Source organism: Equus przewalskii, chromosome 28 (genome assembly GCF_037783145.1).
Source record: "Equus przewalskii isolate Varuska chromosome 28, EquPr2, whole genome shotgun sequence".
Lineage (NCBI taxonomy): Eukaryota > Metazoa > Chordata > Mammalia > Perissodactyla > Equidae > Equus > Equus przewalskii.
The window spans coordinates 24,601,396-24,745,574 of NC_091858.1; the positions used below are offsets into that span (position 1 = coordinate 24,601,396).

The 144,179-nt window shown below is 44.0% G+C and overlaps 1 protein-coding gene and 2 long non-coding RNA genes across 3 annotated transcripts; 1 reads left to right on the forward strand and 2 right to left on the reverse strand.

Annotated features, from left to right (window-relative positions):
* Window positions 1–837: 837 nt before the first annotated feature.
* ENPP6 (ectonucleotide pyrophosphatase/phosphodiesterase 6) lies at window positions 838–104,626 on the forward strand. The gene is made up of 8 exons (XM_008517262.2): window positions 838–1,323; window positions 44,907–45,086; window positions 71,432–71,543; window positions 80,302–80,443; window positions 81,187–81,366; window positions 84,341–84,478; window positions 99,581–99,704; window positions 104,272–104,626. Exons 1-8 carry the CDS (start codon window positions 1,083–1,085, stop codon window positions 104,475–104,477), a joined length of 1,323 nt encoding a protein of 440 aa, XP_008515484.1. The 5' UTR covers window positions 838–1,082; the 3' UTR covers window positions 104,478–104,626.
* Window positions 24,919–37,562, reverse strand: LOC139080034 (uncharacterized). The gene is made up of 5 exons (XR_011534156.1): window positions 37,431–37,562; window positions 36,720–37,102; window positions 28,649–29,259; window positions 27,291–27,427; window positions 24,919–27,125 (listed from the first exon to the last, which is right to left on the reverse strand). It is a non-coding gene; the product is annotated as an uncharacterized lncRNA (long non-coding RNA).
* Window positions 86,301–100,945, reverse strand: LOC139080033 (uncharacterized). The gene is made up of 2 exons (XR_011534155.1): window positions 100,732–100,945; window positions 86,301–86,492 (listed from the first exon to the last, which is right to left on the reverse strand). It is a non-coding gene; the product is annotated as an uncharacterized lncRNA (long non-coding RNA).
* Window positions 104,627–144,179: the final 39,553 nt, after the last annotated feature.

A 144,179-nucleotide genomic window follows, 5' to 3' on the forward strand; every position in this document is an offset into this window, starting at 1 on the left:
GTTATCACGCTTAAGATAGATAGATGGCATTTGTTAGGCACTTGCTAGGAGCCATGCACGTTTTATAATCCTTTACGTTTAATTTTCTGCCAAATGAGAGACCCACCCAGAGAACCCTGGGAGTCTGGACTTAATGCTCTGTCTCCTCGCACACCTGTGCCTTGCTGCACCAACTCACCTTCTGGCTAGGCTCCGATTCCCTCCTCTGCCTCGTCCTTCTTGTTGTGAAGGCTGCATGGTTATTTCCAGCTCTGCGTTTCCATCTCAAACTCTCGTCCTTCAGCTCTCTATTTCATTGCTGCCCTCTTGGGGCAATGCAGCCTCAGACAAATCTGCCTGTCATGACCCCCTGTTGTCTAACTCTGGAACTTTCTCTGTGGTTCTACAGCTCTACTGAGAACCACGTCCTCCCACAGACGGGTTTGGACACCAGCAACTTGAAAAATAAAACAATAAACGCCAGATATAGAAGCATATAAAAAAAAGTCCGAGACAGACAAATAACTTGTTTTTAAATGCTATGGCCATGGAAGCATGGCTGAAAAGTTCACAAATATGACCACCTCGTTTTATTGCCCCTTGTTTATATACTGAGTTCAGAGGTTTGTGATACTAAATTGTAAGTGAAAAAGTCAGTAAGAGCGTTTAAATCGGGCAAAGACGTGGGATCATAGCAAATTAAAAGATTGCCTTTTTCCTTGCCTCCTCCCTTTGGTTAGCCCAACTGCAAAGTCAGTGTTGACTTCTGTCATCTTCTAAAATTCCACCTTTCTGTGGTGCTTGTATTTCTGGAACATTCACTCAAAATAGTAAGGTTGCACTCTGTCCCCTGGTGTTAATTCTGGGTTGTTTGGGAACCCAGCTTCTCCAAAGGAGTCAGGCTCCGGACTTTCTAGTAAAGGGTGAGCATAGATGTTTTTAAAAGGGGGTGCTGTACCTTTAAATTCTGAAAGTGAACTTGGCTCAGCAAGGCCAGCAGTCAAGGTCCAGCCCCTAGAAGAGAGAATAGTTACAGATTCTCCATCCTCAGTCTTTGCAAGGGGACGGCTGTGCCAGCCGGGCTCGGGCAGGCTCCTGGCAGCATGGCAGCGAAGCCTGGGGCCCTCCTGCTGGTCCTCGCGCTCAGCCTGGCACAGCCAGCCTCGGCCCACCGGAAGCTCCTGGTGTTCCTGCTGGATGGTTTTCGCTCGGACTACATCAGTGATGAGGCCCTGGAGTCCTTGCCTGGTTTCCAAGAGATCGTGAGCAGGGGAGTAAAAGTGGACTACTTGACCCCAGATTTTCCCAGTCTCTCTTATCCCAATTACTACACCCTAATGACTGGTGAGTACCGGTTCCTCTTCTGGGTCGGGAGGGGCGGGCTGGAGTCCAACAGGGAACAGTTAGCTCCTGGAATCGAGTCTCGTTTGGGTTTTCCTAGTCCTTTGGGACACCAAAGATAGACAAGAAATCTGTGTTCTTGGCTGAGATTTTTCTTTTCACGGTTGTGTTGGTCTCCAAAAGTTATCCCAAGGACCTGTTTTGGATTCTCAGTGTGGAGAACAGAGAACTACGTGAACAGATGACTTACAAAAATGATGAGTTTTACAAGGAGAAATTCTAGCTAACTCCACGTTTTCTAAGTTCAAGTTTAAAAAGTCAACAGGTCTTCGTGTGTCCGTACCAAATTCCTTCTGTCCCTTTGCTCTGCAGTCATCTGTCCTCCTGGAGGCATTTTGGCTTGTTTATCAACGTGCTAGACTATGAGAGTTACACGTGGGGTTCCTGGATTACTTGGAGCGAGTTTCTAGGCCATATCCTGAAATATTATTACTTAGCAATGCCACTTGCGTCTTCTTTTGCTTTTTTGGGCCAGGTAAAATGACACAGAGAAGAAAAGAGTTGTTGTGTAATTCAGATTCCAATTTTTAACTTCTAGCATCTGTTAAAAAGAAAAAAAAGCCCCAGCTAACCCAGACTGTGCCTGGGTTTGAGAAAGCTGATTTTTCCCTGAAGATGACCTTCCTCTGGGATTGCCCGAACGCTAAATGTGATTCCACAAACTTGATCCTCTGTCTTTGCAATAGAACGTGCTTTCTGCTCACGCAGTTGGATTCCCAGCTTCGTTTGTTTGTCAGTTAACCTTTGTAAGGGCCAGCAAGAGGTTCTCAGAAAGAATTTAGCAAACCGTCCAGGGAGGCTGTTAAGAATGCACTGTTATTGCTGCTTATGCAGGACTTCTCTGTGTTCAGAACACAGGGAAAACTATAAATTATGTTAACAGAAAGGGGATGAGAACTCTTGCATCTCGTTATGGATCTCTATAGATTGGCAAACTGAAGGAGTTTGAAAAGACAAATCGATGTCTCTGATTTCATGCATGGGTTCTGCACGCATGTGTACGTGAAAATTCCATACAATTCAAGGGGAAAGAGACTGGAGAATTAGAAATGAAGGCATGGAGAGAAAAAAATCCAGACTGCATACAAGCCAGGAATTTATTTGCTTATTTTTTTATTTCCCCCAACAGACAAACAGCCAGCGTCTCTAAGATAAAGGGGATGAACAAAAGTCCTCTCGTCCTCACTTGGCACACGTTCCCCCGTGGAGGGAAGCAGTTTGCAGGCTGCTGGGTCACACATAGCTGTTATTGTGTGTCACAGCCCGACTTCAGTTCTGTCCAGGGAGCTTCATACACGCAGACCACCCCCATTCCAGTTGTCTCTCAGCCTTGCTGGGAGACCCAATTCATAAACTGCCACGTGCGGTTTTCTCGATCTCAGTGGAAAATGAACAAAATCCATTTTAGAAAGTCAGACTCCAGTGAGGAAAAAGGGCCCATTACAATCTCCACAGAGAAAGCAAGCCAGTGACATGGTCCTTTGTCTGTCAGACCCACATTCCTGATATTGGCACCAGGAATAATTGGCACAAAGCCTCGGTCATGCAGGGACACACTTTTTCAGGCCATGGGTGTCTTCACTTGTCTTCATGACAGAAGAGCCCCTCCCACAGTGGGACAGTGCAGTTCCCATGAGAGTTTGACAAAGATCTCACCTTCACTTTCAAACTGAGCCTAGCCGAGGAAGCCATAAGTTGTCCATGTGTGTTCTGCGTATATATTTTTAGATGGTAGAATGTATTATCTGATCAGAAAGCCTGCTCAATACTTAAATTGGCTTTTCCAGTTTGGAAAAGCAATATTGTATACAGGATGTGTCTGGCAAGGCTCATGTTCGTGTGCAAATGTCTTTGGGTCTCATTTGTCTTGGACCCACTAAGTGAACGAAAGGGCTTGGCCCAGGCTGATAGGCTGGGAGATGCCAGGCCAAGAGGATGGTATGGTTTCCACCACCCCAGGACTGGCTCAGGGCTAAATTTAGACTGTTTCTCCCAATATCCATGCTTATTTTTCCACCTGATGTTGAAATACTCCTCTTTTCTCATATCAGGAAGGATCTATCTGTTGGGATTTCTATTTAAACATATGGTTTGAGCATTTGAGCATTTTGTGAACCAACAAAAGAATCGTGCTAGATCCTTTTGGTACTAAAAGATACGCTGTTTTAGGGATCCTCAGAATTCGTAAGGGAGAGTATGGTCTCATTTCATTACGTGAATTATTGCCCATAAGACACAAAGCCCTTAGTGTCATTCTCTTTGCATAATAAGAAATGATGGCTTATTGGAAGGAACCCTGGCTTTGGAGCTGGAGGAACTTTCTTGGAGTCCTCGCAGAGTCAGGATGATGCTGGAAGACTCCAGATAAGCCATTGCACTGCTCTGAGCCTCAGTTTCCTCAGCTTCTGAATCCCACTCAGGCCAGGGTCTCAGGTGTTGCCAGATGCGGACATGAAAATAAGCGATGCATAGGGAATTTGACAAAATTAGGACTGGCATGTCTTGGGAAGCCTCCACGTAAGATATTAAGCAAATGACTAAAACTCTCTAGAGAGGAGAACTCCTTGGGAAGCCAATGTGGATGGCGATGGGAAATAAACAATCACAAGATTTCAAGAAAGCTTGGAAATCATGTCGCCCACTGACATGAAGCCATGTGGCTGATTTCTTTTCTCCTTCAAAATATATTTGCATGAGGACAAATGTGAACAAAATCCCAGTAGTGATCAAGAAGATTCGTCAAACAATTGAGTGCTGGCAACGCATAGAATCCTAAAACAGGGCCTTTCGCCCAGGGAGCCTCCGTCCAAGTTGAGGAGGAGAAGCACATCGGGTACCTATAACATTCTAGAATGAATGACAAGGGCTGAATCGTATCCCTCCAAAATTTGTGTGTTGCAGTCCCAACCCAGAACCTCAGAATGTAACTGTGTTTGAAGATATGGTCTTTAAAGAGGTGATTAAGTTAAAATGAGGCCCTTAGCCTGGGACCTTAATCCAATGTGACTGATGTCCTTTTATGAAGAAAAAGAGACACTAGGGATAAGCCTGCACTGAGCAAAGGGCACATGAGGGCACACCGAGAAGGCAGCATCCTGCAAGGCAAGGAGAGAAGTCTCACCAGAAACCAAATCTGCCAACATCATGATCTTGGATGTCCATCCTCCAGAACTGTGAGAAATAAATGTCTGCTGTTTGGCTCCCCAGTCTGTGATACTTTATCATGGCAGCCCTAGCAAACTAAGATACTAAGGACCAATGGGTAGTTTCCTAATATGCTCCAGAAGACCAGAAGAGAGGAGAATTTTCTTCCAGTTGGAGTAGCGTGTGGAAGCATTTTGAAGGAGGTGGGCCCTGAGCTGGAATAAACAGCCACAAGCATGGCATATATTGTTCTGTCTCCCTTTATGCAGAGGCACTCTTTCTGAAGAGCGGTGTGTGAACCAACTTAAATTTTAGTTGAAACATAACCAGTGTAACTGCTACTGGCTGCTTTTTGTTTTAGTCTCTCTTACTGTGGCTGTTTTTGTAAAGTTATTCTCTCTTTGAGGTAAATTCACATTTGATTGAAGAAAAGTTTAAGATAAAATCCGTGGAAGGAAAGCAGTGATCTCTTCAATCCGGATCATAGGTGAGAGAAAATGCCAGGTATATTTTGAGGCAGCCTAACTTAGCATCATTTTGCCGAGGTCAATGGCAGCATTTGTTTGTAATTCTTGAACCCTTCTGATGAAACATTTGGGGAAAGTGGTCCAGAAACGTCCTGAGTAGCAGGGAAACCAGTCTAGCATTTAATCTTGACTGAACGTAGTCTTCCAAGAGACGAACATCTGCCGAAGTGAGTTTGCTGTGCAGTATGTGATGATCAGTTCCACATTTAGAAACTAGTAAAGTTCAAGGAGTGGTGCTTCACTCCAGACACTGAAGAAGGTCAGCAGCAGGCTGAGATTGGAGAGGGGGCATCAGAGCCCAGTTCTCACATAGCAATTTGCGGGGCCCTGACCTGAGTCCTGGAGCGCCCAGGAGGTTATGCCTGTGACCCCGGACCCAGGGAGAGCGGTCTCCCTAAGACCGGTCCAGTAGGCAGCGAGAGCCTGAGTCAAGGTGCTCTATCAATCCTTGACCGGAATCAAAGCAAAACCAAGGATGTCCACCGCTTAGAATTAACAATGGTGCCAACGCAGTTCCTGTTGTCCTCCTAGGAGTCACGTGGGAAGCAGATTCATCCCAGATATCAAGGATCCGACACTCTGGAGAGAGAGATTGCAGGGGGAGGTACGCTTTCCCTGGTTTTTAAGAGAATAGCTGATTTAAATTAAAACCGGCTGTCCCTTGGACCAAAGGAAATCAGTGCAGAAAGCACTTGAGAAATCATGTTTTGAAAAAAACCCCCACATGCTCAGTTTTCTGGAGAATTCGGGTTTCACTTGGGGGGCTGCCCAGCGGCCTCTGCACGCCCACAGCACAAGCAGCACGGACGCGGCCTCCAGGGCTCCCTCCCCTCCCCCGAGAGACACTGGCACGAGAGATGCGCCCCAGCCTGTTAGCCTCCTTAGATTCAGACACCTCCTCAGATATGTTATGTTGGATGCCCTCAACTTCTCCCCTCATTCTCTCTGGTACAAAACCCGATCGTGCTTTTGTTCTCCCCAGTGACCTCATAGGGGTCAAGGGTCAGTCCTCAGGCTTTGACTTCGTGCCCAGGAACAGCGTTTGGCACAGCCCGTGCTCCTCTGTCCTCACAGCTCACTCGGGTTCCAGGACTCTGGCCTCTCTGGTTTCCTCTTGTTTCACCGACTGCTTCTCAGTCCCTTTGGTTGGTTCCTCCTCATCTTTCTCACCTCCCTTTCTCTCACGGCCTGAGTCAGCTGTATTTTCCAGATGGATTGGAAGCTTCCACTTCTCCCACCTCCATCCCAGGCACTCTATTGCTTAGAGCTTCCTAACAGCGCCAGCTCCCTCCACCCTCTCTGGCCTGCAGTCTGTCTCCACGTATGAACCAGAGCAGTCCTTTTAAACACACATCTGATCGTGTCGCTCCTCTGTTCAAACCCTCCAGTAGATTCTGCTTTCACTCTGAGTAACATCTAAAGTTCTTACAGAACTGACCCCACACAGTCACCCAGCCCCTTTCTGACCTCATTCCTGACCACTTCTCCCCTTCCTTCCTCACCTGTTCCACGCACGTGCCTCCCTCAGGACACTTGAACTTGCTGCTCCTTCTGGCTGGAATGCTTTTCCCCAGAAAGAACCAAGATTTGCTCTGCTTTTTTCAGATCTCTTCCTCAAAGTCACTGTGGTGGCCTTCCCTGGCCACCCTAACTAAAAGAGCTTACGTCACTCCATCACTCTCTAATCGCTCACTTCCCTTATTTTTCATCAAATTTTCACCAATTTGATTATTTATTCTGTCTTCTCCAAATAAAATTCTTTATAGCAAAAAGCCCTTGTAATAATGATTAAAACATTCAGAGTTTTAGAGAACTTGTTGATTATTATTTTGATGTTGGATATTCCTAAATTAATAAGGAGGAGAAAAAACCGAAATTATGCTTTTCTTTATGAAAGTGGTTAAGGGCCATTTAGGTGAGCTGATTACCACTCATGTCTAGAAGTGTGATATATCTCAAAATATGTCTATGAATTTTGTTTTAAATTTTGATTATAAGGTTGGAGGCATCAAGATGGTTGAAAGGACGGTCACCCAAAGTAGAGGATCCAGGCTTGGGGTATTGGGAGGAAATTTAACCAGAACACTAGTCTTCAGCATAGCCCAAGAGAGAGCCTAGTTCTAGCCAAGACTGCCGAATCCAAGAAAGCAGAGGCGACAGCAAAGCGTAAACAGGGCAAAGGGTTGAGACCCATGTGAACAACTGTGAGAGGACAGTGAAGGCCAAGTTTCGTGTGGTCCTGGCTGTTGGACGTAGGGCTGGGTCTGGCAACTTAAAGGGCTCGTGAGGCCATCCTCGTGTTCTCATTCTCCATCCCGGATTGCTTAAGTGGCTGGGCTGTGAACAGAGACATTGTGAGAGATTCCTTAGGTATCTGAAGACACAAGATGGTGTTATGAGCTGAATTGTGTTCCCCCCGATTCATAAGTTGAAGTCCTAACCCCCCAATGCGTCAGAATATGACTATATTTGGAGATAGGGTCTTTAAAAAGGTAATGGAGTTAAAATAGAGTCATTAGAGTGGGCCCTGCTCCAACATGACTGCAGTCCTCGTAAGAAGAGGAGATTAGAACACAGATGGGCACAGAGGGAAGACCATGTGAGGACAGAGGGAAAAGACAGCCAAGGAGAGAGGCTTCCAAAAAGACCAACCCTAATGACACCTAGATTTTGGACTTCTAACCTCCAGAATTGTAAAAGATATATTTCTGTCGTTGAAGCCATCTGGTCTGTGGTACTTTGTTATGACAGCTCTTGGAGACTAATACAGACACGGTGGTGACACTAGGCTGCAATGGAAGAATGAAGGGTTTTTTTCGACAGACCGCTTCCATCCCAAAACCCACTTGCTGAGAGTTTCTGCTGGTTTCTGCCCTGGAATTCAGGTAGTCATGGTGTGTTGGTTTTTTTAGGGCTGCTGTAACAAATTACCAAAACTGAGTGGCTTAAAACAGTGGAAATTTATTCCTTCACAGTTCTGCAGGCTAGTGATCTGCAATCAAGGTGTCAGCAGGGCCACGCTCTCTCTGACGCCTCTGGGGAAGGATCTGTTTGATAACTTTCTCTTAGTTTCTTATGTCGCCAGCAATCCTTGGTATTCCTTGGTTTATAGATGCTTTGACGCATCACTTCAGTCTCTGCCTCCATTGCCACATGGTGTCCTCCCTGTGTGTCTACACGTGTCTCTTCTCTTCCTATAAGGACATCCGTCATTTTGGATTAGTCCCATTCTAATGACCTCATCTTAACTTGATTATCTGTAAAGATCTTGTTTCCAAATAAGGTCACACTCACAGGTACTGAGGGACAAAACTTCAACAGATCTTTTTGGGGAGCACAATTCCACCCATAACACACGGTGTGGTGCAAAGAGCTATAGATTTATGCAAAAGATCTCATTTCATCTATTCTGTCCCTTTTTAACTTTCAGAATTTGAACAAGTTCTTTTGAGTTTTAATATTATTTGTCAGTAGAATGGAGAAAGTAAAACTGACCCAATAAGCTTGTTGCGAGGACAAAATGAGAAAGTTTCTGTAAAAACCACCATTATAAAAACTGTACATACTACGTACTTTATCAGTAAGATTAGGTTACATTATGTTGCAGTAACAAGCTATGTCACAGGCTTACAACAGTGAAAGTTTATTTCTCCCTCATGTACGTGGACTTTCAGGATTAACTTTGCCCCATTTCCTCTTCGAGAACCAGGCTGAAAAAGCAACTTCTAAATGATCTATGCTGCTCACATGGCAAAGGGAAAATGGCAGAACAATGCGATGATGCTTGGATGTTCTCAGAGGTGGCACAAGTCACATCTACTCACATTTCAGTGGCCAAAGCAAATCCTATTGCCAAGCTTGATGCCAATAGGTTAGGGAAGTATAATCCTCCCACAGAGAGGGAAAGGAATTATCTGTAACATTAATGTAATGTTTCACAGACACTGAATGGATGTTAGTTGCATTTTACAAGAAATGTATGGGTCTTAATGAAAATGAATGGTATCGGGATAAGTGTCTGCAACTCATGAGAGGGCAGTATTATTGGGAGTTGTAATGGTCTTGAATATTTTCATGGAGAAGGTGGATCTAGAACTAAACATTGAAAGACGAGTGGAAAGATTTTAGTAGGAGATGAATTTTTAGCCAAATCTTAAAAAAAAAAGAACTCTATACAAACTGTGATATATGAGGGACACAGCACAAGCAAAGGCAGAGAAGCATTAACAAGATGGTGGAAGGGTGATAACCCATTCACCAGGTGTAGGCTGGAGGGTTAGAGAAAGAGGAATTTGTGGGGAAAAAAAGGCATGCAATTGACAGAAGGCTTTGAAAGCTAAATCGAAGATAATCCAACAAATGCCTCCTTTCCTCCTTTTCCACTTCAAACATCTGAGCATCTATCTCTATGATGGGCTGCAAGGGAAGAATTGAGTTTGAGGCAGAACTTACTGATTGGGTATTGAGCGAATATAAAAGAACTAAAAGGATGGAGCCTGAATCAATTCCAAGGCTACACGATACTCAGAAGTCTGGGTCTCCTATGAACAGAGACGGGAAAGTTTGGAGGGCTGTTTATTTGGGGAAGTAAATTTTCATCTGAATAGACTTCAGGTTGGAATGGGATATTCACCTAGAGTTGGATCTTTAGGGGATCAGAGACAATGTCTTAAAGGAGAGTTCTAGAAACATGTAGAATAACCATGGGAGTAAAGGAGAGAAATTGCTCCTGTGGATCCCAGTGGACCCCAGTAAATGCACTTCTTACCTGTCTGCTTGCCACACAGTTGATAGAGGATCTTTCTCACAGATGCACAATTAAATCTATCTTTTCATCTGCATGAACTTTTGTCTGAAAATTGTCTCTACTTCCCAGGGACCCCTAACAACATCTTCCCACATTTCCATTTAAAACTACAGTCTGTGTAATGAGTCCTGATTGAGCTGCCTAGAGAGGCAAGCTGGGTGGGTGAGGCATTGGGCAACAGAAGCTGTGAAGAGCGCTAACCGGCTCATGCCCTGAGAAAAAAGTGTGTTCCAAGAATTTACACAAGTAATCTTTCCTGGCACATCATTATTTAAGCTCCCATCAACAGACCTCTCTACACTGAAGTGTCACTTTTCAGAGAGTATGTTTCTCTTGGCTTCCATGGTGATGAGAGGCAGTTCTTGTTATATAGCATTCAGCTGCTTGAAAGTCACTCCCTGAAGAAGGGAATGGTTAGGGTAGTGGGTAAAGCTTAAAAATGTGGTGAAAGCTTTTGATTATAATAACAGCAAACCCTTTTTCAGAAGGTTCACCCGCACAGAGCCAGTGCGGTCTCCAAAGCATGACTGATCTCCCCACCCCCGCCCACCTTGTTGATTGATAGGACCATATGCCTCCTGCCGAGGCTTCTGGGAGTTTGGTTAAACCATGCTGCTCTCAGTACCTGCTTCATCATGAATGCTTTGGCAGAAATGGGTTAAAGGACTTTTAAAATTAATTCAGAGGGAGCCTAAGTCAGCATGTTAACATTTATTTCAGAGACACTTTGAACAACACCTACTCATGTTTCAGAGTCCCCTTCTGTGAATAGGACTATTGTGTCCACAGTCTCCCAGGCAAAGACCTGGGGCAAGTTTGGGGCTCCTCTGGGTCCTTTTTGTAGCATTTGGCTATGTTGGATATTGTGCTTGATCATAACCTACTCGTATCTTCAGCCCTTTCCATAGCAAGGAGAAAGGGTTCTACAGACAGGTCATGGCACCATGTGTGGGCAGGCTCTTCTGGACAAAGGGCTGCCTAGGCTGAAATCATTAACAGACTTTTGGTCAAGGATACTGCAGATACTTTACCTCCTTGATGACACAACTTCCCCCGGTGCCAGCCTTTGAGAGCGAGTGCTTCTCAGTTGCCAGGTCTGAGGCAGGACAACAAGTGGGGTCGTTGTGAAAATGCATGTAAAAGTCTGCAGCAGAGCAGAGTGTGCTGTGGGCCATGAATGAGTTACCGGTGTGCCAGGAGGCTGGGTCCCCTGCCCAGTCACCTTGGCTGTGAGCAGCTTTGTTTTTCACCCCAGGTTGCCCAAGCAATATGTCTGATGTGGGTCAGCTGGGCAGCACTGGTGGACCAGGGAGCGCAGCAAGAGGGAGCCAGGAGACCGGGTTTCTTCTCCTGACTCTGCCATGACCCACTGGGACATTGGAAAAGTCACATCCTCTTCCGAGTCCTGAGTTCTCCCTGCTTTAAAATGAGAGACCTGGGCAGATGGAGCCCTGGGTTAGCTGTGCACTTCATGAGTGGCAGATATTTGCTGAGAATGTTCTAGGCGCTCTGTTCTCGGTGCTAGGAATACAGTAGTGAGGATCCAAGGAGGTTCTTAGGAGCTACGGTGGGGTGGAGGGAAAGGCTGCGGGAAGGGCTCTCGATGAGATTCTGCATCCATTCCCGTTATTCACAGCAACTACACCTTGACCTCTTCCATACAGCTGAAGAAAGTGGCCTGTAGTTAATCCCATTGGATGCTGATGTCCCTTGACAAGAACTCTGGCCTGAGGGAAGGAAAGGAGGTGGCAGATGGAGGTCCCTGTGTCTTTGGATGTAGTGAGTAAGACTCCCACAGAGTTTGCCTAAGGGCTCTCTGGGCCTTGAGCCTTTCTTCCAGATTCTGCACACAAATCAAATAAATTAGCACACCGGCTCTGTAGTGTGTCAAGCTTTCCCTGAAAAATTATCTGTATGGATAAGGATTTGGCTTTCTCAGGTGGACTTGAGAAAACATTTTGCTTTAATGGTTGAAGGCAAAAATCTTAAACAAACATAGGTGTTTGGGAGAAAATGTCAAATACTGGGCTTCTCAGTCACTCACCAGCAGACCAGAGGCCCACCGCCTCCCTCCCCTGTGCCTGCAGCCCAGACTAATGAAAACATGTAAAAGGTCTTTGCACCGGGTCCCCCCTCATGGGCCGTGTGAATTCCCTCTCTGGGCTTCAGTGTTCTCATTTGTAAAGGATGTGGACCCTCTCTAGGGCACAACCCTGGCCTGCAAGATGTCGCACCAAGAGTCTGCCAAAGAAGGAAGACGTGAGGCTAGGCCATGTGAGGGCAGGGAGACACTTCGGAGAAGTCACCGGGGTCTAGAGTCTTGGCTCCAGCAGCCCCTAGAAAATGCCACGGAGACCTTTGCACTGAGATGTTCCCAGCAGGCAGGCCATGTACTGTATATGAGTGACCAGTTATTTTATAAACTTTTCACACGTTCCCTTTGTCTCTGGTCACAAATGCTCCATGGTGGGGAGGCAGCCTCTCTCCCACCCTTTGTCCAGCCAGGCTCCACCAGGAGGCTGGAGGCAGTGAGCCTCCCATTCAGGGTCCTCAGGGCCCAGCCAAGGATTTCTGCCAATTGGAGGGAAAAGATACCTTTAAAGATATGTAAGAAACTAGGAACTGTGGTGACCTATTGGAGTAGCATGTGGACAGATAAGAGACAAAGATGGGAGAGAGATGTCTGGTTGCCTATCTTTCTGAACAATACAATTTATCTATTCAAAATATTAAATTAAAAAATATATCCATATCCAGTGGAACTTGCTCGTCTCGAGTCGAATGAGCAGAGATTTTAATTTAACGTTGATTAAGCACCCTGTTTTGGTTCAGGCTGCTACAACAAAGTACTACAGGCTGGGTGGCTTATTAACAGCAGAAATTGATGTCTCACGGTTCTGGAGGCTGGATGTCTGTGATCAAGTTGACAGCATGCTTGGGTTCTGGTGAGGTCTGTCTTCCAGGTTACAAATGACTGTCTTCTCCTCATATCCTCACTTGGCGGAAAGAGGATCAGAGAGCTCTCCAGAGTCCCTTTTATCAGGGCACTAATCTCATCATGAGGGTTCCCCATCATGACTTAATCACCCCCCAAAAGCCCCGCCTCCTAACACCATCACATTGGGGATTAGATTTCAGCATGGGAATTTTGAGAGGATGCACACATTCAGTCCATTGCACCTCCTTTGTGATTTAGGGAAATGTATTCACATTAAAAGAGTTTTTTAAAAAATGTTTCCCAGCCTCGTGTACATAAAGCAACGTTTTATGGTTCGGTTCAGTTTTCTCAGTCTGTATTGTGGACTTGCAAACAACAACCAGCCAGGGCTCAGGAGCCCCATGGATAAGGCCTCTATCACCATCCTGTTTTGAACACGACCACTCATGGGAGGTATCACTGCCCCTCCAAGGAGCAGGACTAAAGGCAATCTATCAGTCCCCACATTGTGTCCAGCCTCTGAAGGGCCTCCATTCCCCAGGTAAGTCCCTTGAGCTTCCCCTGTAGGCCAGGCCAGTGCACACAGCAATCTACCCTGCTCTTGGTCTATGCTCAGGGGCAGTGGAATACAGACAATTTCTGCATCTGGGCCCAGTCCTTACTGAGAAGAGACACTCGATTCATGTTCGTTGGGCTTCCCTGGTTCGGTGCCAGTACCTGGACTTCTGTCCGAGCTCAGGGTGGAAGCCTTCTGTTATCGATCTTTCTTCCAGGCTCGAGAGTTTTGTTGATGAACCTCACCTGCTGAGGTTCCACTATTTTTCTCACAAACCACTGGTGCGTTCATATACCTGTTTTGATCTCATTGGATTCTCGGTTCCATCCAGTCATACTCCATAGACCTCTAAGTTCCCTCCTTCATCTCCATGCTGGACGTGCTTCTCCTCGCTGGGGCCCAAAGCAACACCATGGCCACAGTCAGCCTGTCATCCCAGCACCCGGGGCTGTCTCGGTTTTGCTGGGCTCTGTGGGTGGATCTAATTCCAGGTTCCTGTTGCTCCAAGTCTGGCCCATTCCCCTGGAGCTTAGCCAGCTGGCCTCATCCCAAACCATGACACCCCTCCCTGTATATTTCTGTGTGTGACTTTTATGGTTCATTTTAGCACGCATTTGTCCGAGTAAAAAATAACACTAAAACCATGTGAATGAGCTTGGGAATATGTAACAAAACCCACTAGATCCCAATCCAAAATTTCCCCCAAAGGCATTCAGAATTACAAAATGTAAAACGCAGAAGATGCCTTAGAAATGCTAGCGCATGTATTCGTCTCATCGTGCAGAACAGGAGACCAAGGCCTCGGATTCAGATCCAGCAGTTAGTTAAGGGCAGAGCCTCACCAGGCACAGGCCTCCAAGTCCGGCCTGGGGTCTGGCCTCCCCAGATGAACAGGGATGGAAGCCCAGGCATCCTTTCCAACTCTTCCTACCTGTCAGCCACTTTGCCTGAGCTCTCATCTTTGCTCCGAGCATTCCACTCTTCCCTGCTTCCAAGCTTCTTTTCTCATCCTCATTAACATCCCCAGGGATGTGTAAGCTGAAGTGGAGATGAGATTCAAAGAAGCTTTTTGTGTAGATTTCATCAAAGATCTGGGCAGGGAGGAGATGGAACCACCTAGAAGCTTGGGAGTGGTGTTTGGACTCAGCTCAGCCATCATCCCTACTTCCCCGTGCCATGGATGGTAAACGTGGGCTGCTATTCTTTAAACAACTTAAGTGATCTCACCAAGTTCTGATGGGACAGATAAGAAAACTATGTTCCACAGAATTCACTCTCCGACTGTGTCAACATGAATTTCAACATCTAGCTAAACATTAAAATAATCAAATGAAAACAAAAGTGACTTTATTTACCCAATTCCAAACCACCTGTTTGTTCTTGTGAACTGATGAGCCAGCTGGCTGGATGTCTTGAAAATTCACCTCAGGAGGCTCCCTCAGTGGACATCAGACTAATTTCTACCCTTCAAACAAGGGCATCTTCAGGGTTCTCCTAGCCAGTGGTGAAACCCCTGTTGTAATGGAATTTTGAAGAATGATCTCTTCACCTCTCCCTTGTCCACTCTCTGTTTTTGTTGGAGGCCTCTCTGGGAACTCTCAGTCCTTCCTTTTGCTCAGACAACTGACTACCTCCGAGAAGGCTCTACTCCCATCCTTCTGGGAACCCCCAAGGCTCTGATCCAGCCCAGGCCCCAGCTTCCCTCCACTCATCTTCTCTTTCAAGCCAAAGCACAATGTCCCTCCTCTCAAAGGTCTTGACCCACAGACAGTAACATTTCAGAGCTGGATGGTGCTTTGAGATCTTATCTTCATGCCATTTGCTAACTCGTTGACTACTTACTGCCTGAACCATAGAATTTGGTAATTACAACAACATATAACATTGAAGTTTATTCGTACAGGACATTCATATGTGGACATTCTTCATGCAAGGGTATATCGAAGGGTTACAATGTGAGAGGTGCTGTTCTAAAGATGACTGGGACACGGCTTCTGTCTCTGATGAGCTTGCAATTAAGCTGGAGCCACTAAATATGTGTTGAAATAAATACAATCAGAGGACAGAATAGAATAGACACAGGGGATGCAGAGACCATTTCTGAGAGTATGGGTGAAGAGGGAAGGTTCCCGGAGGTGATGGTATTTGAGTAAAGCCTGAAGGATTTGGATGGGTTGAAAGCAGGAGGAAGGGCATTGAGGGCAGATGGCATCTCACAAGTCAAGGGGCAGAGGTGGGGATGATGAGGAGCGTTTGGAGACCAGAACAGGGCTTTGAGATGGTTACTCTGACATTCCTGAGCCGTGTGGGTTTGAGGGAGGCCATTCAAGTCTAAGGAGAATGAAGGATCCTGGGCGTCAGAGAGAAAAAATCTCAGGATCAGACAGGAATTCAAGCTAGTCTTAGAGTAAGATTAATGAATTAATCTGAGTGTAAAGTAGATTCAAGTTCACAAACTTGACTGTATCAGGAAGAGTGCATTTCTTTATTTTCTTAAAAAAAATCCGAATCTATGGGTGAACCTAGAAAACATTCTAAGTCAAATAAGCCATACACAAAAGGACACATATTGCACTATTGTACTTAGATGAGGTACCTAGAGGAGTCAAATTCAGAGACAGGAAGTAGAATGGTGGGTACTAGGGGCTGGTGGTATCGGGGAGTTAGTGTTTAATGGGGCAGAGTCTCAGTTTGGGATAATAAAAAGTTTTGGGGATGGATAGTGGTGATGGTTGCACAACAATGTGAACGTACTTAATGCCACTGAACTGTACACTTAAAAATGGTTAAAAAGGTAAATTTTATATTATGCATATTTGATCACAGTAAAAAAAAAATAAACCTAAATCTGACTCTGAATTCCATCTCACGGGGCTCAGTGGAAATTCCATCTCAGTTGCTACGGGGTGGGTAGTGGGGTGACTTCTCTCCTTCCTCTAGGGTTGTGCAAAGGTCCTGGGTCATTTACAGTCCCAAAGCATTGGGGCAGCATCCCTGGTCATTGGTTCATCCTGGCTCCCACCAAACGCCCACGTGCCGATCCATGTGGCCCCAGAGACCAGGTTCTGCTGCTTTGAACTGGAAAATCTTGCACTTTGATGCCAGCCCCACCTGTTTTATCTCTCAATGTCAGCGCTCCCCATGGAGTTCTGCCACCAAACAGTGCATCTTCTGCTCTCCCTGGACCAACTGACTTCTTCTCTCTCCTTGGTCTGGGGGAAAACTTTCCACTAGGACCAGCTTCATGGGCGTGTGACCTATGCGGTCACACCAGGCCCCTTGCTTATAAGGATCTTGTGTTTTCTTTCATGCTCTGCTGTTACCCTTGTGAAATTCTTAATACGTTATGGGCAAAGGATGCCACATTTTAATTTTTTACTAGGTTCTGGAAATTCTGTAGCCCATCCTGCCTTCCTCTCTTCCTTGCTTCTCTCAAAACCATGTATGCCTTCCTTCCTCCCTCCCCTCCCCTTCAGAGACACGTTCACAATGTGTTCAAATGAGCTCAGTCTGAGATGATAAAGAGTCCCAAAGGGAGAATGTGTCCAGCAGGCAATATCAGCTGTTGTTTCAGAAACACAGACCTCTCCAAAGACAAAAGGGGCTGGGTATCTGCTGGAAACATGACGGAGGGGAATATACAGGAAGAGAACAGGCTAATTCATATTTCAACAAAATATCTCAATACAGTCTTTAAATCACTTGTTCATGTTCTCACACTTGGGGCACTTGCAAGACCTCCAGGTGGTGATTTCTTTACCAGTCATGAAGGCCTGGAGGTACAGATTTCGGAATTGCCCTCATAGAGGTGGGATATTATGTGAGTAGATGAAGCCCCTAGGAGGATTATGGCAAGAGAAGAGAAAGAGGTCAAGATGAAACTTGGGGGGCACTTACTTATATTTAGGGAGCACGATATAGAAGAAGAGACACCAACGGAAACAAGGAACAAGTAAAGGCCGTTCATAGACCATTCTAGCAAAGACCTAAAATGAAAATCAGGAGTCAAACAGGGTCAAAGTAATCAAGGAAAGACAAAGTTTCCAATAGGAGATGGTCAGTATTATCAAACAGAAAAATTAAAGAAAAGAAGAAACAAAAAAGTCCTTAGGTTAGAGGATTTGCACAGAGCAGCAGGGTGTGGAGACCAGTAGGAAGATGAAAAGGAGAGGCCATGTTTTATAGGTAAATTCTGTATTTACTTACAATGGGGGGCTAGTATTTCCCTGTGTAGCTGGGAATCTGGAATCTAACTTAGTCTGGATGTGCTAATTAGGTCCTATATATGGATCTATATAGTTGTGATCTCAATTGATCTTTTAAAATTATTATTAACAGCTTTATTGATGTATAATTGACATGCCATAAAATGCATCCATTTTAAGCGTACAATTGAATGATTTTCAGAATATTTACAGAGGCATGCAACTATCACCAGTATAATTTTGGAATGTTTCCGTCACCCCAGAAAGAAACCTTATGCCCTGTAGCTGCTCCCCATTCCCACCTCCTGCTCCAGTTCATCCGTGTTGTCCAGTACCTCATTCCTCTTTATTGGCAAGAAGTATTCTATTGTACAGATAGACCACATTTTGTTTATCCATTCACTAGCTGATGAAAATCTGGGTTGTTTCTACTTTTCAGCTATTGTGAATAACGCTGCTATGAACATCCAAGTACAAGTCTTTGTGGGGACAATTGTTGTCACTTGTCCTGGGTAGACACCTAGGACTGGAATTACAGTATCATACGGTAATTCTATACTTAGCATTTTGAGAAACTGCCAGACTCTCTTTCAAAACGGCTGCACCGTTCTGCATTCCCCTGAGCAATGCATGAGGGTTCCCATTTCTCTACATCCTTGATAACACTTGTTATTGTCTTTTCTTATTACAGCCATCCTAGTCAGTGTGAAGTGGTATTTCATTGTGGTGTTGATTTGCATTTCCCTAATGACTAACAATGCTTAACATAATGTGCTTATTGGCCAGTTGATAATTCTTTGGAGAAACATCTAGTCAAATTCTATTATCCATTTTTAAAAATTGAGCTTTTTGTCTTTTTGTTATTAGCTGTAGAAGTTTTAAAAGATATTTTGGATATATGATTGGCAAATGTTTTTCTCCCAGGTGGTGGGTTGTCTCTTCTCTTTCTTGATGGAGTGTCTTGAAGTGCAAAAGTATTTAATGTTGATGAAGTCCTATTTGTTGATTTTTTCCTTTATCACTTGTACTTTTTGTGTCATATATAAGAAATAATTGCTGAACCCAACATCACGAAAATTTACTCCTGTGTTTTCTTCTAAGTGTTTTATACTTTCAGCTCTTAGATTTCAGTTTGTGATCCATTTTGAGTTAATTTTTGTGTATAGTATGAGGTTATTGCCCCAGCACAATTGGTTGAAAAGACTATTCCTTTCTCACTGAATTTTCTTGACACTTTTGTTGAAAATCAACTGACCGTAAATGTTAGAGTTTATTTCTGGGCTCTCAGTTTTATTCTGTATGCTCATCCTTATGCCAGGACCACACTGTCAGGATGTCTTAGCTTTGCATTAAGTTTTGAAATCGGGATGTGTAATTCTTCCCGCTTTGTACCTCTTTTTGAAAATTGTTTTGGCTATTTTGAGTCCCTTGTATTTCTGGATGAGTTTTAGGATGAGCTTGCCAACGTCTGAAAAAAAAAAATCCAGTTAAGATTTTGACAAGAATTGTGTTGACTCTATAGAACAATTAATTTAGGAAGCATTGCCATATTCCCAATATTAAGTTCCTGCTCCATAAACATGGGATATCTTTCCATTTATTCAGGTTCCAAATTCTTTCAGCAATGCTTTATAGTTTTCAGTGCACAAGTCTTGCATTTCTTTTGTTAAATATTTCCAAGCATTTTATTCTTTAAATAAGGTGCTGGTGTTGTTGTGAATGGAATTATTTTCTTAATTTCATTTTTGCAATGTTTGAAAATACAATTGATGTTTGGATGTTGGTCTTATATCCAGCTATCTTGCCGAATTCGTTTATTAGCTCTAATAGTATTTTGTGGATTCCTCAGGATTCTCTGCATACAGAATATACAAGATCATGTTTCCTGCAAAAATACAGACGGGCACTTCTTCCTTTCTAATCTTGATACCTTCAATGGATTTTTACAACCACCTCGGGAGCTACATAAGGGCATTTTTGGCAGAAGAGAGAACTTAAGTCTAGAGAGGGTAAGCAGCTTGTCTGAGGTCACCTAGCTGGGGAGTAAGTCAGGACCAGAACAGAGGACTTCTGCCCCCGCCCCCCCCCCCCCCCCCCCCCGCCCATCCATCACTCAGCATTTTCACCACACCGCCTCTGGTTGGTTGAGACACAATCCGGGAAGACAATGGATGGCCTGTATCTCCGCAGCACTCCCATTGTCTTCCTTTGTTCTAAGCAGTCAGATTCAGTCAAGCAGGGAACAGAATGTACATTTCCCAGATGTCTACAGTATTTATATGTGCATCTATCTACAAGTGCTCAGTGCTAGGCACTTTCAAATGCTATCTCAATCAATCCTCAGAAAACCCTGTAAGGTAGGCATAGTGATCCCCATTTTACTGATGAGGAAACCAAGGCCGTGAGATATTAAATTACCCGTTCAAGATCACAGACCCCAGGTTCTGATGGCAGAACCATCAGTACCAAATCCTGTGCTCTTCCCGCAACCTCATGCTGCCTCTCCTGTCCTGCTTTCAGGGAAGTGGCTCCCAGGGCAGCACTGTCCTGTGTAACCATCTAAGCATCTATCCCTCAGACAGTGATCTGTCGTTACGTTATGCACGTGGCATATACCCACACACACAGACACCCGTAGTGCATGGGTCACTGCTTTTCCAGGCTTCCTCCAGACTGGGCAACCTCATGGGCGACTATGTTTTTAAACCCTTCTTTGTGAAGCTCAATGGACAATGCAAACAATAAGCGCTTCTGGGGGTGGGTGTAAAAGAGAGGATTCAACTCAAACACTCAGCTACTTTTCTCAAATGGCCGAGCCTGAACAGTTGTGGGGCATGGTTTAAACAGGCATCTTTTGATAAGCCACAGCTGGGATACTGACCCAGACCACCAAGATGCAGTTCTGGACTTGTCGCTTCTAATTACACTTGGTTCTTGGGGTCTGCGAGGGCATGGTGGTCCCAAGGAGCGTGGAGTCTGAGTCGCTCCACATCCCACTCAAGTGTTTCATGCTCCCTGACACTTAGTAGGAACTCAATAAATGCCTCTTTGTATTTGTTTTGAAGTTACCTGGAAACTGCTTTATCCTAAATACTCAGCCAGCTCCCTTTTAAGCTGTTCTCTTCCCCACCCCCCCAACGCCTCACAGTAAAGGAGTTGCTGTGGCCAGTCCATCAAGGGGCACATTTTCAGTCTTACAGCAGGTGGAAAAGTCCTACGGAAGTGGCAAGGATCATACATAGCTCTCTGATTCCCTTTGCCCTCTTCTCTCCGCTGCCAGTCCACACCCAACCCAGGATAGATTCTAGGAACACAAAGCAGAAATGGGTATAATGAAGTATTTTGCAAACTCTGTCAAGTATTTTAAGAGGCAAGTTGACACCCAACTTAAAGCTCTTATGGTTTACCTTTTTGCTAAATTCCAAACTGGTGAGTAATCCAGAGCTCTGGTGGCTTAAAACAACTTCTTTTATATTCCCAAGAGCTTTCAGGTTCGGGAGTGCAAGCCATTTATAACTGAGAGTCTGGAAAAGTTCTCAGAAACAACAGTTCCCTCGGGCGACATGGTGTGAGGTAGAAGGTATCCTGTTTTAGCCGAGCTTCCACTTCCAGGTGGTTCCGTGGTCAGCGAGAGAGTATGAGTTTCTTAATAACATGAAATCAAAAGGCAATGCTTCTGCCAAAACAAGATTACCTTGCATTTTACTTAGCCGTATTTTATATTTTTTTCAGTTCATTGCTAAATCCAGCCACATCTCCCCTCACGTGAGTGCCCTTCCTCTCCAGGTTCATACTCTCATCCTGGGCTCTGGCCCGGTCACTCCTTCTCCGTATCTTGAAGACATCTGTCGTGAGGAGAGCAATGGGCTAGAAGAAGGCGACATAGGTTCTAGCCTGGGCTGTGGCAGTATCTAAACTTTGTGGCCTCACAGTCTTTCTGGGTTCAAGTTTCTTTCCTGAAAAACTGCAGGGTTGAGGGCTCCAAGAGTTCATTCAAACATGATGGCAAGGTCCTCTTTCTTATCTACTGTCACGATCACCTCTGTCTGCTTCCCCCTAAACTTCCTGACCTTGGCTCACATCAAGGGAAAGACAAGGATGTTATCTGATCTTGTGTCCCCTCTTCACTGCCATTGCTACCCAGCCCAACTGGACCCGCAGCTTTGGTTAACGTTTGAAGGCACACACCCACACATTTGCTTTTCAAAGCCTGCATTCAGTTTTCACACACATCCCTCACCCTGTTAAGACTCAGCATTATCATTTTAAAAACAGGGAAATGGCCTGACTTGAGGGAGGATTTTGGGGATTAGAAACCGAGGCCAGAAATTTCTATTTAAAATCACATCCTTCACTACCAATTTCTCTGAGGAGCAAAGTTTAATTCTTTGGGGGAAGTATCTAATGGGCTCCATCCTCCTCTGGTTTTGCTGGAGTAACCCCCACGTGGAGTCGTGGCAGTGACGGGAGTGCTGCTGAGGGATGAAATCCCTGGTGCAGCCATGAGGAACTATTTATTATATCAGCTCCAATCCACTTTCCCAGCGCAGGCCCACTGGCCTGCTCAGCACACAGAGCCGCTCGGTTCCAAGTCTGAACCCTTGAAACAGCCTGACAGGCTGAGTGGCCACCCAGGTGGGTCACAAATGGAAAATCCAGGAAATTAAGTTTTAAAAGAATGGCAAATCTGTTTTCTTGCTTCATCACCCTCTCTGTCATTTTGATTCTTCTCAATCTTTCTAGATCTATTTGGGTTCAAGCCCAAGTGTTAATAAGGCCAGAGGTTGACTTCTACAGGGCAATCAGTACATCTTCCATCACAGAAGGAAACAAATGGAATGTACAAATGGCCTTATCAACGGACCCAGGGGATTAACAATGAATCTCACAATTGTGGTTTGACGTCTTTATTTTCAAATGTCTTCGCCATTGAATTGGCAATACATTTTCCAGAATCTTTTCTCATCAAAATTGCTTCTCCTTAAAGCTAAATTGTTCTTAAATTTTCAGACCTCTGGAGCTACTTGGCATCAGTTTTCACATGTGGCTTCTTTTGAACTCTTTTTACATCTTACATGAGATACCCATCTGTGGTCCCATGCAGGGGATTCCTAGGGACCACCAGTAAACACAGACAGGCGAGGCCAAGATGCAGCTTCACGATGGATGCCTCTCGTCATGTGCCTATCGATGACACAGATAGAGCATGAGTTCCCAGATCTTCAGACAATATTGGGAGGAGTGCAAATGGCAGTTGGTGAAGAAACAGCCTTCTTTAGTTTGAAGCCATAATCTCGGGCAGCGCTTGATTTTGTTAAATAGACTTGGGTTGGTATTTTAGAAAATATTTGCTTTGGAAGTCTTGGAATTTACCCCACAGAAGCCAAGCTCAGTTAACGTTTTCATAAGGAGAGACCACTGGGAAAGCTTCGGGCACAATATAAACCAATGCCTGACTTCTAGAATTGAAACATAAACACCAGAATGAAAACAAAGCCCGCTGGGCTTGTTCAACCCATGGGCCGTGTTACATTCTTTTCTGAGATAGACTTCTGCAAGGGCACTCTCCTTTAACATTAACTTAAGGGGACTTATGACAAGGTACTTCTGCTTCTAGAAATGACCTATTAGACTCTAGCATCCAATTATCAATCTTTTATTTTTATTAAAGAATGTATACTCCATGACAGCGGGGACTTGTGTCCTCGGCTCCTGGAACAGTGCCTGACATTCCTTCTTTAGTAAATATTCTCAGAGCACCTGCTATGTGGTCATAATGGGTGTGTATCATTCATTTATCATTTATTTGAAAAGTATCCAGTGCCTTCCATAAGCCCACAGATGCATTCTTCTAGGCACTGGAGACACACATGAGTAAAACAGGACAAAGTTTCTACCCCCATGAACTTACATTCCTGTGAAATTCCACAGACAAACAAATACGTATAAATAATGTCAGGTGATAATAAATTCTATGGAAAAAGTTAAAGAAGGTTAAGGGCACCCATGAAACCGTGGGTTTTGCTATGTTTGTCTTTATGCGGGGAATTTGGGCAAACTCTACCCATGACCCAATAATTCTACTCCCAGGTCTAGACTCTGAGGAGATGGATGTTCTGCCTTCTCGCTACAGTTTGTTTTGGTATGAATTTTGGTATTACAATTTAACCTACTTTTTTAAATGCTGTAATTGCTTATCGAAGGATTCATGTATTTCATCAGTTTGGAAAATTATCAGCCATTATCTCTTTTTTCTTTTTTTTGAGGAAGATTAGCCCTGAGCTAACATCTGCTGCCAATCCTCCTCTTTTTGCTGAGGAAGACTGGCCCTGAGCTAACATCCATACCCATCTTCCTCTACTTTCTATGTGGGACGCCTACCACAGCATGGCTTGCCAAGCGGTGCCATGTCCACACCAAGGATCTGAACCAGTGAACCCCGGGCTCCCAAAGTGGAATGTGAGAGCTTAACCGTTGTGCCACTGGGCTGGCCCCAGCCATTATCTCTTATAATATTGCCCTTCCTCCAGTCTCTCTATTCTTCCTCCTGAGTCCATTACTAGACGGAACATAGAATCTCTCAGTCTATTCTTCTTATCTCTAGCCTTTGTGTTAGATTTCCAGGGCTGCTCTAACAAATTACCAAAAACAAGGTGGCTTAAAAGAGTAGAAATTTCTTCTCTCACAGTTCTCAAGGCCAGAAGTCCAAAATCAAGCTGTTGGCAGGGTCGGTTCCTTCTCGAGGCCTGAGGGAGAGTCTGCTCTGGGTCTCTCTCTTAGCTTCCGGTGCTGCTGGAATTCATTGCTGTTCTTTGGCTTGTAGATTCCTCACGCTGATCTCTGCCTCCATCCTCACACGGCCTTCTCCTTTTTGTGTGTCCATGTCTTCTTCTCTTCTTATAAGAACCCTTGGATAATCTAGGATGATATCTCGAGACCCTTAACTTAATTACACCTGTAAAGACTCTTTTTCCAATAAGGTCACATCCCCGAGTTCTGGGTAGACATATCTTTTGAAGAGCCACCGTTCAACCCACTACAGTCTTTCTTTCCTATTTTAGTCTCTTTCCCTGATACGTTGACATCTGGGTCTTTCCATTATGTCTTCCAGCTCACCAGCTTTTCAGCTGTGTTTATGTGACTATTTAGCTTACCACCACAATTTTAACTTAAACAATTATATTTTTAATGTCCAAAATTCTGCTCGATTCTTTCTTAATCCTGCCCGGTTATTTCTGACCATCGCTGGCTGGGTAGTTGCTTCCTAGCGACAACTATTCACTATGGAAGGAAGGCAAGAGGCGTTGGTTGGGAACTACCTGCCTGTTCCACATCATTTATTTCTCTATGTGTTTAGCCAATTTTTTTTTTTTTTTAGCTCAAATTTGACTGAACTTAGTCTGTGGGAATCTGAGGACTTAAAACTGGAACTTGCCTTGAGGGAAGATATTCATTTTTTTCTCCAGGAAAGAAGGGACACTACTGACCCGGGACCACTTGTGAGCTTAGCAATACTTTAAAGATTTGTGTGTGTGTGTGTGTGTATTTTATCCAGGATCTAGTTCTATTGTAGACTGTAGTTATATTGTGGAGAGAGTCTTCAGAGCATCCCATCTGCCACCTTCACATCCGTGTTCCTCCCATGCTGTCGACAGTGGAAAGTGTCTATGCTCAGAATATTCAAGTTTAATCTATTTCATTGGCTTTGCACCAGCTGGCAATCTACAATTAAAAGCTATTCACTTATTTCCACATACTCAATATCTGCCTAATAGACTCAGATATTCTGGTTATGTTCCTTTAGTCTGCCTATCTGATTTGTACCAATGGGAAACATCAATTCCTCAGGGCAGTAATCTACATGAGCATGACCTGTGCATAATGCACTCGAACACTGCACTGTTTCTGTAGCACTTTTCTTCCTAAGAATTCTCAAACATTTTCATATTTATTAACTCACGTATTTTTAGGATTGCTTCATCTGGTGCAAAGAGGTGGGATTCTTTCAGTCCCATTTTAGAGATGAGAAAACTGAGCCTCAGAAGGCTGTAGCTGAAGACCACATCTCTCAGGGCCAAGGCCCACATTCTTTCCTCTTGCCCACGTTTCCCTGCAGCCACGACCTTCAGGGCCTGGGTAGCCAAGATGATGTACGGATAGCCGTTGCTTCTGCTTTGATGTTTCCACAGTCCTGCAATCATTCTCACGATGAAGTTTGCTCACTGAGTCCCTTTGAAAAAGGTTAAGCAAACTCTAACAGGTTTTTCTTTAGACCCCACCAACCTGAGAGTACCCAAGGTAACAGCATCCATCACTCATAGCCCATGCGCCTGTCAGTGGGCACCCAGAGCTCTGATCCTTAGCAAAGTCTTTCCCTTTCTGCAGTTCAGTTCACAGGGAGGTGAGTTCCCTCTGGCCCCACAGGTAGGCAGTGTGGCACACTGCTCAAGAGCCATACCCCAAGTCAGATGGCCTGTGCCATCTCCCTCCCCTAATCGCCTTGAGCAGGCTACTTAACTTCTCTGGGCTACCACTTACTCCCTACATAAAAAGAAGATAATGATAGTATCTACTTCACAGGGTTGATGAAAGGATTAAAAAAGTAATGCTGATGACGCAACTTGCATCCTATTTGGCATAAACTTAGCATTTGGTACCTTTTAGCTATGATGGTGAAGATGATGCTTGGAGAGGCGTTGGTCTGTTGGCTAAGGATGCTGACTCTGGAGTCAGACTGTTGGAGTCGGATTCGTAGCTCTATACCACTTACCAGCTACACGACCTTGGGATATTGACTCAACTTCTCCAAGTCTCTATTCAGTGGAGGTCACGACGGCCCATGGCTTTTAGGAGTGTTTTGTACTGGCTTTTTTTGCCCAACACCTGCCTCCTCCTCCATCCCACATACCCACCTGCCACTTTTGTGGACATCTGACCTGGTGCCCCTGGGGGGACAAAGACACTAGTGTGGAGTGATGGTTTGCGGCAGATGGGACCCAGGTCTTCTAATTGTCGGGCTCTTTTCTCATATACTGCACGGCCCCTTTCCACCTTTCGGGCTGGGGAACGCAGGCCAGACTTGATATAAGTGGGGTTCCTATTTCCCAGTATTCCAGAAGAAGAACACAGCTCCAACTTTCCAGTTGTTGTCGGAGTTTCCATTTAGAGAGAGTGCCCAGTTTTTAGCCCACATGTTGACAAGTTATAGTTTCCCATGCTAGTGCTTTTTGCTTTTCCCAATGATATGATAAAATGCCCTCTTCTGCAATGGGAGCCCCAAACAAAGGGTTTTTCTGCCATTCACTTTTGGCATCAACTCAGTAGTGGTACAGAAAGGGAGAGGGCAGGACTGTTATGGAAATCACAGCTGCCTTTAATTCAGTGATGATTATGTGATCCATTGACATGAATTCTCTCTCTCTCTCATCCCTGTTGGAGGAAGAAGGTGGCATGTGATTGACAGTCCTCCACTGACAGTGAAGGGGAGTGGATCCTGGTTTGCTGGAGCAGGGAGACAGGTGTGGGTTTGTAGATTTGGAAACTGGGACTGGGCACGAGCTGAAGGCATCTGTCAAAGACAAAAGAGAGAGAATGAGAGGCCTGGGGGACAAGGGGACAGATCTGAGTGGGGAGGAGTCAGGAGCCAAAACTGAGCACTGTGGGTACAGGGCGAGAGAGAGGGGGTCCTGGGTGCCGTGAGGCCGAGAAGAGAGACTTGAGAACTGCATCTCACGGGAGTTTGGAGGAAGCGCTGTGCACAGTGCACTGTCAGGAAATCTTCAGTAAAGCGCACGTTGCTCATTAGTGCTTTCGTGGGAGTGGATTGTTTCCCGTGAGTGCATAGAAGTGATGATTTCTGCTTCAAAGTTGCTGTGGGGTAAAAACAAGAGACAGCAAGCAGAGTCAGCAGATGCATGGATTACATTTCCTTCATTTTACAGATGAAGAAACTGGGAGGCCTCCAAGGTGACCGGCCAGGTAATTGGTGGAACTGAGGCTCAGTGTGGGCCGCCATGGACTTCAAGGCCTGTGCGGGTGCCCACTGGGCTAAATGTCTAAGTCCACTGTGCACTGCCACTTTTCCCCTTTCCTGTCCGCTGGGAAATTGCCATTGTATCTCAGAACACGAGCAGTAAGCTCAAGTGAATATACTTCATTTAAAAAATAATATTTTAAGATACTGTTGGGTGCAAATTAAATATAGATTAGTTGCAATCCTGGCAGGGGAAACTTCAATAACTTACTTCACCTACCTGAGCCTCAGTCGTCTTATCTGTAAAATATCTGCTACATGAGGCTAATGGGAAGATACAATGAGGTAATTCTGGAAACCTCTCAGCACAGTGCTTGGCACATAGTAAAAGCATCTGTTCTCCTTGGTTATAATTAGGGATGCTGCAGGCACGTAGTATCTTGTTTATTTCATTAGCTTGGCATAGGAGTAAAGCATTAAGAGCTCTTCTATTCTTTTATAATTGATTGGTTGATTGATTGATATTCTATCTTATTTCAGAAAAAGTACTTAGGGCCTCTTTGAAGAGCTTCCTCTTTCACTATCCAGTAGAGCTGCTTTCTCAGCTCTTGCCCCTTCCTGCCTAATTCATTCTTATCTCTAAGAGTTAAAATTTCAGTAGAGTCTGGGCCTCTGTCATTCTTCTCTCTTCAGAGTTACACGATTTATAAGCTGCCATGTCCCTTAGACTTGACCAACTAACTGCGTCCCCAGGTGGGTCTCCATTGCAGGTCCCCCCTCCCTCTTCAGACCCTACTGTGCTTTATACTTCCCTTCTGGCATTTTTCACAGCAGTCTTGGGTGACATTTTTCATACTTGTCTTATGGCCAATATTATACCGTAAGGCCCTTAAGGACTGGGATCACGTTCCTTTAATCTTGTGCTTTTCACAGTGCCTAATATTGTGCCTTAAACCAGAATGTCTCAAAGACATTCTATGCTGTCCCCTCTTTTTGAACCTAGATGGACCTCTGTGCAGCTTTGGCCAATAGAGTACAGTGAAAGTGATGCTATGTGACCTGTGAGTCTGGTCATAAAAATGCTAAGTACTTTCTCCTTGTTCTCTTGGGTTGCTTACCCTTGGAACAGACCCACCATGTTTTGAGGAAGCCCAGCAGCCACGTGGAGGGGCCCTGTGAGTGGAGCAGCTGACAAGTCCAGGTCAGGTCCCGGTGAGCAGCCAGCATGAATGACCTTCCGATAATTCCAGCCCCCAGGTGTCAGTCACTCCCAGCCTTTGATGCCACACAGAGCAGAGAAGAGCTTTCCCTTCCAAGCTTTGCCTAAATTGCAGATTTGTGAGCTGAATGTTGTTGCTTGAAGCCACTTAAGGTTTGAGGCCGTCCATTACACAGCAGCAGAAAACTCATCACCTGCCTGCTTCGATGTAAGGGATTTATAGGCCAAACAGAAATTCTAAAAAAAGGAGTGTTTCCAGAAAACAGTTTCTCTTGGGAAGGGAGCAATTTTGCAACTCTTATAAAAGGAGTGGATATAGGTGATGGTCATAAATGGTTGCTAAAATCATTAGAAGAAAGCTGATGAGAAATTTTATAGAAATGGGTTAGGCTGACACTACTGGAACCCACAGATCAGTCTTAACGAAAAGTGAGATAACCAGATGTTATGAGCACGTGATGAGATGGATGCAAGGGGAGGTACACGGCACCGCCGATGATGCATTCTCGTCTAAAAAAAAATCAAACGTAAATTTAATCAGACCTCTAGATTAAACTAGTAGTTTTCAAGAAATACAGGAGATAAAGGAATATGTTAATAACAGTAGAGGATATAATGAGCCAAATCCAGAATATGAGACATTTTCAGGACAAATGACCCAATTTCCTCAATAAATACATGGAGAATAAATAATAACCAAAATAGAGAACCATTATAGATTAAAGGAGACTAAACAATATACAATGTGTGGGTTTCCTTTGAACCATGATTCAGAGAAACCAACTGCACGGAGGGATTTCTGAGATAATCAGGGAAAATTGAACATGGACTGGGTACTAGATGATACGGAAGAATTATTGTTCATTTTGTTGGGTGTGAGATAATAGTGGCATTTTTTGAAAAGTTCTTCAGTATGAGAGAGGCATAGAAGGATTTAAGATTTAAGATATGTTGTCTGGGTTTTGCTTTAGAAATATTCCAGTGAGGGGAGGGAAACATATGAAACTGGGGCAGAATGTTCTTTGCTGTTGTTTATCACACTATTTTTGTACTTTTGAAAATTTCTGTAATAGAGAACTTTTAAATCGTGTCTAAGCTTTTCAGAAAGGTAAACCTAGACTCAGATCATAAGCACTTTTTTTCTTCTTCTTCTTTTTTTTTTTTTTGGTGAGGAAGATTAGCCCTGAGCTAACATCCACTATCAATCTTTGTCTTTTTGCTGAGGAAGACTGGTGTTGGGCTAACATCTGTGCCCATCTTCTTCTATTTTACATGTGGGACACCTGCACAGCATGGCTTGATGAGCTGTGCATAGGTCCAGGCCGGGATACGAACTGGCAAACCCCAGGCTGCTGAAGTGGAGAACATGAACTTAACCACTACACCACTGGGCAGGTCCCAGACCATAAGCACTGTTGAAGCAAGGTTGTGTGAGATTTGCCGCGGGTGAGTAGGGCGTGGAGGAAGAAGCAAGGCAAGGAAGCCGCGCACCCCCGAGGTCCAGGGCCTGGGTCTAAAGTGGTTGTGAGGCGGCCCCTTCAGTAGCCAGGGCCTGGGCCAGGCTCGCTGAGCTCAGGGGGAGGAGGGTAAGCGTCCAGAAACGCCCAGAGTGACTGGGTGACGGTGATGGTTGCAGGGAGATGAGCCTCAGACGAGAAAAAGGACGCAAGTGGCGGAGATCCAAGCTTGCTGCTCTCGGTACAGAGAAGGTTCTGGCGCTCCTGCACCAGAGGCACAGGGTGCAGCTGGGAACCCCACTAAGGACACAGTTCTGCCAGGACTCCCCTCCCCCCACCCTTGCCACTCCCGTCCTGCGGCCCACATTCTCCTCTACCGCAGCCCGGGCTTCTCCTGCCAGCGAGCAGGTCCTTACACCGGGCGCATTTCTTCCCAGCTTGGCCACCCAAAGGAATGGGTTCTCCCAACATGAGGAACGCGGGGGCAGGGCTCTGACCCGCCCAGCCTGGATCCTGGAGCAACTGTCACTGTGGCCAGGGTGTCACTATGCCCGAGAGACGCCCCACCCTCTTCCCACTCACAGTAGCCAGAGAGGAGGGCCTGTAAGCTCCTGATTGGACCACCCAGGGGGGAGGGGGGGAGGAATTTCCCAGGGGACGGGGGTAGCTGTTCCTAGAAGGACAAAGGGGTGCTAGAGAAGTTAAATGTCCACTGCAGTGACCATTACAAATATGATCTCAAGCATAAGTAGAAGATAAAAACAACGACAAAAAAAACACATAGCATTGGAGATTGGATTGGTGGTTACCATAGGGAAGGGGCGGGGGAGGGCAAAAGGGGTGATTAGGTTCACATGTGAGGGGATGCACTATAATTAGTTTTCAGGTGGTGAACAAGATGTAATGTACACAGAATTCGAAATATGATGTACATCCGAAAATAAATAAGTTAATTTAAAAAAAACAAATTGGGGTTAAAAATAAAACACTCACCTTAACTGAAAGAGAAAAGGAGAGGAGGGAGATAAAGGGCTGGGGTCAAGGATAATAAAATACCAAATAAAAAGCAGCAGTTCTAAAACGGAAAGTGAGACAAACAAGGATTAGGATGGGGCGAGAGGATGAGGGCGTGGAAACACAACAGAAGACAAATGCGTAAAAAGGCGATCGCCCCCGGTTCCGCAGGCTGCGTAGTTCACACCCGCTGCTGGCCTCGCCCCCTGTCTCGGCCTGCCTTCTTAGCACGTTTAGGATCTTCACAAGCCTCTTTAAGCATCCTGGGGTGCCTTCGAAGCGCGAGAGGCGGAGACAGAATCCGAGGCTGGTCGTGGGTGAGGCTGCGGGCGGCGGAGAGTACTGTGACCGCCAGCAGAGGGCAGTGTGGGGCCAGGCATTTCCCAGGCGCGGGGAAGGCGCTGTCTGAGTCATCGTGAGCCCCGTGGTCAACTTCTGAATTCAGGATTCATCCTTTGCACACCTTCCTGAGCAAGACACGTGTGTGGTGATGCTTCTTTTCTTTTCCTTCAAGGGGATTTGAGAGTCTGCTTCAGAATACGGTGTGTAAATACGAGGTAAAAAATAGGCAGCCCAGCCTCATCCTTCTAGAAGCCATGGAACCCTGCGTACTATTTGATAGAATTGCCCTTTAAAAGGGGATTTAGGAGGTCGTGTGCATTTACCAACTGCCTATGTGCCAGACACTGTGCTAAAGTTTTACCTAGCCCCAATTATTTAATCCTGCAAGAAGATATGATTATGTCCGTTTTTCACATTAGGAAACTGAGGCTCGCTAAAGTTAAGCGACTTGTGTGCGGTCCCACGGCACGAGTAAGACTCACACTGTCTGTTGGTTTCCAAAATGCTTTTCCCACATGCTCTTGTAGGTGCTCAGCGCCTGCCAGTTCTCCTCCTGTCTGATGCTTCTGTTTTTACTCAAAAAGCTCTGTTTCAATGGTGTCTGCTGCTTGGACTGGCAAACTGTCAATACATCAAAAAGATGCTTCTCACACCTAGCCGAGTGATGAATTGCTCATTTGAGTTACTCTTTCATCCCTAAGGCAAATTATCTTTCAACACATTTCATATATGCTAAGAGCACCCAAGGAGAATTATATACACAAATCATTAGATGAGGCTCGGTGTCAACTCAAGACAGTGTCTGTTTATGTGCCCATCACTAGTGCTCGTTGATCACAGCAGAGAAGATGTGGCCACAGCTGAGACCCAAAGTGGTTTTTCCTGTCATGACTTGGGAGGCGGGTCTCACTTCCCCATGGCCACACCTGGCAGTGAACTTGGACAGGCCAGCATCACACCTCACACATTCTAGCGGTGACAAACTAAACTAACCCCTCTGAAAATAATGCTTTCTTCCATTTGTTTTTTACCCAAAAAAAGGAGGTTACAATGGTGTTTTGCATTTTTTGCATTTTTTTTTTAGATTGGTTGGTTCACACTAGATAGAGCCATTGATGTTGCTAATTGCCTTGCACTCTTGAAGAGCTGAATTGGATCATGCTTTATCAGTTGCTGGCATTCCTGGTTGACCCAATATTATTTTGGTGTCTGGTCCCTGCCTTTGGAGCTCATCCATCAGCCATTCCAGGTTCCACACCAATTGAAAAGCTGGATTGGAGAATGTGGCTTGGATCCAAGACCTAAATGTGTCTCTTTTTTTACTGAATTGAACTCCTCATCCTTACCCCACACCTTGCCCCACTCACAGGTGGGGCAACAGGAGAATGAGAGCAACTCCCTGCCCTAACGGGAGGAGAACTCCTGTCCCGGGTGAGTTTATGGAGAGAGAATGCAAAAGTGGGCCGCCCATCACCTGCAGGCAGACAGGAGGGAGAGGGCTGGCGCCTGTTTTATGCCAAAGTAACCACCCCGGGGAACATGAGGAATGTGGGCAACCTGATGTCACTGGCGGAGAGGAGAGCAGCTGAGTGGGCGGGGGGAAGATGGATGCCCTATCGCCACGGAGAGGGTAGGGGAACTTCCGGATAGAGATATTGGCTGAATTTCTCTCCTGTATGGAAGAATAAAGACCAGGAACAAGAAATTTGTGCCTCCAAACACCCACCATCCTTACAAGACCCTAGAAGGACTCAGTAAAACAGGGATGTGTCTCTAAAGAGAATCCGTCTTAAATGCACTAATTAATTCAAGCTCTTTTCCAACTTTGTACAGAGGTGAGGATAGATTAAATTGTCTGGAAATTTCTTTAAGCTTTGATAAAAATTAGCTTTCCCAAAGTAAAAAGTGTTTAAAATAAAAACTCCAAGACTTATATTTTCGTCCTCATGCGGGAAAATAATTTTTGTTTCTTTTCCTGTATTCTAGTTGATAAATAATTGCACCAAGCTAGTGCACTCCAGAAAAAATAAAACAATGCATTCTTTTGGGTCCAGTGACCTCAGAACTATGAGCGTGAATGTCTCTAATCAGAAATATTTCCCTTTTAACATTTCAGGGTTATTTTTGGTGCTGTCCCTCCACTTCACACTATAATCAAAGCCTGTTATCTCGGTCTTGCAATATTTGTGACTCAGATTCCAGCCAGGGCTGCGTCTGGCACATACATCAGTGGTCGCAGTTAAAGATGCTCAAATTGTAAGCTTTTCTTTCAACTTGATCTTGCATATTTCATTTGAAACCACTTCTTATGCCAAATTCTGCCTTTGAACAAAATAAGAAAATAAGATGTATTTCCTAACAGGGGTGACCTGTAAAGCAAGTTTCAATTTGTCAGGTAGGTGCTTGAGCGAGGCATTGTTAATTCTTTCAGGTCTCTTGGATGTCAAGTAGTTATTTGAAAGCCCGCTAATCTAAACAGAGTCTAAACTAATCTTAAGACACTCCAAATGCTCAAGGAAAAATGCTGAGAGCAGTCCAGTGGTGGGAAAGCCTGACTTATATAACATTCTCAGACTGCACGGCTTAGAATTGGGTGTATAGTTACTTCTTGGAGCCATGTCAATTTGAGGTGATATATATATGTTCCGTCTCCAAAATGCACCCATTAACTTGAGACCCCCAGATTTCAGACCTTTGAGAGCCTCTCTTTCCACAGTTGGACTCTTTCCAGAGGGAGAGGGAACATAAGAACCCTGTCTGCTTTGTTAGCATTCCTTGTCTGGCAGCATTCCCTCCTTTAGAGATATTTACGGTACTGTTTGTGCATAACAGTCAACTGCAAGACAGAGGAGTGTCTGGCTCTCTGGGCACGTGTGCACCTCCACGTGGTTACCTTGGTGAGAGTCTCAGAAGCAGACCTGGATAATGAGGCAATTTCTATTAAAATGACCAAGCCCTAGTGGGCTGGTGAGCAGCCCAGTGGCTGGAGGGGAATGGGTGCAGGGAAGGATGCAGGCTGAGTCAATGAGATCTGGCCTGGTACTGGGGCTCTGCCCTCTCACCAGCGGCATGGCCCTGTCATTCAGCCGCTTGGAGCTTTAGTTCACCCCCCTGCACCATGAGGATAATACTGTCTATCAGAGTTATGTGGAGACTAAATAAGATGGAAGCGTAAAGCACCTAGTTCCGGATACATGGAAGGCGGCCAAGAGCTGGGACCTAGTCTTATTACTAAGCTGATCAGCAAACACCTGTCAGGTTGGTTCAGGCCTTTGGCCTTCAGGTTGTGACCTCTCCTGAGGCTCACTTGGCCTCTAGCCCATCCATGCATTCTCCCAGGGAAAGTGCTTCCTGAGTAGGCTGGTCCCAGGAACCCTGAGCCTGGACTGACCCGGTCCCCCAAAGTCATCCTGTCCTTGGGGGCAGAAGATTTACAGATTGCCTAACAGCAAGCACAAGAGCAACAGCTCCCGTTCTTGTGGGCTTATTAAGCGCTGCCGCTGTGTTGTGTGCCAGTTCACACACTGGTGAACTAGTGTTGGAACATCACGGTGGTTAGGAGCAAGAGCTCTGCATCCAGGCTCACTCAGCTGAATCCTGGCTCCACTCCACCCACTGGTGCGAGACTCCAGGCAAGTTACCTCTCTGGGCCTCGGTTACCTTACCTGTGAGGTGGGGCTAACAGTGGTCCTTATTCTGTAGAGTTATTGTGATGGTTAAATGCTGTGTTGATTCCCTAAGGCTGCTATCACAAAGTACCACAAATTGGGGGCCTCAGAACAACACAAGCTTATCGTTTGACAGTTCTGGAGGCCAGAGGTCAGAAATCAAGGTGTCAGCAGGGCCATGCTCCCTCTGAAGGCCCTAGGGGAGGGCCCTTCCCTGCCTTCTGGCTTCTGGTAGCCCCAGGGTTCCTTGGCTTGTACATGGCCATCTTCTCCCTGAGTCTTCATATCTTCTTCCCTCTGTGTGTCTGTCTCTGTGTCCAAATTTTCGCTTTTTATAAAGACATCAGTTATATTGGATTAGAGTCCACTCTATTGACCTCATTTTAACTTGGTGACCTCTGTAAAGACCCAGTTTCCAAATAAGGTCACATTCTGAGACACTAGGGGTAGGACTGGACCATAGCATTTTTTGGGAGGACACGATTCAACCCATAACAGGTGAACTGAGAACAATCCTTGGAACATAGTAATCATTACACAATCCAGCCAGGGAAGTATTATTATTATTCCCATTTTAGAGATGGAGAAATAAGACTCTGAGAAGTTAAGGATTAGCCCCAATTCCCACCACTAAAAAGGGGGAAGACCCCTTAACCCAAACTCTGGTCTGTCTGACCACGTACCTGTCATCTCCCCACTGAGCCCATCATCTCCCAGAGGTGGACAGATTGCCCACAGCCTGGTTCTGGATACCCATCACCCATGGTTGTAACCAAGACTTCCAGTGGGTGACCCCAGAGGCCCGCCTGCAACTCTCGACTCACAGCTCACCTGAGAGCTGCCTCTGGGTGAAAATGTCTGTGTTCGAGAAGAACAATTTCCAAGATCCTTATTAATATTTCATAACCTGTATTTATATTCCCATGTTTTGACCAAATTGATGTGCCTAAAATATAACTTCATTTTTCCCTTTTCAACCAGCTGTTTTGATATCTAGTAGATGCAGACACATTCGTCTAACGGAAACACACATGGGCCTCTGAAAACACAATGAATGGCTTTAGAAATTAAATATTAATGTTATTTTGTATAGGTGATACACGCCATGGTTAAGAAAGCTTTTATATAATAGAGAAATTCCTCATTGGCTGTGGAACCTGAGTGTTTAGTGATATAACCCACTATGTAGTTGGTTTTCTGCATATACATTTAGAGGTGTAAATAAATGGTTAAAAAAAAGCCAAGAAGTCTCGTCTTGAAATCAGCATATGTTTTCTGTTCCGGGATACAAATATAACCACTAACTCTACTGTAGCCATGAAAAGTGAAGTGCAAAAACATTATATTGATAGATAGGCGATCAGCGTTCAAGTTGCTGTTGTGCTCTTTGCCCCTCCACCCCACGCATCATTTATTAGCACTGTGACCTTGAGCAAATATTCAACCTTTTATACCTAATATATATAAAAAGCAGAGAGTTATTCCTTACCTTGGAATTTACAGGTGGAGGATTAGACCAGGGAGCCAGTTGAAGTTCCTTCCATTTCTGAGATGTGTGTGGGACCGTTAGACACTGACAAGGCCCTGTGCTGGTGACATCAAGCAGCTCAGGTGGTCCTCAATATTTGGTTAAGGACCCTACCCAAGTGGTCAACATGATTTTCTTGGAAGATTCATCTTATGCTTCTCTTTGGCTGCCATGCTGGGCATTCTCTACTTGTCTCGGCCCTGCTTCCCCTCCTCTAGTCTGCCTGGAGACCCGGAGGCTGGTCTTGATGGATCGCCTCAGCTGGACAGACGGAGGAGAGTGAGGTTGGGGGACTGACTCTTGGGTTCCGAGCTGGCCACACCTGCTCCCCTTGCTCTTCGAGCCTGGAGTGGGGGCAAGGTGGGTGGTAATGGCTCCCCGCTACGGCTAATTTTGCGTTGCTTCACCATCTCTTATTGGTTCCTCATAACCCTGGCCACCCCTTTGTAAATAGCCCCTTTAATGAAACTCTGTTCCATCTGCCAATTGTGCCAGGACCTTGACTGAGTCAATCGATGACTCTCTTGAATTATGCTGGCCCAGCATGTCATTACGAGCATTTCACCTTTCAAGGAAAGTGAACACTGAGAGATGGAAAGAGAAATTCTTCATTTCACCTGAATGAGAGGCATCCACCCCCTCACCCCGTCATCATTTTGCACATGCCATCACCTCTGTCTGCAGTGCTCTTGGTGCCTGGAAAACTTCTCCTTGGCTTTCATGTCCCAGCCGCTCTAGAAGCTTTCCCTGACTCCTCCAGGCAGACTTGGCTGCTTCTCATTGTACATTCCCGCTGGTCTCCTCGCATACCTCCTCATTCCGCTTCTCAAGCTTTCCTATTATTGTGAAATAGGAACAAACAAAAGATGCTTTTCACGGCAACAATTACAGCTGCCAGATAAAATACAAGATACCCATTAAATTTGAATTTTAGATAAACAACAAATAACTTTTTAGCAGACACATGTTTCATGGAATATTTGGGACATACTTATAGTGAAAACATCATTGTTTATTTGAAATTCAAATTTAACTGGGAATCTTACAACTTTTTCTTTTCTTTTATCTTTTTTTTTTTTTGTGGCTAAAATAAACCTGGCAACTCTAACTAAATGGCCTTCTAAAGTGGGTGGTTCCTGTTGGAAAAAACACTTTCTTTTTTTCCCCTTCTTTTCCTTTTTCCTTTCCTTGCTTTCTTCCCTCCTTCCTTTCTTCCTTTTTTTTCAGCATTCTGTGAGCTAAGGAACTCTGCAAAGCTAGGAGTTGAGCAGGAACTCTAGAGGGCTGAGTTGCTTTTGGGAAAACTTTGAAGTGTGGAGAGAAATTTTGGAGGGAGGTGCCGTGGAGCAGAGCATGGAGCAGAGATGAATCAGCAAGATATACAAGGCTGGGACCTTTAGAGTGGGGGCCCAATGAGGAAGCCCTGGTCGGGGTAGCTGAAAGGACTTTGAAGAACTTGGATGTCTAATATTCAGCTTAAAGTCCTTTGTGCTATTCTCAGTCTTCCCCTCCACATCCCACAGAATCCTCGGTAAAGTTCCCCCCACTCTTGAATATTTTGGAAATTATATGTGTACATGTACACAAAGATGCTCCTCAATTTGCACAATTTGAATAAGCACAAAATCCAATTACCACAGTTTAGGTAAATAATACCAGTTCCCCAACAGCCTGATTCAAATTTTAGTTACCACAGTATATGAACTAAAGTAAATCTGGCAACCTTCATTGTAGCGATTGTGGCATAAAAAGTATAAACTTCACTGCCAACTCTTCATCCACAAATCACTATGTAAATAACAAATGTACATCATAATCAGTGACCAATCACATCCCTTCTTGCAAAGTCTGTTGGTGATTGGTTGCTGCACATTTGTTACTTAGTTCATGCACAGACAGCAAAATGTAATTGTGTTGCCTCCTTGTCTCCCAGGGATAAACCCACAGAATTTAACTTTTAATGCACTACAGCTGTTGGATAATGCTTCAGGTCGCCCTCATTCTCTTGGACGCTTGAATGACGATGTGAAAATTTGCTTTCCACTACAAAACCAATTTTAGTAATCCAGCAAATAGCCAAGAAGTTATTTCACCTTTTAAAGCCTATTTTCTTAGATGAACTTCTGGACAGGCTATTGATGCTCCAGTGGGAGATCATGAAATTTCTTTAGCTGAGTTTTGGAAGAAATATGACATAAAACATGCAACTGAAAATATTCAGGCATCATGGCAGAAAGTAACAGCAGATAATATGCGTGCAGGATGACGAGAATTTTACTGCACAGTCCAAATAACTTTGCAAGATTTGAATAAGAAATAAACACAATCACAAAGGAAATAATTGATCCCAGGAATGTTGACACCAGCACCACTGGAGACACAATATGCAGCCAGAGGAACTCAGTGAAGGTGAACTTATTGACATAAATGGTGAAAATAGTTGTGATGAAGAGGAGATGTCCTAGAGGAAGTGACACCAGCAAGAACTTCGCGTTCAAAGAACTCTCAGAGATGTTTCAAGACAGTGAAAGCACAAAGGATAAAATGTTTGAAGATGAAACTTGGAAAGAATTTGACCATTTGCCTAGGTGTAGAGAAGATGCTCGCTCACTTGTATCGTTTTATATCTCAAGAAGGCGGCGGCAAAGCACTGTTCAAACCATTCTTGATATGTTTTTTACAAAGAAATAAAACTCTTTAACTCTCAATATTTCTGTTTTAAATGACGATATACTAATAAATATTAATTTTATTATTTTTTTCATTTCTCTATACATTTATAACTTATAGTAGGGGAATTTTAAAATATTTTGACAAACAGGGGGCAGCCCGGTGGTGCAGCGGTTAAGTGTGCATGTTCTGCTTTGGCGACCCGGGGTTCGCTGGTTCGGATCCCGGGTACGGACATGGCACTGCTTGGCACGCCATGCTGTGGTAGACATCCCACGTATAAAGTAGAGGAAGATGGGCATGGGTGTTAGCTCAGGGCCAGTCTTCCTTATCGAAAAGAGGAGGATTGGCAGCAGTTAGCTCAGGGCTCATCTTCCTCAAAAAAAAATTTTTTTTGACAAACATTTTTAAAGGTCGTGGAAAAATTGTAATTTTTCCCACTGATTATTAAGATAACTTTGCATGGTTTCAGCTCACATGGTCATTTCCACGGTCCCACACTGCCATACAAAGGGAGCACTGTGTATCTGTATATCTCGTGATGTGATAACTATCACCATGCCCATTACTCAGATGAGGAAATTGAGGAGTCAGAGAGTCTGAGCTACTTGTCCGAGGTCATGCAGATAGTAAATAGGAGAGCTTGGATTTGCACCTGTGCAGTCTGACTCCCAGACCTGGCCCTTTAACCGCTATACCACCCTGTTGCTTCTATCAAGCTGTGAGCACTTCAAAGACAAGAACCATATCTTTTGATCCTTATATGCGGTCATGTAGACATTACTTGGTAAATACATATTGAGCAAATGAAAAAAACAATAAAGGAAGTAAGGAGCTGTAAAAATAATTAACATTTACTGTTTGAAAATAATAAGAAAAAATTAAGACTGATCGAAGACTAAGCAGCAGCAACCCTGTAGATGCCCATCCATTATAGGTAAAATGGACATGTCCTCAATCGACTCATTTGATGTGAAGACCAGTCATTTCTGAGATGTTCGGAAACATGTAACATGGGGCAGAGGATGATGGGTTCTTGCTAAGAAACTTCTGGTGATGGTCATTACATCAGAACACACTCGACTGAGACATTGGGGAATAAAAAATGAAGGTCTCATATCCTGCTCCTTTCGTACAGCAGTTCTTGGCGTGGAGACTATTCCACAATATTCTGTGAGAAAGGCAAACAGTAGCTGCTGCCCTGGCTGCTGGCCCAAGTAGCCACTAGCCGCTCCCCGTCAGTACAGCAGCTCTTACACTGAGGTGGAGTCTACGGGTGGGCTTCAAGAGTTCACGACTCCTTCAAGTATCAGCTTGATTGCCACATTTTGTGTTAATAAGTTTATAAACCTTGGGTCTTAAGGATAAGGGAAAAAAAGAGAGAAAAACATTCAACCGTGTTTGGAAATTTTCATACCAGAAGCTGGCCCTATTTTCACAGGGAGTTCTGTACCTCCTGGCACAAATTTTAAAGCCCCACAGAGCTGTCATTTGGAGGAGGAGGAGCAGAAGTAGACCTTGCTTGCGCGTTACCTGAAAACCACCTGGGATTTGTGGTTTGTGACAGTGTCAGGAAAGTTTCTACCGAAGCCTTGGGCAAAGAGTCCAAATAGTCAAATGACAGCAAAGCTCCATTTGGAAAGCCCAAACCAGAGAAAAATCAAGGAGAGTTGCAGATGTATAAAAATAGATATGGGTCAGGTGGAAATATGGAGATGAGAGCTTGTGGGCTGCAGAAGCCAGTACATTGTGTTCTGTTCTGTTCTGTTCTGTTCTTCCAGCCACCACTTTTACTGAGGCAATAAAAATGAAAGAGCAAGAGAGAGACATCGTAGGGAGGGAAACCAGCTTGAGGAACAGTAGGCTCAGACTGTTGAGAGTATGGACTGTCAGCCCTAATGTATATGCATGGGAAGGAAAGTCAGCTCAGCTGGGAGAGAAGATTTGAGCAGACGTGAGATGGGGGCATCCATCCTCCTGCTGGCGTCCGTGAAAGATATCACTTCCCAGAACAAAGGGATGCCCCTGGGGACTAGCACAGCATCTGCGATTAAGCCTTTGAAGAATACAGCCTCTCATTTCAACTCAAGGCCCAATCCACCAAAAGAATAAAACCTACTTCCTAAACAGGGATCTCAGATGATCTTCTTGGTGAACGAGTTCCACTCTACACTCGCAAATCTTTTAACTCATATAAAGGAAACTACTGGTTCCAGGATCTTCTTCAGGTACCATTCACTCACAGGAAGTGAGCAGGAGCCTCCATTCTAGCACATCACTTCCAGCCTTTGGAGAAATGTCGAGTCTTGGGAGAGAGGAATGAATCACTTACCTCCATAGGTCCAAGTTCCCCTTAGAATGAATGAGCCACTCTGGACCAACCTAGACCGACCAGTACGCTGGATGGAAGCAGGAACTAAAGCCATCTTTGGAATCCTTGGCTCAAAGATGTTTCCTTAAAGAAGGCTGTAATCAAAGTCTTTGAAGCTCACATGAGTCAACAGCACCACCAATTCAATTGGTGGGTATAGGGTGTGCTAAGGTTACTGCTCCACCCCACATAATGGTCAGGAGAGTAGACCCATTATGAAAAAAGCTAGGGGACTCCGATAACCACAGGAAACAAGATTTCATCATTTGAAATTTTGAAATCGTCTAGAACTGTGTGTTAACTGCACATATAGATGCTATTTCTCCTCAGTGAGGCCCTATGGATGTTTCCAAAAAACGTATGTGTAAGAGGTGGAGAATTGAGTTTAGCAGATGTTCTCTGGGAGAATGTTCTCTCCCTGTCTTTGTCTGTCTGTCTCTCTCACACACACACACACATCACACCGTCTAGTCATACAACAGCTCCCCAACCATAGCAGGCTCCTTTTAATTTTTTACCCAGAGAACAAAGGAAGGTGAGAGAGTTTGCACCCTTTGGGGTCTGGAGTGTTGAAAAGAACAAAGAAATTTTTATCAAATGATATTGTGGGATTTCTGAGATATACAAGTAAAGGTTATAAGCACTTTACAAATTATTTTTGGTTGCTTCATGCTTCTTTGAATGCAGCACCTTGTGAAAACTGAAGCCCATGAAGCTCCTGCTTACATTTGGCTTGCAGGCATCTCCTAAAACAGTCGAAACAGTCCAAATCAAAGGCAGAGATGCCTGCGCCCCTCCCTCTTGGCATCTCTCCCTATTATTCCCGTATCTGATATCCCCAGACCTTCTAGCCCTTTCCTGTGATCCATTTAGAGGCTCTTCTTGGTTCACTGACTTCAGTAACACTTCCTACACCCCCTTCCGATTTGCACCCTTGCTCAGAGTCTGTGCACACCAGCTCTGGGTGAAATGCCCTCGCTGCATTTGGGAGGGCACTAGAGAACATCCACAGAGAAAGACTGTGGAGGAGACATTTCCCAACACATATTATCAGGATTATCTTGCCTTGTGAAAGGGGTGAGTGAGGATCACTGAGATGATAAAAAAACTTTTAGAAACAGCATGCAGAATTTTGAGTAAAGGAAACAGAGAAGGACTTTTACTCATGAGAGGGGTTTCCTTGATATTATTAAACTCTGATACACTAAACAGATAACACGGTTGAAGAAATAAAAAGTTTGCCCTGACTTTTAACGAGTTAGAACATTCTAGGAGTTATCCTCAGCAACAGAGTGGGTGAGAATCCTCGTGATTCTGAGTTAGGGCTGCACCCTGGTCCCCTTCTTACCCTGGCCCCGGGAGGCCTGTCCCTGTGTGGAGGACCTCCATTGAGTATTACACTACAAGGCACTTGAGGATGGACTACATTTATTCACATTTAAATCTCTATACCTGTCACAGTATATAGTCCATAGGAGCATTTTTTTTAAATTGAGGTAGCATTGGTTTATAACATTATATAAATTTCAGAAGTACATCGTTGTATTTCAGTTTCTGTGTAGACTACATCTCATTCACCACCCAAAGACGAATTGCCATCCATCACCACACACAGGTGCCTAATCACCCCTTTTGCCCTCCTCCCTCCCCCCTTCCCCTCTGGTAACCACCAACCTAATCTCTGTATCTATGTGTTTATTTGTTGTTGTTGTTGTTTTTATCTCCTATTTATGAGTGAGATCATATGGTATTTGACTTTCTCCTTCTGGCTTATTGCACTTAGCCTAATACTCTCAAGGTCCATCCATGTTGTTGCAAATGGCAAGATTTCATCTTTTTTTATGGCCAAGTAGTATTCCATTGTGCGTCATAGGAGCATTTAATACGTGTTAGTGGAAGGAATAAATAAAAGAAATAAGTTGCTTAACCATTGGAGAAATTCCTCAAAGTTTTTATTTTATTTTTTAGTTTTGTCAGTCCATATGTGAAAGCTTTGGTCAGGCTTAAAACACTAACTCTCCAGTTTTGGGTGACAACCCTTCTGACTGAATCTCCAGGCTTTAAATTCAAAGCATGGTTTGTGGAATGCCTGGGTTTCTGTGATGAAATAAAAGGTTTTTTTCTTTATGATATTTTGGATCTCTAAATTTTCAAAGTTGTATTTTATGGTTTCTCCTTGTTTTTGTTTAAAAATAAAATGTGTGTGTGTTGGTAGGGGGATGCTCGAGAACAGTGGCAAACAAACCAACCAACCAGCCACCTGGATGAAGCTCAGTCAGTGAGTCGGCGAAGCGTGTGTCATCCTGGTGCCAAATGACGCTCAGGAAAATTGCAGCAATTTTTGATGCACTTGCCAATGTTTGTGTTATTTTTGCTTTAAAGATGTAACAGATTGCTGCAAAATAAATAATTTAAGCCTAATGTTTCAAAAGAGTCCAAGGGCTTGCGTCTTTCACTTCTGGCTCCTCTTCTGGGACTAAGCTGCCAGCAGAAGCAACCCTCATTTCTACATGACACTCCATTTGGAGGGTTGTTTTCTTGCTTTGTTTTTCAAAGTTGAATCTATTTTTTACCATTCTGCTCCAAATGTCATAGATTCTATCATTGTTCAGCGCTGAAGAGATCGCTCCTCTTATCCAGGAAAAAAGGGAACGAACTCCACAGTGTGTAGATCCGTGATCCTAGGGGAGGAGGGTTTGGAAGAGTCGAAAAGAGAGCTCTAGGGTGGGCTAAGCCGTGTCCCACGGGCATCCACAATTTCCATAGTGACTCGTATTTAGACTTCAAGCCGTGAACAATGGGTCCAATTTTGCATATGATGTCTTTAGTTTAGCTTAAAATAGCTTCAGACTTGACAAATTAACTTCACTCAAAATGGCCCATTCTCGATCAATTATCAGACTTCTTATTGGGTCATTTGCCTTTATGATACAATCTAAGAGAGAAGAAAGATCTATGATAAAAAAAAAAAAAAAAAGAAAGCAAATCTTTATGCTGTCCTGTACTTCCTAAACGTGCATGGATGGCTTTTATAATCAGAAAGCAAAGGTAAAATATAAAAATGATCAAAACAAGAAACTGACAGCTTTGTGTTCTCGTTAATGTAGGCCGCCACTGTGAGGTCCATCAGATGATTGGGAACTATATGTGGGATCCCGTCACCAACAAGTCATTTGACATCGGTGTCAACAGAGACAGCCTGATGCCTCTCTGGTGGAATGGATCAGAGCCTCTGTGGGTCACTCTGACCAAAGCCAAAAGGAAAGTCTACATGTACTACTGGCCAGGTGAGTGTATTGACATCCAGGCCCCTCCAACCTTCCAAAGTTCAAAACACCATCGCGTCTCTGGGGACGAAGGATGTAGACGTGTTTGAAGACCAAGCCAGGGGTTGGAAAATGGGATCTCTGTTCAAGAAATGTATCTTATGGGCATGTTTTTAAAAATTTTGTTTTGAACTCTCTAACATCAGACCAGACACAATGCCATTTCCTGATTCCCTTGGTTCAGCAATATTGCTGCAGTATATCCTGATTTTTCCTGTGCAAAATTTTGGATGCACAGGAGGGATAAATTATAGGATCCTTTTTGCTTTACAAAAAAATTTGGCATACCAGCTCTATAGATTTTGAGCTCCCTTACCATATTGGAAAGAGGAATCAAAGCATTTGCAATCTTTCGGTAGTGCATTAAACGACGTTCTTTTGTATTAATATTCCTCTTGAACCTCCTAGATCAATGAGAAACGAAATTACTTTACTTACTGCAATGAGACTGTGAGAAGTCCTCAGGATACTCTCAACTTGCCCGCCGAAAATCTTTTATTAAGGATGAGAAGGTTCAGAGATAACAAACTCATCAACTTATTGTGGTCTTCCCATTGGAGAGAGTCGTTCTTTAGGAAAGTGGGCAATTTGACTTTTCCATGCACATGGCTGTAGATACTTTTTTCCTAAGTAATGGTGTGATTCTGATGATTGCATTATGGAGGAAGCTCTCTGGGGAGGCCTAGAAGAAATGAAAGGATAAATGGGAAGAAGTGGCTGAGGGGATTGCATGGGCCTGGGTTGGACGGCAGCAGCAACCTGATGGAATTGTGAAAGCACGTGGGTTGTGGGGGACGGTGGCAGGCCCGGACGGGGGGAGTGGGGAAAGAAGCATGAGTAAGCCAAGAGTGAATCACAGATGGCCCACACTGAGGGCGTGGGCCTTCTGCAGGAGCTAGGAGGGTGCTGGTTGGAGGTGGTCACATGGAAAGATGCTCAGGGCAATTAAGGCTGCTCCAGCTCTCAGAGGAACACAGAACACAGACAGATGGAGGCCAGGGGAGGCAGACACACAGCCGTGCTGTGGTAAGGGCCCAGAAAGCTGCCACAGGGTGAAGACTGGCATCCATCGGGGAGCCCATGAAGGCCAGAGCAAAGCAGCCTGCATTAATTCAAAATGGGGCAGAAGAACAAACAGACACAGGCTGGCTTTGCTGGCAGATACAGTTTCAGGGGGAATGCTTGAGTTCTTTAGAAGACACCTGGGATTCTGTACATAGCCCCTACCTCGGCGGACGTGAGAAGCCTGCAAGCAAGGGAAGTGTTTAAGAGGACTCCATCACCTTAAACGGAGACTCAACTAGTCACAGATTTGGACGTGAGATTAAGGAAACAAGTTAGTGCATCAGCCAAGCTAATTAGTCTCACTAGAGGAGCCAAGTTCTTGGTTCAGTCCAATAGGATGAGGTCTAAAGTCAAAAGATGTTGCCGCACTTTGAGGTCCTTTTCGGAAATCAGTATCAACAAATACAAGGGCCTACATGCATAGGCATAGGAGAGGGAACAGACTGGGCATGCTGTCTTAATGGCCACCTGAAAATAAATCGAAGAACCACCAAGATGAATACTGCCTGGTGCCATCAGGGCCATCTTCCGTGGTATCTGGTTAATTTAACTTTCAAAGTCTCAGAATTTGAGTTCTTCGTGCTCTGAAGAGCACCTTGTCCATAATCTCTGCTGGGTTCCCCACGTGCCTCCTCCACGCATGACATGTATGATCTCCTGTTGACAGCCTCTTGGATGACCATGGGTGCCAGTGCTGATGGCGAGGCAGAGGGATGTCCTAAAGGGAGGCAGTTGCCATATCTCAGACTGCTCTCTGCAGGATTACAGAGCGTTATTCTTTATCTTATCCTGGAGAATCTGTTTCCTTAATGATAATAAATAACTTGAATTTATATCGCACTGCGAATCCAAAAAAAATCTCAAAGCTAATTTGCATCTAAAATATCTTGTTGCTCCTCCAAAACAGCTCCTTAAGGACAAGAAAGGGCCAATCACTTCCTTCGATTCACAGCCCCACAGCTAATGTGCCGTGACAGGATGCCTGAAGATCAGTTTGTGGTGTTAAGTATCAGGAGGAAAAAAGCTAAAAAGATAGCCTTCTAGAATCTCCTCAGTGACTAAATGAAGATTAGCTAATGATCTGGCCATGTTAAAGTCTTGGTAGAAATTGGATGACAGGTCTCTTGTTTCATAGACACTGTCCAGTCCTTCTAAACTGAATACACAAATAAAGGCACTCTGAGAGATAGTGTCCGTGCTGCCTGGCCCAGTCAGGAGTGTTCTGGCACCTTCCATTCTTACTGGTTGACAGCAGAGGGATTAGTGGTCACTGCTATCCTTTCTCTCTCCACCTTGGTCCCCTCCAGCCACAGCTAATAGCTCACCGAGTGTTCATTTGTCTCTGCAAGATTAAGTGAAGTGCAGTGGCATTTCTTCTAAACATGACTTGATTTTATTTTTCTTCTCAAATCCTCCTCTTCCTTCTCCGCTCCCCACAGGACATTGTACAGATCTCTTGATGCGGTCTGGAAAATCTTCATTGCTCCAGTGAGCTGTGTTATGACACTTTGAGTGTCGCCATTAAGTCAGCATTTAGAAGTGCAATTTAGAAATGGCAGTAGTTCAAGTCTTTCTGTCAGGTAGATAAAGCAGCAGACTGAAAAATTGATCAGTGGCGAAGAGTCCAAAATAACCCCCCTCAAGTCTTGAGAAATTTAATATGGTGTACAGACCCTTTATTACCCCACCCAGTGGTGCCATTGAGCTATGCAGGCAGAAATGTGCCTCAGGAAATGATCCCAGGGCCTAAATCAAATATTTTCTTTGGGGAGGCCCAAAGAAATGAGCCAGGAACTGCATAACTAGGACCTGGTAGTGTTCTGCAAAGGGTAAGAGTTGAGTGTACGTCACTTAGTAATTTTATTCCCCTACCCCATCCCTGTGGTTTGAGGTCAAGGGAATTTTATTGAGGAGGAAAAAGAAGAGACTCCAACATTCCTTCATATTGAGAGCAACCCAAAGCAAAGAAGGATGGATGCCTTGAGGAAGGAGGAAGAATCAGGGAATATGGGAGGGTAGGTGAGGTGTCGTATAGAAATAGAGTTTGAGCTCCTTGGACAAGTGCCACCTTATACAGTGGCAGTGGTTCTTAAGTTTATTCTTACAGCTATCATGAAATACAAAAAACGAACAAAAAATAGCAAACTTTTAGGAGTCGGTGGTTAAAACTTTTTTGGAGTGAGCATTTGAAGACTCTAACTTCTCCATCTTTCATCACGCATCTTTCAGTGCTCATTCCCTACAGCCAAGTGGTCAGGAGGACTTGGGGGCAACCAATCGTGTGGCCCTTGGATGGTGTTGGGCGTGGGTCTGGCCTCTTCTATTGGCCTCTTCCTATCCTGTGCAGGTGTTCAGACAAATAAGACTCCTTCTAGGTGGGAAAAGACACATTGCCACCTGGCTTCCCTCCCCAACTTTCCAGAGATGGGCTGGATGGGGAGTTAATGAGCAGGTGTCTGACTAAACTCTTATCAAGTTTTGGTTGTTACGTTCAAGGTGATTTCATCCGGATGAGTAAGGAAGCAGGTACTGGCTATTGATCAAGAATTGTGGATTATTCACAGCATCTTCCTCTTTCCTGTCGTGGTGGGTCCCTGACAACTTCAGCTGGGCTGAACTCAGATGCGTACCCTTAGGCCCAGGGAAAATGAAAAGCCCAGCACCAATCGTGCAAATGTGTGAATTAACACGGCCAAGTTCTTTGAGTCTATGTATGTGACTCCAAACATCTGGATAAAAGCTGGAATTTTTTTTCAGACAGATATTTGACATTACAAATACAAGGGATCCAGATTTTTGCTAAATGTCCCAAGAATTTAGCTTTAGACTTTAAGATGTACATACTTTAGAACCAGAAGAGGTCTTAGTCAGTGTGTGGTTTGCTGGTTCCCACACTTGTAAATGAAGACCTCTTTAGGAAACTGATCAAAACTGTGGATTCCCTTTCCAGAAAAACACATCTGTACATAACACACTCACAATTTCGTGCTATGTGATACAAGAGACTGCAGTGATGAGGATTGCCAAGTGGTCTTGACATGCAGCACACGTATATCTATAATATCTATTTGATTTGATTTGATTTTTTTAATGTGATGGAAACGTATTAAAAACTCACCAAAGTATCAAATGAAACTCAAGCTCCTGTAATTAATGTCGTCTGGCAAGAGCAGGCTTCGGTCAAAATTCTGTAAGACTCTTTGGGTTGGATTCACCCTGAGTCATTTCCTTTCTTTGTCGGCAACTTTGGTGAGGTCTGCATCACTGACTTTGTATGTCTGTGTCAGCAAGAAAAAGATGCCAATTTGCATTTCAAGTTTGAGGTTGTCTCAACGAAGAGATCTTCACATGCATTCTGCAGGGTTTCTAGGTGTCAACCACTTCTGCTGCAGAGAAGTCGAGCAGGTGTTGGCTCTGCGGACTGCTGGCTGCCGAAGCAATTCCTCCAGCGTTTGAAGGTTTTCTTAGCTGTCCAACCACATGCAGTCTCCTTTTGCAGATGGTATTTTGGCCAAAAGAGCTCATAGTTTCTCAGTAGCATCCACTATGGTAATTAGAAAGCCTTAAAGAGAAATCCAGAGACGAACTTCCATTCTTCACAAATCACGGCAAAGGTCTTTCTTCATAAAATGTCTTTAAAAAGGTGTGACTCAAGGCCCTGGAACAGGCTCTCGGGAGACAACTAAGAGCAAAGCCAGACACAGGCCCTCCTTGCCCCACCCCCACTTCCTGGAGAATTTACCATTCAGGCAAAGGGACAGATGAGAGTCTACTACTTGCCTAAATAAATGTAAAAATACACTTGCTAAAAGCATAATAATGAAAAGTATATTGCATTATCACATCTTCTAATAAGAGATCTGGTTTCATCTGAAAGGGTGACATGAATTAACACCTGAGAGGAGGGGTAGGGTCGGGGGAAGGGAGCAGGAAGTTGGTGAGAAGGAGCACCCAGACTGAGGGAACAGCATGCGTCAAGGTCCTGGAAGGGATGGGAGAAGCACAGAAGGTTCAAGAAACTGAAAGAGGGGAGGATAGACGTGGAGTGGATGAGGTGGAGAGACGCTGAGGCCAGGCCAGTCTCCATGGACCAAGCTGAAGAATTTATTCTCATCCTGAGAGGAATAAGAGTCATCGGAAGGTTTTAAGGAGGAAGGTAACACTATTGTATTTGCGTTTTGACAACACTGCTCTGCTGCTACATGGAGAAGAGGAATGTAAACATCCAAAGTGCGTGAACGGGGGTAACCAGCCAGTCTGGAAGTTGTTGCACAGACCAAGGAAAGAGGTGAGAATAGCGTGGACTAGCATAACAGAAATGGTGAGAAGTGGATGGATTGGCGGCATATTTAGGAGTTAAAATTGCCGGGACATGGTGGTGGACTGGATCTGGGATTAAGGGATGGAGCAGTGACAGGCATGACAGTTGGTCTCTGGCTTACAGAACTGTACGGATGGTGAGTCTTTGCTTAAAAGGGAGAAACTGAAAGAGGAGCAGTTTGGAGGCAGCGGAACATGGACTCTGAGCTGACTCTGAGACATGTCCAGTGGACGGGTCTGGAGCTCAGAGAAGGGAGCTGGAGACACAAAGATGTGGTTCATGGCAGTGTCAGGGGCCAATGAAGCTGTGGGTGTGAAGTTCACCCAGGGAGAGAGCAGACATGAAGACAGAAGAGGTCCCAGACACAGCCTTGAGGAAATGAATTTTTAATGATCTGGTAGAGGCGAGTGACCCTGCGAAGGAAACAAAGGAGTGGATTGAGAAGCGGGAGAAAGGCAGAAGAGTTGGGAAGAACATAGTAAGGGGAAGTGATATCATGGAAAGGATCATGTTCTAAGGCTCAGATGACTTGATCTCATCTGAGAGGGCAGGGACAAATCTTGCTGAGAGAGCGACACCAGTTGAAATCTGTTGGCACACACTTGTTACAGAGACCGAAGGAATAAAATGGCTTCAAGAGGGGAGTGGCCGTCATGGGTGCTCACTGTTGAGGGACATTATGGGAACTGCAAAGAGAGCATCTAGATAAATTATCTGGGACATCACTGGCAAGCTCTGAACTTTGTAGTCGTTTAATTTCCTTCTCATTTTCCAATATAGATCAATATTATTATTAATAATAACCCCATAGTATCCTTTAATTTCTATTTATTGCAAGAGAGTCTTGACTTTAACAGTGACAATGATAATCATACCTCATTTAATATTGGTTTCGAAGAAAACAAAATATACAAATAATGAAATTTGCCACGATTTTTTCCACAAAGACAATTTTCAATTAAACAGGAAAAATATTATGAAAAAAACCAAACCAACCCCTTTTGTGGTTCTGGTTAGTGAATCCTCTGAGTCCCATTAGGAGTTTGTATGTTCTAGTGACAAACGCGACACGCTTCCTTGGGGACAGAGGCAGACAAGAAGTCGGCAGTCACCGTCCACTACAGATGACACTGTGATGATGACAGACACAGGGTATTGGTGAGCATGTAGGACGGATTCCTAGCAGCATTTGAGGCAGAGGAAAGGATCGTGTTCTAAGGTTCGAAGACGGAGCAAGCACGGACATGTCGCATTTGTGGGACTGCAAAGAGGAAAGAAGGCTGCAGCTGACTGAGTAAGGCAGGAAGGAAGAGACGTCAACCAGCAACGGCCAGGTCTTTAAGTACCTTATACACCATGTCAAGGGATGTGAGTTCGGGGGACAGGGTATAAAGTAATGTCAACTGCAGTAACAGATAAGCCCCAAGGTCCCAGTGGCTTAACCCAAAAGTTTATTTTTTGCCCACAGAAAGTCCAGAATGGGTGTTCCTGATCAGCAGGTGACTCTCCAAATAATGATACAGACACTGCTAGGGAGTGACATGTATCCCCCAGAATTTTGCATCTTGGAACCCTAACTCCAATGTGACAGTATTTGGAGGTGGGGCTTTTGCGACGTAATTAGGTTTAGATGAGGTCGTGAGGATGGGGGCTCCATGACGGGACTAGTGCCTTTATAAGAAGAGACCAGAGCCCGTGGTCTCTCAGCCATGGTGAGAAGGCGCCATCTGCAATCCAGGAGGAGGATCCCCACCAGATGCTGAATCTGCCAGCACCATGATCTTGGACTTCCCAGCTTCCGGAACTGTGAGAAGTAAATGTTTGTTGTTTAAGCCACCCAGTCTGTGGTGTTTTCTTATAGCAGCCCAAATGGACTAAGATGAAGGGAAGGAGGGAAGGTGAAAAACAAGATAAGGAGGAAAGGAAGTGTGAGGGACAGAGAGAGCCCCAACATTGGTTCGGGCGAGAGAGTAGGCAGACACCAGAAGCAAGGCTCTGGGTTGCTGCCAATCAGAAGTGGATTTCCAGGGCTCCTGGGCCTGCCATCGGTAGGACTTGTGAGGGGCTGCCCATTGATCCCAGAGTGCTTACCCTCCTCCTAGGTGCTCCGGGCTCACTGCCATTCGCACCTGCTCTGGCCTCCTAAGGGGCCCACAGCCTCAAAGTCTTCTCTGACTCACCCTTTGTAGACCTGTCTTCCATTCTCTCAGAGTCCCCTTCCCCAGCTGATCCTATCAAGAGATTTCAACTGAGGCTAATGATGTGGTACCTGGGGACAGACAACGTGTCATTCTAACTGGCCCCAACATCCCACTAATTTAAATGAACGACTAATATAGGATTTGTAGCCTTTGGCATAGGACTCAACGCAGAAGAAATTTTTGTTTCGCAAGGTCAATGGGCTGATTTTGGCATCCTGCCTGCTGGAGAGCTTATCTGGGGTCAAGGTTAATTCCCACCGAGAGCTCCATGTGGCCCAGAGCAGCTGCAGGTGTGGAAGGCTCAGGAGCTCTGCAGGCCCACTGCCTCCACGTTCTTTCTTCATTAGTGCAGGTCCCAGACTCTGACCTCAGGATCCTGGGCAGGCTTGGCTGCTACAGGGAGGACCCCTCTTCCTGCAGGGGTCTCGCCAGAGGACTCCAGGGAAAGGCTGTTGCCCATCCCTCCTGTTCAAGGCCATGTCTGAGTCCAGGGTTCTTCCCTGTGGTCACCAGGCTGCAAATCAGAATTCTATATGAAGCAGGATGCCCACCCTTCGAGCTCCCAGGAGTGGCCTCTAATGATGCTCTTTCCTCCCTACTGGCTCCTCCATTCTTGCCCTTTAAGAGGCAAACTTACTTTTCATTCTCTGTCCCTGTTTCTTCCTCCTTAGGAGTGATTCTCCACCCTGGACACAGAGAAGAATCACCTGAGGCTATCATAAATTACCAGTGCCCAGACCGTACCCTCAGAGTTCCCAACTTAATTGGTTTGGGGTCAGGGCCCCTGCAGCAGTGTTCTTAAAAGTTCCCTGTTGAGCCAGCCCTGATGGCCTAGTGGTTAAAGTTCAGCCTTCTGTGCTTTGGTGGCCAAGGTTCATTTCTCGGGCGCAGAACCACACCAGTCATCTGTCAGTAGCCATGCTGTGGCAGCTCACACAGAAGAATGAGAAGGACTTACGACTGGAATATATAACCATATACTGGGGCTTTAGGGAGGGAAAAAAAAAGAGAGAGAGAGGAAGATTGGTAACAGATGTTAGCTCAGGGTGAATCTTTCCCAGTAAAAAAACAAAAAAAGTTCCCCCAGGCCTGGTCCTGTGGCCTAGTGGTTAAGTTCAGCCCTCTCCGCGTAGGCGGCCTGGGTTCGCACACAGGTTCAGATCCTGGGTGCAGACCTACTACACTCATCAGCCATGCTATGGCGGCGACCCACATATAAATTGGAGGACGATTGGCACAGATGTTTGCTCCAGACAAATCTTCCTCAGCCAAAATAAAAAAAAAAAAATCTCATTGATTCAAATGTATGGCAAGGCTGAGAACCATGGCTAAAGACGTTGCAGCTTGTCTGGCACGTTCCACCTGATGTGCCCGTCTCTGACTCCTCTCCCTGTCCCAGGGCAGGATCTCCTCCAGCCCAACACTCCTTTCTCTGCTGGCTCAACTGTCCTGGGAATCCTCTTTCCCTCACTCTCTCTCCCCCGCCCCAGTCATGGTTAGAAAATCCCCCAGCGTCACTCTGTGTTGGCGCTGGCGTATTTGAATCCAAGACATTGTAGCCATCTCTGACCCATCAGAGAGAAGATAAGAAATGGGTAGTTTGAGCATCTAACTAAAGTGAGCCCAGCACCTCACATACATAATCCTACATAATTCCCAGAATGGTCTGAAGAAATTACTATTATCCCCACTTTTCAAATGAGGAAGTGGAAGTTCAGAGAACAGGCAGCCAGGAAATAAGGGAGCTGGGCTGCCACCCTTGGCTTTCTGACTCCAGGGCCTGCATGAGGTCTCCTGCACGCACCACCTGGGAAGGGCGCCCACCACCTTCCCAGGTTTGCCTGCCCAACTCTCCAGAGCCCAGGAGTGACGGATTCAGAGGGAAGGGTCCAGATAAGGTGAAGAAAGGGGCCCAAAGTTGGCCCTTCCTGTGTCGGATCAGTCCTCAGCAAAGGATGCTGGAGTTTGAGCTTTCGTGGCTGAGGGCAGTCTGAATCCATGCTCCAAGGCCTGCGCCACAGTCTTCATTGGGGCCAAACACCTCCTGGTGGTCCTGGGCAGGTGGGCTCAGCCGCCTCCGCTGTGCATTTCCCAACTGGGTCGGTGGGCTGCCGGCTGCCTGATCCAGCATTTGTCACAGGGATTGCACAGTGTCGGGACAGAAAGGGACACTTTCCCCCTGAGAGCCGTTTGTGTGCAGAGAGCTCTGTCCCCTCCTGCTCTCCGTGCTGTGTTTCCAGCACTTCGCTGGAGCGCTTGAGAACCTCAGGGAAATTTAAAGAAAAGAGCCGGAATGTAGCTTCTAGACCAATTCAGCCACCTCCCTGCTGAGATCTGGGGACAGTCACCTGACCTGTCTGTGCTCCAGTTTCACGTTCTGTCCAACAAGAATGACGCTCAGGCTTGTTGGGCATGTGAAATGAGCTGAGCTATGTAGAGTATCTGGCCAGAGAATAAGTTGACTAGCTGTAATCGTCCCCCCTCTCCCCCAGATTCTAACACAGGAGCTTCAACCTGTGCCCATGCAGTCTAGTGGGTCATACAGGGGCAGTGCTCGGGCCCAGTCACTCAGAGCCCAGGAGAAAGCTGCAAGGTTAAGAATTTAAATACATACTTGCAGCAAACACCGCTGAGTGAAACACAAGCCCTGTTTAGAATCACCAAGAGGATTCTGGGACTGGCCCTCAGGACCGGTAAGGGACAGGAAGGAGGGGTTCTCAGGAAAAGGGTGGACACAGGGAGATGGCTACAGGCTCATCAGACAAGGGAGGGAGGACACGGCCCGGCTTTTTGATGTCTCAGGGCGGGAGCAAAGAAACTATGGATGGAGTGAACCATACACATGTCATCTCACAGAGGTGGAGCTTAACGCCAGGCAGTGCGGCCCCTGGACTGGCCCGCAGGCTGTTTGCCCAAGGACGGTAGCAAAGTGTCTTTGTAGGGCCCACATGCACAGCGCTCACTCCTGGTCCCAGCTGGTCCTAGGAGTGGCTCAGAACCACCTCAGCGGTTGGGGAGACCAAGGTCCCACAAGACACACTGTGGGGGAAAAGGGCTGTTTGTAAGGCTTGGAGCTTCTAGACTCGAATTTGAGGGGTTGGGAGATGCGGAGCCCTGGCTAGGCCCTTGTTTCGCAAGGTCAATGGGCTGATTTTGGCATCCTGCCTGCTGGAGAGCTTGTCTGGGGTCAAGGTTAATTCCCACCGAGAGCTCCATGTGGCCCATAGAACTCCATATAGAGTTCTAGCAAAATGACTGGCAGGGCTGAGCTCTGTAGTCAAGGCTCCTTGGCATCTTGTATCCTGAGCAGGTCCAGTCTGAGGGGATCCAAACACAGGAAACCCCCAGCTTGCAGATGTCTTCCATCTCCAAGTCAAGATGGAAGTCAAGATGGCTTCCACCGGGGCAGCATGGTGTCGCTGTAATCCTGTAATGATTCACGAGATTCAGATGATCTTGAAGCATGTGCCTCAGACTGGAAGATGACAGCTTACACAAAGGGGCAGCCAGGGCCATCATCCAGTATCAGGCATTCGGTCCTGCCCTGCTCCCACTTGGGAGGAGTGCAGTCCCTGACCCTGGGCCAGAAACTTGTCCCCATCTGAAGCTAACTAGCAGATGCCAAGATGAAAAACCCACCTTTGGCCTCTTTCTGCCTCCCTGTAGTTTCACCACCGCCTTCGTAAAGTGGAGGCCCAGCTGGGTTAGGCACACGTTCCTTCTCACCTTGCTTTCCTATTACTCACTTTCTACGCCCAGTGAGTCATCTTCAGTCGTGTTTTAGGAACCCGCTCCAATGATGAGTTGCTTCTCATCTCCTTTGTCTTCCAGGCTTGCTTGCAGCCCCTGCACACAAGGCCAGGCTGCAGCCCGTGCTCGGGCCAGCCCACTGCCCTCTCCTTACATCAGAAGAGAGCCAACATCAGAGGTCTCCCGGCCCCGGGGTCCACGCCGACCCTGGGGAAAGGGGCTCTGAGATCAAAGGCCACACTTTCCCCAAGGACTTGTTCCCACAAGCTCCTATGCTTCAGATGTGTTTTCCTGGAAAAGGTTACTTGTTTCTAAGAGAGTTAATTGGCTTAGCCGTTTTAATAAGCTCTCTTGAGACATGCATCCCACAGTTGTACACCTGCCTCGTATCACATAAAAGGCGGCTCATGGGGCTTATTGTTACAAGATGCGTCAAAGTTGGCAAGCGGGGCTGCACTTGGAAGGCGAAACCTGTGCTCTGGGAAGTTTAGAGAAACGTGATTTTTATGGGCTCAACTTGGTGGTCCTTGGAGAGAGTTGCCAGGAAGCAAGGGCCATTTGGGAAAGCAGTGTGCGTGGTGAAAAGTCCCAGGGCCATGAATGCTGATCGCTGCGTGACAGGGAGAACTTGAGACATTCACTTCTCCTGTCTGAGGACTTCGTCTTCTTAGCTGTAAAAGAAAAGGGTTTGATGTAGGGCTGCCATGAAGGGCTGTGAATCGCAAGGATGCCGTATCCATGGGGGCATCGTTCACATTGTAGATGTGAATATTTATTTTGACAATTTTGTTGGCCCGTGGCAGTCAAGTGTTATCGTGACAAAATAGGTACAGGCATACCTTGCTTATTGCACTTCGAAGATATTGAGGATTTTACAAATCGAAGGCAAGACCCTCTAACAGCAAAAGGATTCTGACTCACTGAAGGCTCAGATGATGGTTAGCATTTTTTAGCAATAAAGTATTTTTTAAATAGGGTATGCAGATTGTTTTTTCTAGACAGAATGCTATTTCACACTTGATAGACTACAGTATAGTGTAAATATAACTTTTATATGCACTGGGAAACCAAAACTTTCATGTGACTTGCTTTATTGTGGTGGTCTGGAACCAAACACTCAGTATCTCCAAGGTGTGCCTGTATATTAAAATGATTTTTTGATAGACGGAAGTTAAGTGTTTTGAAGAAGAAATGCCTTTAAAAAAATATGGATTTTTTTGTGCACAAGGTGCCTGGGCTTGGTGACAGCCTCTGTGGATGTCCCGTTAAGTTCCCTCTCACTCTGTGCTTCTACTCAGGATCTAGTTATTAGAAGAGGCTATTCACCCAGCCTGGTGAGAATATCCAGCAGCAAGGTGGACTCTAGACAGAGATAAGACAACGTCCTAAAAAAAATGAACCCTAATGAAGAGCAATTCCCTCAAATTTCCATGGGAATGATGAGGAAACAAGATAGAGTAAAGCCAAACTGTGCCCTCCAAGTGTTTGTGAAACCAAAATCTTACTCCGAAGTTCCCGCTTGGTCTCTGAAACTTGGAAACGAGATCCCAGCATTGCCTTTGTTTCCCTACAGATCCTGTGCGGAGATTCAGAAACCTCTGCTTTCTCCAGCCACAGGGCAGGGGTCGGGGGTGGGTAGATGGGTGACCTGCAGTGACCTCAGTGGACCAGAGTCCGTGCTCCCTATGAAGCCATGAACATGGCCTGCAGGCAGCAGCCCAAGAGATTGAGCAACACGCCCACAGTCACAGATTGAGCCTGTGGTGGATCCAGAAAGGGGCCCGCAGACTCCAGATCAGAGAACTACCTCGTGGGATCCACACAACACACCCCCCTCCAGTCTGCTGATTTTCCATCAGATAAAGACTAAAGAAAACAAAACAAGGCACCCACACTAATTCACCTAGGAATAATTAGCCTTGCTCTTTCTGAAACTACCAGTTTCTCTAATTATGTTCCATGGCGTTGTGGTTGTCATTTCTTGCTGGCTGTTTCCTTCACCAGTCATTTATGCATTCTGGGTTTTAAGATTAGAGGTAAGGTGAATGTTTTTGCCTTTGAGATTTCACCAAGGAGAGACCTTTCTGGACAGAGAGAGCAGAAGGATGCACTTGCCGCAGGTTCTGTCCAGTTGGGTGCTAGTCTAATCCCTTCTCAGGGCTGCACAGAAGTTTGTAGCTTCTGTCCAAACTAACCGTGTCTGCAGGACTCTCATTCAAGGCATCTCTGATGGGTTGAGATGCGATCTTCTCATCCCATCATCTGGCTCTCTGATTATCTAAAGAGACAGTAAATGATAGTACCCCATTTGCTCTGCTGTGAAGGTTTTTCCTCTCTGCTTTGCTTACAGAGCTCAGCGCTGGGACAGCCCTGAGGACAATAAATTATATAACTATCAGCCATATCTTAGCTCCAACTCCATACACTGCCTCATGCCCGGCTGTGTTCTGCACATCACGGTTCTCTTAGAGTAGAGTTCTACTGTCTTGTTTTCTAGTTCAGGGGTCTTCAAACTGGGTTCCCAAGGGTTTCTAAGAGCAGGATTAATTTTTTTGTTTAAAGATTGGCACCTGAGCTAACGTCTGTTGCCAATCTTCTGTTTTTTTTCTTCTTCTCCCCAAAACCTCTGGTACATAGTTGTAAATTCTAGTTGTGAGTGCCTCTGGTTGTGCTATGTGGGATGCTACCTCAGCATGGCCTGATGAGTGGTGCCATGTCCGCGCCCAGGATCCGAACCGGCAAAACCCTGGCCCACCGAAGTGGAGCGCGTGATCTTAACCACTTGGCCACGGGGCCAGCTCCCAAGATTAATTTTAAGGGAATCAACTTTAAGATCTCAACTTTCATATATATTGCAAAAATTGTCCTCACTAAAAACACAACCTTATCCTACTTTACGTAAGCAAGGAATACCCCTCAGCCATCAAGAACCTTACTAAGTGCCTTGCCCCAATATGTAAAATACACCAAAATACCAGTGTAGGTGTTGAGAAAGTGAATGTGCCTAGTGACAAAATGACAAAACTTTGTAAAAAATCAAGTAGTTTCCAATGCTGGCTTTTAAATTATTTAAGAAAAACTTAATTGAGTTGTCAGCTGAAACATTAGTTAAAAATTTATGATGATAGATCACTTTGTGAATGTTGGCACTCAAACAAGCAGTTCAAAGAATTAAATGACATTGGTACAACAAGCTACTTCTATTTCCATCTACTTATTTATGTGAACAACTTTCTTAGCACTTAGATGTAACAAATAAGAATAGAGTGGATTCTGAACTTGCCTCATTCTAGAGATTAGTCCTATTCATCTATGGATATATGAACTGATTTTTTAAAGTACTCCTATTCCTTTTATTATGAGATACATTTCCAATAAAATGTAACTATGTATGTTTAAAAATTATTTATTGAACTTTGGGGTTCCGCTTGGTACAATGGCAGGCTAAGTTGTTTTGAAATAACTCTTCTCTTCAGCACCAACTAGAAAAGCTGCTGGACAGTGTGTATGTGTGCACGTGTGTGAAGGATCAGACACACACCAAGACCTAGAGAAAGAAGTGTGTCTGGCAACTGAATCCCCTTCATCCAAATACTCATCTCAAAAGCAGTAGTTGAGAGGCTAAGAAACTGAACTGAGCTTTTGACAAAAATCACAGGATGGGGGAAATGACAAAAATTGGAGTTCATGACCCACCAAGGGGAAGAGATCCAGTAAACATCCCAGATCTTCATTTGGGACAATAAAGGCTAACACCCTAGGAATTAGAATGAACTAGAAATAGATAAGGGGTGGAAACTTCTTGAGGACTGAAGCCTTCATAAAGACAGAGCTGAGCTTTGAATCATCTCAATCCTTGACTAAATCTCCTCTGGATTAAGATGGTCTGCCCATAGCTTAGATGCCCATCATAAGCAAAGGCACATGCTTTTTAGAAAAAGATAACATATGCAGTGTTAAATGATAGCTACTATTTTCCATATGCAATATGCAGCATTCAATTATAAAATATAACCAGAATATAGGAAAACAAGCCTGAAAAATCAGGAGAAAGACACAGACAAGTCTTGACTGAAAAATCACAAGGAAAAAAGAAAACAGACTCAAAACCACTGGTGATCCAGATATCAGATGTGGACTTTAAGAGAGCTATGATGAAAGAACTGAATGACAAAATGGAGACTTGCATTAATAAACTAGAATCCTTTTAAAAAGTGAATTCTAGAACTGAAGATAGCTATCCAGCTTAAATGTAAAGAGGCAAAAGGATGAATAATGCGGAAAATGAGGTAAGAGACATATGGGACCTGGTGAAAAGACCACAGACAGGTTGGAGAGAAAGAATGACACAAGCAATATGTGAGACATAATGATGGAGAACTTCGCAAAACACACAAGAGATGTGAAATCATAGATTCAAAGCATGCCAAGAAACTTATGGAAGAACATCATTAATTTCAGAACTGCTCAAAACCACAGACAATGAGAAAATCATACAAGCAGCCAGAGAAAATTGTTCAAAGCAGTAACAAGACTGACAGCTGACTTTCCAACAGAAGTATCAGAATCCAGAAAAAGAATGGAATGATAGCCTCAAAATGATAAAAAGATAATTATCAACCCCAAATTCTATACTGAGTGAAAATATCCTTCAAAAATGAAGGCAAAATAATAACTTCTTCTAGAGACAGAAAACTGAGAGAATTTATTGCCAGCAGGTTTAGAGGAAAGGAAATACTAAATTCTTCAGGCAGAAGAAATATGATCACAGACGGAAGCACAGAGATGGGGGAAGAAATGAAGAGACACAGAAAACGTAAATATGTAGGTAAAAGTAGTGAATAATAATAATAGTGATAATAATTTTATTAAATAAATATGTCTATTGTTTTAATTAATTTATAATTATATTAATATAAATTAATAATAATATATATTAATATACGTTATATTATATTAATATAAAAATAATAAATAATTATTTCATTAAAATAATTTTATCCAAAAAGCAAATCATCTCAAAGCAAATTAAATTCCACCAAAATAGAAAAAAGGAAACAATAAAAATAAAAGCAGAAATGAACAAAATAGAAACCAAACATACAATGGAGAGAATTGACAAAGCCACATTTGTTCTTAGAAAAAACTAATAAAATGAATGAAAACTTGACAAGGCTTATCAAGAAATAGAGAAGACACAAATAACCAGTATTAAAATGGAAAAGAGGGCATCAACCTAGAAACTACAGATATTAAAAAGCCAATAAAATAATATAGGGGAAAATGTTATGCCAATGCATTTGAAAATATAGATAAAATAAACAAATTTCTGGGGGAAAATTACCAATACTGACAAAGAGAAACAGAAAATTGGAATACATCTATATCTATTTTTAAATTAAATCTCCAAAAACCTTCCCTAACAGAATTCCTCAGTATTAGATGCCTCCCTTAGTGAAATTCCCAAACATTTAAGGAGAAACTAACCCAATCTTACGTTCTTTCAGAGAATGTTTAAAGAAAAATCGCTTCCATAATGATGTCAGCATAAGCTTGATACTAAAATGGGGCAAGGACATCAAAGGAAAATCAAATTATAGAACAATCTTTTTCATGAGTATAGATATAAAAATTCTAAATAAAATATTTGCAAACTGAATCTATCAATACATAAACAGAATAATATATGCCAACCAAACTGCGTTTATTACAGGAATAAAAGATAGGTTTAATATTTAAAAATCAATCAGTATAATTCACAACAGCAACAGAATAAAGGTAAAAAACCATTTGATCATCTCAGTAGATATATAAAAAGTATTTGATAACATGCAACAACATTCATAATAAAAACTAGTAAACTAAACTAGAATTGATTAGAAAAAACTTTACTAACTAATAAACTGCATCCTTAATCTGATCAAGAATATCTACCAAAAAACCTCCAGCAAACATCAAAGTTGATGGTGAATGTGTTCACAAATGAGATAAGGGTGCTCCTACCATGGCTTCTAGTCAGTCTTGTACTGGAGGTCCTATCCAGAGGCGGATGTGACAGGGAGGGTGGGAATAAAAATAAGACAATTAGGGGCCAGCCCGATGGCGTAGTGGTTAAGTTTGCGAACTCCACTTCAGCAGCCCAGGGTTTGTAGGTTCAGATCCCAGGCACAGACCTACACTCTGCTCATCAAGCCATACTGTGGCAGTGTCCCATATACAAAGCAGAGGAAGATTGGCACAGGTGTTAGCTCAGGGCCAATCTTCCTCACCAAAAAAAATTAAGAATTAAAAAATTCAAAAGAAAAAAATGTCATTATTCATACATGATTCTTTCTGCAAAAACCCAAATGAATTCACTTTTAGACTTAATAAGATAAGTCTTTTGACATAAGGTCAATATCAAAAAATTATTGTGTTTATATGTACTAGGAACAAAAAATTAGAAAATAAAATTTAAAAACCAATACCATTTACAATAGAATCAAAAACATAAAAGATGTAGGAATAAATCTATGAAAAATGGTTCAAGAACTTTACACAGAAAATTATCTAGAGAAACATAAAAAGACCTTAAAAAGTGGAGGAACATATTCTGCTTTTGAATTAGAAGCCTTACTATTACATCAGTTTTCTCAAATTTGACCTATAGATTCAATGTAATCCCAATCACAATCCCAACAGTTTGTGCGTGTGTGTGTGTGTGTGAATTGACAGGTTGATTCTAAAATTTATACGGAAATGCAGAGTTAAGAAGAGCAAAGACAATCTTGGTCAGATGAACAAAACAGGAAGATTTACTCCATTAGATATAAAGACTTATTTTAAAGTTACTAAAATGAACACAAAATGGTATTTATGCATGAGTAGACAAATAGGCTAAGGGTAAAGGTTAGGGTTCTTGAAACAGACCCACAAATATATGGTCAATACCTGATTTATGACCAGGGTGACTTTAGAGCAGTAATGAAAGATGGCCTTTTAAAAAAATTATGATAGAGCAATATATATATATTCGGATATATATATCAATATATATATATCCTGACTCCTATGTAACACCATACATAAAAATTAATTCTAGATAATTCCAGGTGGATGGTAGACTAAATGTAAAAATGGAAAACACAAAGCTTCTCTGAGAACACATAGGTGAATAACCTCATGACCTTGGGTGAGACAAATATTTCTTAAACAGGAAAAAATAACATTAATAATACAGAAAAATGGCTGAGGGAGTAGTCATTAAGATTACAAACTTCTTGAAAAGACATCATTAAGAAGGGCAAAAAATAATCAGAAAGTGAAAGGAGATATAACAAACTAGTTCATATCTGGAATATATGAAGAACTACCAAAAAAAGTCAACTCAGTAGAAAAATCTAGAAGAGTTTTGAGCTGACACTTTACATAATTGAGCAACCAAATAGTCAATAAATATATGTGAAGATACTCAACATCATTGATTATTAGAAAATGCAAAACAAAACTACAATGAGGTAACTCTACACACCCACCAAAATGGAAAATGGTTCATTTGAAAACCGACAAATCCAAGTGATGACAAGGATGGAGCAACTATAAGTCCCATAAAGTGCTTAGGGGAGCAAATTAATATAACTACTTTGAAAAACTCTTTGGCATTATCTAATAAAGTTGAACATATGTATACCCCCAATCTAGCAATTCTACTCCTACATATATTCCAACAGAACTGCATACTAAATGCATCAAATAACATGCACAAGAATGTTTATGTCAGCATTATTTATAATTCTTAAAAACTAGATGTTCATACAATAAACTTTTGTGTCCTAATCAGTATATTAGAAGGAAGTTGCAAGTCATCACTAAAAACATGTTTAGTTTCTTATTACAAAGATAACGTGTTACTTACTTTAGTAAAGTTAATTCAACTCGATAAGCAATGTTATGAATATAAAAGTCAACTATGATCCCTCTGTATCAATTAGGGACTGTCTGCTGTGAGCAATAGAAAACTTAGCTAAGAGTGAATAGTGGGTAAACACATGGAAATTTGTTTGTATCATGTTACAAGAAGTTCTTTGTGTGGTTCAGCTGCTTAACAGTGTCATTTAAAAAACCTAAGCTCATTATATCCTTCTGCTACATTTTAGCATATTTACTTTCTATCTTCATGCTTGTTGCCTCTGGTTTCAAGACGGCTGCTGCAGATCCAGCAATCATGTCCTCACAACCTGCATTCTAAACTGGAAAACAGGGGAAGATGCAGTACCAGTGATGCACCCTTATCTTTCATACGGAAGCAAAGCTTCCCACTCGAAGCTCCTCAGCAGATCTCAACGCTAGTTCTGGGTCACATGACCATATCCTAGCCACAGGGGACTGTGGGGAGCTGAGGAAGCTTTCCTCTTTCTGTAGTGAGAGATAGAAAGGGAGAAGGGAGTTCCGAATTTCTTCCGTTTAGCCAAAAAAATTCTACCAAACCAGCCACCCAAATTGTGCTCTTTTTAATATTTTGTTATATTCATTTCCACACTTTTTTTGATGCAAATATGCTATAAACATTTACAAAAATGAAATCATCCTTTACGTACTATTTACCAGTCTTCTTTCACCTAAAATATTGTGCCAGTAAATACAAATGACGTAATGATTTCAATGCCTGTATGGATTTCATGATGTGGATGTACCATAGTTTAACCATACCTCTATCACCAAATGTTTCAATTGCTTCTTAATTTTATATTATAAATAACATTGCAATGAAGATGCTTGTGTATACAACTTTATTTTCTTGGAATGTGTTCCCAGAAGTGATTTGCTAGGCAAAGTATGCATTCAAAAAGTTTGTATGAATATTGTCTAACAACCTTACTCTCAATGGATGAGTGCAACTCAGGAATCCACACCCAGGTCTATGCCTTATGTTGATGTCTCTCAAATACAGGTCTTGATCCTTGGTGGACAGTGAAATCAGTGTATGGATTGCTAATCAGCATTTTAAAAAAAAAAGCCACATAGAATAGAACGGAATGGAATAGAATAGAACAGAATGGAATGGAACGGAATGGAATAGAGCGGAATGGAATAGAGCAGAATGGAATAGAACAGAACAAGAAAGTGTTAGCGTGCATTGCTCATAGTTTGGTGAAACTTTGGTTTCCACTGTGAGAGTGTGTGTGCGTGTTTGTGTACTGTGTCATGAAGCAATATGAGTATTTTGCCACAGGTTACAGACAAAAAGTTTTAAAAACGTCCCCATAGAGGAACTGTCATGCATGCGTCCTGATTTCCAGCACTCATTTTTTATTTCTATTTCTTATTAATTGCCTTGATAAGAAGCTCTATGACAGTAATAAATTACAGTGGTGATGGCAACACACCTGATTTGCTTCTGATCTGAGAGAAAAAAATGCATCCCACGAAGTTTTGAAATGTAGAATTTTCACTCTTTTAATAACCAGGCTGTCTGTGAAGTTTTCATTTCCTTTTTACATCAAGTTACATAAAGGTTTCCTTTTTTAAGGAGTTGGATTTATTTTTGGTTAACTGTTATGATTAATTCCTAATTTTATTACCTGTGGTCAGAAAATATGTGTTGTGGCCTATAAAATCTCTGCTTTTTGGAAGCTATTGAGATTTTCTCTGTGAACCAGAATATGATGCGTTTTTCCAGCTGTTATGTTTGAAAATAATGAACATTCTATAATCACACAAAAATTTTCAATATCTATTAAATCCAGCTTATTGATACGATCATTCAAATCCTCTAATCCCTTTACATATAAATGTATGTGTATATATATATATAATTGTATTATATTATATTATATTATGTTGTATATATTTATATATAATTTTTTTGGTGAGGAAGATTAGCCAATGTTAGCTCTGAGCTAACATCTGTTGCCAATATTCCTCTTTTTCTTGCTTGAGGAAAATTAGCCCTCAGCTAACATCTGTGCCAATCTTCCTCTACTTTATATGTGGGTTGCCACCATAGCATGGCTGACAAGCGGTGCCCGTCCGCACTCGGGATCCAACCCCACAAACCTGGGCCACTGAAGCAGAACACACTGAACTTAACCACTATGTCACACGGCCAGCCCCTAGATTTAAGAGTGTTTATTCTTTATATCTTGAACTGTTGTTGAAATCTTCCACCAAGATTGCAATTTTTCACCTTATATTTTCAAGGCTTTGTGTGTGCGTTGTGTATATTTATAATATATAAGTAATCATACATATTCTTAACCGTTAATGTGGATTTGTAGCTGTTTCAAACTTTTGAGACCATAATCTACTTTAACACTATTGACATACTTGATTTTTCTGTTTACCTTTGGGGAGGGGAGTTGGTTCATCCTTTTATATTGAACTTTTCTGTGTCATTTTAGTTGGTTTTCTCTTTTATTATGTTTTCAGTATTACTGTTTCCTGGATATTTCCTTTATTCCCCATTTTTCATGTATGTTGATATTTGATTAATTTTTTAAGCTTCTTTTAGTCATTTGGAAGTTATGCATACAACTTTTCTTTGGTATCTTCAATCTTTTAAATCAATGTCTAGAATGAAACATTATGTATCAATGATCATTTCCCTCCAGCAACAATGAAAGTGCTTTCGTTTCCTTCCCTGGCATTACCTCCCAATGCATTTGCAAAGTTGCATGCATCTGTGTAACTGCCACCCAAATCAAGATGCAGAACTTTTCCACAGTCCTTCCCCCTTCCAGGCAAGCACTCCCCATCCCCAGAGGGAAAAGCTTTCTGATTTGTGTTGTCACAGATTGGTTTTACATTCCCAGGGTTCATATAAATGGAATCACACCACATATACGCTTGTGTCTGCCTTCCTTTGTTCAATACAATGTTTTTGAGATACATTCCTCATCTGGCATTATCAGTGGTTTATTCTTTTTCATTGTTGAGTAGTATTTCATAGCATAAATATTTCAAAAATTGTTTTCCACTCTCCTATTTATGGATACCTGGGTTATTTCCAGTTTGGAGCTATTATAACTAAGGGTACTATGAACATGCTTGTACAAGTCTTTTTGTAGACATACGTTTTCATTTCTTTTGTGTATGTGCCCAGGGGTAAAATTGCTGGTTTGTTTGTATACTTGACTTTGTAGGAAACTGTTGAACAATTTTACAAAGTGGCCATTTCATTCTACCGTCCAGCCAGAAAATTACAAACAGTTCCAGTTTCTCATCTTCACTATCATTTGACATTTTATAGAAATCTACTTTGACATATAAACATATCAACTTGCTTCCACTTATTGTTGCATGATATAACTTTTTTCCACCCCTTTCTTTTTAACCGGTGTATTTTTTAAAAATTTCTCTTATAGATAGCATATATTTGGGTCTAATTTTTATCCAGTCTATCTTTGCCTTTTAAATAAAGTGTTTAGCTCATTTACAATTGACGTAATTGTTAATATGCTCGGGTTAAAGCCTGCCATGTTGGTACTTTTTTTATTTGTCTTAACTGTTTTTATTCCTCTGTTGCCCTTTCCCTGTCTTCTTTTCCATTAATTGAGTACTTTCAGAATTTTATTATATCTTCCCTATTGATTTCAGATTTTATTCTCTTTTTTTCTGATAGTTATTCTGGACATACCAACATGCATCCTTAACTTATCCATGTTCTATCTTAAAGTAATATTACATTACTTCAAAAATGAAGTTAGTGTTTTTAATTTGTCCACATGTATACTCTTTATATTCTTATTGTCATCTATTTTATTTATACATGTGTTATAAACCCCATAATATATTGCTATTAGTTTTGCTTTAAATAGTCAATAATTTGTTTTTCCCTCCCCTGAGCCCCAGTACATGGTTGTATGTCCTAGTTGTAAGTCATTCTAGTTCTTCCATGTGAGCAGCTGCCACAACATGGCTACTGACAGACGAGTGGTGTGGTTCCATGACTGGGAAGTGAACCCAGGATGCGGAAGCAGTGAGAACACCTAACTTTAACCATGAGGCCCGCAGGGCTGGCTCTGGGCTTTCTTTGAAGCTTTATTAGATTCACTTTGCCACGAGCTTCAAAGATCGTGGGGGAAGGTAAGAACTATCCCTTTGGCAGATGTTGGAATTTGTCCAGTGGAGCACTCTCTATTCTTTTCATAGAGAGCTTATGCTGCCAACATTCGGGATCACTGAGTTCTTTTCCTCTCCAGTATTGTCTCCAACTTTCTGCAACTTGGAAGCTCTCTCTCCATGCTGAGCTTCTGTCCCTAGACTTTGATGAGCTCTTGCTTTGCACTTAGTGAAGGATTTATGTACTTTGGGAGAATTTCTCTCAGTTCTCCTGTCCTACCCACAGCCTTTGGTAGGATGCTGCCGTGGTTCTTGATTAAGTTAAAATTCACTGTGATTTTTTAAAATAAAAAATTACACAACAGTGTAACAGCAGATGTACATTGCCAGATATTGTCTTGACCTTCACTATAGAATTTTACATGTAATTAATCAATAAAAAGTCATTTATATCCTACTTTAACCTGAGACAAGACAAATTTCTCAGGTAAACTATATTACTATGCCAGTGTTAAGTACAGATTCATTTTAAAGATTTTATTTTTTCCTTTTTCTCCCCAAAGCCCCCCGGTACATAGTTGTGTATTCTTCGTTGTGGGTTCCTCCAGTTGTGGCATGTGGGACGCTGCCTCAGCGTGGTCTGATGAGCAGTGCCATGTCCGCGCCCAGGATTCGAACCAACGAAACACTGGGCCGCCCGCAGCGGAGCGCGCGAACCCAACCACTCGGCCACGGGGCCAGCCCCAGTACAGATTCATTTTAATCCAATAAAAGTTTTAAGACAACATATGATTGGTAATATTAACAAACATTATTGTTTACTATACAAAAAACACATGGTTTGATATTAATGTGCAAACACAAAAAAAGTGTGCAGTTTCTTGTATCTGCAAAACCATGGTCACAATTCCAATACTTGCAAACTCACATACCCATGTGTCAGATGTGCTAGAAGCAGACACCTGGCCACATTATATAAGGCTGTTAAAAGTTTAGAAAGGTAGGTGACGTCTTATTTGCTTTGGGGTTGCTGACACTGAACACAGAGTGGATACAAAGCACGCCCTTCATATATTATTGAATAAACAGCTTGGATAGAACAATAAAGCTTCACAAATAACCTTCAACAATAAAACACAGGTATCTAAAGTATTATAACCAGTCAGAATCCCACTGGCATTTCTTATGATAATAGATATTTTCCAAGAACCCATGGGCAGGATTTTCTCTTGGGTCATCTAGCCTATTCATCTCACTCAATAAACAAGACTTGGAAAGGCAGCTGCCCACATTTAGGTCTCTCTCAGTTGTCCTAGACAGACCTTGCTCTCCTTGAACCCAAGACACCAGGCAGAGAGTCCTAAGACTTTGCTATGATATGCCAGTGGAAGGAGTTCTTCCTGGAGGCTGCCCCACCTTCTTGTAAATCAGCTGTAACCAACTGGCAGATGTAGCCAGGAGTGTGTTTCCTCTCTCCTCACACTCCCAACTTGTCCCAGTTTTACTCAGTTCCACCTTGGAAATCATTGTCCCTGGGCTCCAGGAAAGCCCACATCTGGTCTCCTGACACTCCTCATCTGACAGTTCTACACATGCCTTATTGCTTCTCACCTCTGAACTTTTGCTTCTGCTGCTCTCTTTGCTCGGGACATCCCTTTCTTCCCCACCTCCATCCCCTGACGCATCGGCTAAATGCAGTCTATCAGACTGAGCCCAACCTGGGGATTTGAAGAAGGCTTCCAGGAGGAGATAATATCTGAATTAAATGCCCTTCATCTGAGTTCCCACACCACCCGGTGAATGTGCACGTCACTTTAGACTTCACATATCACACTGTTTTCATGTAAGACTCCTCCCACTAGGCTTGACTCTGCGATGCTCCAGGCAGGAGACCTTGGCTGACAAATTTTTGTTTCCAGTATGTCTGAACATAGCAACTAGTTTACAGTAGTTGCCCAATAAATATACTCAACTAACCTAAACTGAGATGGGCTCATCCCTCTCTGGCCCTGTATTTTGATGATAAGGTTGTGTGTCTTCCTCAGGGCAACTGCTTCTACTTGTCCAGAGGTCTGGGGCAGAAAAGCTCCTGATATCTGAATGCCTGTCATCATTTTACTTCATTTTGGGAGAGTCAAGGTCATGGCTCAGAACCCTTGCTTTAACTCAATGATTTTTAGGCTTGCTAATCAGTGCAGTACCTCGAAGATCAGTTAGATTAGTGAAATATTTATTTTATTATTCCTGGGTTGATCAAGTACTACCTACTACTTGATTCTAGAATAGGCAAAGATACACTAGAAGAGTTAGTAGTTGTAAAAAAATTTATGGGAAAAATTTTTTTATTTTGTTTATTTATTTTTTTTGGTGAGGAAGATTGGCCCTGAGCTAACATCTGTTGCCAATGTTCCTCTTTTTGCTTGAGGAAGATTTGTGCTGAGCTAACATTTGTGCCAATCTTCCTCTGTTTTGTATATGGAACTCCACCACAACATGGCTTGATGAGCAGTGTGTATGTCCGTGCCTGGGATCTGAACTTGCAAACCCTGGGCCGCCAAATTGGAGCATGCAAACTTACCAACTATGCCACTGGGCCAGCCCAGGAAAAAAAGTTGTAATTGAGATGTTTCTGTGTACTGATTAACTTTTTTTTTGTTGTTACAAATTGGGAAAGACTACCATTAACCGTTTTTTGTCAGTCCCTGTCATGGGACACCAATATCGCATAGGAACAATGTTTGAGAAGTTCTGCTCCAATTAAGCAAAATTACAGTTACATACATCACCTATAAGCAAACAATAAGTTCTTTATTTCACGAAAAGGAACAAAAATTTTATTTTGACTAATGGTGCTTGCTTCCTGGAATAGGCTCATAGCCCTACCTTGGTTATCGAAGAAAGTAACAATTTACCATCTTTTTCCTTCTTAGGCTGTGAGGTTGAGATTCTTGGTGTCAGACCTACTTACTGCCTAGAATATAAAAATGTCCCAACGGATATCAATTTTGCCAATGCAGTCAGCGATGCTCTTGACTCCTTCAAGTAAGTGTCCAAAATTCTTAGCCGTACCATTCTTCTTCCTTGTTTCCAGGACCAATAATGAATGCTAAAGTGGACTAAGAAGGCTTATAGGTGGAATAATGTCCCAGAGAGGTGGTGAGCCCCTCGCATGGTGATTGTTAACTGCTATGAGAGAATAATTGTGAGCAAATAATTTCAGGCAGGGGCACTCTCTGGAAATGTGGAATTGAGAGCAAGAAAGTCCCCAGGGGTTTGAGACTTTCTTCTTTATGTTGATTGACAATGGAGAAGCAATATGAATGTCAGCATTTTTCTAATCATGACATAGTGAATGCTTGTGTCTCAGAATATATTAAGTATTCGGCAAAAAGGGAAGTTCTGTGGTGGAATAAGTTTGAAAAAATTGTCTACTCTACCCTCTTCTTGGAAATATATAAAGCACATTAGCGTATTAGAACATAGAACCTTTTTTATTTCTTTCACATGGAACTATGATACACCATTTGAAAAACGCAGAAATCAGTACTGCTGTCCTGAATAGCACACAGGAGTGTGTCAGGGAAATTGATCAACATGACAGGTCAGGACAAAGCCTCAAGTCAGTCTCAGAAATCAACGGAATTGGAAGTCAAGATGGGAGACCAGCTAGGGGTCTGCAGTAGAAATCAGCAACCAAAAGGCTAAGGATGTTGGGGGCTCTCACATTTCCAGGGCTGGACATGGGGTCACCTTGGCTGCTGAGTGGGTCTCATGAGTGGAGTCAAGGCAGGAGACCCACAGTAAGCAGTGTGGAGACCAGGGAAGGACCTTCATCCTCCGAAGAGAAACAGCCTGGTTTCAAGCTGGGCAGACCTCGAGAGCCAGAATACCATAGGCACGGTGTACAGATCACTAGCACTAGCTACGTGATGTGGTTGACCCGTAACTAAGATCACCTGGGATGGAGAGTTGACCAATTATGAATCCCATTCTTACCACCTTCACCCCAACCAACACAGAGAGCTGCAATCACCCTCCACACTCCTGTTTTCACTGCTTCTGAGAATGATTCCACTTCCGTGAAAACCCATCAAGAGGGTCCTTTAGGGCACACAAAGGTTCGGACTCTGATTGACAGGTTGGAGACAATATAGGTTTAAAATACTTAAAAATTGAGAAGTAACATATTTAAAAGTTTAGGTGTTTGGTGGGGAGTTGGAGAGGCAAGGGGCAGGGTCTGGAGGAAGCAACCTTTAAATAAATATTCTCCAACACATGGTTTGTAAGTAGTGTGTGTTATGTGATCCTATCTCCCACCTACTCTTTCTTTTTCTTGCCCACAAGTGCTGCAAAATCACACATGTGGTGAACTGGAATATTCTGTTGCAGTCTAGTTTGTGCAAGCAAAGCAGAATAGCCCAGCATGCACAACAGATGAGCAAAGCTGGAACTTTGGAATAGCTCATGTCTATACAATGCTGTTTCCAAGATATCCAAAATGTTAGCCATCCCTCCCACCTATTGCCATGCCAAATTTGGAACATAGTTGTCATACAAATACCTCCCAAAAATCCAACACTCTGTATGGCAGTATAATCTTTTTTCCTTTTTTCTTTTTTTGCTGGGGAAGATTCACCTTGAGCTAACATCCATGCCAATTTCCTCTGTTTTTTTAGTATGTGAGCTGCCAGCACAGCATGTCCACTAACAGAGTGGTATAGGAAAAGAACCCTGGGCCGTGGAAGCAGAGTGCACTGAAATTAACCAGTAGGCCACTGCGGCTGGCCTGGCAGTGTAATCTTTTTTGCATTCATCTTGCCTTGACAGCTGTATGGTCTCTCCCTGTATTCATCCCAGTGATTCACAGACAGAGTAGCACAGAGCACACAGCCATGAGAATCCCGGGTCCATGCTGGCCTGCAAGCTGGCCAATCCCAGCAGACTTCCTTGTCCTGAGGCATATGAGAATGCTGGAGGAATAAGTTCTGGGCTCTGTTTCCTAGAGAAGTTTCCATTTCTGTTTCTCTGTTTCTAGAGAAGTTTTTCTTTTTTCCTTTTTAAGCAACACAGCAAAGCTATGGAACGCAGGGGAATCCCATCTTTGCCTTGGAGCACAGCATTTAAGAAGCGGGAAGATGGTGGTGGTGGTGATCACGTGTGTGTGTGTATGTGTTCAACAAAAGCATTGAGTTCCCTTAGAGAGAAAAGGCTACAAAGAACTGGAAGCCTAGAAAAGTGGCCCCAGACTAGGCCTCCACATGGTATCTCCTGGTGCTACCCCACTGCCCAGCTAGGCACCATTCACGTTGTAGTCTATGTAAATGGTCTGGAGCTCCAGCGGATGGCATTTGCATGGTCAACACATGAATGATGCCTCCGGAGCTGGCCTGTGAAGGCCTGGTCAGGGTGGAACCAGGCCAGGGCCATTGTCTTGTGGGGTCTTCATCCTGCCAACACTAGCCAGAAACAGCCCCTTTGAAGAGTGAGTGGAAAGATGGAGACTCACCATCTCTAAACGAGTGCTTGAAATGAGAGAGGGAAAAAAAGGCAAAATAATTAGCCAGATGATACTGCCCGCGGAAAGCAGTAGGATGATTTAGGCTCTCCTCCAACGAAAAAGGAGACCCTGTTTCAATCAGCCTACGTAGTATCTATTATTAGAACATGTCTTGTGACTTTCTTGCAAAGCAGAATAAAGGATTGACCTTTGTGGGCCAACTTTTTCTTGGTCTAGAACAGTCTGGAACAATCAAGACCATTTTACATGTAGTGGCTTGTTCATGCAAGAATGTGACTCCAAGGAATCATGAATTTTCTTGATGTGTGTGTTCAGGCAGAGAAGAATCATTATTTATCTTCCCATTCAGAGAGCCCTGGATGGAGGAGCATGTTTAGAACTCCACAGCTCACCTCTTGGTTTCTGTTCAGCTCTGTCTCAAATTCCTAGTGTAATCTGAAGAGCACTTAGAGTCTCACACACGAGTGTGCAAACACACACACACATTTCTCCCAGCCAGGATTGCTTATAGAGGGTCTTTTTCCACTCTGCTATTAGTTTGAGAAGCAGAGAGAATGGATGCAGGACAGATGGGCTTTGACAGAAGGCAGGAGGGGCAGTCAAGATCTTGCATGTGGGGTCCTACCCAGGGACAGCATTTCAGCAGAGGCCAGCTCAGCCCAGAAGCTGCACTTGTCTATGTAAGAAGGGCTGATCCAAGCTCTGTGTGAGATGAGCCCCAGAAGCATCACCTCCCGGGCTCATAGAGCTTTGCCAACCTGAGTCATACCTTTACACCTAGACACCTTCTAGCACAGAGGAAAGGAGAAGGAGAAAGAGAAGGGAGTGGGTGTTTTCAATGCCCATCAGCTAGCATCGTGTCAAAGGCTTTTGTGTCTAACCACTTTGCAGCCCTGGCTGCCTGGAGGAGGCGGGGCAGCTGCCTCCAGTTTGGTCCCTGCAGACTGACCAGTGCAGCCTCTCAAAATGGTTGGTCCAATACCAACTGGGCCACTGGAGCAGTGAACACAGCTACTGTCCTTTGTCACGGTCCACTGGAATTCCCCCAGGATCCCAGAACCTCAGTTGATGCTCGTGCTAATAAAGGAGTCGATGGATGACAAGAGGGTTCTTTCCACAGGCCATGAGGCAGCTGGCTCAAATGTCCGCACTTTTGTCCCTCCTTTCTGTGCCTCTGAGGAAGAAGGGGCAAGAAGGCAGGCTTGGCAGAGACTTGGGTCTCCTCCTTGCTTGGCTCACAGGGAAGAGCCATCTAGAGGCATCTGGAAGAAAAAGAGAAATGGGAGGCGTTTCTTTCCCTTCACCTCCCTTTTACTGTGTGTCAAGCCCTTTACACACATCAGCTCATTTAATACCCAGTGCAGCCCTTTGAGGAGGATTTTCAGGCGGGGAAATTGAGGTTTAGAGAGATCTTTGCCGTTCATCTGAGACCTCCAGGTTAACAAGAAGAGAAGCCAGAATTTGGAACCAGATTTGTCTAGTTCCAAAGCCCTGTCAAAGTATAATTTTCCAAATTAAAACTTTGTCAAGTGCTCAGTCCATACATATAAGAGAATTACGTCAAAGTTCGAATTAGTTTATTACTGAGGGAATCAGGAGATGACAAGGCTGGTTAAAAGGAGAATATGAGAAACACATACATGAAGAACAAGAGTTATGGGGAATGATGGGGTACAATTATTAGTAGGTGCAAAGATGCTTCATAACTTAGAGGATAATCAAACCATAATCTTTGGCAATGCTTTCTCTATCAGACAGAAATAATTTTCATCCTGTCAGTTTCCTACGGGTTAACAGCTAAGTTTACAGAATCTGTGCTCTAACCCGTCGTTAAGTCACCAGACTTAAGCAAGTTTATTAGCTGCTGCTCCACTATGACACTGAAGGGACAGGCAGTTATTTTTTTGGCTGTGTTTCTAAGGTTTGGATCACTTTTCTTAATAGTCAATAGCTTCAACCATTCCTTTAAATTGCCTCCATTTCTCTCTCCTTACTTCTTCCCTCTTTCCAACCCACTTCAGTAAGGAAAATGGATACGACGCTATGAACTTTTTACATTGAAAAGAAATCTGGACAGAATCCTAAGGTGATGGGAGACCAGGGTGTCCCTGAAAACTCAGTGCTAGGGGCCCCTTGCAGCTCTCAGGTAACAGGGCTGATGGCCACATGGCCTTCTGGCATGGTTCCTGGACCTGAAAGCGGTAAATGGCCAATAACAGATCTGCAGGCATTTCCACCCACCACTCCTCACCCAACCGCTCCATTATAAATGAGCTGACCTGTGACGGAGACCAGATCCATGTGGAAAACAGCTGGCGACCAAGAGTTTGTCAGCTAAACTTCCAAACAGGCGAGAACTCTCAGCCCTTGAGGACTTAGGTCCCTAATGAATCAATGAAACTCCAGCCTAGAAGCCTTACAAAAGGCGTGTGTTTAAACCCCTGAATCTCAAGCCTCCCAGATCCAGTGTTCCAGGTGTCTGGGGTTGACAGCTTCGTGACACAAAGCCATCAGGGAGATCTGTGAGATTTACTGGGCTTCTGATCACACAGAGATTTGTGAATATAGTAAATAGCCTTAGAGAAATCAGCCCAGTGGCTGCTGTGTGAAGGGGAGATATCGAAAATGTAGGGACCTAAAAGCATTTCATTGAACTTTAATGCAACAGTAAATCTTGTTTGAGAAATCTCTCCACATCCAAGCCCCACCCTGCAAGTGTGCGCACCTAAACACGGGATAACTCATCCCATCTGGATGCTACAGACGCAAGTGCACAAAGCGGCTAACTGCTGAGCTTATGGGAGGGAACGGTTTTCTGGAAGCTTCCATCATGTTCAACATAGTGGTGGAGGAAGTGCACCATCAGTGTAATGAACATGGGTTCCAAAAAAGTTCAGGGATGTGTATGAAAACACCATTACCCAGTTATGACTTTTACATCACCTACACACTTGCGGGACCTAAAGTGACATTTTGTTCTCTGCTGTCTGTAGATGCAGAGGGAGTTGGGATGAGTCATTCACACATTAGCGAGTATGAATAATAATATCATTGGTGAGGAAGATTAGCAGATGTTTGGTCCTGTCCAAAATGTCCATAACACATTTGGTCCATAACGCGTTTGGTCCACACCAAAAGGTCCTGGGCATTTGGTCCTGTCCAAAATGTCCATGAGCACATTTGGTCCATGTCAAGTGATTTTGGACAGGACCAAATATCCAGGACCTTTTGGCATGGACCCAATGTCTCCATGGACATTTTGGACACGACCAAATGTCCTGCAAGGATGAGAAATATCTAAATCATAACCTAACCAATCCCCACTGTGGAGGAGGGTGGTAATGGTATTTGTTAAAGAATGGTCAGTTTGCGTTGTTCTACAAAGAGAAAAGAACATTTGACTAGCAATTTCGCTTAACTTGAAACCAATGTATCCTCAAAATCGTTAATGAAGCACACCCCAAGGCATGCAGTAGAACGTCACAGCATCATGAAAGGATGTGCCCTCTTGGCAAGGATGTGCCCTCTTTTCAAAGAAGACACCAGGCAGATCGTTCCCTGGAACTTGCTCCCCAGTAGTGAATGGAGCAGATGTGGACATTCAAAATCCCAGGGTGGTAGAGTCAAGTATCCTGACCTTGGAGGTGGAAGATTCACATTTCCAGTCCTAAGCATGCCTCAGAGATCTGTGAGACTTTGAGTAACTCCTGGAATCCTCTTTGGCCTATTTCCTTATCTGCAAATGCTTTTCTATAGGAATGATTTTCACCATAGTTCCAGAATTTGGAGGCGCATCCAAATCATAGACAGAGAGCCCTGTGCATCGAGAACCAGAAGTGACTCAGTTTCCCTGTGCTGCCTTTGCCTTGTCTCATACCCAGCTTTCTTGAGGTTGCTGGGATTCTTATAAGAGAATAAGAACCATTGCCAGGGGCTGGCCCCACGGCCGAGTGGTTAAGTTCACATGCTCCACTTCAGCGGCCCAGAGTTTCGCTGGGTCGGAGCTTGGGTGAGGACCCAGCACCACTCATAAGGCCGTGTTGAGGTGGTGTCCCACACAGCAGAACCAGAAGGACCTACAATTAGAATATACAACTATGGGGCCGGCCCGGTGGCACAGTGGTTAAGTTTGCATGTTCCGCTTCGGCAGCCCAGGGTTCTCTGGTTTGGATCCCGGATGTCGACATGGCACTGCTTGTCAAGCCATGCTGTGGTAGGCATCCCGCATATAAAGTAGAGGAAGATGGACACGGATGTTAGCTCAGGGCCGGTCTTCCTCAGCAAAAAGAGGAGGATTGGCAGCAGATGTTAGCTCAGGGCTAATCTTCCTCAAAAAAAAAAAAAAAGAATATACAATTATGTACTGGGGGCCTTTGGGGAGGAAGAGGAGGAAAAGGAGAAGAAGAAAAAGATTGGTTAGGTCAAGCAGAACATTTTCTCATTGGTGGGGGCTGTTAGGTTCAGTGGTTGTGTCTACGGTGTTGGAGTCAGCTGGACCTGGGTTGAGTCCTGGAACCATCTCTCACTAGCTGTGTGATGCAGGCAGGTGTATTGAACTCTCTGCTCAATATATTCCTACCTTAGAGGGTTGCTGTGAGGATTAAATAAGATAATGTATGAAAAGCCCCCAACCTAGTGCCTGACTCAGAAAAACTATCATTTATTGAGCTCTTACTATTATTATACATTCAGCTGACAGTTATAGAGCTCCTACTGTATGCCAAATCCTAGGCTGAGCGGAGACACAATGGAGAATGGGTCACCAGCCCTTGGGTGAAAGGACCTCACAATTTAGAGAGAGAGAAGGACACAGAAGTGGGCAATTACAGCACAGTGTGAAAAATCATAACCTGGAGATGAACTTAGAGAGCTATGGGAGCACCTGGGGGCCACCCCACTGGGTTGGTTCCTGGACGAGGCAACACCTCCCCTGAGACTTGAAGGATGGGCAGGAGCTGATCAACTCTGGTCATGCAAGCCACACCCTCTGGACCACTGTGAGGCCATTTTTCCTCTCCCGTGGATCATAAGACCTAAGGCATAGAGGCTCTGAGGACGCATATTCTTTCCTTCCTCATGTTCCAAATGTGGGGAGGCCACATCAGGCAAGACCATGCCGCCTCACTGGTGTGTGTATGTGTTTGTGTGTGGGTTTAAAATGCAGATTTTCAAGAGAAATAAGCCAATCCACCAAGAGTATTATTAACCCTTATAAAGTCCAATCAAGGGCATTAGCTTTCATTTCTTTTCTATTGCTCCAAATTCTGTCAGTTACCATTACTGCTACCATATCATCATCATCATCATGATCTTATTCTGTTCAGATGCTTTGGGGGAAGGCTGTGGGCAAAGCCAGAGTTGGGGAGGGGAGTCTCGGTGGAAAGCACTGGGTCAAAGAGGGAGGGTACGTTACATAGTATCTTTCTCTCCTGCCTGACTCCCGAAGCCTCCTCTTCCTCCTCTTCCAATTTATGTCATAGTTCCCATCATTCTCAGCCCACCTTCGAGGGTTAAATAGCTTAGATTTTTACCATGAGTAATCTAGGCAAGAAGGGGAGTTTTGCCGGCATTCTCAGCCCACCTTCGAGGGTTAAATAGCTTAGATTTTTACCATGAGTAATCTAGGCAAGAAGGGGAGTTTTGCCGGAACGGGGGTCTTCCTGGGCCCACTGCTAGAATTCACTCTGTATCCACATTGGACCTGGCCCTTCAGGTGTCCCCATAGAATAAGGGTCCTGGGGGTGTCTGCTCTTGTCAGGCCCTGAGCACTAACCTCTTTGTCTCCCATCAGGTTGCCATGGTAAAGCTTGTTCTTATTCTTGCCAGTCCATTAAACCCACAGTCCAATGTTTTATCTGTAGATTTCCCAAAGCTCAGCAATAATCCAACATTCGTTATTTAAAGGATTGCTTCTAGTTTTTCTGGTCTTCCGATGACAGCAGGTGGTGAGGGTAGAGCTATCAGAAGTGTTCTCTGCCTGTTACCACATCTTCCAGCTCTGGGGACATGATGAGCAGTGCCACATCAGCCAAGAGGGGAGGTGATCCATAAACCTGCTCTCTAACTTTTGTCACCAAGGTGCTCAGGACTGGCCCATCTTGGTGCAGTATTTCTGTTTCTCCCTTAGAGATCCCACTGTGTTCATTTTAAGGTATCAGCTTCCCACGGCCCACAAGGCAGGGTTTGGGTGGTGTCAATGCCTTCACAGAGGACTGTGGGTGAGAAGGGACAAAGTTGGCGGGGCCTCCCTCAGCAGCGCCTCTCTCACCCTGCTCCCTCCAGGAGTGGCCGGGCTGACCTGGCAGCCATATACCACGAGCGCATCGACGTGGAAGGCCATCATTACGGCCCCTCATCACCTCAGAGAAAAGACGCCCTCAAGGCTGTAGACACCGTCCTGAAGTACATCACCAAGTGGATCCAGGTGACCGAAAACAAGGACCACTGGGCTAACCTTCCCTCTTGTCACTCTCTTTCTGTCTCCTTGACTGTCACACTCCTCAACGTCTTCCTTCTTACTGTTGACAGCTGACTAGGCCAGCACAAGGCTTTGGGTGGTCTCTTTTCTTCACACAACACCTCTTCAGGTATCAAGGGACCCCTCGTGTTGTAGCCCGGCCAGTGGATGGAAATGACCCAGGTCTGCATTGTTACCTGGCTTAGCTGGTGAGATAGCCCAGCTCTTTACCCAACCAGGTAAGTCTGGTGACCACCTTGGCGTGGGCATAGGAACCAGACCTGACTTCTGTCCTTGATTCTGCCACACGCTTGCTGAATGATTTTAAGCAAGGTATTACTTTTTTAAAACTTCCCTGGGCTTTACTTTTCACATCTGTAAAATGGACGAGTGACAATGCTCATACTGCCACACAAGTTTGTAGAAAGAGCCAAAGAAGATGGAAACAGAGAAGATACCTTACAGGGCTAAAGCTCCATATGTATTATTTTTAGCCCTAATAGAGTGGGGCCTGGGCGCTCACATACCCCTCCCCACAGTGCTTCTGAGGCGATTTTGAATTGTGTCCCCTCAGGGCAGAAGAGTAGACGATTAAATTCAGAATTGAGAAAGTATCCTTTCGCCTATCACTTGCAGTTTAAAACACTTCTTTACAGACTCCAGAGTGTGAGGGCATCTGTCTCTGTCATGACCACCTTTGTCGCCCACAGGAGCGGGAGCTGCAGGACGACCTCAATGTCATCATCTTCTCAGACCACGGGATGACGGACATTTTCTGGATGGACAAAGTGATTGAGCTGAATAAGTACATCAGCCTGAGTGACCTGCAGCAAGTGAAGGACCGAGGGCCTGTTGTGAGCCTCTGGCCGGCCCCTGGGAAACACTCTGAGGCAAGACGGCCATGATGCGGGGAGAAGGGCCGTAGGAGGGGTGAGGGGAAGGGAGCGGACATGCCCTCATTTGCTGTCGCTTGGCACTTGATCTTGTCTGTAGCTTTCATGCTGAAATCCAGAGCCGTGTCAGGAGCTGGGGCTCTGGGCGCAGGTGACCCCTTTGCCACTTACTCGCTGAGTGAGCTCTGCCAAGCTGTTCATCCTCCTATGTCTCTGTCTTTTCTTCTCTGAAATGGGCATAAAGGTCCCTATCGCACTGAATGGTCGTGGGAATGAAATGAGATGAAGGATGTGCAGTCCTCCTCATGTTAAGAGCTTAGCCCTTAGCCAGCCGATTTTATTATTTGGCTAACATGCAGCCCTTCTTAGGCAAATCTGGGGAATATTGGATGCCTGCGTAGAATCTTCTTTCTCTGGAAGAAAGCTGCCAGTCTGATCTATTTTCGTCAGGGATCTGGACATGAGAAGGTGTTGAATGGAGGGAAGCTGAGGCCGCATGCCCTTGGTCAGTTCCTTATCTCAGGAGCCACACTGCTTGGGTTCAGATCCCCGCTCTGTCATGAACTGGTAACTGGGCAGCTCCCAAACCCAGCCCCTCGGCTGCTTCTCTGTCCTTGCGTGTGATGATGTCTTCGTAGCCACCCGCTGAACAGCTATAAAGCACATAGAAGCATGCTGGGCCCACTGCAAGGATGATGTATGTGTCACTTATTATGATTATCGCCATCGAAGGGGGACGCGCCCAAGAGGGTATGATGGAGTTCCCCACAATGTGCAGATGTGGGACAAAGCTCTGCTCCCCACGGTCACTGCCCTCCGCGAACTCAGCACCTGAGATGACCAGGCCTCTACTTGCCCTTGTCCTCGATCAACAAGGCAATTCAATCTGGCACTTCTTGGTAAATCACACCGAGAAAACGAGGAGGAGCAAGTGGCACCTTTTTCTGAATGTTTTGCCCCCATGTTGCCTAACCGCCTCCCAGTGCAGGCTCTGGAGCTTCTGCCCACTCCCAGAGAAAACTGGTCTGGACCAGGAAGTGAGTCTCTTCCTCAGGGGAGGCCCAGACTGCTGCCAGTGGAGGTGCCAACCACAGGGTGCCAGGAACTGGCCTTGGGTGATCCTGGTGCCTCCACCCATCGTCACAGCAGTGATGAAGTTGGCAGTGGATGGTTGTTGGGATTGATGGAGCGCTAGGGTAGGCCAGGTCTCTCTTTGGCCCAGAGAGAGACCCTCCTCCCAACCCTCCCCATTCCCGTATAGGAGTCTGAGATCTGTCTCCTTGGGGTTGAGGAACACGGTTGTCAACAATGCCACTCTTCCCCAGCCTTGTCCCAGTCCCCATTCCCCATGGTCAAGAAGTGGACGTATTGAATATGTTTACGCAGGGTCCCCATGAACTCCCTAAACAGGAAACTGGGAAGAATATTTTACACATTGGCAGGTCCCACAGTAAACGGCTTCTTGCAGAGAAGTTCTGTTTTCCTGGCAAGGAACATCATCTGTATCTCCAATTTGTCACTTAAGAACGTGCGTCTCCAGAATGCTTGAGCATCAACAGCTTGTGAGCTGGGAAGAGCTGCTTCCAACACGGTGTTTAAATCAGGCAGTTGGTAGATTATTCAAAAGCAGGGGCTCTGTTTGGGTGACAGTTTGTCACGTGATGGACACAACAGTTTGTGAGACCTGTTATGTGTCATCAGATTTTTCATTTATCCAAAATCTTTCTGCAAATGCACCCTACTTTCCTTAAGAACTATGGGTTTTCTTAAGTAGGAAATCGTAACTCACGGGGCCGTAGAAACGCTCTACTACACAGCCTGAAGACTAGTTATTTTCCAGACTTGAATTAATAATTCAATTTTATATTCAGTTCTACCCAGGATTATACTCCTGATTTGCCTAAGGGCCAACAAGTCAACATCAGCCAACTGATTTAAATTTTAGCCGTAAACATTTAAGCTGCTACTAAATATTGGCAATACGGACAGAGTTTACATCTTCATCATGAAATTAGATGTGTAATTAATGGCAATTACTAGTACTTTTAAGATTCAAGTGTAGGCAGGGCCTGCTCCAGGTCAAGTCAAAGAACAAATCCTCCTTGATCTTGGTAGTATTTAACATCAGGCAGACTGATTTCTCATTTGCCTTTTGATTTTACTGCAGCATTTTTGACGTAAGTAAGTTTTTGTAATTTGTCCATTAATTATTGCGTAGTTACCAAAAATTTATTATAAAATGTGTGTAAAATATAGAGGATAATGTTACAACAAGCACCTTCTAGTCACTAAACATTTAAGAAAGAGGACATTACCATTACCAGTGATGTCTCCTGTGTCCTCTTCTCAGACCCCATCACCTTTTCTGCCCCCACAGAGGAAACCACTGTCCTAAATTATGAGTTATCATTTCCATAATTCTCTTTAGCTTTACCATATATATTCTTTAGTTTTATAGTTATTTGAATTTGATATAATAGGATTAATCCTGTCTGTATTCTTCTGCAACTTGCTTTTTTTTCTTTTCTCAAACTGGGATCCACAAGATTCTTCTGGGTGTTCTATGTAGCTGTAATCCATTCATCTTCATTGCTATATAGTATTCCACTGCAGAAACACACCACCATTCATTTATCCCTTCCACTGTTGCTGGCCATTTGAGATCTTCCCATTTGCAGTATATATCCCTCTACATGTCTACAGGTGCACATGTGTGAGGGCTGTCACTGTATCCACAGGGATTAACTTGTTAGGCCATGGGGTATGTGGATCTCTAACCTTGCTAGATAAAGCTATCTTGTTTTCTGAGACAGACTAAAGTTTCCCATTTTTATGTAGTCAAATCTATCAGGTGTTTTGGTAATTCCTTTCTTTGGTCTTATAAAGTCCTGTTTCTCCCCCAAGTCCAATACTATTCACATATATTTAAGAAAGAGAATGCAAACCTGGTCATTCTTGGTTGTCTTTGCAGATATACAACAAATTGAGGACAGTGGAACACATGACTGTCTACGAGAAAGAAGCCATACCAAGCAGGTTCTATTACAAGAAAGGGAAGTTTGTCTCTCCTTTGACCTTAGTGGCCGATGAAGGATGGTTCATAACTGAGGTAATTATAAAACATATGACAACTTATTCATTTATTCAAATTCTATCAAATAGCCAAAGATAAATAATCATTCAGCTTTTATACCTAAAAGATTTCGTTTTCACTTAAGTGTCATTCATTGCATTATTCCCTTCTCTAGAGAATCAAAAGCCTCGGTCAGGTGACTTTGAAGACACAGACTGTAGGAGCCAGAGTCACGGTTTAGGTTGTGTGGCTCCAGACTCGCTGTATTTTAACAAACGGGCCTTAACTCAATTACCCAGGCATACAATGTAACTTATTCAGTCTAAAGTGGAACAATTACTGTGAACCAAAGCAACTGCGTTAGGCCAATGAAAAGCAACACAGGCTCAGCTTTGCCTCCACCTTAAAGAGAAATGTTTGGCAAATAAAACTCCAGAGATCCAGGTCCCCAGCTTGCCAACTTGATTTTACAGAGATTATCTTGCATTTTGGGTCCAAACCCTAATTGCTTCATGTCTGAATGACTTCAGCAGCCTCCTCCCAGCCTGCCTGGATCCAAGCTCACCCGGCTTTTGGATCGGTTTCTGATGTTGGGCCAGCGTGGGAAGGCCCCGCCCTTCAGGGAAACCGCAGGTCACATCCTGTTTAGAATCAGTTCCTGAAGAGGGCATGGCTTATTGTAGACAGGAGTTTGAAGATGGTTGCAAATAGATCAGACTACAGGGGGAAAGGGAGTGGCAGATGTTGACTCATGAGAGTCGTTGGTCAAGGCCAACAAAGAATGAGACCTGAGACTAGTATTTAATCTGCCAGAGAGAGGGAAGGGGTGATCAGCAGAAATATCCATCAGCCAAATGAGTGGAATTCTAAGGACCTTGGTGTAGAAAAATGGGGGTTCCCTGACCTGAAGTCCCATCACTCAGGAGGACTGAGTTGTAGCTGTGCGCTCGCAGACAAAGATAGGCACCTGGTCACCGAGGAAACAAAGCAGACAGGTCAGAAGTGTCAGCTGCATAGCCCCGAGGCCAAGCTGGGCCCTTCTCCTCTGCAGACTTTGGTTTCTTATGCTGTGTGATTTACAAGTCTCCAAAGGGGCCCCCTGCACCCTAACGCTCTCTCCTCTAAGAACCAATATGCTGCTCTTCACTTGATCACACTGCAGTTCACCTGAGGGAGATGGGTCTGGCCTCCCAGCATTTCCACTGAGTGTGGTTTTCCCAGGGTTTTGCATTGAACACACGTGCAGTCAAGCGGTCATCTGGATGGGTGCCCATCCAACTGTATTCCATAAACCCAACTTTCCAAGTCCTACAAAAGGGCTTACATTTTGAAATGTTTTCAATTTAGAAAATGCTAGTGGAATGGCTTTGAGTTTTTAAAAGCAAAAAGACGATGAGGGCTAATCCACAGTTAGCTGTCACTCATTTCTTAGAATGACTACATGCATCGTATTTAGCTGAAATCACCGCACGGGGAGGCTGGTCATGGTAGGGAGGGAGAGTGTAAGAATGCAGAGGTGATTTGGGGCAATTTATGGGAAAACAGGCTTAAGGAGGGAGAGTGGCAAAGCCAGAGGGCACCCTGAAGACCCTGGACAACTAATTGGTGCCATCTCAGTTCCAACACAAGAGGCTCTGGACCCCTCCGGGAGGGTGGGACAGGCACTGGTGAAGCTGCTCTAGCCGTATGTGCTGTCGGAGAAAGTTCTTTCTGGAAGGTGCACACAGTATCTCAGCAGGAGCACATCCTGCAAGAAGATGCAGGTTTTTCTAGTGAGTGACTAAAACACAGTGATGGGGGACCTGGGGTATCAGTTAGGATGCTCTTGGTTACAAGTCACAGACCACTTGAATAAACGTGCCTTAAATAATAAAGATTTATTATCTCACATAACTAGAAGTCTGGAGACAGGCAGTTCCATATTTGGCTCATCCAGCAACTCGATGATATCAAGGCCCTGAGTCAGCTCTTCTGCAGTTCTTTTGGCTTTCCCTTTGGAGTCACGAGATGGCTGCTGCAGCTCCAGGCATTACATCCCCTTCAGATCATCCTGAAGCAGGAAAGAAGGGGTGTGGCTTCTTGTATATCTCCTACTTTTATTAGGGAGCAAAATATATATCCCAGAATCAGAGGCAGATACAGGTTTGGTGGGACTCTGAGAGTTATAAAATTTGGGGGAGGAGGTCTCTCTCTAAGAAAATAATGCACAATTATGAATATAAAGTTAGGTACAGGGACTTGGAACAAAACTATGTAAGTGAGAAACCCAGAGGCTTCTTTAACTGCACTGTAAATCTGCTTCTGCCCAGAACCCACCAGCAAACTTCCCCTTAGGTCTCATCAATCAGCTCATTAGTGTGGCTAGAAAATCCCCGCCTTGGGTCCCCTTAGGTCCAAAGCTCTGGAACTGTGCTGAAATGCAGTCCAGGGGGCCACAATCACAAGGCGAAAGTGAGACAGAGGCTTGGAATTAGGCAGACAAGTTTCCTGAACCTGCATCAGCAAAAAGAGGAGTGAGAGGAGAGCAAGGATGAAGAGCACCATCTCCACCCTCCTGACAGTGATGGCCCACTCCGAAAGCCCAGTGACGACTCCGAGGATGCCTCCTCCTGCCCCTGGCTGCTTCCATCACACCCTCTCGCTACCTCCCAACATTCTCCCCACTCTGCTCAGGGTCCAAGTACCTGCCCCCCTGCAGGAAACTGGCAAATTGCAGTGTCTTCTGAGAGTGAAGCCATATGATAATTGCACATTATATATTATATTACGGTTATGTGCTGCATAATGACCTTTCTGTCAACGATGGTGGTCCCACAAGATTAGTACCATAGAGCCAAAGTGTGTAGGAGGCTATGCAATCTAGGTTTGCATAAGTACACTCTGTGATGTTCACACAACGATGAAATCACTTAATCACACATTTCTTAGAATACGTTGCCATCGTTAAGCAACACATGATTTTATATTGTATTATATAATATTACTTTTGTCTGGATCACACAAATACATACATTTGTTTGTGTATATCAGAACTAACAGTCAAGCAGTTAGCAAGGGCTACCCAATATTTCACTGTGTGGCTTAAGAAGTGGGGAGAAGCCACAAGCACTGAAAAGAAAAATGCCTAACTATTGGCAATAAGTTGAGCAGCATTAAAATATATATAATTATTTCAAAAAAGAGATTTAACGCAATTATTAAAATACTTAAAGCAGAAAGTCTTTTCTGGAAAAGAAAGAAATGAGAAGGAAGATAAATAGGATGTAAAAAAGATGTGAAAGAGTAGTGTTGACTCACTGAACACGGAGAACATCACTGTTATCTCACACAGCTTTAATTAGTAATAATGGGTACTATAAAACGGATCTTTGTTTATCACGCCTGGCTCATTAGAAACTTTAGGACTTCTCCCTCAGAGTTTCAATGACATGAACATAAAGTTGTTTTACCTTTTGCAGAAATAAATCTGTCAAGAAAAATCCCTTCTTAAAATTCTGGTCAATTACGACAATAATAATAGCGATCTTGAATTAAGCACCTCGTGGTTACTATTCTAATCTTTGAATGACCCTACATTGTGGATATTGTTAGCCCTGAAAATAACATACCACAACATAAAATGCAACACAAATGTGTTTCTGAGCCTCCTGGCAGCCAACTCAAAGAGGAAAAGTACAATCAATTAATGTAACTCACGTGTCAGTAATGTACAAACACAAATCTTTCTCAACAAAATCATGGTTGTCCCTGAGTCTTGAGAGAATTTTAGATATCTTTTAGTCACTCCTTTTCGTACCTTAGTTTCCTAGACTGAATATGTTAATCATTTTACTCCTATCCTTGAATGTATGGATTTTTATTTTTAAGACTCACATGTAAAAATTATAATTTCCAATTCTACTTTCATATAACATTGGAGTTTTATCTCTTTGTCTTCTGAAAAATCCTAAAAATACGCGTCCATTCTTTCCTCGTTGTCTTGGACTTTTTTCTCTTCCATCTTTCTGTTGTTTATTATACTTACTAGACTACAGAGAATTGGAAACTCTGTTCCATATCCTTGCTCCTGCTCTGTGCCAGGGCTATTAATCTCCCGCATTCCTATTTGTGAAATCTTTCCCCACGCGGTGAAAGGCCTTTGTGTCTGCTCTGTAACCTGCACACCAATGCACAGCGCATGTGACGGTGTTCTGGGCCGGCCTGCACTTCGCATCTGCAGCAGGCCGGAATCCTCAGCCCTGAGAGCAGTCTCTCTGGGTCTGGATTTGGAGAGCAGAGGAATCAGGTTTTTTTCCTGGTTTAGACATGACTAGGAAAACAGCTGAGTCAGGACAAAGTGATGCTGGTTGGGGCTAATAAAATAGAATCCCATCTCCCCTTCCTTTCTCCCTACAGCTGTCATCCCCAAAATGTATAAGATTTGGTTTTCTTGGCAAAAATGCCCATTCCCACATAAACACCAACTTATTGCCACCAATGTAAATTTTGCAGACTCTAAGACAGCTGCTCTAACGGGAAGACCTAACTGAGTTCATTTTTGTGTGTGGTCACTTAAAGAGCTGTCACTGAAAAAAGATAAAGACAGGCAAACAGATTTCATTTGTCACCTGGGATTGCACAGTTAGGTAGTGTGACTGCTGACGTTGCCATATAAAAGCCAACTCCCCACCCAGTGGCTGCCCGGAGTATGCTTCCGCTCCTATGCTCTTTAATATACAGACTGGATTTCCAAATGCTGCCAGTCCTTTCTCTGGCCTCCCCTCCTGCAAGGGCAGAAATCTGAAGGTGTTCATATTCCCAGAGGACTAAACAAGAAGAGGCAAAAAACTGGCCACCTGCTTAGGTTAAGCCCCAGCCTGTCACACCTGCCAAGCTCCTTTCCTCAAGGATAGAAATAGGGCTTCCTAACTGATGCCCTGCCTCCTCTGTCTCCCTAAGATCTGGCCACTGTCCTCTGGAGACCTTCTCTTTCCTTGTCCTTGCCAGAGGATAAGGTTCATACTCTTCACTGGAACATTCGAGCCATGCACAAGGTGGCCCACTCTCCCAGCCCAGGGAGTTTCACTCACCTGTGCTCTACACCCATCCCTCCCCCAGGGGATGCCTGGAAAGGGGCTGGGGTAGACTGGGTTGTTACAACATCTAGAGTGGTCCAGGGCCCCCGGGAGGCAGGTCCGGTGGTGCTAAGTTGGCATATGAGAGATGCCAATGGCATACGGGATAGTCAGCAAGAACACAGCAAAACGCAAAGTGGGGAAATACTGGGCACGGTTTCCACCAAACTCAGGTACCCTCTTCCATCCTCCACTGAGAAATCCGCACACCGAAAAAATCACTCACCTACAAATTCAACAAACATTTGATGAATGCCTCTTCCATGTAACGATCAAAGTCCTAATTCCAATTAGAGCAAGGAGCCGCTGGGAGCTCCTGCCCTCACGGAGCCTAGAGCCCAGGGAAGGAGCCGAATATTAAATAAACACGCATGCCATACAAACAAACAAATGTGCAATTACAAATCACACTAGGTGATATCGTGGAAAAAGAGTACTATGAACGATACTGTCTAGGAGGCGATGGAACCCAGTTTAGAAGAGGGCGCAGAAGGTCTCTCTGAGGAAGCGACCTCGAGGCTGAGACCCGAAGGATGAGCAGTCATCGTTCCGGCAGAGAGCGGGCTTTGCTTTCCAGCCCGAAGTTGTGGGATGCTCGAAGAATCTGAGGCAGCAAAGAGCTTGGAGAATTGGAGGGACTGAAAGAATGGGCCGCGTGGCCGAGTGTAGGGCGTGAGGAGAGGAAACGTCTCGTGGATGAGGCTGCCCACGTAAGCAGGGGACGGATCAGGCCAGACCGTGGGAAAGACTTGGTATTTTATCTTAAGTGCAATGGAAAACCACAGGGAATTTGAATGAGGGAGCATCATCATCCATAATCCTCAGGATAGTTTAATTCATGGCTCATAAGAAAAACAGAGTTGAGGAACTGAGACTGTGAGCAGTTCCCCCCAAATTCTGCTATTTCTTATTGACGCACTAACTATCGAGACTACCAATAACATTATTTCATAAACCCTTACTTAGTAATAATGAGTACTGTGAAAGTCATCTTCATTTATCATGGATGATTAGAAACTTTAGAATGAGCCTTCCCCCCCCACCATCCCCAAAATGTTTCATTGACGTGTGCATCAAGTTATTTTACATTTTGCAGATAATAAATATATCAAGAAAAATTTCTTTTTAAAATTTGGGTCAACAACAACCACAGCAATAATAGCTATCTTGAATTAGATGTCTCCTCGTTACCGTCTCTGCACCGTGGACACTGTTGTCTCAGTTTTACTGAGTTAACCAAGACTCCGAGTTGTAAGGGTCTTGCCTAAGGTTACAAAGCTAGGAGTGACAAAGCCAGGATTGGAACCCCAATACAGCCATTAAACACTCATTCCATCGTTTTCCAAAGATCCTCAAAATCTTCCATCAAAATGTTCAACGTATTTCTAATTTCATGTTCTGGAATTACGGACTCACCCTTCTGGTTCTCAGCCGAATCTAGAGATAGGTCAGCTCCTTCAGGAAAGTTCTAACATCGTCGTTTATTTTTTTCTTGCTCACGTCACAATGCAAAAACCTCTACACTTGTTCTGCTGCCTTCTTCTCTTCCTAACCTCCAGCCCTCTCCTTCCCTACCACCAACATGGGCAATTTGCACATACTTGAACCAAAATTTTTATGTTTGGGAAAATGAGTTTTCCAGTGCAAGACTGAAGGGTTGGGAATTAATGGTTAGGGTCCCAAGGTGCTCCATGCTCTCCCGCCCCCACACCTGTACTCAGTGGGTTCCAGTAACATCAATCAGTCCAATAAATAGTCAGTCGAATCCCCAGAATGGCCTCTCCTTCCTGACTCCCATCTGTCCTTTAAGCCCAACTCAAAACCATCTCTTCCAGGAGACACCCAACTCTTCCCTAACTTCCTCCATCTTGGAATTCTCTAGAACCCTGAATCACTCTCCTGGGTGCCATATTTGTTTGTTTGCTTTTGTCCCCTTCCTCCCTGGATGGAAGCTCCTTGAGGGCAGGTCTGTGGCATCTTGATCTTCGTTTTCCTCCATGGAATCTAGTACATGGCAGAGGCCCAGTGCATGCTTGGGGAATGTGAATTAATTAATATCGAGACAGTCGGTTCGTGGTTATGTATTGACAGTTTGTTCACTTTGTAGGTCTGTAAACCGGTAACCAAGTAAACAGAGAGGAAGCTAAGTCAGGCCTTTAACTTTGGCTAATTATTAGTAGCACTAGAAGAGAGTTCTACAGAGAAGAGGTGTTGAAACCACTGATGGCAATTCTCCTAGCTTGAGTGAGTCCACAGATGGAGGCCACAGGCTGGACACATCAGCTCTTCCCAGTCCCCACTCAGCTCTAAGGGCTAGTTCCTGTGTCCTCTCGTGAACAGTGCCCACCGCATGCCACCGTGCTCAAGAAGATGGCCAGATGTGGCCAGACCTGGTGAAAGATTTGAAACAGGGTGCTTCATTGTTCATCTTCTGATCCACTGGACTCTTGTCCGAGTGGAGAGAAACACCGCAAATTCAGGCCCAAGCTTCTAGGGGAGGCCGATATTTGCCTCCAGAAGAAAGAGTTATTTTGAAAACTGGCAAAGGGTATAAAACGCCAGGTTCAATTCTGAGGCCTGTGGTCAAGTGGCAGCTAGGCCTGGACCCAAAATATTTGGGGAAATCAAGAGCACCTGCAAAACGTGGCTTCTAAGTTTTAGTGGCAGCTGGAGTGGGATTGTCCAGGCCCCACTAACTCAGCTTCAGGAAGCCGGGTGTCGAGTGCCAGAAGCTGCTGGCTTTCTGGTGGCCATTAGGGTCATCCGTGTGAGCTGTCTGAGAGCACATGGGTACCCTCCTCACCCTTGGCAAGCTTCAATAAACACGAGCCTGGAAAAAAGGAAAAAGAAACCCCATCCACTCAGCGCTCTCCAACACTTCACTCTACTCCAAGGAATTCTGCTTCTCTTGATCCCTGCTGACTTCGCTGTCGCCATTTTCCCATTCACACATGAAGCTGTGTGTAGCAACCGGCTTTCCAGGGTAGGAACAGGGTCTGAGGACTGAGCAATTCAACTCTGCTTTAGAAAGAGGCAGCCTTCTAAAATGGAGAAAGGGCAACTGGCAGGGGGACGTCTCCTTGCAGTTGTGTGTGGCCCACCCACGTCTTAAGGTTCACAACCACACTGCCATGGGCTCCGAGGAGTCATGCCAATGGGAAGCCACTCGGGGGGGGACAGGTTAGAATAGCAATGCCACAAAATCTGAGAAACAGTGGTTTGTAATAGAAACCGTCCCTCGACCTTAACTCCAGCAGAAAAACCACCAGAGCCAGCCAAACAGTCCTCACTTCCACAAGAGTTTTAATCGAAGTCACTCCTGACTTGGACATTTTTTGGGTGCCTTTTTCAACCTGAAATGATGTCAGAAGTTTATTGTATCTTCGGTGGTGTGGGAGCTTCCTCTTATAACCGTGTCCTAGGAGAATAAAGTAGATTTAATCTTTATTAGGCCCCTCACACAGCTTCGATAGGTGTTCACATTTTACTTATTTTCATCTGGCCAGATTTCAGTTGTGTTCCTGGCGCCCTAGCGGGCTTGTAAGATGCCTCCTCAAGGAAGGATGGGAAAACTTAGGTCCCTGACCTCACTGCCCTGGATGAATTATATGCTTAGTGGTTGCAAGGAGGGGTGATGGTCATAATGTTGAACAAGGAGAATGCCAAGGGCACTGGCCGGTGAGACTGGATGCCGGCTGGAAACAGCCAGGAGGGCCACGCCGGGTCCTCTCTGGAAAGCAGCCTTGTGTGAGCCGTTCTGTGACTGATTCTGCGCCCCGGAGGCCCTGTGTTCTCTCTGGGAGGCAGGTCCCGTGCTGCTGTGATGAGGCCACACAAAGGGGCCTAAGACACGGACTCTGACCTCAGGCTGGCCATCCAAGATAAACACGAAGTGTCCTCAGAAAGGATGAACAGTCATTTAGCACAGCACAGGATAGACGCCCGGTCCAGGGCTGACTATGCATCCTGATTATTTGAGGGGAGACTATTAAACAGATGGATGCCCCGCCTCACCCTGACCTACTGAATGCAAATCCCCCAAACTGGGGCCGAGGATAAGCTCAGGGCCCTCTTTGCACAGCCAGGCTTGGGATCCAGCAGTGTAGACAGTGAGTGCTCAAGTTGCAAGGTGGGGGTGCCCACCGAGGCCTCCAGGGGGGAAGACTGGAGAGGAAGTCACCCAGACAGGGCAGGAGGAACCAGACAAAGCCCAGCAGCTCCTCTGCTCAGGGAAGGAATCCACAAAGGACGGACTTTCACGCCCTCGGCCACCCCACGAGGAGTCATTCCGGGGTGCAGGGCAAGAGCTGGAGTCCAGATGTTGTCCCAGCACCCGGTGGCCCTCCTGCCTCCTCAGGAGGACCCTTCTCTGTGGCTTAGCAACCATTTCCTGATCTACGCTGAGGGGAAATCGGAAGGAACCGGTGAGAAATATACGTGCTAATGTATTCCAAAATTGCAACAACAAAAAACAAGTAAATGCCCCAAGAGGTTGCCAAAGCAAGTACCTTGGCCATGTGCACGCAGAAAATAATGAACACAGACTGTTCAGGCCCTTCCTGCTTCTTCCTCTCCTTCCATTCCTCCTTCCACCTTTACCCTCAACCCCAGTCCTACCCCCATTTCACCTAAAAAAATTTTTTTTTGGAGATTAGCACCTAAGCTAACATGTGTTGCCAATCTTTTTCTTTTTCTTCTCCCCAAAGCGCTCCTGTACATAGTCATATATTCTACTTGCAGATCCTTCTAGTTGTGCTATGTGGGATGATGCCTCAATATGGCTTGATGAGTGGTGCTAGGTCTGTGCTCAGGATCCGAACCAGCAAAACCTTGGGCCACCAAAGCAGTGTGCGCACTTAACCACTCGGCCATAGGCCTGCCCCCGCCCCATTTATGACTGTACCCCCTAGTCCTGAAGGCTCACCACCAGGAAGGAATCCTTAAATGGAGAATTCAAAATGAGGCATCCAGGGGCAGGCCTGGCAGTGCAGTGGTTAAGTTTGCACACTCTACTTCGGTGGCCTGGGGTTCGCCGGTTTGGATCCTGGGTGCAGACATTGCACCGCTTGTCAAGCCATGCTGTGGCAGGTGTCCCGCATATAAAGTAGAGGAAGATAGGCACGGATGTTAGCTCAGGGCCAGTCTTCCTCAGCAAAAAGAGGAGGATTGGCAGCAGATATTAGCTCAGAGCTAATCCTCCTCAAAAAAAAAAACCCAAAAAGATGCACCCAGGCAAGTCTTAAACTTCCTTAACTGTTTTTCTGATTTGGGGATAAACGGTGAAATGTGACTTCTTTTTTTAACAGAAAGGATGACTGAGAAAAACACCTAGTCTAGAAACTGTAACTTTCATGTCATAAATATTCCCCTGGCTGTCCATATTCAAGCAAGCCTACGGTAGGCATTTTCATGGTGAGCTTGTAGTGGGGAGCAGGCATCAAAATATAGTGCAGGCGCCGAAATAGAACACAAGTCTATAAACACAATAACTCAGCCATTGCTCACAGTGTTTCCTTGCATGAAGCTTTTGCTGGTTCCTTCCCGTTAGAAACGATTAACGAGTGTAGTGGCTCATCAGGAGGGTCCTGGCACTTCTATCCACCCACGATACATGGAGGGCTCCCGGAAGGCTCTGGAATGTGCTGAACAAATTATACTCGGTAAGGATTTTATTTAAACTTCCAAGAGAGTACTCAACTGGAGAGACCCACTTGTCCCAGTTTGCATAGGGCTGTTTGGTTTCAAAACCAGAAGTCTTGTATCCCTGGGACTTCCTCCATCCCGGGCAAACTGGGACAGCTGGTCACCTTGTTTGATTGGCACTCCCTCAGGTAGGCGCTGAGAGTAGAGAATTCTCAATTCCTCTCACCTCCTCACTCCTTCCGATGGCCTCACTCTGAGGGCAGCTTTATTCTGATGCTCTTCCCATGTGAAGTTACACAAGCCCCCCTTGCCTCTCGGGGCCTTCTCTGTGTCACACCTTCCCCTCCATCAGAGCTCCCAAGGGTCCTGTTGCTGGGGGACCTCGGTACCTGCCCACCTTCTTTGTTAGAGACTCCTGTGCGACCCCCTCATAGTGGTTCCCCACTGCAACACACATCCATCCACATCCACACACACACACACTCACACACACACACACACACACAGCCCCGTCCACTGACAGTGATTCTCACCATATGGCTCCTCCTGCTTCCTCTCAGGTCAAAGGCCACCCCAGTGCTCCCCCCCACCTCACCTCAGGCTCAGGGCAACCGCTCCTGGTCCTGCTTGCTCAGGGATCAATACACAGAAGCTGTAACTCCTCTTCTTTCCTCACTAAAGATGACCTCTGTTAAGAACAGACTGTGCTCCCCAGCTGTACCCCCACCCAAAAGCCTAGCAGAGTGCCTGGCCGGTTCAGAGCTCAGTGCATGTTTGTTGAATTGAATAAATAGCCTTTTACATTATTGCCTTCTCCCTGTGCTGGCAGGGAGGGCCCCACCCTCGCCTGGGGCTCCTCTCACCAAGGACCCCCTACTCCTTCACTGCCTTCTCCGAGTGGGTCCCCTCCCTCACCTGTTTATTAGTGGGGAACCAGCCCCTTCCAGCAGGGCCCTCATCCGGCCCTTCTGCTACATGCTGCTGAAGGACCAGGTGTTTTCTGCAACCCCTGGGAATTGGCTGCCTGCCCTACAATGTGCTGGCTTTCTTAGTGACCCAAACTTAGCGCTGCCCTTCCTCCTTTACTCATACACACACACACACACACACACACACACACACACACATGCACACGCACACACACACACACACGCACGCACACACACTCCTCTACCCTCTCTCTCACCTTTGGCAAAATCAAAATCTGGAGGATCTGGGCACCTCCCCAGGATGTCACTAGGTGGCACTATGTGGCAGTCCCTGGGCCTGGTAGAGTCAGGATGGGGTCATGCTCCTTAAGGAGTAGCTTGACGATCAGCAGCCAGGGGATTCCTGCTCCGGAGGCTGAGAGGTCTGTGGCCCCCGCCTCCTCAGCATGGCCTCCTGTGTATGCGCTCGGGAATATAACTTGGGTACAGAACGCAGACACAGGAAGGCAAAGGAGGAACTGTCCACGCGCCCTTCTGAAGTTACGGCGGTGGATGTAACGCGATCCACTCAATCCCTTAGACCAAACGGTTAGCTCCCCAGAACCAGCCAGTTTGTTATTACTTCTTAAAATCGGTACAAACAGTTGTTTCTCTGGAGCAACTTGTCACTTTAATGAAACGAGTGGATTTCCCAACGATCAGACAGATCTCTGATTGCCTTCCGGGCTGAGATGTTCCCAGATGCGTGTGTGTTTGTGGAATTCAGAGTAGAATTTTTAATTAGGTAATCAGTCTTCGTCTCCCCTTCACCTGTCCCTTTGTCACGGGGTACATGTGTGTTCCGTGGGGTTCGGAATTAGCGAAGTCGTTAGTAACAAAATGTTCTACCTGGTGCTTCAGGAATCACGGCCGTGTTGACCATGAGAGGGGAAGCAACACGCTCAATTAGCCGACGAAGCTAAGCTGGGATGTGTTGTGATCGTCACCACAGACAGACAAAGAACAAAAACCAGCACAACAAGCTCGAAATGCAATCTGTTCATGCAAACATTCCCGTAGAAAAATACAAGCTAAAGCGGGAGAAGGAGGAACAAGGGATGAAGGAAACGCAGGCACCCTGCGATGTGGGGAGCATAAGGCCGGGGAGCAATTTATGGGGCGAGGCTGGATGGGTGTGCAATGCGATACGACAGCTACATAAGCAACGACGAGTTCACCCCTCACCCCTCGATGGCTCACACCACCGCTGCATGTGCTCAGAGAGCCTCGCCCCATGGCCAGGCATCTGGTGACCATCCCACAGCCCTTCCTTGAACAGGTATCGTGTGGCGGGCACTTAGCACACAGTCCTGTTGTTCCTCCAAAAACTCTGCAAGACAGGGATTATCATCATCCAGCCTGGAAATCGAAGCTCAGAGAAGTTATATAACTCGCCTAGGATCACAGAGTCAGAGAGTGGTGACCTGGAATTTAACTCCAGGCCAATGCAATCCCGAAATCTCTTCTCTGTAGTCTGTAACTGACCACAGTCAATGAGCGGAGAGCCAAGGGACAGGCGGACACCTCACTGTCCAGTTCCTGCAGGAGCACTGCAGTGACCTCTTGTTGTGGGGTAGTGGAAGATGAACAAGGGCCAGGAGACACATGACCTGGGTTCCAATCCCAGCCCTGCCTCTCTACAGCTGTGTGACTTTAAGAGTGTCACTTAACCTCTCTGTGCCCTAGTTCCTTCAGCTACAAAGTGGGGAGAATAATATCGTCCACACTGGGATGTGGCAAGCATTAAGTGGATGTCAGGGTAGGCTCTTGGTGAACCATGTGGCACATGAAATACATGATACTCTTACAGGTCTTGTGAGCCAACCTGTAAATTGCTGGTATTTTAGTTGTTTTGATTTCACTCATTTATCATGACCTCCTGCATTTGAAATATCTGTAATATTAAACCCCACTCAGCAAGAAGATGATTGGACTATTAGGAATGAGTGGTTGATCTACAATGAAGGGGCAACTGGCTACAGCCTCTTCAGGATTCACAAAACCTTCTTTAAGCCTTTTGTCTCACAAGCAAGCTTCTGCAGTCTAAGAAAACTCAGTTCTGAAGGAAAGAAGGGTGACAGGACTGATGGTTCTGGAAGCCATTCTGAATGAGGAATGGTTGAAGGAAATGAAGATATTCAAGGCCTAGATAAGAGGAACATGAGTGCCATCTTCAAATGTTTGGCTACATGGAGAGGAGGGGACTAATTTATTGAGTCACTCTAGGGTGGAGCTAGAAGAGAGGAAGGATGGGGCTGTACGGGTGGTGGAAAGGGCACTGGCATGGTAGTGAGTGGACCACCTGTAGGCTTCAATGGCTTTGCTAGAAGATGGAAGTCATTAGATTAGATGCTGTGTTTTCCAACAAGAATTCTCCGACAGCAACTGGGTGCCCTATAATTCACTTCACTTCTGACACTAACTATCAGGAGTTAGGGAGCTCTCACACGTTAAGGAGCTCAATCCCACAAGACTGCCCCCTCCTCAGACACCAGCCACAAGTCCTGGGTCCCCAGGCCACCCACACTCGTGTCCATTTTGGCTACAAATTTGAGTGTTCTCACAACCCCCCTTCAGTTCCAATAATTCACTGGAATGAATCACAGAACTCAGAAAGGAGCTATTACGATTACAGTTTTATTATAAAGGATACAACTCAGGAACAGCCAACTGGAAGAGATGCATGCACAGGAAAAGGTATAGAGAGTGAGGGGTATCAGGGCAGAGCATCCGTGCTCTCTTTGGGCACACCACTCTCCCAGCACACCAGCATGTCCATTCATCCAGAACTCCCTGAACACTGTTGTCCCAGGGTTTTCATCTGGGGTTGCGTTCTGTAGGCATGGGTGATTAAATCATTGGCCACCTGATTGAACTCAGTCTTAGGGATCAGAGAACGGGGCTGAAAGCTAACCTTCTCATCATATGGTTGGTTCCTCTGGTGATCAGCCCCCATCCTGAAGCTATCTAAGCCCCCCACCCCTATGAGTTGTCTCATTAGCATAAACTCAGGTACGAATCACAAAAACCACTCCTATCACTCAGGAAATTCTAAGGGTCTCAGGAGCTCTGGGCCAGGAACCCAAGACAAAGGCCAAATATATTTTTATTATATCGCAGATACACCTCGACATCCATCTGTCTCTAACATGCTATATTTAGTGCCTCTAAAACTGATTACATTCAGCCCAGTGTAAGAAAATACCTTCATAACTAGAGCTCTTTGGCAACTTTATGGGCTGCCTCCAAAGGTCTGAGCTACCTGGAGTAGGAAGTGATCCAGCTGAGGTTGGACAACCCCAGTCAAGAGTGCTGAGAAGGAAATCCCCAAGTTGGGTGGCAGTTTGGATCAGATGCTCACTCATCACGATTGTAAGGACACAATGGAATGTAATTGCCTTGCTTGCTTTCAGAATCGAGAGATGCTTCCATTTTGGATGAACAGCACTGGCAAGAGGGAAGGCTGGCAGCATGGATGGCACGGATATGACAACGAACTCATGGACATGAGGGGTGTCTTCCTGGCCTTTGGACCTGGTAGGCAAGAAATGACCAAATTCTCTTAGTCATTCGTTCCCAAGGAAGTATCTCCAGTAGGGGCTAACAGCGCTGGCAGATGTTAGAGTGATTTCTTTATGGACCCTCTTTATGAGCAAAGCTGAGCGAACCCAGCTGGTCTCCATGACACATCTTCTGCTGGCTTGCTTTCAAATGCTTCTTGGATTTGGCAAATGTGGCCAAATACTTTTGCTTATAAATTTTAAATCTTGAGTGCAGTGAAGAAAATGCATTCCACATGTTTGTGATTCATTTTTTTACTTAATTCATCAAAATGCTATTTCACAGCTATCTGAGGTCCAGGAAAGCTTATCAGACACCAGGTTGCTGACAGCTGTGAGTCTCAAAGTTGACGTGATGGCTTCACGGGGTCTGACTCTTCCACAGTGGAGCCCCTGTGGGGGTCGTTCGGGTTAGTGCCCAACCAGAAGCTAGGATGTGCTCAAGGGCAGGCTAGGAAATGACCTTGAGACTGACTTTGAGAATGAGCCAGAACGACTAGGGAAGTCTTGGCTGAAAGCAAATTTACTGTGACCTCCTCGACTAGCTAAATTCCTGGGGCTGGAAGCAAGAATGGAGGGAGAAGGTCTATTGGTCATTTTCTGTAATTTGTAGAGCACCGTAAATTCACATTTTGGAAAACTTCATCAAACCCTCTGAAGATCATACTACTACCTAAACATCCCATTCTTTCAAAAAAAAAAAAAAAATAGGGTGAAAGCATTCAACAGCCAGCAACTGTCAGTGGACTGGCTCATGAACTACACTTCTTTCTTACTACTGTCCACTCTCCTTATTAAATATACTAAGTTTACCCTGATAGCCATATTCCGAATGCTGTTTTCTGGATGCTGATCAAAATGTTTCAGCCCATAAAGTCCACACTTTCTGTTCAAATGATAGGTTAGAGATCACACCTAGAAGCCCTGCTGTTCTCCTCGATGTGACAAGACAAAGATATATGTCAACTCACCTCATTCCATCTGCTCTCAGTCACTCTACTTACCACAAAATAGCTGCTGAGAACTACGAGGTGTCAGTTTCTGCACCTTCCGTGGGTGCCTCCAGGAGCCTGAGCTTAGGGAACGCATGGGTCCAAATCCTTGTCCGCATGGGATCTGAGTTTCCAAGTCCTGAAGTACGCATCAGAACCGGTAGCAGCAGACACTTACAGAGCAATAACTGAGTGCACAGCATTGGCCTAAGACAGGTCAGAGGATGCCAGAACATGTTGCCACCAACCACTAATAGTTATCAGGTGCTCCCTGTTAGCCAAGCCCTGGGTTAGATCTGCAGGGCTCAAAAAGGAAATGAGCTAGGGATGGAGCCCTGAGGTCTTTGCTGGGGTCAACTGCTAGATTAGGCTGGAGACTCTCCAGGGCCGTGGCCTTTATAGGCCTTAGAGAACCTTAGACGGCAGGGCTTTCATTCAAAAGCATCGCCTCCTCCTTCCCCAGAAGAGAGCAATAAGACCGTGAATGCAAAACAGTTGTCAGCTGAAGGAGTAAAGTTCATGGGCAAGAGTCTCAGGCATATTTTCAAGCAGAAGCAAATCTATCCTCAAACCAACATTTTTAAACAAAGTACGCAAAGCTGCATTAGCTTAGAGTGAAATTCTGTGAGGAGATTTTGTCCATTAACAAAGGCATCCATTGCATGCTCCTTTAAAACTAAAAGCCTGAGTCTTTTATAGACAGAAAGACGACCCCTGATGAAAATGGCCTGGGCTAATTGCAAAAATGTTTCCAGGCAGATACAGCCTCAGGAGTCTCCCAAAAGCCATCACGTTTCTGGCTCCAACTCTCATGAAAGATTGAACAGCTTTACACGCTGACTGTTTACTCAGAAGAAAATTTAAGAGCGAGGCCTTTAATAGCTATCTAGCTGCACTTTGAGATAAAGGTGCATCCTGCCTGATTAATTGTATGTACTGCTCGCTTCGGGAGGAAGCTGGCCATCGTTGCGGCCGTTCAGATACAGCTTGAGAAGTCAGTAGGTCTGGTCCAGCTAAGAGAAAGGGAAATAATTCTGGAAGATAACCTCTCTTTGGTTAATTCCAGTTTCTAATTTGAACAACCTAATCATGCCCTGGAGAACTCCACATTCAAGATAAGACAGCAGGAATGCAATTCAGTGAGCTGCCTGTGAGCTAGCAAGCCTCACTCGGAAAGCAGCCCAAGGTGGCCAGGCTCCGCGGGGGCCTGCAGACCCTTCTCTCTTTAGGAGAAATGGTTTTAATATCCAGAAGATGTAAACCCAAGGGAATAACTTGGATTCCCAATCCAGGTTCAAAATGCCATCAGAAGCTGGCAGAGCTTGGCTGGGTCCTCCCAAATTGGATCAGGTATTGTTTTGCTATTCAGGAATTTTCTAGGAGCTCTCATTCCAGCCTGGGTCATCTCTGCTTTGGGCCCAGAGTCCCAGCCCTGCAGAATAGGAAGCCATCAACCAGATGGAATGTGAAAGAAAACCCGATTCTCCTTCCTGTTTACGTGCACAGGATTGGATTTTGTACTTTGAACGTAAAAAGATCATCTTCTCTAACATTTTTATCAGTAGAGCTTCATTTCGATTTTTCCTGCCAAGTGTTAAAGAATAGATATTTGAAAGGCTGGGGAAAGATATCTTGGATTTACTATTGTCTGCCAGCCCACGCATCCTCCCTCCCTTCCACACACGTGACAACGACATGGCCACCATGTGATGGGCCAGGATGATTCTCACATCCAGGTCCATGGCACATCACAAGGAGGGAGAGACGTTGCCTCCATACCACTGGGGCAACCTTTCCATTGACTTCTCAGGCTGCAGCTGACTCTCCAGGGCAGTATAACCAGCATCCTCATCTAGTTGTAAAATTTGCCTTGATATAAAGAAAGGCTAGCATTCTGGGGCAGACCCTGCCTTCTCTCCAGGGAGGTCCTGGATTTTTTTAAGCTAGTTTTTACCCTAAGGTGATGCTGACCCTTATCCTCCCTGCCCCAAAAGTAGAGTAAACCCTACATCTAATTTATAGGGTGAATATTTGTAATCCATAGTTTTCCCTTGCTGGGCATTTATCCTACATATTTTTAACGATAACAGCTACCATTTATTGAGTGTGCCTGGAACTCTGACTTAGGTACCGTCTCCATGCCCATTTCCTGAGGTTACCCAGCTAGTCAGTGGCTGCAGCTCATGAGCCTCTTAGACTGAATTCAACTTTAATTCTCCAACGGGAGCAAAACCCATCCCTTGGGGAGTTGCCCCAGATCTAGCACACTCCCCAAGTGGAGGAGTTTTCTGTATATAACTTCATCTCGTATTTGTAATTTTAGGGTTAATACAAGAGCAGAATTTGGCGTTGGCACTTCTGGACTATGTTGCTGGTGGTGTTTGTTTGCTTTTTAGATAAAGTATGTGTGATCATTTTAACAAAGCAATTATAAAGATTATTTTCTGAGAGAGAAAACTTGGCTTTACAGCCCCCAAACCACCCATTTCCTTTGAGAGTCTTAGATGGACTAACAGCACGTGCTCAGGCCTTTATTGATGGATAATGGCTCCTTCCTCAATTACACCTGAAGGCAGCTTTGAATATCGTGTTGGAAGCTCTGCTTTGGGGCCTGAAAGTAAAGCTGGTTATGTATGTTACTAAACTCTTACATTAACTCTTGAAATGGACAAGCGCTTTGCATTCAGCATCTTCTTTGTCTCCATAGAGGAGAAGGCGCATCTGGATTGAAATCCCTCCCTCAGCGCCCTTACTTCCTGTGCTGTGAGTGGCCAGCCCACCCTTTACATCCTGTGTGACCGCTGGAGTCTGGTGCAGCCTCGAGGAGAAGAACAATACTCTTCTCCATTAGACATCTCAGAGCCTTCACTCGGCTGTCTAACTCCAATACCAGTTCACGTATTTTCCGCACAGCTAAGTTATTTTATCTGCCAGTGAAAGGCTCCCAAGGAATGTTCAATCGATCTTCCAAATGTATTTGGGAAACCATTGCTCTTAACTGCCAAATTAGCCAGCAGCAAAGAAACCATGCAGTTTCACATTCCATCAAGTCCTGGGCCTTCAATGTAGCAGGAAAATGGAGAAACAGTCTTGAGTTGTGAGGTACGCTGGCTAACCAGTCCCTGTTAGAGAGGTGTTCTGGAAGATAAGCATACTGTTTAATAGGGTTTGGGGGAGCCCAGCAAGACAGTCAAACTGACCACACTTGCTCTCTGCAGTGCCCTGCAGAAATGAGCAGCTTCAGGTGGCCCTTCTGCCCCTCCAGGAAAGCTCTGGTGTCACAAACGGGGCACAGTTATGCACAAAGAGAGTCTGTTTGCTTTCAAAGAAATTTATCTCCATAAGCCACAGAAAGCTACTTCCCCTTCAAAACCTGTAGCCCTCCAGATACTCTTCCACGTTCACAACCAATTGGCCACACCCCGCTGACAGAGCTGATTTTCCAATCGCAAGGCTGCCTAGAGCCTGAGAATAATTCGTCCGTATGGGAACTCAGCCGTCTCTCCCAGGGGAGTGACTGTGACAGCTTGTTGGCTTGTCTTTGTCTTTCAGATTTCAAATCCAACTTCAGAGCTGCTCCGATCAGATCCGTGGATGTCTACAATGTCATGTGCCACGTGACAGGCATCGCCCCCCTGCCCAACAACGGGTCCTGGTCCAGGGTGGTGTGTATGCTGAAGGACCAGGCCAGCTCGGCTCCGTCTGTCCTGCCAGGCAGCTGTGCAGTGGCCTTGATCCTCCTGTTCCTGTTTGCATAGCTGCTCCTGTTGTTGTCCCAGAACACTCAGCCCTGTGTGCCTCCATGGTGGGCTGGTTTCCATTTTCTGTTTGAATAATAGCTTCATTAACACAATCAAGACCATACAAATTGTAAATATATTATCCTTGGATGATTCTATACATAAAAGTCTTATTTCTTAAAAAAAAAAAAATCAAAACTCAAAATGTGTTTTTTCTGGAGGTAAGGAAAATCCTAGCTTCTCATTTGTTTGACTGTATGTCATTTTCCTCTTTCTTTTCACGTCGTTACTCAGATGAACCGTCTGAGTAGGGGCCTGCCCCTGCAGCAAACAGACTTTGAGTGGCTGTTGCACAGCAGCCCTGGGGCCCTCTCTGTCCTGTCTTGCACAAAGCAGGCCCTTGTCTGTGCTGTGTCTAAACCTGGGAGCCATCCTTGGGGTCTATGGCCACAATCCTGTACTGTTCCTTCCATCCCAGAAAAAGGAGGTCCACATGAAAGCAATAGCTGCCATCTTTTTCTAACCTAGCTCATGGAGTTTTTTCATCACCTACAAAGTCCCAGAAAAAGTGTATCTTAGCTGGGGTCACCAGTCAGTCAAAACCACCACAGATCAGAGAACTCATAGGATAAGGTGAAAAAAATATAAAAGAAAGATAGGAAATATAAAAGAAAGAAAGATAAGGGAAAGAAAGTTCCCTCCCAAAGTCTTCAGTGCATAAAAATTTCTCCCTTGCCTTGAGGAGCAGAAAAGCTTACAACAGATATGGGCTTCTGTGAGACTTATCACATGTATCACAGTAGGAAGCCTTGCACGTAGTAGGTCCTGCATATTGTGGATGGATGGGTGGCTTGCCTGCCTGCCCATCTGCTGTGTGGAGGCTCGCTCAGAGACCTCCACTCTTTGGTCCCCATGCAGAGCAATACTGGACCTATCATTACAGGCTGGGAAAGGGATGTCTTACTAAGGAGAGTGTGGACTTACTTGCAGAAATCTCAGCTCTTTGCCTGGAATAGTGATGCATTAAGCCTAAGTTTTATGCACCAGTGTCCTGGAGCAATGCTTGTTTAACAGCAACAGCCATGTGAATCCTTGAATGACCCAGAATTCCAGGGAAAAATGGTAGCGGGGAGGGGAACAGGGAATGGAGAGAAAATGATGGAGCCGAATCCCAGTCACTAACCAACTCGTCTTTCGATTAGGACACAGTGTGGTCAGAGTGTCACCTCAGAGACTTATGTTCTTGAGAATCCCTGAGAAGAGCCGTTGAGCCCGAGTTGAAATGTTTTTAGTTTAGTCATCTTAGTTTGCTGTAGGACATCTTGTCGTAAAACAACGGATAACTGAATTTTAAATGATGAGATGTGTGGATACGGTACTTATATATCTATTCCATATCACTGCGTTGCATTAAAGATGAGTTCGCGCTCCGTGAGGCACATCTGCAAATGAGACTTTTGTCAGGAAAAGACAGCACATCAGGTCTCCTCAGGACCATGAAGCCCTGATGCGGTGTTTACCTTGAAAATGGGTACCGGCTCTGACTCAAGAAGGCGGGGAGCAGTCTCTGTGCCTTGCATCATGAGAGCAAAGGATTGCTGCTTAAAAACATTGCATTTCTCTTCACAAAAGATTTCTCAGGATTTATATAATATGTTTTAAAAGTGCCAGCAAACCATTGAATCAATTGGGAAGAAGGCAATCCAGCCTTTGTTATCTGGTTGAAAGCAAATGAGTGCCTTCAGAACACTGGTGGGGTTGCTGAAACAGACATCTATTGTTAAAGGCTCCTTTCTCCTTAAATGACGTGTTCTAATGAGTTCAGTGGAGCCCACCTTCCTGCCTTGTGAAGAAGGATCCCTAAAAGATATGCAAGGGATTCAATTAAAGTGGGTCATCAAAATCAAGCAGGGTACACACATGTACACAGCCCTGCATTTGTCTTTCTTGCTCTGTTCCACCATTTCCCCCTCACTCATCCTTAAAAATCTTCGAGTTACATAAGAAAATTTCAGATATTTGTCTGACAAAGTGTAGATACTCAATAAAGAATCTCAAATAGATTAACAAGAATAAGACACTTTTGCAATCAAGAACATTAGTAAATAACAAAGAAAATGCAAACACTGAATGGTGACAAAAGTTTTTGCCTAAAATAATGCACACATTTTAGTGGCTTAATTATCTGGCTGAAATATTTTTCTTTGGTTTTTGTTTTAAAGTTACATTCTTTTCCCCAGAAAAATTCTCCTTCCTCTGGATGTGTTTTGTTCCATCGGAGTAAAATCTGCTAGGAATATATATAGATAACTTTTCTCCTGGATTATTTTACTACTCCACTGCTAATTCCAGAAAGAACATAATGGGACTGACCTGCAGATACTGAAGGTAAATGAAAGGAATGATCCTTAAATTGGAGATGAGGTGAATGGCTACCTTCCCTGCCTGTATGCCCGATCTCCAGAAGTCAAATCAATTCAGTTCTGAAGACTCACGCGTAAGTTAGAAGAGGCCCAGGGAATGCTTTCTAGTCTCCAAAAGTCCTGAATTATAAAGTCCCAACTCTTTACTTTTAAAGAGATCTTGGAAATCCACATCAGATCTGAGTTCCAGTCATAGGCAGGACAGTAGTCCCCACCTCATCCACGGGGTCACTTTCCGTGGTTTCAGTTGCCCACAGTCAAACAAGGTCCAATAATATTAAATGGAAAATTCCAGAAATAACAATGCATAAGTTTTAAATTGTGTGCCATTCTGAGTAGTGTGATGAAATCCCCAGCCATCCCACTCCATCGTGCTCGGGATATGAGTCATCCCTTTGTCCAGCGGATCCACATTGTATCCGTGTATAGTCACTGAGTAGCCGTCTCAGTTATCAGATCGCTATGCCAGTATTGCAGTGCTTGTGTTCAAGTAATCCTTATTTTCCTTAATAATGGCCCCAAAGCGCAGGAGCAGTGATGCTGGCAATCCGGATATGCCAAAGAGAAGCCGTAAAGTGATTCCTTTAAGTGAAAAGCTGAACATTCTTGACTTAAGATGGAAAGAAAAAAAATCCTGTGCTGAGGTTGCTAAGATCTACGGTAACTTTTATTAGAGTATATTGTTATAATTGTTCTATTTTATTATTAGTTATTGTTGTTAATCTTCACTGTGCCCAATTTATAAGTTAAACTTTACCATAAGTATGTGTATAGGAAAAAACATAGTATATATAGGGTTTGGTACTCTCTACGGTTTCAGGCGTCCCCTGGAGGTCCTGGAATGTACCCCCCATGGATAAGGGGGGCTACTGTAGTTTGCAAGTTTCTAAGATTGTCAACATCATTTGGCCCACTTCCAGAGGTACAAGTTCAGAGGATCTGGGATGGGGCCTCAGACAACACTTTTAAGTCACACGGCTAAGGTTCGGGTTTGCTCTGAGGAGAGATGGGTTCCGATTTGACCTTGGAAGACCTGAGCCTCTTGATAGCAATTTCATAATCTGCCAGTTTCTCCAGGGACCCTTAGGCTGGCCTCGGCCACTGAGCGCAGCTGGGTCAAGCGCCCAGCCCTCCTTAAACCAGAGCAGATGTGTAAGCCCACTGATGGAGAGAGGAACTCAAACGGACCAGCCTGGCTTCTCCACACCCCAGTCCTTGTGGGTCCGAGATTCCCAACAGTGATATCAGACAAACGCTTTGGTCAAGACACCCAGCTCTTTTATGAATTTTCCAACAAAGTGTTTTGCATTTCCGTAAATATCAAGAGATTTCCAAATGCGAATGCGTGTTTAATTTTTTCAAGCAATTTGTGATAGACCAAAGTCAGCTCTTGTAAACTACTTGCTACAAGGAAGGGAGGGGCTAGCCTTGGCAGACTGGTTATAAAACATTTGAAACGTGGTCTCAGGTAGATGCTATGAAAAATATACTCAGATGTTGCTTTGAGATCATAAAATAGCACCTAGTTCTGTGCCTCAAATGTTTAATAAATGCCCCATAAATATGGGTTGAATGAAAAAAAGAATAAATGTCATTAAGGAGACATGCTTACACCTGAGACATTCTCTCTCTTTATCTGCAGGTCCTCAAATTAAACAAACTTTTCACTTTTGGCTGCTATCCTTTCTTATCACCCAACCAATGGTATAATTATACTTGATTTAATGGAATAAACATATTCTATCCGATGCTTTTAACTTTGACAGATGGACAGAAGGAAGGAAGGAGATTAGATTTTAAATATACTAAGCATATTTACTTTTAAAAAATATAACAGCTTTATCAAGATTTAATGCACATACCATACAATTCATCAATTTAAAGTGTACATACAGTTCAGTGGCTTTAGTCTATTCACAGAGTTGTGCAACCATCACCACAATCCATTTTAGACATTTTATCACCCCAAAAAGAAACCCCATACCCATTAGTACATTAGCAGTCACGGCCATTTCGTCCCTCCACCACCCCTGGCAACCGCTGAACTGCATCCTGTCTCTACAGATTTGCCTATTCAGGGTATTTCATACAAGTGGAATAACATAGTATGTTGTCTTTGTGGCTGGCCTCTTCCACTCAGCATAATATTTTCAAGGTTTTAGCATGAATCAGTACTTCATTCTTTTTATTTCCAAATAACATTCCCTTGTATGGATATACTGCATTTTATTTATCCGTTCATTAGTTGATGGACATTTGTTTCTTCCCACTTTTTGAATATTATGACTAATGCTGCTTTGAACACTTATGTGTGAGTTTTGGTGGACATGTGTTTTCATTTCTCTTGGAAACATACGTGGAGTGGAATTGCTGGGTCATATGGTAACTCTCTGTTAAACTTTTGAGGAACTATCAGGCTGTTTTCCAAAGTGGCTGCACCATTTTGCATTCCCACCAGCAGTGTATGAGGGTTCCAATTTCTCCACATCCTCACCAACACTTGTTATTATCTCTCCTTTTTTATTGTAGCCATCCTAGGGGGTGTGTTGTGGTATCTCATTGTTTTGATGTGGTTTTGATTTGCATTTCACTAATGATGAACAATGTTGAGCATCTTTTCATGTGCCCCTTGACCCCCTATCTATCTTTGTTGGAGACATGTCTATTCAAATCCTTTGCCTATTTTTTAAATTGGATTTTTGTCTTTTTATTATTGAGTTGTAAGAATTCTTTATATATTCTAGATAAAAATCCCTCATCAGATATATGATTGGCAGATACCTTTTTTCCCCCATTCTTGGGTTTTCTTTTCACCTTTTTGATGGTCTCCTTTATGCAACAAAAGTTTTCAATTTTGATGAAGTCCAATTTAGTTTTTCTTTTGTCAATTGTGCTTTTTTTGTGTTATATCTAAGAAGGCTTTGCCTAATCTGAGATCATGAAGATTTACTCTTCTAATTTCTTCTAAGAGTGTTACAGTGTTAACTCTTACATTTAGGCCTATGTTCCATTTTGAATTAATTTTTTGTGTATGGTGTGAGGAAGTGATACAACTTCATTCTTTTGCATGTGGATATCCAGTTGTCCCAGAATTGTTTGTTGCAAAGCATATTTACTTTTTAGAGAAATGTTAAAATGATCTGTTGAACATAAACACTTCCTTTTTTTAAAAAAAGGTAATAATCACTCTAGAAATTTGAATTTTTGTACTTCTGGTTACACAACACTGGAAATGCAATACTTCAATAAGTAGCCCATAAATTCAAGGAGAAATATCTTCTATAGAAGATGAATACAGATGTTTTTCCTGAAAACAGCTCACGTCCACTGGAAGCGTCCTCAGGGTACCCTACCTCTGGAGCCTATGCCATCTTCTAGGGGTGCCCCATTTCAACCGTGATCCCTGTGATGGCCTGAGTCCAGTTTCTATCCAACTTTACCACTCAAATTTTCCCAGTCTCTCCAAGAGCATCCTTATAGCTTTGCCCCAGAAACCAGTAACAGCCCCACATGCCCCTTCTCACCAGTCTCCCAACCAGAGGGTCCATTGTATCATTATGCAATGGCTTCCCAATAGGTTTCCTTGAGATCCCTAAGGCTGGTTCCAACTGTTCTCCTCTCTTCCACTCGAGGGACTTTCTAAAACACAAGTCGGACCAGGTACTCCCTGCTCTAAAGCCTGCAGCGACTTTCTGATGTCTTAATTTAACACTTTTAGCATGATTTGCTGGGCCTGGCAAGATCTGCCTGCCCTTCTGTCAACTTGACCTCGTGTCACTCTCCTTTTCATACTTTAAGCTCTTCTTGCCTTCGGGCATGTCAATCACATCACTTTCTCCTCCTTGATTAGCTCCCCATCCTCACCACAGTAGTGTCCCCTTCCTTTAGGTCTCAGGGTAAATGTTGCTTCCTTACACTCCCCTTGACCAGGTTAGGCCCCCCTGGATATACACTTTCCCTCTATACACTAGCTGCATGCAAACGCCCTGTGGTTCTCTGTCATACACTGGTCCATATTCTAATCGTTTAATAATTTAAGTCATCATTTAATATTGTCTATTTGGCTCACTGGAAGTTCTATTGAGACAGGTAGTGACAGTGTCTTAGCCATCTAGCAAAATGCCTGGCATTCAATAGGTATTCAAGTGGTATTTACTGAACGCATGAATGACGTTGCATTTTATTGCATTTTCTTCCCATTTTTATACCCCCTACACACACTTCTTAAAGCTCCTGCTTCACCATTTTAATCTCACCTCTGGTCTTCTTATCTAACCCTATTTTTCCTTATTAATTACTTCACTTTGGTTTCCCTTTAGCACTGAGAAATGTACCTCTCAATTATCTTTATTTCCGTTTCCTAGAATTCTTACATATTCTATTTTGCATGAGTTTGTTTTGCATGCTAAATATGGAAACAATTACATTTTTTATCTCTGTCTCATTAGATTATAGTTTCCTTGGAAGCAGAGAGCTTTCTTGCCTGCCTGCCTGTCTTCTCATCTTCCTTCTTTCTCCTTCTTCCCTCCTTCCTTCCTTCCTTTCATCTTTCCTTCCTTCTGTCCTTCCTTCCTTCCTCCCTCCCTCCCTCCCTCTCTCCTTCTCTCCTTCCTTCCTTCTTTTCTTTTCCTTTTTTTCCTTCCTGGAATGTCAGGATTTGAGGAACTCTAATAATTGACATCCCTGCCCCCTGACTAATTTTGTAACTAACTGAGGTAGACCCAGGGTTTGCTAGATGGAGAGTAAAACATCACCTTTATCACATTAAAGCTGATAGATATTGGAAAAAGTGGCTTATAATGCCACACCTCTGAATTACACAAATATGCCCACCAAGTGTGTAAGACTCAGAGTGAGGTGGAGCAGAGAGGACCGTGGGCTTCCTGTGCACAGGTAGTCACAGAGCGAAGGACAGAGGAAGGGGTTCTTTTTCCCAAATTCACCAATCAGGCAAATCTCCTCCTGTGGGGAGACACAGGTGTAAAGACAGGCCAGAGCTGGTGCCACAGCAGATGGAAGGACGCACCAGGAGTGGGAGCACAGTTCCCCCATCACATGCAGCATCTTCAGCCCTGAGCATATGACCTCGATACATATTCCTGAATGAGAGGACTAGACGGTACAAGATCCAGAAGCAACTTCTGTCACTGTGAGACATGCTGTTAAAGGAGTAGCAGGGCAAGGTCTTGACCAGGCTAGACAGCAAAAAAAGCTGACGGATACGGAAAATGATAACAGTCCATGGCTCGCTCTGGAGAAGAGCAATGCAGCCACAATGCTATCATGCCGTAACACCATATAGGCTTTATAAGGACAAGGGTTTCCACTGGGTGTACAGGAGAGCTGGGGTTTGGATTCGATTTATTAAATTCAGTATTTTATTTATGCATTCACTGCACATCTTTGCTTTTCATACCAAAGTAATTCAAAGTAAATAGGGCAAAACTTTTTATAGGGGGCTTCCAGACACTTCACACACATCTCGATTCTCCTGGAGCCTTTTGGCAGAAAGTTCATGTTGGCCACTCACAGTACATTGCCACGAGTCCTGAACTTGAATGCACTGGCCATGGATTTGTTTAATTACTTCATTTCTAAGTCTTAGAATTAAGGATTGAAAAAATGGCATACAAATGAATGTAAATATAAAATTAATACAAAATAATATGAAATCACATCTCTTTTGAAAGCTTGGGGGAAAATATAGCTATTTTTTCATAGATGCTTGATGTCCACAACCCCAGCCCAGGAATTACAAAAGGGGGGCAGTCTGTTGGTGCATGAGTAGTAAGCGCCAGCCTGCAGTAGACTGGGCTGTAGCCAGAGATGAAAGGTGCTCTTTTTTATTGAAAACTAAGCTTCACCTGCAGGTTACAATGTCTCAAAATCCTAACACATATAATGGGGCGACAGTTGAGAAACTGGCTAGGATTTTTGATCGTAACCATCACGTTAGGGTTGGCGCTTATAATTTGTGTCCAGAAATCATGATCTTCAAGAATCTCTCCTTAGTTCTCATATACAGATATTGTGAGTCTTCAAGTAAAAAGCTGTAGAGGGATGTAGCATTGCTCCGTTATTTGGGGGCTATACCAGGCAACTACATTTATGTCCATATATTTCATTTTGCGGCTTAAGATTTGTCTTTCATTGCTAGGGCATACTTGAGGTTTCCTGGGCCAGGACACAACTTCCTTGCTTGCTGTCATTATCTGGGGCCCTATCGGCTTAGTCTGGCTGGAGAAGCTGCCTATAGGCCTATTCATAAGTGTCAGCCATGGTAAGGCCGTTTATTATACACTCTCAATATTGCCAAAGAGAAGAGTTATTCAGAATCCAAGGATTGAAATCAAAGGCAGGAGGCAGGAAGGGAAGTGAATGGTGAGTCAAGCCGGAAGGTGCAAAGACTGACCCCCGGCAGTTCTGGAGTTAATTCCCTGAATGCTGGATGCCTGCTGGGGCATTTCTTTTCTGTGCCACCCAGCACACTCACTGGGCCTGGATGAGCTCTTAAGGAGCATCACTGTGGCGGTTCCAGTGTCACCAAGGTGATTCAGGAGGACTCAGCATGGCCTGATCCACGATGAGGCCATGCAGAACTGCCGGTAATCTGGTCCTTGGAAAGGCGCTCCACGCAGCTCACAGCACTGGCCCCTCCTTCAGATCCCCCAGCCTCCCTGTTGTGCTCAGATCCAGGGCACTCCAAACTGGGTTTCACGTTTTTGCCGGAAGCCTTCTTAGATAAGGCATAATTCTATGAAATAACGTTCTCCCAATCGTGAGTTTTGGTTTAACTCTTGGCAAAAGAATGATTAGTTTTCTTTCCTCTTAAAACTTTTTAGTCATGTAATTGCCAATAGAGTTTGTTATACTCTTGGGAGGTTTAAAACACAGCCAAATAGTTTTATTTGATCAGGGCAGAGACCAGGTCTGGTTTATTCACCTCTGCATATACAGATCTTGAAAGAGGTAGGCACACAGTAGGCCCTCAAAGAATTGAAGACTAGATGCGTCTAATTTTTTTTAAGAAGAGCATGCTGACTAGGTAACACAATTGTTTGAAGTCCGAGAGCTGCCCTGCGGACAACATGCCCATGAGGCATGAGTCCCTCCAGAGAAGGCTCAGACTGGGAGAGACAGAAGAATAGCACACACCACAGTCTTCGTTGTGGGTTGAATTGTGCCCCCTAAAAAGATATTTTCAAGTCCTAACCCTTGGCACCCATGAATATGACCTTATTTGGAAACAGAGTTTTTGCAGATGTAATCAAGCCAAGATGAGGTCATGCTCGATTGGGGTGGGCCCTACTCCAGTAACTGGTGTTCTTATAAGAGGAGGGTAATTTAGACCCAGGGAAGAAGGTCAGGTGGTGGCGAGGGCAGAGACTGGAGTGATGCATTGATAAGCCAAGAAACACCAAAGATTGCTGGCAACCACCAGTTACTGGCAGAGGCAAGGAAAGACCCTCCCCGAGAGCCTTCAGAGGGAGCATGGCCTTGCCAACACCTTGACTTCAGACTTCTACCTTCCAGAACTGTGAGAAAACACACTTCTGTTGTTTTAAGTCACCCAGTTTGTGACAATTTGTTACAGCAGTCACAGTCCAATTGCTTTCGGAGTCAGTCCAGCTCATGAAAGATTTCTTGAGTTCCTTCTTCATACCAGGTACTTTGACTTGTTTGGGGAATACATAGAAGAGAATACATACCATTACTGTCCTCACTGAATTTACACAGTAGTCATTTCTTTTTTTCCATTTTTTAGCAGAGTTGAATTCTCATTGCTGTGGAACAAAACATTCTGGTTGCTACTGGCAATGCATGGAGAGAATTTCACAGACAACAGGAGTAACACAGTGAAAGAAGGCATCAGTTCTAGAGCAGAGGAGTTGGAGGCAGGAAGTTCACCTGCTTGTGCTCCTAATGACACCTCGTCCATTGCCTCCTTTGGGACCGGGCTCTTGGCCTTTGGATGTCTGCCCTCCAGTCTGCTCTTTGTCTTGCTTGTATAATTATCTCTCAGCAGAAGCAAGAATGATCATGTTCTTTAGCTGGTTAAAAACCACTCTTGTCTCTCTCGTTTCTATGGATTATATTGCAAATTCTGCTTCCAATCCAGTTCTGTGGTTTGACTCCCTGCTACATCTGTTGATGTTCCTATAGAATTTCTCATCTGAGCCCCCTGAATGTGCCATTCTGAACTCTCTTACCTTGGCCCTATGTTGAGATGCCCCTTCCCACTCTGTCTAGCAGACATTTATTAGTTCTTCATAACCTAGATTCTCTGGGAATCCTTCATGCTCTCATTTTCTTTTGTTGCTTTGTTTATTGCAAAGCAAGTCCCATTGCATTGTAATAATTTGCTTTCAAGCATTCTCTCCAACGAGGCTGTAAGCTAAGCAGAATGCTGGGATTGTGTCTTTTCATTTTTGGCGTCTCCAAACAAAGTCTGGAGCACCAACAAAGTCTGCCACAAAATAGCTGACAGTCTAGTGAACAAATGAACGAATTATTGAATGAATGAATGAGGTGAAAAGGTTCGGGCCCTCTGGTCAGAAGATCACCTGAGTCTGGTTGGAGCTGCTCATAGCAGCGATGGGTTGGAAGAGCCAAAAGCAGGAACCATTTTGTAGGAACTAGCAGGATTTGACAAATGACTAGCTGTGTGACACAGAATCCGGGGGCAGGAGTTTCTCTTTCAGCATTTCAGCAGGCCCCCTCTTGAGCCATGGACAAGAGGAAGTGGAACAGATGGGAAGAAAGGAAGAAAAGATAAATTAGCTCTGTCTTCACCGTGTTTAATTCGACTTTTCAACAAGACTCCAACACAAGTTTGTACTGTCAGTTCCCTATGGCTTGGAAAAGACAACAGAAGGGAGTTCAAGCCTTGAAGGCCCAGGACCCAGCCTATGGAGGAGGAGGAAGAGCCCCAGTCACTGTCTCCTCTGTTCCCACGCCTTCCAGGTCCAATTTGCCTTTGCTTCCGAGAAATGGGGAGTCAGTGGCAGGGGGAGGTGGCAAAGAGCTGACAGAGCAGAAGGGTGTTTCAGAAATACCCTCCTGGGATAGCCTTGTTCACACCTCTCCCCTGCCCTTCTGCTGCTCAGGAAAGTCTGGCCACAGGGTGGTGTCAGCGGGGCAAGCAGGAGCTGAACTGCCACCATACCCCAGAACAAGGTGGTGCTCAGAAGCACCCCCTCTACTCCCACAGTAGGTGACAAGAGCCTGAGGGACAGGGCTGGGGGCAGGGGGCAGGGCGAAGGAGACAAGGAAGCCATCCCGCACCTGCTCTTAAACTAAAGGAGCGGAAGGAATTCTGGAAGCTCATCACAGTCCAGACCATAGTCCATTTCAGCAAAGGAAGAGGGATTTGGTGTCAAAGCCCCAACGAGTCATAAACATTATTTCCCTGATGGTCTCTGGAAAGCTGCATGAAGCGGGCCATGACTTATGGAGGAAATCCTAAAACTAGCACCTACCTGGTGCCTGGTACGATGAAATGCATTTTACACACCGTGCCTCTTGTTTATCACAGACAACCGAGGGGCCTAGAGATTAAATGACTTGCCCAAGGTCACCTAGCTAGGAAAGAGAGATCCAGGTGGGTATGACTCCGAGTGTGAAGAGAAGCACTCCAGAGCTGGCTTAACTTGCTCCAGGCCCCCCAGTCTCCATCAGCACACCCTCAGGACCCCACCCCCAAAACATGCAAGCACAGCCAAAGCAGTGCACTTGCTTTGTAAATGGCTTCAGACATTCTCTGAGGACCCCCTCCCCAAGCTGTCACCCCATGATCCTCCTCGCTATTTCTGGAGCTGCCACTGATGACCCCGAAACCCCATCTAACGGACTCTACAAGCTCCTCAGGAGGGCTCTCTGTTTATCTATGTGGACTGAGTACTAACCTTAACGAAGTAAAGTTTTTAATTTGGGGACTGGTTCTCAAACCTGGATTCAGAATTATCTGAAGAAATTATTTAAAAGTACTAATGTCCAGGTCCCAACCCTGGAGGTTCTGACTCAAATGGTCTGGAGGGGGGCCCAGGTGTTGGTATTTCTAAAAAATCTCCCCAGGTGGTTCTAATGTTCAACCGGGAATGAAAAACACCCAAGAGGAAGAAAAAAGTTTTTTTAAAGAAGAAAAACATTATTAGAAATTAGGCCCTTCTAAGAATCCTAAGGGGGCATGGATGGTTTGCATAATTTTAATGTTAGAACATGTCTAGATTAGGAAGTTCATTGTATTCTGTCATGTTACAAAAAATATATCTCTATGTGCTGGAAGTTCTTCAGTACTTTATAAGAAATTCCAAAGTAATAAAAATCAGGTAGAAGATGGCTTCTGTTTGGAAACAGACCACGCTGAAGATGAACACTCTCCCTATAGTGAATGATGAGTGATTGAGAGCCCTCCTATGGACTGTTTGCAACTAACCCTCGTCAGAAATACCTACACGCCAAACAGGAAGCAGCTCTGTCGGTGTAGCCAGAACAAAATATTTGGGAGAGTACAGCCAGCAAAGCAACAGGCCTTGTTCCGTGCCACAAGATATAAAATTTTGTGGAGGATGAAATTTAATTCGTCTTTGGGGGAAATCATCTCACCTGGTTTACTTGTCAGTTGGAACTAAGAAAATCAAATCTAGCAATTAAATTAACGCACACTGTAGTAAGTTCAGGGGGGACCCAACAATTCACATCGGGAGAGCTATTTAGAGTCAATAAAATTTACTGTGCAAATATTCAGCGAAGGGATTTGTATCTTGAAAGGTCAGACCCATCACTTTCCAGGGAGAGGCCATCCTGTGGGCGGCTGTCTGGCACCGGCTCAGCACCGATCAGGTGTAGGAAGGGCCACGGAGAGCAGGTGTGTCAGCATGAAGGAGATTCTTCTCTGAGTCATTTTCAGAGGCTTTGCAAGTCTCTACGTAACCTGTGTGCCCACTGTGGCAGAACAGAAGCATCGTCTGTCTTGCCCTGTAAATATGGAATGTCTGTAACCCAGCAGAAGGCTGCTGCCCCAAACAAGGGTCATAATGAAATGTTGGTCATCAAATCTTTGGGCTCCGGTGTGGGTGGTGGGAGGGAGAAGATGAGCTTTTTAAATTTAATTAAATTTTTTTAATGCATTAACATTGGTTTATAAGATGATATAAATTTCAGGTGTACATCATTACATTTCGATTTCTATGTAGATTACATCACGTTCACCACTCAAAGACTAGTCGCCATCCATCGAGACACACATGTGCGAATCACTCCTTTCGCCCTCCTCCCTTCCCCCTTGCCCTCCGGTAACCACCAAACCAATCTCTTTCTCTATGTGACTGTTTGTTGTTGTTTTTATCTTCTATTAATGAGGGAGATCGTACGGTATTTGGCTTTCTCCCTCTGACTTATTTCACTTAGCATAATACCCTCAAGGCCCATCAATGCTGTCACAAATGGCAAGATTTCATAGAAGATGAACTTTTAAAGCTTAAAAGCAATGACATCCACCAAAAGGAAGCATAAAATTTTTAAACTTCTGTGTGTCAAAAAGTAAAATTCAGTTAAACTGATTCTCAAACAAACAAAAGAACACACTGAAAAGACTTATAGTAAATAAGATAAGTGATGAATATCCTCAATCTTTAAAAAACCTATACACATCGATAAGAAAATCATTAAGACTCCAGTAAATAAATAAAGGACATAGATTACCATATACAAATGTGTAATAAACAGATGAAATAATACTGTAACTTCACAAATAATCAAAACTGTAAATAAATAATATGCTGGTTTTGCCTATCAAATCAGCAAAAGTTTTTTCAGTAGTTGTAGTGGGGAGATATCGGGAGCATTGTCTATCCACATGACCGGACCCATCAGGAGGGGATACCTGACCCCAACACCATTAAATCAGTGTGTCCTTCTGAGGACAATTTGGCACTCTATATAAGAACGCTGAAAAATAGACCTAACCTTAAACTCAGGATGGTCTTTAAAATGTTTTCTCAAATTATTAACGAAATAACAGCACGTGCACATATTTAAAAAATCAAATAGTGCCAAAGGGATTATAGTGAAAAGCAGCAATCCCACACTCTGTTCTTTTCAGTCCTCTGGGCTTGATTCCAGGCTTTCAATCCTAGGCTTGATCTTTGAGCGTTGTTTTTTTCCCTCTGATATTTATCTCTATATTCTGTTCACAGCCAATATGCTTATGACACTATTTCTTACATTTTTAGGCAATAACTATTGAATTTTTATGCCCACTGCACCAGTCTTTTCCTCTCCCTGTGATTCTTTCACAAGTCTTAGAGTGAAAATCAGTGTTTAGAATGTTATTGCATCTATGTTGTTCACTTTGCTATATTCTCTCCCCTCTCAATAGCCATGTGTTTTTCCTGAGTTAACATTTGTCTTGTTTTTTTCACCCACACGGTTTTCTATATATTGATTCTCGATTATTTTCCAAGTCTCTTTTGCATGTGTCATACATGAACATGAGCACCATTTCTGTGATAGCATGGTCTATGTTTTACCAAAACTCTTCCCATCCTGTAAAGCTGTGCACTAAATGTCTTAGGGCTTGTGGAAAAAACAAGGTTGAAGCCAATCTCTCAAAACCTGTGCAACTTTATAATCAGAGCAGTAATGAAGCAAGGATTGGCACCTGAAGTCATCACCCGGACAACCCAGGTGGGTCGCTCAGTGTGGGTGCAGGCTGCTTCAGGGATATGAAAAGGCAATGGTGGCTTATGGATGGGCACTGAGACAACACAGGTAGAAGTGGAGTTCTGAGCATGGGAGGACATGCAACCTGCCGTAAACCAGGAGTCGTGCAAGGCTGGGATTGTGGGTGGTAGGCAGGGGGTCCCAGGTTCAAATGCTCATTTTAAATTTTTCCTAAAATAAAATTGAAAAGGATTCTGGGAAGGTGATGATGGCAGCAGAGACAGATGGTTGTTTTTTTTTTTTTAATCTCCCTGAATCCTCACGTTAACAACAGGCGGAACAATTGAACAGCAAAATCAGCAACTCAAGGCAACATTTATGATAGAACTAGATCACAAAGGATCTCTAAGAATCCCAGGATGCAAGCGGGTGGGGACAAACTACCAATATCTATCAGGCCTGCGTTGTGTCAGAATCTGCAAGAGAAGAAGCAGACAGAAGAAAGGGGGCATCTGATGGACCTAAGAACAAGGGAATCTCAAAATCATCATTGTGTGCTCACTAAAAAGAGGAAGGGTTGGGGCTGGCACGGTGGTGCAGTGGTTAAGTGTGCATGTTCCGCTTCGGTGGCCTGGGGTTTGCCAGTTTGGATCCCAGATGCAGACATGGCACCGCTCATCAAACCATGCTGTGGTAGCCGTCCCACATATAAAGTAGAGGAAGGTGGGCACCAATGTTAGCTCAGGGCCAGTCTTCCTCAGCAAAAAGAGAATTGGTGGCAGATGTTAGCTCAGGGCTGATCTTCCTCAAAAAAAAAAAAAAAGAGGAAGGGTCAATTTGAAGTGAACAGCTGAAGTTGAGTGGGATTTGGCCAATCCAACAAATGGTGAGTGGGGTGAAGGTAAATGAGGAGAGAATGTGCAAAAAAAAAGATTAACTGCATTCAGGGCTGGCCTGGTGGCATAGTGGTTCAATTCATGCACTCCACTTCAGTGGCCCAGGGTTTGCAGGTTTGGATCCTGGGTACGGACCTATACACTGCTTAGCAAGCCATGTTGTGGCAGCATCCCACATACAAAACAGAGGAAGATGGGCACAAATGTTAGCTCAGGGCCAATCTTCCTCATCAAAAAAAAAAAAAAATTGCTGTCAGTAATCATATTGGTGGTGAGAATATTCATATTGTTATTCTGAGATGATTGTGTAAGTAATGTAGAATAAATCATATGAGTTGATATGAGATACTCTAGTTACATCATCCCCATGTCATTGAGAACCAGGATTCTCAGTGCAGAAGAAAGGAGATGAAGATGTAACCAGAAGAGATTAAATAAAACCTCTATGTCCTGAATTTGAATTAGAAATATCCGTAAAAACTCTGAGAAATTTTATCTTTAAATATATCTTTTCCAGTTCTGTCCCCTAAGAAGACTTCGAGACAACTACATACCCAGTAGCATTCCTAGTGGCTAGGTTGTGAATTTATAACTACAAACTCCCACCAAATGAAACCAGGGCTTCTTGAAGAAAAAGTTGATTTCATGTCATCTCAAATATGTTAAAAAAAAAAAAAAAGCAAGGAAAAACCAAAAGAAAATACAGCAAAATATTAGCAGTTGTTTCTGGGGATTGTAGGTGATTTTAATGTTCTTCTTTATGCTTTCTGTATTTTATAGATTTTCTATAATTGAAAAAGTTGACCTTTAAAATAGAAAGGCAGCAAACAAAATTATGCTATGAAAACACATATAAAAATAAACACAGTCACGCTGTGTAACAACATTTCGGTCAACTACAGACCGCATACATGTCAGAGGTCCCATAAGACTAGTACCATATAGCCTAGGTGTGCAGTAGGCTATATCATCCAGGTTTGTGTAAGTGTGTACACACATTTGTCTCTCTTGGCAGAAAGATTCCTCAAGTCTTTATGCAGAAATGGCTTTGGGATCATGTTAAGCAAAGTGCAACCCAGAGATGCCTGTGTGAGACTCGAGGCTCTCCCGGAGCCTGCTGCAGCCCTCAATGATTAATATTCTGTCTTCTCTGTTGGGGAGCAAGAGAATGCAGACAGGGCAGGACATCAGCTTTCATTTCAAAAGCTTATCGCTTTGTTCCTGGGGACTGGGATGTGTAGATCATTTCTTTCCAGAAGACACGGTATTCCAAAGAAATCTGAGAGGGAAGAACATACTCCCACCTGGGGAAGTCTCCCAACAGAGTCATAAGATAATCCTGTCTCTTCAAGTGGGGCAAGAAGTTGGCACACAGCATCTTCGGTAAAATGTTTTTAGCAGAAGTATTTCCAAGTGGGTTTCAATGACCACAGCAGATTTCAGTGGTGGAGGGGAAGGCACCAGGATGGCTGCCAAAAGGAGACGTTGTTTAACCACTTACTTTAGACCCAAACCTTCTTCACAAATCAACTACCAGATGCCTCGATTTCCCTCCTGCAAAATGAAGGCAAGCTCACTTGGTGTTCGTTTTACAGGGGTGCGGTGACAGTTAATGAGAATAGGGTTTATAAATACCCAAAAGGTCCCTGGGGAAAGTGGTTGTATAAGCAGAAGGTGTTGCACACGGAGAGCTATCTTGGCAGACACAAAAATAGAGGGAAGAAGTTCAAATGGAGAGTTCGAGTCTTAAAATTACACCCAAGAGCGGTTTCTCAGCCGTTGCGGGTGTTAGCATTGTGTAGGTCTCCGAAGGCAAGTGGCTGAGAGCGACGCCATTCTAAAATGCAGGATTGAGATGGATCAGCAGCCCTCTGAGAGGGCACCGCACGCCTTGGACATCTGTGAACCTGAGTTGTTGCACAAAGTCGACAAAGGCCTAAACGAGTAAAAACCGGAAGTTCCGAGAGAAACCGTCATAAGTTGGTTGAGGGTCTGTGGTCGTGTTCTCACACTTCAGGGTGCATTAGAATCATCTGGAGATTTTGATAAAAGGCAGATTTCCAGGCCCTACCTCCAGAAGTTATCATCCACGGATCTGGAGATCTGCCCATGAATCTGCACTATAATAAGCCGATTCTTATGTGTCCCGGACTTTGCGAACAAGTGGTTTATAGTGACATGTACACCATTCTCTGAAGACAGAGATGTGATGGGGTGATCTGAATTCTGACCCTGGGTGTAAATTTGGTGCTAGAATGGAGAGTAGAGGAGACAGGGAAAGCAGAATTTTCTGGGGCAGAGTCCACACCATTATTAAATACAGTCACTCGTATACCCAGAGCAGCCGATGGTACCTGAGGTTATGTAGTCAGTTGGAGTAGATAAATATTCTAGATTCATGCTAATACAGTCTCCACCAGCCACATATGGCTTAAAATGTGGCTAGTTGAAATTGAGATTTAATGTAAGTGTAAATTACACATCAGGTTTCAAAGATTTAGTGCAAGAAAAAACACAAAATTTTTCGTTAATATTTTCATATTGATTACATGTTGAAAAGATAATGTTTTGGATATATTGTGTTAAAATATATTATTAAAATTAATTTCACTTGCCCTTTTTGCCCTTTTTCCTTTTCTAAATGAGGTTACTAGAAAATTTTAAATGATTTATTTGACTCACATATTTCTACTGGACAGTATTGTTCTAGATTGAGATACTGTCTGAGTCTTAATTTATAGAATTCCTTGATCTTGGAGGGAATTATAGAATGCCTTGATCTTAATTCTAGACCAAGGCCTACAATGACCTTGATTTGCATAATACTGATGTACCCAAAGCCCCTTCTTCATTGCTATCTTAGTAGGGTGACTAAATTGTCATGGTCCCTCAAGAGAGAAAAGAGAAGACAGGTCTGACCCAGCCCATTCATTTGTCCAAAGAGCCTGCCACACAGAAATACCCCTACAATATAGAGAGTCAAAGGGTATAAATTAATTAATAACTGAAAAGATAATAAAAGCAATGTCCAAAGCTGGTGACCGTTTGTGTGCTAGAGAGCAGCTGTGTCTCCTAGTGTCCTGTTGATACCTATTCCCAGGGGAAGGGAAGAATGAGAGGGATGCAGAGATGGAGTGAGGGAATTGGTACCCAGCTCAGGAGAAGGCAAGAGCGAATATGGGCCATCTTACTTTCTCCTGGAGTACTCCTTGTACATGATACAAGCCTATGCAATTCTATCTGGAGTGACTTGACAACACATTTTTGAAAGGTATTTCTTTCATTTAAAGTAAAGTCAGTACATTACTGTTCAGGTTCTTTTACCACTGGCCCAGATACTGATAAAGATATGATTAAAACACTAGCAAAATTCTTTTCAAATTACAGAACAAGCAGAGACAAATTTGTAGGTTATTTGGGAGCACGACAAATTTTACACCTAGAAAAAAGTGTAAGAAGAAGGATTCTCACCTTGGTAACTAAACTAGAACTGAAAATAAAGATTCAGATGTGTTCTCACTTCCTGGCTGCTTTGAGTGCTATGGCGTCCTAAAATTCTAAAAGGGTTCGCACACTCTCGCCAGCCTCCATCTTTCTGGAGAGCCCATTTGAGCTCCTCTTACTTGTGCCTTTGATCCTGGAGGTTTGGGAGACACCTGCCACGGCCCTGACAAGCTCTCTGCTTGAATCCCAAGATGGTGGGGGGCCTCCATCCTTAAGTCTTGAGTCAGTGGCCATGGCAACTTTGCTGAGTGACCTAAATTGTAGTTTCTTTAGAGACAAGAGCTGAGATTCATGGGGAAAAAAATAAACTTTTCAAAATGCAAAGTTCACAACATCTTGTCAGGCCTTTGCTTCAGGAATGAGCTCATTCACTCAGCAGAAGGAACTGGGCCAGACCAGAAATTATATGAAGTCATGGAGAAGGAAATTGTACTTTCCCTTGCTCAAAGCAGCTACCTCATGGGGTAGCATTCAGAGGATCCATGACATCTTAGTCTACTTGCACTGAGTTATACTAGATTGAAGGTGGCAATCTAGTTTAAGCAGCAGCGTACAAGAGAAGTCACAGACGTGCTTCATAGTCACATACTCCTTGAGGCAATGAGTTATTCTTCAGCCGTACAGGTCAAAGGCCAAAGAGTCTACTAATTCCGCCATTTTTGTTTTACTTATTGTGGATTTTCTGACAGGAAATGGGAATTTGGTTGATAATTACCAGGCGTACAGATAAGGTTTCCTCATTAAAGTCTCATAAAACCATGAAAATAAATCATTGCAAGTGGAGAGAGAAAGAAAATCTTCTGTTTAGACTTTTCCATGACCATGTAGGCCAATTATTTTTCCTTTTCCAGCTATCATAGGGCCTGATAATCAGAGGAAAGAATTTAGAGACCTCACAGAACTTTTCTGATTTCAAGTTAATGGCTTGGTATGTCAAGGACAGGCTAAGCCTGGCAGAATAAATTATGAAAGTGCAGCTGACGAAACACACGAGAGGAAACCCACATAATACATGTCTGCAGATATGATAGAAACACAAATAAATACTGTAATTTCAAGAAAATTGAAGGGGTCCATTTGGTCTGTCCCAGAGATCTAAGCTGTTAGGAGTCCCGGGGCAGTGACAGTCCCAAAGGAGATGCCACTAGAAATGGGAACAGATCACCCTTCCCCACCCTCCCTCCAAGGGGGTTCCTTCTTCTCTGAGCTTCAGTGTCAGACATCAGGGACCCTCACACAGTTTCTCCCAGGAACTCCTCTGCAGCAACTCCCAAGTCAGCCACAAGCTCAGGAGCTTTCCAATTTCTCTACTGTAATTTCCCTGGTCCCAAGTCCCAGCCTTTCCAGCATTTTGCTTTCTCCAGAGTTGGTCTGACCAACCAATCAGAACAATGAGGTTACTGGATCCACATATGTTAGCAATGGCCTTCAAGGTTTCCCCAGGGCTCCCGAAAAACACCTGCTCCTTGAATGTTACGACCTTTCCCGGTGGAGCCGGTGCCTGCAGCCCACATCCTCATTAGAACACCCGCGAGAGCAGGGAAAGAATCCCACTCTAAAGTCAGTTAAGCATTTCAGATTAATCCAGATCATCCACGAACCAAGCTATTAAAATGAAGACATCCAGTGGGGCTGGCCCCGTGGCCGAGTGGTTAAGTTCGCGCGCTCCGTTGCAGGCGGCCCAGTGTTTCGTCGGTTCGAATCCTGGGCGCGGACATGGCACTGCTCGTCAGACCTCGCTGAGGCAGCGTCCCACATGCCACAACTAGAGGAACCCACAACGAAGAATACACAACTATGTACCGGGGGGCTTTGGGGAGAAAAAGGAAAAAATAAAAAAATCTTTAAAAAAAAAAAAAAAAAAAAATGAAGACATCCAGGGCAGATTACTGAGTGTCAGGGTAACCAACCGTGCAGGTTTGCCAGGGACTGAGGTGGACTTTCAGTGCTAAAATCAGACAAACCTGAACTAGTTGGTCACCCTACTGGGCAGACCAGAGACATTAAGTGAAACACAGCGCTCCTTTCACCCCTTCCTAAGAGACTGAAACTTTTCTTAGGCAGTGACTACAAAGTACCCAAATATGAGAAGGTTTTGAAGTCTGTGAGTGTATTTCCTCACCGTTGTGACAAGTACAACACAGGCACGAAGCTCTCACTGAAAGGTTCCCTCTGCCTCCAGTTGTCTCTGTGACTAGAGGTTATTGTCTTAGTCGGCTCCAGCTGCCATAACAAAACACCAGGCTGGGTGCTTAGACCACAGACATGTATTTTCTCACAGTTCTGGAGACTAGAAGTTCAGTGGATTCGGTTTCTGGTGAGATCTCTCCTCCTGGCTTGCAGATGACAACCTTCTCGCTGTGTCCTCACACAGCCTTTCCTCAGTGGGTGTGCACCAGGACAGCGAGAGAAAGCATGCTCTCTGGTGTCTCTTCTTATAAGGACACTAATCCTATGGGATCAGGGCCTCACCCTTATGACCTCACTTAACTGTAATTACTTCCTAAGAGATTACATCTCCAAATACAGCCACACTAGGGGTTAGCGCTTCAACATATGAATTTTGGGGAGACTCAAACATTTAGTCCATAGCAGTTACATCACTCAATCAAAGGAAGTGACCAATTTTAAATCCCCGTTCTTAAAGATCCATCGAGAAAATGACTATGACGGCCCTTGGTAGACCAGAACGCCCTGTACAATTGATCATACTGCGATGATCAGGGGGTGATGTTCCGCCATCCCAATGGTGTTTTCCATCTCCTACTGAAAACACCCATTTCCTCTTCTCCACTTTTCTAAGTGTGTTAACTATTCAATGGCTTTTGTCTACTGCTTGTCACCTGTCACTTGTGCCTTCAAATGAGCATTAGAACAGCTTCCATCAGACTCAAACTACCCAGCCCAGCTCTGGACATCCTCTTCCTCCACACGCTCTGCCCTCCCTTCCCTCTCTGCCTTCATGTTCTCATGCTATAGCTGCAAGGGTGGGCCAGTGGAGAGAGACAAGGCAGCTCTCTGGAGTCCAAAGTCACAACCATGCCTCCCTTTTGCTACCTGGCAATGCTTCCAGATGCTCCGTCCCGCACATTCCAAGCTCCCAGCCCAGAAAGTTATTTTCCATATGATTGTGTGCAGTCTCCGTTTACCTAGCTAACTTTATTCAATTCCCTCTCAGTCTTATTTGTGCCTATTTTCCAGTCTTTTCAGAAGTTTTTATTAGTGACAGGTAGTATGCTCAAGGAGTTTTTCACTGAAGAACTCTAGAAGTATTACAAAGTAGAGGGAAGAGGGCCTTGGGTATCATCTCTCCATCATCTGAATCTATCTTGTTACCTTTATCTCTAATTGAAAACATCCAGGCAAGAATTTATTCCTAAATCTAAGTGTCAAGAGCCCAGAAGTAGTCCCTCATTTACCTGAATTTTTATGGACGCAACAGTGAGACTATTTTCATAGGTTTTGCAGCCATACCTTCTGGGCTCTCATTATCTGCCATGTATTAAATAGATTCCCTCCCTCTGTTGAGGGTTGTCTGCAGCACTGCAGAGGAACAACCCCTGTTCATCACAAGAAGCCTAATTATCCAGATCAAGTTCCCTTGCAGACTGTTGGGGCCCACTGTAGGGAATGTTTGTTGAATGACTACATGAAGATTTGATTCTCCTAACTGCCCTCTCATTCATGCTCTGTGATTTCATGACTGATAAAACTGGGAAGAGTTTTAAATAAGAATTCAAGCAGAGAATTGTTGGCTGTTCGTGGAAAAGTGTCTGGGATTCCAGCAGAAACTTTGGTTCTCCTGTCAACGCGGGGCACCCTCTGTGTACGTCACCGCAGCTGCGGCAGTATTTGAGGACACACGGCTCTGAGTATGTTCGCCTGTATTTGGACCGCTGTGCTGCTGAACAGACAGCAAGGCCATTCAAACCTTCAAGGCTGGCTGTGTCCACACAAAGCGTCTGCCTGGTTACATAAGCAGAGCAATTTGGTCACGGAAACAAGATTTTTCCAAATTCAAAAAAGTCAGGAAGGGGGACAAAAAGAGTAGCTTTACAGTGAAGAAACCTGACACACACTGCTTCAGCCAGGTGACCAAGGTCAAGATCAACAGTCATAAATTATGTTGAAATGTCCCCTTAATATGATGTGATGAAAATGGCACTTTACATCTGTGACCTTCCTTTCAAAAACCCATAACCGCGGTCTAATCTTGAGAAAAACATCAGACAAATTCCGATACTGGGGCATCCTACATTAAATCTGACCAGTGCTCCTCAAAACTGTCACAGTCATAAAGAACAAGGATAGCCTGAGAAACTCACAGCCAAGGGGAGCGTAGGAGACAAGACGTCTAAATGCAGTGGGGCCTTGGCTGGGATCCTAGAGCAGCAAAAGGACATCAGGTAAAAACGAAGGAAATCTGAACAAACCGTGGACTTTGGTTAATAATAACGTATCAAATTTGGTTCACTAATTGTGATAAGGGTACCACACTAATATAAGATGTTAATAACAAGGGAAGATGTGTGACGGGCATGAGGGGAGTACTGTCCTATATAATCTCTATATGAACTCTCTGTACGGTCTGCTTAATTTTCCTGTAAATCTAAAACTGTCCTAAACATAAAGTCTGTTAATAACAATAACAATAAGGCAATACAAGGTAGTGGTACTAGTATGCCAAAGTAGAGACATGCATCAAGAATAAATAAAATATATATATTGTTTTATTTATTGGACATCAGTGGACCTAGATGGCGTTATGCTGAGAGAAGTAAGTCAGACAGAGAAAGACAAATACTGTATGACCGCACTTACCTGTGGAATCTAAAACAAACCTGAACTCATAGACCAGATTGGTGGTTGCCAGAGGTGGAGGGTTGGGGGCTAGAGAAATGGGTGAAGGGGGTCAAATGGTACAAAATTCTGGGTATAAGACAAATAAGTCCTGGGGATGTAACGTACAGCATCGTTAAAAAAAAAAAAAAAGAAGAAGAAGAAATAAATACCACCACACCCTTGAACATGTCAAGGGTGGAGAGAAGTAAGGAGTGAACACAATGATCTTACTAAGTCTAATGTTTTTCACTGTATCTACTTCTTAATGTATAAAACAGTGCTTTAAAATTAATTAGTGAAGAAGTCAGACAGACACAAAGGCCACATCTTGTATGATTCCATTCCTATGAAATGTCCCAAATAGGTAAATCCATAGAGACAGAAAGCGGATTAGAGGTTGCCAGGGGCCGAGGGGAGGGAGGGACGCTGAGTGCCTACTATCGGGTTCCCTTTCACCCTTCCTTTTGGGATGATGAAAATGTTTTGGAACTAGACAGAGGTGATGGGCACACAACATTATGAATGCACTAAACACCACTGAATGGTTCATGTTAAAATGGTTAATTATTTTTTTTTTTTTGAGGAAGATTAGCCCTGAGCTAACTACTGCAAATCCTCCTCTTTTTGCTGAGGAAGACTGGCCTTGAGCTAACATCCATGCCCATCTTCCTCTACTTTATATGTGGGACTCCTGCCACAGCATGGCTTGTTGCCAAGTGGTGCCATGTCCACACGCAGGATCCGAACTGGTGAACCCCAGGCCGCCAAGAAGTGGAACGTGTGAACTTAACCGCTGCACCACCCGGCTGGCCCCTAAAATGGTTAATTTTCTGTTAAGCGAATTTTACCTCAATCAAAAATAATTAACGATAATAAAATAATAATTTAAAAATAAAATAATTTGATAATGGTAACAGTGATAAAAATAATTAGTAATATACATGTGATGCTTTTGGTTTGCTATTTTTGGTCAGAATTCTGAGTGTTAATTTAGCAGCATTGTAAAACAATAAATGACAAATAAAATAAAAGCCATTTTTATTTGGAAAAAAGAAGTCAGGAAGCAGTTATAAGTCAAAAGGGGTCTGATCACAGGACAACATTTTTGTCGGTGGACGTCTGTCAGCGTGGTGGGGAGAGGATGGGACCAGAATTCCCAGCAATGTGGGGCCTTCAGCAATAACTTGAACTTTGAGGGTCTCATTGTCTTTGTGAACTGAGAGGAGAGGGCCAGGATGAATATCAAAACCCCTGCCAGGGAGAAAAACTCAAGGGTTCTCAAGTAAAATTTTAGGCCATTGGGGTGTGAGTGTTAGCGGGGATGAGAGAGAGAGAAGAATGGGCCTTGTGCCCATGTTGACTGCCTTGACTCAGCCGACCGGTTGCTTCGGTCTCATGTAAACCCAGCAGGGGAGCATGCAATGCACGAGTGAGGTTTCACATGCAACACAGCTCTGTCTCATCAGTTCTTGAGGCACTGAGGCCATGACAACAGGGCCTGGGATGGGGCAGTTTTCAAAAGGGCAAGCTGGGAGTCAGTTTAACCTCGTGCCTGGTTTCCAGGGCCCTCCTTGCCTTTCCAGCAGCCTGTCCAGACTGCGGGCAGGAGATGAAGGGTGGGCTCCGCTGTGGGGGCCCAGCTCTGGCCTGGCCCACTCTGCCCTGCCCCTCAGCACAACTTAAGACCTACAGCGAGTAAAAGATCTAGGGTGGAGGTAGTGGGTGCCCAAGAGCTTGCTAGCTCACCTCTCTCTGCTCCTCAGTGCCCTTTTCTGGATGGGTGATGCTGAGTGACGATGGATCATCCACCACCGGCAAGGGTAACCTAACGCCTGAATGGTCTGATGCTAGAACGCTCGCAGGAGGGAGCTCTGAGGCAGGCAGGGGAGGCCTTTTTTTACCACACAGGTGCCTGCCTCCTCCTCACACAGGATCATTCAAGGTCGAGGTGCTAAATACTGATACTTACTCCCTCCCTGATCCTTTTCCATTCTGAAGAGTTACTAAACCATGTCTCGCGAAGGTTTAAAGCAAGGCAGAGCTTGCCGACAAAACGGCCCACGATTGCCTGACTCAGAGCTCCCTCTTCTGTCATCCCATCTAAGTACCAGAATTGGAATTGGGGAGAGAAAGCCATCATTTTCAGGTTCAGGTCAAGAAGTTGAAATTTAAAATCTTTCGTGCCTTCAGCAACAATGAAAGATAACACGAAGCATGGCAGAAACTGAGTCTGGCACCTACTTACGAAACCGAGCAAGAGGTATTTATAAATCACCTTCTGAAATGTGTCATCAGCAGGCTCCCAAAACAGGCACAGAGGAAGAGCTGCCAGATACTGTTTTAGACTTAAGGTGGCAATAAGTTATAGTCAGAAATAATGGAAATTAGAAATTTTCAACCCTTTAAAGTGACTGTGGTGAAAAAAATCTCAAATACTTGGCATACCTTTCTTCTAATGCAAGATAGCAAAATAACAGGGTGGCACCTTTTCAATGTGGCTATTCAGACATTTGTTCATGCATTTCTTCAACAAACATGTCAAAGGTTTAGGATGTGTGGATTACGGAGCTGATGGGGACATAGAGATGAGTCTCCCTGTTGTCCCAGGGCGACTCAATCAGGAACACGGGAAGTAGATAATTACAGCCGACTAGGAGGTTCCCTACTATGACACATGGTCAGGATGCTATGAGAGCACAAGGGAGAAGGCTCTAGTCCTCACGTGGGCATTAGGGAACTTTTCCAGGAGAAGAGACTCCACAGCTGAGCCTGGAAGGACCTAACCAGGCAGAAGGGGGTCCAGGCACAAGGGGGGAGGCTGAGGCAGCATCCAGGACCTCGGAATAGGCGAGACAGGCTCCAAATGAGGACCCCAGCAGCGCCAGTTCCAGAACCTTGGGTAGCTCTGTTTGGTTACCCTGCAGATTTGAGTCTTCAGTGTCTCGAGTAGTGTGGCACTTGGTGGAGTTAGACCCAGGTTCAAGTCCCATCCCTGCCACTTACTAGCTGTGTGAACAGCCTGCCCCGCCCCCATACACTCTCAACCCCCTATAGGCACACACATTTTGGTGTAACTGCTCAGCAGTTTTCCCACCTCTTAACTTAGAATCAGGAGGTCTCAACAGTCTTCAAAGGTCCCAAAGGCCAGCAGTCAGCAAACAAAGACAGCTTCCTAGGAGCTGGTTAACATCAGAGGAAAAGTTGACCCACCTCCCTCCAAGTGTCTTCAAGTTTCACCTAGGGAACTGAGTCTTCTGTACTTTTCAAACTCTGGTCCTTGGGTCAGTACCCTTCCATGACAACGTGCTTACTGGGAAATACCGAAGTGAGAAAAATAAGGACGACGTAGAGCGTTCCATTTTTTATGAAGCTAAATATATTCAATTTAAAAATTTGCCCTTAATTTGGATAGTATATGCTCCCCTTTCTGGGAGGAGACATGCAGTGTTACATGTCTCTTATTTCATGAAATGATTCTAATAGTATTCGACAGGGTTTTTTTTTAATGCTTTTTCTTGGTTAAGCTATGATTTGGTAACTTCTGTCAAGCTTTCACGTTTTATTTTGAACTGTTATTAGTTTGAGAAATCTCAAAGTCTGGGGATCATTGCAGTGGTTACCTGGAACAAAGCTTCTCAGTTTTCTCTCCCTCCTTGATCAGAAGTAAACTAGGCCTCTGACTAAATGCTAAGGCACTTGAGATGTGTTCACATGGGTGTTTGCCAGGATAGCGTAGGCTATAGTAAGAAACTAAGCCCTAAATCTCAAAGGGTTAACACAAAAACAAACTTATTTCTTACTCATATTACAAGCCCAACATAGGTCAACAGGGGGTTCTGCTCCACAGAGTCTCTCAGGGACCAGGCTGATGGAGGCCCCGCTATTTTGTAACTTCACCTTCTGAAACATGTGGTCTCTGAAGACACCATGAAACATGCAGAGAAGACCGGAGAGCCACACAGGGACTGGTATGGCCAGGCCTAGAAGTGACTATCCTTATTTCTACCCATGTCTCTTTAGTCAGAACTCAGCCACTGAGGCTCAGTCAAACAGTAAGAGAGGCCCGGAAATGCAGGGGAGCACATGGATTTTCAGTATACACTGAATGTTTCTGCCATACCTGGACTGTGAGGGAAAGATAAGTTGATCAGGTAAGTAAGGGCAAGATTGCAAAGCATTTTGATTCCTGGGTTAAAGGGTTAGTACACTACCCCGGAGACATCAGAGAGGCATGAGGGGAAGGCCAACGTTAAAAGTGTCGCTTTAGAAAATGTAAACTAAACTCAGTATGAAGGATGGATTAAAAAGAGAAGGCACCAGAGAGAGGGAGACCAGCTAAGAGGATGTTGTAACAGTCTCGGCATTTGGTAATAAGAGCTGAATTAGCGTGATAGAAGGAGAATAAGAAGTAGAGATGAACACTAACTTTTCTGCGGACGATTAATTGCATGAAATGTCAGGATTGGAAATCCAGATTTTGGAGTCAAGAGGTGATATTTGAAACTGTGAGAGCCTGCCAAGGGAGAGAGGAGTGAGGTCCACCCACAGCTTTGCTGTCCCTTGGCAAGCAGGCATGGAGGACAGCGAGAAGTCAGCTCCCTCCAGGGAGGCGAGTGTTAAGAAGGCAAGATTTAGATTTGGGCATTCAGTCTTTCTGGAAATTTTTTATGTGCTCTCAGGAAGAAATATAAAGGGACTGAGAGTGAAAGTCGAGATTTTTACTTTTGCATAAGTCTGGGGTTTTCTGTATTTCCCAATTTCTCTAAAAATGAAGCTATGTTACCTTTGTAATGAGATTATAAAGCAATGTTTTTAGTTTAACAAAGAAGAAAAGAAAAATGTCAAATTAAAAGCAAGTTTCCGTCCTCATCAACTGTACAACCAATAATTCCTGCCTGAAAGTCACACATTTTCTCCTCTGACTCCCATCCTGACACACATTTCCTGGGAACCCAACCCTCTTTGGGAACTGGACATGATAGTTTTGTATGGGTAACGTAACACACACAGACAGACAGACATAAGCACACACAGCATTGTTATGGACAACTCAATGATTCTGTCAGTCTTTATCAAGTCATTCTCTGAGCCATAAATTGATGGATTAGACTTACTCTTTGGAATAGAAAATATCACATTCACTGATGGCATGAGAAATTTTCCTTTTCTAATCTTTCCAAACTCTCCCTTTAGTCCACCCACCTCTGATCTTTATTTCATGAAGCTACTCTTTGAACGACAAGTATTGCAAAATGTGAGCTGGCGGTGTAACCCTTTCAGAATATAGGTGAATGTGCAAAGCTCTCCTCCTGCTCTTTAAAAAGAAAAAAAGCCCAATGTGTGTGCTGTACTGTCCGAGTTAAGAGCCTTGTCTTCATATACAAAGGATGACACCCTATTAAAAACACACAGGGTTGTACCTCAATGTTTGACATTCTCAGTCCATGGGCGACGTTAGTAGTCTCCTATAGCAACACCTGTGATAAACGTAAGTGACCAAAAAGACCGCACAGTAGCCCAGCCCAGTGATTAGAAACACTGGCTTTGGATTTCGTCAGATTAGGATGCAGACGCTGGCTCTGTCATTCACTCCTGAGTGACGTCAGGCAAGTAACCGAGTTCTCTGTGCCTGTTTCCTCACCTGTGAAGTGCCCACAACAACCCCTACGGCATAGGGCTGCTGCAATTATTGAAAGAGATAAGCATGTAAGGTTCTCGGCCCTGTGCCTCACACACAGTGACCTCGCTACAGAGGAGAAGCCGTCCTTAAAAACCTGCCTTATGATGTGGAAGTGAAGCCCAGAAGTTTCGATGACAGGACAGGGCTCAGCACAGACAAAGCCACCCTCATATGGCCCTGCTCTCCTGAAGCTCTTGACGCTTGCTGGTAAGTAAGCTCTTTCATGCTGTGAGCAGCAAAGCAGACCCGGGTTCCCTCCGTCTCAGACATTCGGGGTGGGGATGCGCAGGGAGACCAGGGCACCATCAGTAGCAGCGTGGCCAGACTTCATCCAGCCAAAGAGCAGCCCAGTTCTAGAGATGTCGTCCTCAGCCCCCTTGGTGGGATTGCCCACTGCTCCCTATACTAGGGTTCCATCATTCCAGGGACCCAGCCATTCCAAGGGCATGGCTGAATAACCAGCTCTTCCTCCTGCCTCACTTATCCGAGGCTTCCACTGCTTAGAGGCTCTGCTCACTGCCTTTGCTCTGCAACTGTGAACTCCCCAGAAGGGGCTACAGACGTGCGTCTACAGACATGCATCAAAGGCATCTTACACGCATCTAAAGCACAATCATTATCCAAAAATTGCAATAATATGTCTCTTCTTTCAGTGGTAGTGGTGGTACAGGGGCACAACTAAAATGCTTCTGGAGCTATTGCCCTCCAATGAAAGTCTGAAATATCCAGATCCATACCACAGAAACACAAAGGATCATAAGAGGCTACTATGAACACATATGCCAACAAATTGGACAACCTAGAAAAAAACAGACAAATTCCTAGAAACATACAACCTACCAAGACTGAATAACGAAGAAATAGAAAATCTGAATAGACCAATTAGTAGTAGGGAGATTGAATCAGTAATCAAAAACCACCCAACACACAAAAGCGCAGGCCCACATGGCTTCACTGGTGAATTCTACCAAACGTTTAAAGAAGATTTAATACCAATCCTTCTCAAACTCTTCCAAAATATGAAAGAGGAGGGAACACTTCCAAATTCATTTTATAAGTCATTACCCTGATACAAAAACAAGATAAGGACACTACGAAAAAAAAGGAAATTACAGGCCGGTGTCCGTGATGAACACAGATGCAAAACTCCTCAACAAAATATTTGCAGACTGAATTCAACAATACATTAAAAGGACCATACACTATGATCAAGTGGGATTTATTTCAGGGAAACCAGGATGTTGTAACATCCACAGATCAATCAATGTGATACATCCCATTGACGAAATGAAGGATAAAAATCATAAGATCATTTCAATAGATGCAGAAAAAGTGTTTGACAAAATTCAACATCTTTTCATAATAAAAACTCTCAACAAAGTGGGTACAGAGGGAACGTACCTCAACATAACAAAGGCCATATTTATCAAGCCGACAGCTAACATCATACTCAATGGTGAAAACTGAAAGATTTTCCTGTAAGATGAGGAACAAGACAAGGATGCCCACTCTCACCACTGTTTTTCACCATAGTACTGGAAATCCTGTCCTAGCTAGAGCAATTAGGCAAGGAAAAGAAATAAAAGGTATCCAAATCAGAAAGGAAGAAGTGAAACTTTCTCTATTTGCAGATGACATGACATTAATATAGAAAAATCTAAAGACTCCACCAAAAAACTCTTAGAACTAATAAATGATTTCAATAAAGTTGCAGGATACAAAATCAATATACAAAACATTTCTATACACCAACAGTGAACTATCAGAAAGAGAAATTAAGAAAACAATCCCATTTACAATAGCATCAAAAAGAATAAAACACTTGGAAATAAATTTAACCAAGGTGGTGAAAGATGTGTACACTGAAAATCATAAGACGTTGATGACAGAAATTAAAGGGGGCACAAATAAATAGAAAGATATTCCACGTTCCTGGATTGGAAGAATTAGTATTGTTAAAATGTCCATACTACCCAAAGCAATCTACAGATCCAATGCAATCCCTATCAAAATTCTAACGGCATTTTTCACAAAAATAGCAAGAGCAATCCTAAAATTTGTATGGAACCACAGAAGACTCCAGATGGCCAAAGCAATCTTGAGAAAGAAGAACAAAGCTGAAGGCATCAACTTTCTAATCTCAAACTATATTACAAAGCCATAGTAATCATAACAGTATGATATAGACATAAAAACGGACACATATATCAATGGAGCAATACAGAGAGCCCGGAAATAAACCCACTCATACATGGTCAATTAATTTTCGACAAAGGAGCCAAGAAAATACAATGGGGAAAGGATAGTCTCCTCAATAAATGGTGTTGAGAAAACTAGACAGCTACATGCAAAAGAATGAAATTGGACCACTATGTTACACTATCTTACAAAAATTAACTCAAAGTGGATCAAAGACTTGAAATATGAGACCTGAAACTGTAAAATTCCTAGAAGAAAACAGGGGTAAGCTCCTTGACATTGGTCTTGGCAATGATTTTTTGGATTTGACACCAAAAGCAAAAGCAAAAAAGCAAAATAAACAAGTGGGACTACATCAAACTAAAAAGCTTCTATATGACAAAGGAAATCATCAACAAAATGAAAAGACACCCTACGGAATGGGAGAAAATTTTTGCAAACCACATATCTGATAAGCAGTTAATATCCAAAACATACAAGGAACTTATGTAACTCAGTAGCAAAAAAAACCCAAATAACCCAATTAGACAAATGGACAAAGGATCTAAATAGATATTTTTCCCAACAAAGATAGACAAATGGCCAACAGGGACAGGAAAAGGTGCTCACATCACCACAACAGGGAAGCGCAAATCAAAATCTCCATGAGATATCACCCCACACCTGTTGGAACATCTTTTATCAAAAAGACAAGTGAAAATAAATGCTGGCAAGGATGTGGAGAAAAGGAAACCCTTGTACACTGTGGGTGAGAGTGTAAATTGGTGCAGCCACTATGGGAAACAGTTTGGAGATTCTTCAAGAAATTAAAAGTAGAACTACCATATGATCCAGCAATACCACTTCGGGGCATATATCCAAAGGAAAGGAAATCATCATCTCAAAGAGACATCTGTGCTCCCACGTTCACTGCAGCATTATTCACAGTAGCCAAGGGATGGAAACAACCGAAGTGTGAATCAACAGATACAAAGATAAAGAAAATGTGGAATATTGTTCAGCCTTAAAAAAGAAGGAAATCCTGCCATTTGCAACAACATAGATGAACGTGGAGGATGTTATGCTAAGTGAAATAAGCCAGACAGAGAAAGACAAACACCATACGGTATCACTTACATGTGCAATCTTTTAAAAAAAAAGTTGAACTCAGAAGCAGAGAGTAAAGTGGTTACCAGGTGTTGGGTGTGGGGGAAATAGGGAGAGGTTGGTAAAAGGATACAAACTTTGGTATTAGATTAATAAAGTCTGAGGTTCTAATGTATAATATGGTGACTATAATTGATAACACTGTATTTTATGATTGAAATTTGCCAAGAGAATAGAACTTAAATCTTCTCATCAAAAAAACACAAAGGTAAGTACGTGAGGTGATGGGTGTGTTAACTAAGTCAATGGGGAGAATCCTTTCACAATGTACACATATGTCAAATCATCACATTGTACACTTCATCTTACAATCTTTTTTGTCAATTATACCTCAATAAAGCTGGAAAAAATTCAGATCCATATGTGTTCCTCTATTCCAAAAAATTAATTTGGGATATTCTGAAGCTGGCCACTGATTTCTCTTATCTCATAGTAAACATCTCTACATGCAGGTGATCAGAAAAGGAACAACTCATCTATTTCAAATTCCATCCAAAATGCACCATTCACTGATTTTTCTTTACAGTTGGAACTTTGATGGACTGGAAATTTTTCTGTATTATAAAATAATAGTAATTATATGACTCCACGAAGTGAGTAATACCACTTGTGAATTTTAAAACAGTTTTCCATTCTACCAGTTTTCACTGGGCTCTGATTTCCTTTGAATATCTCCAAAAAGGACATTTTGACTTTTTTCCCTTTCAAGAGCCTGTAGATGCCGTGTAAACTTTCAATGAACTAAAATGAGTTTGAGAATATCTCTAATCCAATTAAAATCAATATGGGGTAATCTCGGAAGGCAAGGAATGGCATGTGATTTAATAAGGGGACATGTAACCAATTGTGTGGGGTCTTTATTGGAGAAAGACCCAGGAGCAGAAGCTGGCAGGCATGCGTTCCATAAATATTTTCATGTGCACGGCTTGGCCGTAGGAGAACCCACAGTCCAGAACTTGGAAAAAGAGGTGAGGCCAAATAACCAGGGCTTGACAAGATTGATGGGGCACAACCCATGCAGAGAGACCGGGACTCGATGGACACAGAGCCCGTCGGAAGAGGTGCACAGGCTGCTGTCTGCAGGCATGAGTGACAGGTGTCAGTCTCTCACCTGGATGCAACCTCTCCTAAAACAATTCTCTTCCCTTGGCTCTGAATTCTTTGTTCACCAAGCAGTCTACCGATTGCTTATTTAAATTCTCTGGTGAAATTCCCACTGGAAAGGGATAGGGGTATGAGTACTCTGATCCCTGGAAAAGGATAAATATTGGAAAGCACTGAAAAATGCTAACTATGCGACTTCAGAATCAGTACCCAGAAACCTCTAGTTCCCCATTGCTCTTTCTATTCAGACTCCATCCAGAACTCCTATTGATTTTGAAACCAGCTATGAGCTTTGGAAAGCAATCTGTAGGAAGATGAACCCCAACAAAAAATCTGACTCTAAGCTCCAAACTCGTCTCCTTTAAATGCTTTGCACGTCTGATTTCCCCCATAACATAATCTCTCTTAATCCAATTTAAATTGCATGGTTTCTGTTCACCTTTCATGAATTGTGTAAAATAAACATTTCAGCAGACATGACTGTATATTAGCTTTGGCTACCCTGCATGTCGATAGAATTGCTTCAACCCTTCCAGGGTGCAGCTTTCCAACCACAGGATACTCGGTGGTACCACGTTAGACAAATAGCAAGCAGGATGTGCACCATAGTCCATATATGTGGAGTGTGACATTTAGAAAGTCACAGCTCCGGCCCTGCAATGAGAGAGCAATATTAATTACCTTGCTCCTGGCATAGAAAATGACGAAAATGACCTGCACAATGAGGATGTCAAACTGTCTTTTTTAATCTGACACCTGCACTGGAAATGCTAGGAATCTATGAGACTTACAATTAAATACCTAAGATTACCAAGTACAAGTTCAGACAGGGCTAATTTAGAAATTATTGTCAAGACTCACTGAAGAACAGTCATAATTTGGGAGAAAAAAAAAGTTTAAAATAACAAAAAGCCCCACGGAGGACCTTTGTACATAGTTTCCCCATTTAGAAACTGAACTGAAATGCACAGGCATTTGCTTTATTGAGACTAAAAGTACAAGGATAAAAAGATGTGTGATTAAGAAGAATCTGAGGTATTGAGCTGTTTCTATGGGAGAGTTGTGATTTCTGCGAAGGAAAAGGAGAAAAATCTAAATCCTGAATCTCTCTTCTCTCCCAGGTTTTGGGAAAGGACAAAGAGTTCACCTCGAACTAACTTTTTTGTGTCAAAGTCCACTTTTTGCTGGACACTCACATTGAGATTTTTCCCACGCAGAGCAAAATGGAGACGGGAAGTAGTAAAAGATAAAAGTGTCAGACTGTGAGGAAACCAAAATCTATCCTAAGACATAAACTCTCAAGAAGCCTCAAGAATATCCCGTAATCCTTTAAAAAAATTTTTAAAAAGAAAAAGAAAGAAAAATCAAAAAAGGCCTTTTATATCTTACAAATTATAGGAAGATATTTTCTCCTTAGTACCTTACCTGGCCAAGCGAAAATTCTGTGACCTGTTTCAAAGAGACTGTCTATGTCTATTTGAGATATTAATATTCAGAATGTGAATAAAGTATTTTTGAATAAGGTCTGACTGATGTAAATCAAAGCTAAGGAGTGAAAAGGAAGATTAATATGAGAACATTACAGGCAGCATAATGACAAAGTAAAACCTGGCCAAGATCAGATAAACTTTCTTAGGGGGAAAAAAAACCAACAAAGTGTGCGTTAAATCCTAAAGCTGAGTTTTCAGTTCCAGAGCTCATGTTTGGACAATGGCAAGTTCAGGCCCATTAGGAAGGTGGGTGTGGTGCTGAAGGAAAAGCTGGTGGGGGGGGATTAGAACAGGAAACCACTGGCATCTGTTATCCAATGACAGCTCCATAAAGGCCTAGAAAACAAACAGGCTGAGGGAGGGGGGCGCGACAGGTGTGAGAGGCCAGTCTTGTTCTCCAGCGTTTTACCCACAAAATCCCCACAGGAACGAAAGAACGGGACTTACCCGCTCTCCAGAGAGGGCTCCCCCTTCCCAGGAGGGGAGCCCTGACTCGGGACACAGGGACAGGCAGAAGTTGGGGGTCTGGCGGCCAGGCTGCCTAATTTCCCCACGAAAAACCATTAAAACAGAGTTGCTACTTGTTTTTGACATTCCTGTGACCACTTTAAAGACACAATCTCTCCGTTTCAATCCTCAGATTACCAGCTCAAATATCATACACGCAGAGCGGGCCTGGGGGAAATTGCTAAGCGAAGTTAGTTTCTTGGGTGGCCCCGGCTCAAGTCTGGTATTTTCACCTTCAGCAGCTTTGCGAAGACATCTTCAGAGCGAGCATTTTCGCCAAGTAATGAATTGGCTGTAAGGCAATTTTGCCATAAAAGATAAAATAATGAAAAATAAAAGGGACACTAAAAAGGACATAATGAAACATGAAAAATGGATAACAAAATTAAAAATACTTTATTGTGAAATAAATATAAAATATTGGAATACATTTAAAATGTGTGCAGATTCATGGCAATACTGTGCAAATAACTGATTTTATTTGTGGGTTGGTTGTACCCAAGTACTTGTCTTCAAAGACTTTTGTTCACAGTCGTACATTTTTTTTTTTTTTTGCTTGTTGATTCATCTCCTTGGTTGGCATCCATTGCACTTTTTCTTTTTCTCTAAAACTTCTTCCTTTATTGAGAGAGGAATCAGTTTCCAAATACTAGGGTGTATATTTGTCACTGAGCTTTGTCCTGCCCTGGGAAAGCCTTCTGCATTGTTGTTTCTTCTTGGCATAGTGTCACATGTCCATCGACAGACATTCCAAAGATCTATGGGAAATGTGGAGCTAAGAGTTATATAATATAAAAATGGGAGTGAACTGTCAATCAGTTCTTTTACCCTTTATGGCACAATTGCTTGATGGCCAATTATGGAGTGAAAACGCTTGTGATAAAGATGTCTACACAAAGATGCTGACAGCCAAAGTGCCTAGAACCAGCGCCCGCTGGCACCATCTGAGCTGTTTTTATGGTGTTTCTTTCCTCCAAATGTGTTGGCGTCTGCACGTGACACCTGGAATGGGGGTGGACACTCTGCCTGTGGCTGCGTGTGATACACGCCTCTGTGATCCTGCTCTGGTCACGTACTACAGATGTGTACACCCTGTGCTGCCATAGGGCCCCTCTCTGCAAGTAAGCGTAGGGGACCCACCTGAAGCAAGAGCCATTTGCGGGGAGGGGATCAGTCATCAGGGGAGGAAGCCTCTCTCTCTAATTTGAACCTGGAATTTGGAGAGAGAGGCTCAAGTAGGACAGAGAGAGGGACTCTGGTGGTGTGGGCCATAATCTTGATGGATGAGTATGCTCTCTGAAGACAGGCCAAGAGCTGGGACTCAAGAACCTACACAGGGGACCCAGTTTGTTCCAGATCTTTGGAGCTGCAAAGCAATTAGCTCAGCCTTTGAAAGTAGGGCTGTTTCAGTGCTCATACTTACTGTGCTTTATTTTCCATCTGCTTCACCTTTTGGAACAGCGTTTGAAGGGCCCCAGGCTACTGTAGCTGCATTAAAGTGAACACAGAGGGGCAACAGTGTCCAGGCTTGGGAAAGAACTTTCGAGCATGGGTGGACCACGCATATCTGGGGTCAGGACGGCAGCAGAGCTCAATGAAATAAGAGAACCCCCTCAGAGCCTGAAACCTTCGCAAAGGGAACCCAGCTGTCCCTCTCGGCATAGAGATTCTCCTTCTGGGTCTGAGCCTGGATTCTGGACTTTTGGATTCTGATTCTTGGTTCTGGATTTTGTTTTATGTGGATCTTACATTCCAGGCTCTTTCCCCTTATCTCCTAACAAAACTTGGTCCTAAGAAAAAAAATCAGATCTATTAATTCAACAAACATATTCAAGGCTTACTGTTCCAGTAAATACAGTAAGTACACTGCTCCAGGAAATGTTCCTACTGCTTCCTGCCAAGATTCCCACTGGTGACTGCTTACCTTCCCCAGCTAGTTCCGTGCTAAGCCTTATCTCTGATTGTGAATAAAAATGCTTTATCCTCTGTTAAAGGACTATCTGAAGTCACCAGCAGTTCAGGGCCAGTTTTCTGGACTCAGATCTTTGCAAGGCCCGTCTAGGGCACGGATCCCAGCTGACCTTATTCTCTTTCACTCTATAACACTGATCAAACGATGGTATTTAGCACATTACCAAGCGACTTGTTCTGTTTACCTGTGAGTAATTCACAGGCAGAAACTTGCTGCAGCTCGACTGCCTGACTCAACTGAGCTAACTTACATCTCCTAACAACCGTTTTAACAGTGTCTTGGCCACTAACAAATAAAAATTGATGCAGATTAGGAGTAATAAACTACATTAAGTTACAATGACTTTCCTAGCCCTTGGCAAGATAAAGATGCTAATAAAGCCTTATTCGGAAAGGAGTGCAGTTAAAAAAGTCGTTGTTCCCCAGCCCTCCCTCGGAAAGGCAACACCTAGACAGGAAGAAAGCAAATAAAGCAAAACTGGAACCTAAAGAAAACACAAATGTATCATCACCATAGACACACACTGAAAACCAGGACATTTCATCCTCAAGTGAGGAAAGTCTAAACTTTCGAGGCTTCTGTTAAGGCTTCACTGTCTTTATTACCCACCAGTGTTATTTCAGCCTCAGGCTCAACGCCCAGGCTATGTCTATTTCAGTGCTTACAAAATGCTGAGAAATTAACAGAAATATTAACTATCTTAAAAATACAAAAATAAAACTACACAAATGAAATTAATGAAGGTTCAATTATATATCTATTGCTGTAGTTGCTAATACATTACAAAGGACCACACGCTGGGGGCTTAAACAACAGAAACGTATTTTTCTCACAGTTCTGGAGGCACGAAGTGTGAGATCAGGTGTCAGCAGGGTTGGTTTCTCATGAGGCCTCTGTCCTTGGCTTGTAGATGGCCGCCTTCTCTCGGGGTCTTCATGTGTTCTTCCCTGCACATGTGTCTGTGTCTTAATCTCTTCTTAGAAAGACACCAGCCATATAGGAAAAGGCCTACCCACATACCCTCTTTTGACCTCAATAACCTTTTTAAAGGCCGAACCTCCAAACAGTCACATTCTGAGCTGCCAAGAGTTAGAATCTCAGCCTAGGAATTTTGGGGAGACACAATTCAGCTCATATTTATAAAATATATTATGTCCATATGATTATTAAATTTAGAATTCACAAATATTTTATCCACTTGAGACAGTTGGTAGGTTAAAGTTTCTCACTTTATAATAATTCCTGGGTGTTCCCAATGATTATTGAATAAATTATACCCAGTTGTAAATCAGAT

Coding starts and splice junctions, on each gene's coding strand:
- ENPP6 (XM_008517262.2), top strand. CDS start 1,083: ATGGCAGCGAAGCCTGGGGCCCTCCTGCTGGTCCTCGCGCTCAGCCTG. Junction 1,324..44,906: donor TTACTACACCCTAATGACTG/GTGAGTACCGGT, acceptor TCGTTAATGTAG/GCCGCCACTGTGAGGTCCAT. Junction 81,367..84,340: donor CCCCTGGGAAACACTCTGAG/GCAAGACGGCCA, acceptor TTGTCTTTGCAG/ATATACAACAAATTGAGGAC.